This window comes from Pagrus major, chromosome 6 (assembly GCF_040436345.1).
Source record: "Pagrus major chromosome 6, Pma_NU_1.0".
NCBI classification, from domain to species: Eukaryota; Metazoa; Chordata; class Actinopteri; order Spariformes; family Sparidae; genus Pagrus; species Pagrus major.
Window position 1 is genome coordinate 31,865,413 of NC_133220.1, and position 120,759 is coordinate 31,986,171.

General features: G+C 40.5%; 4 protein-coding genes across 5 annotated transcripts; 2 read left to right on the forward strand and 2 right to left on the reverse strand.

Moving 5' to 3' along the window:
• The first annotated feature begins 3,113 nt into the window (after positions 1-3,113).
• On the forward strand, positions 3,114-45,648 carry phactr3b (phosphatase and actin regulator 3b). Its single transcript, XM_073468929.1, has 13 exons — positions 3,114-3,306; positions 7,923-8,081; positions 8,233-8,307; positions 8,431-8,571; positions 10,986-11,216; positions 11,307-11,514; positions 13,238-13,428; positions 15,278-15,431; positions 41,440-41,495; positions 43,090-43,151; positions 43,372-43,512; positions 44,581-44,657; positions 45,122-45,648. Exons 1-13 carry the CDS (start codon positions 3,300-3,302, stop codon positions 45,135-45,137), a joined length of 1,518 nt encoding a protein of 505 aa, XP_073325030.1. The 5' UTR covers positions 3,114-3,299; the 3' UTR covers positions 45,138-45,648.
• A 6,241-nt stretch (positions 45,649-51,889) lies between these two features.
• Positions 51,890-57,244, reverse strand: ppp1r3db (protein phosphatase 1, regulatory subunit 3Db). The gene is given in 2 exon segments (XM_073467747.1): positions 51,890-52,747; positions 57,203-57,244. Coding segments are annotated over 2 exon segments (900 nt in total).
• On the forward strand, positions 54,992-73,376 carry LOC140997749 (solute carrier family 41 member 1-like). 2 transcript variants are annotated; one of them, XM_073467745.1, is made up of 10 exons: positions 54,992-55,120; positions 62,095-62,202; positions 62,594-62,665; positions 64,545-64,689; positions 64,836-64,982; positions 65,373-65,517; positions 65,709-65,788; positions 68,604-68,738; positions 70,658-70,806; positions 70,895-73,376. In XM_073467745.1, the coding sequence occupies exons 1-10, from the start codon at positions 54,992-54,994 to the stop codon at positions 71,072-71,074; spliced, it is 1,290 nt and encodes a 429-aa protein (XP_073323846.1). In that variant the 3' UTR covers positions 71,075-73,376. The 2 variants fall into 2 exon arrangements, with proteins under 2 accessions (XP_073323846.1, XP_073323845.1); XM_073467744.1 differs by lacking the exon at positions 54,992-55,120 and adding an exon at positions 59,905-60,099.
• Positions 73,377-73,951: 575 nt separating this feature from the next.
• LOC140997750 (carbohydrate sulfotransferase 11) lies at positions 73,952-95,396 on the reverse strand. Its single transcript, XM_073467746.1, has 3 exons — positions 94,972-95,396; positions 83,533-83,612; positions 73,952-75,445 (listed from the first exon to the last, which is right to left on the reverse strand). The coding sequence occupies exons 1-3, from the start codon at positions 95,063-95,065 to the stop codon at positions 74,600-74,602; spliced, it is 1,020 nt and encodes a 339-aa protein (XP_073323847.1). The 5' UTR covers positions 95,066-95,396; the 3' UTR covers positions 73,952-74,599.
• Between the last annotated feature and the right edge of the window lie 25,363 nt (positions 95,397-120,759).

Below are 120,759 nucleotides of genomic sequence, written 5' to 3' on the forward strand. Positions count from 1 at the left end.
TGCACCAAAAGTTAATGGGGTCTATTCTGGGCTGAGACCCATCCTCCATCTGAGTTTTATGAAAATCTGTTCAGTAGTTTTCGTGTAATCCTGCTGACAAACCAACCAACAAATGGACACGGGTGAAAACAACCTCCTTGGTAGTGATAAAAAGCAGTTCATGGGTATTTTTACATCAGCTGAACTGACTCCATTGGCGTTAAAATTGGATTTCAAATTAGATGTAACTGTTAGTGATGGTGGCTTTGCAGCCATGTCGCCAGCGGTTTGTTGACACCTTTGTTGTTGCTGTTTTTTTCTCGTGTGTGGGTAGAAGATATTGTTGCTGTTCGTAAGTCCGGGTGTCTCTGATTGGTTATTATGACTAGGACGCTGGCATGACCACTTTTTCTCACTTGGCAGCTAGTAATTAAATGACACAGGTGTGACTAATAACACTAATGACTCAATTCCAGAGTTGTTAAAATGAATGTCCCACTAATGCATGCCAGTGAGCCAATCAGGCTCTGACACAATCTGAGTGGGATGCAGCCATTGTTAATGATATTAATTACAGCTGTGAAAATGTTTCCCTTTAGTTAATGTCAATGCCAAACACTTGCCGGTTCAACTCGACCCACTGAGGCACTGCCTGCTTCTATTATGAACACTGCATTATTGCAGTCGCTTCAGATTTCTTCATCTTTGAACTGGCGAGCTTGAGGTCATCTGTCAGTGTTTTATTAACTGATCACAACTTGCGTGCGCACCCTTTTGGCCCTCACTCCATCCTCGGCCATATTAAATGAAGTCTTGTAAATACTGAATGAGATTCATGTCCACTGAGTAGCCTACACCATTGTTTACATTCTTTGCTTACTGCTTGTTTGTCCCTGAGGAGAAATCCAGCCATTGACTTTTATCATCTCTGATGGAGCTCAGCCCGTCCTGCTGTTAATGTACGAGTGGCCTTCTCGTAAATCGATCTGAAACCACAAAGGCTTTGTTTACACACCAAGTGATGCTGTCTGAATTATTAATAATTAGTCCCCTGAGGCAATGGAGTGTATGCAGGTAGAGGAAAAATATTTTTCAAAATTAGTTTTAAAAAGTATTTTACCTTTTTTATTGAAAAGCAAAAAATACACACTACATCTGATTAAAAAAAAAGAAAAATTATTACGGTATTCCTGTATTACTGCTAGAGTATTCATGGTGTTTGTGCCTGGAGAGAGAGTTCACAGTGACCTGAGTGTGTGAGTTTATTTCTTCTTTTATCCCCTGTGGAATTTTCTGTGGTGTAATTTTCTGACCTTAAGTAGCAGCTTGACATTTTTATGTTAACGTGCCTTAATGTTTGTGGCCACGTCAGCAGAATGGCTTTATGGATGGTAATATCAGTCTGTCAGTTGGTCAGTCCACCACTTTCGGCCAGACTGACAAATCTCAACAATTATCGGATGGATTGCCTCATGACTTTGGTTATCCTCTGACTTCTTCTTCTCTAGCCCCACCGTGAGGTTTAGTAAGCTTTTAGGCGAAAAGCTGGATAGATCGCCATGAACCTGGTACACACATTCATATCCCCCTCAAGACGAATTGTACTAACTTAAGTGAAATTTTAATATGTCCAATACGTGATCAAATACCTGCTGATGAGGATACCTTAAACACACTACAAGGAGTCTCAATTTAAAGATGTCTTTATATGACCGACATAAGCAAACCATTAGTGAGAAACCTGGCTATGTCTAGTTATTCTAAATGCCTGTCATTGGGTCTGATACCCTGCACTATCATAACATCACTAGGGAATATTGATAACGATAGTTTTCTGAACAAAATTACTATGACAGAGCAACCAAATCTGTTAGCTGCAGGCTACATGTAGGCTAACTAAATAGAAACATTACCTCATAGCTATGCATCCTGCAAACGACTGTGTTTACAAAAGAAAAATAGTATCAAACTACATTACATCTTTTCCTCAGTCTTTTCGGAAAAAAATGTACATGCTAAGCCAGATCATAATCTTAACCACATGAGGCAGTAGCCTACTGCTCATACCACTTTTTACCAAACGGGCCGCCAGAATCAACAACAAATAAAAGTTTTTTCTAGCTGCTTTAAAGTCAGTTAAGAATTAAGGCCCTTTGGGAGGTATTATGTGAGTAAGTGCTTGAAGAGGAAATTAAAACTGCATGACGTCTGATATGGAATTCTCTCTCTAGTTTTTCTTCCTTTCACATATCTGACATGATTTATTTATTATCTAGTACCCAGTAGACTGTCCCATACTGTAAAGAATTCATTCACATATGCTGAATAATATAGGGATATTTTTAAGGACATTACAGTATATTGATAGTTTATAAGGTAGCCAAAGCGAATGCAGTATTATACAACTGTCTGTGGAAACTGTTTTGGAGAAGTGTTTATTCAATTTGATGATCATATCGGAGGCTGTTGAGGTTTGTTGTGCTTTTAAGCTGAAATGATTATTTGATTAAGTGATTTAGCAATCGAAAAAAAAAGCTATTCTGGTCTTTGTCTTCACTTTTCAAGAAAGAATGCTCTTCTTTGTCTTATATGATAGTAGACTGCATTTGGATAAGTTTTGGAGTGTTGGTCAGTTATTAAAAAGTGATATTTAAAAATGTCACCTTGGTCTTACATACTTACTTACTGACATTTTTCACCACTTTCTAACATTTTATCAACCAGATGATAAATCGCATACTTGGGAAGATAATGGCCATAATGAAGACAGCAGCTGAGTGTGCTTTACTTGAGCAGATGTTCTCAAAAGTTATATACTTGATATTCATACAAAAACATGAGGCAACAGTAATAAGTCAGCGTGTGTGTGTGTGTGTGTGTGGCCTACAGTACTATAACCTACAGTACTACTATAACCTACAGTACTGTACTACTATGACCTACAGTACTGTACTACTATGACCTACAGCACTGTACTACTATAACCTACTGTAGTGTACTGTTAGCAGCACTGTCTTATACCAGAGGATGAGTGTGTCAGTTTACCCTCCCTGCTCCTCCCGTCCAGAGGGGCGGGGCCCACATGCCATATCAACAGTCGCAGCTAGCCTCCGATGTTTCCCGGGTCGCCCACACTTTGTTTCCGCTCTCGTCGCCGATAAACCAACGACTGGCAGCTTTTTGAACTAGCTAACTGTCCCACAGAGTATTTTAATTCGGCTGTGAATCCCTCAGAGTCCGCTCAGCGTGAGCCCGGCGGCTCTTTTTGGAACATATGATGTGAATACGGAGAGCTGGAGGACTGGACAGCGCTGTCTCCTATGATATGTGAGTGTTAATCTCAAGTATTAGCTTTCGGCTCCGTAGTGCTCTGATTTGTAGTCCTGTTATGGCAAAGCACGCCAAGTGTTTACCCTAAACACAATATTGTTGATGTAACGTGTCTGTCGGGACTTGTAGTGTTTGACTTTATGAGCATGTGGCACTTAACGGTGCTATTTCAACCCATGATATCACTATAATGTTCCTTTAATGTCCCCACAGTGACCTGTGGTGCTCAGCAGAGAGTTTGTACTGATGAATACTTGATGGATACTTCTTAGTGTTGATATCACAGTGATAAAACTACAATACTTCCTTGGTGGCTTGTATCATGGGTATTATATCACATGCTTAATTACAACTTTTCCTTGGAATGTAACTTGGTTTATTTAAATTAAACAAAGCAAACCTGGAGCATTTAACTCATTAGTTAAGTTATAGGTATATATATATGTGTGTGTGTGTGTGTTTAGTTTAGTTTAGTTTAGTTTAGTTTATTAAGATCCCCATTAGCTTTTGCAAGGCAGCAGCTATTCTTCCTGGGGTCTTTCATTTACATAAGTGACAAATACAAACCATCAACAAACAACACATACTTAATACATAAAAACAAAAATACATACAGAAAACACATACTTAATACATACACATACAAACAAAACATCCAAGACAAACACCTAACAGACATTACCAGCTCCTACATTCAATCACTACACAACATTTACTATGTATCCTGTCACACAGGGATGCCAAAACCCAATTTACAGATTTATACTAATGGTTAAAATTAAGATCCAAATAATAATCTCTTAGTTTCATTTTAAAACTAACCATGTTTCTTTGTTGTATAACATAATTCGGAAGGGCATGTGTGTGTGTGTGTGTGTGTGTGTGTGTGTGTGTGTGTGTGTGTGTGTGTGTGTGTGTGTGTGTGTGTGTGTGTGTGATGAGGATGTTGTGCCATTTCCAGTTGCTCTGTGTTGTGTGGCATCCTTACCTGTTTCTTTAGGTCATAGTACACTGTACAAGTCCAGTTGCCTACATATAGCACTTACAATGACCATGACCTGGATGACTGAGAACCTTCATCCATCAGTACACTGTACAGTAGCTGACTTTGACATTTTTTTCCTGCTTGAACAGATGACTCTTGTACCTTCAGATAACACACATCAATGCTCACTCAAACCCTACCACCTGAATAAATATTTCAACATAACTTACAAATTAAATATACAGCGGCACCCCGACTTACATTATGCATCATTACATCCTTGGCCGTGATTGGCTGCGGCTCTCCGTCTCACTGTGTGGCAACAGCCTTCCCATCCACCCAGCAACTCCCTATTCCTCATGCCGTGGTGATTCTCTGCCTCCGAGGGCCTTTTCTGCAGCATCCAGTGTGGTAACCATGGCAACGGCAGCCTGACCCTGGGTGCGCTGCTGCAGCTACGACAGGCTTGACCTGAATTTCTCATCGCATCCTGGGCAAAGCACACATGACTTGGGCGACTGACCTGCTTCTCATTGTTGGCGAGCAAGAAGCTTTTGGGTGTCAGTGAAAGCTGCTGTTCATGGATCAGTTCACTCAAGTTATTATTGGCCTTATGTTGTGTGTGTGTAGTCTGTATGTTTATAATAGGTCACAGGTCTATTCAACTGCATTTGTAAATGCAGTGAGAGTGATTGGTGAAAATAAGCTGTTGGCAGATGAAACAGCTGGAACAGAGTCTTTAGATTTCCAGCTTTTATGAAAAGTGGAGCTGTTCAACTAAAATGCCAAATATTCTCTGGTTTTAGCTTCTCCAGTGTGAGGATTCGCTGCTTTTCTTTATCTAATGAGCTAGTAAACTGAATATCTTTGGGTTTTAGAATGTTGGTCAGACAAAAGAAAGACATTTGATCGCTTTGGGATTCTGATGGACATTTTATAGACTTACCGGGGCTTAAACTTTTTCCCTTGGAGGGCCAAAACCGAAACTTAAAGGTTGACTACGGTCCAGGAATACACACCTATTGTATTGTATTGTATTGTATTGTATTGTATTGTATTGTATTGTATTGTATTGTATTGTATTGTATCATTAAGATGCTAAATGGTGTAGGATGGATTGATTAATTGACTGACTTCCTGTGCTTACTCTGGCCACCATGCTTAAATTATGAAAAACAAAATAATAATGAGGGGTCCCACATATTTAAAGAGCATTTTGCCTCACAGAAAATAAGACAGCATAAAGTTGATGAAGGTTCTCGGTCATACAGGTCATGGCAATTCTGAGTGCTGTATCGTAGGCAACTGGACGTGTTTAAAACACAGTGTAAACATTATTATAATTTTCTAAAATATATTTTTAATTTTTTTCACTTAAAAGCATCTGGCAGACCAATTTGAAGGTCATTGCATCCCAACTTTGGCCCTCAGGCCCCACTTTGGCCAGCCTTGGACTGAACAATTGATTGATTAAAGGTGGAATGTGTAAGATTTGGCCACCTGTCGAATTAATACTCAAAACAGAAAAATAAAAAATTGATAATAAAAAATAATCATTAGTTGGGGCCTGATAAATAATTAATGCTTGTGAACATTTTGATATTGAATAGTTGCTGGCTTGTATCTGTGCTGGGAGGCTGTGTAAATATCACAGCTACTTGAAAGTTTGGACGACATCCCTGGCTGCTAGCTGCATCTTTTTGTACAACTGGAGAATATTTTTCCAATGTCAGTCAGATTTTGACCTTGTTTTTTATTAGAACTGCCATGATGGAGTGATTTTAAGTAAAAATGTCCAAATTCTCTGATTTCAGCTTCCTAAATCTTAATATATCTGGTTTCTTTACTCCTCTGTGACAGTAAACCAAATATCTGTGGGTTGTGGACACAGAGACATTATCTTGGGCTTTGAGAAACACTGATCAACATTTATCACCATTCAAAATGACATTTTATAGACCAAAGAACTAATCGATGAATCGAGACAAGAATCAACAGATGCATCGATCAAGAAAATAATCATTAGTTGAAGCTCTACTTTTAGTGTCGCACTGAATATGTTGCCCTTTTGCTTTGGCTGCCATTAAGTTGGCCAGCTTCCACATGCCGTCATCATCACCACCAAATCCTGCCAAATCCCTCCACACCTGTGGTGCATCTCAGTATGAATCACTTCCCTTTGTCTTCTTATTATGTTACTAGGGCAGGAAATAAGTGTATTTAATTAATTTCTTAAGGGATATAAATGAGCAGATGTTGTGGATTTAGAGGCTGCTGACAGAAAATGCGAGCGTTCATGGAGCGATCGTGCTCGGCCCACGACTCAGCTGCAGGCTCCCTGAGGTGTCAGCTTGTTGTGGAGCCAGACTGTGTGGGAGTGCCTATTTCTGTCCCTTCTCCAAAGAACCTCTCTCTTTGCCGCTTGATGCAAAAGTCAGCTCAGTTGGCCTCTGTGGTTCTTCTGCCTGTCTGTCTGTCATTGTGATGCCTCCTCGACAGCACAGCCTGCAGGCTTAAGTGCGCTTTGAGAAGTCCGAGTACCAGTTAAGAGGAATAATCATTGACTGACAATCTCCGAGAAGTCAAAGTGTCTGCACACCAGTAATTGATTTGCCGATCAAAGTTAAATAATCTTTTGAGTCAATTTTTTAAGCACCAGTGTCAAATGTTCTCTGGTTACAGCTTCTCCAACGTGAGGATGGTTTTGTTTCTTTGTCCTGTCAAAACAAGCAATTTGAATATGTCCTGTCCAGCTCCGGGAAACTGCAGTGGGCAGTTTGTCTCTTTGCTCTCGACATTTTATTGACAAAATGGTTAATGGTTATTATATCCTGCGAGAATAATAAAATGCCTTACACATTTCCTTTAAACCTTAAAGTGACTACAACAAATACAACATTGTGAAAGGGGCCTTTTTATCCATATATTTACTGAGCCATTTATGTATTAATTTATTTTTGATTTGGGCAAACAAAAAAACAAATAGGCTTTCCAAAACACTGTAATAGATTCTTGTCAGTACCCAAAAATAATGCTCTGAAAAATACCAGTCTATCAGGAGCAGCCTGTAACATTTGTTCATTTCTTGTCACTAATGTATGTGATCAAATTATGCTGTAGATTCCTGTGTACTTCACTAAGTACATGAAGTACGGAGCCTAAAATAGTATAAAATCAGAGAGGATTGCAGACTGCAGCTGTCTGCACTGACCTGAGAAAAGGCAGTTGTGCTGAAGCTGATTTTATTTATTCTCTGTGTCTCTTTCAAGAGGTCTTTTAGAAGTGCTCTATTGTCTGTGTGTTTGGGGCCAGGAAGGTCTGGCTGCCCTGAAACCGTGTGAGTCACACACAAACAATGCAATTCTCTGTCTTCTCCCCATTGCTTGCTGCTCCTCAGAAATTAGACTGGAATCAATAAGGCATTTACAGCAAGTGACCCACATTTGCTCCTCTCACATGACGATGGGGGTAGTAGTATTCAGCCAATTGTGTTAGAAGTGATTTAAGAACTTCCTTCAGTCCTCACCTCATTGGATCAGTGATCGATGTGACTAACGTCTGTGTTCATGGTGGATTTCGCCGCCTGCTGCCTATTTTAAGCTTCAGCCCTGTTTGTTTTGTGTCCTAGATGTGATGGACCAGCAGAGGGTGCTGCATTCAGGTTGTCTGGTCTCAGGGGTTCGTACGCCTCCCGTCCGCCGCAACAGCAAGCTGGCCAGCCTGGGACGCATCTTCAAGCCCTGGAAATGGAGGAAAAAGAAAAACGAGAAGCTGAAGCCCGCTTCAAGTGAGTGTGACGTAAACACTGCGCTGGTTTGGGAATCACTCAGGGAATAGCAACATGGAGGCTGCGTTTGCAAATTGACCCGGTCTGCTTCACATGTTTTCATTTCGGGTACAATTAGTGCACCAGGTTCATAAATATTTGTGTTGTTTAGCGGTGGAGAAGAAGGCAGCTGTACGACAGAAGAGAGATGACCTCGTCAAGAGGAACCCCGGGGAGACAGAGACAGGTGCAGAACACACACACACACAGACACGCACATGCACATAAGTGACTCCAGGCTGATCTCAGCTCACTTGTTCAGCCACATGAAGGCTCACTGCCGTCCTCTTTCTGTATGTCCTGTATGCAGAGTCAGATCTTGCTTGTGGAGGTAACAGTGAAGATCCAGACACCCCGACTCAATCTGATGTGGAGGACAGAGACGAGGAGCCTGTGGCACCTCTGGCCAGCACCAGTGAAGACCTGGGCAGTGATTTAGAAGCCTCAACAGGTAGAGTACATGCTCAGAAAGTAAACATTCAGAAAGTATAGCTGAATACAAAGCGCAGCACTTCTTGGGTTCTTTCAGCTCAATGTTTAGGTTTTATGGCCCAGAACTTTACACATAGTGGTGACTTATGTTCCCATTGTACAGGTCAAAAAGACTTGACAATCCCAATTATTAAATCAAATCAAATCAGTTGTATTTATATAGCCCAAAATCACAATCACCTTGCCTCAGTGGGCTTTACAATCTGTACCATGAACGACAGAAGGACCTCTGTCCTTAGACTCTCGATTCGAGTGAGGAAAAACTGTTAAAAACAACCTTTTAATTGGGGGAAAAATGATGGAAGAAACCTCAGGGATCGCACAGCGAAGAGATCCCTCTCCCTGGATGGACAGACATGCAATAGATGTCAGAATGTACAGAACAGAACAACAAAATCACTGTTTACAAATTTCGTTGACAGAATGTCTGATACAAGTAAATTATATAAAATATATGTAAAGAGTGTGGATCTAGGAGGACGACTGAACAGGCCAAGGCACTACAAGATCTCCACTCCACCACGGTGACCTGGAAGAGGACAGGCCACACAAGATAATTAGCAAAAGATTTAAATTCTCCAGAAGTACAGATATATATGGATTAAGCCTAGCTGGCTCAGGATTCCAAATATCAATCCAAATATCTGTGAGCTACAATCTTCTTGCTATTATTTGGTAAAAGAATAACGTACATAGCCAAAATGTAACATACATGTTAACAGTTGAATATTAAAACCATTTATTTACATTAACAAAACCCAAACGTTTGTCCTCAGATGTCAAGTATGGTCTGGATAAACTACCAAGAAGTCTGGAAATGTATGGAATTTTGAAAAGGAACCCTGTATTGTGGTTCCTTATCATTACTCTTATATAGTTGCAGCTGACAGCTGCATTCAGAGAAAAAGCTTTAAAAAAACAAACAATGTACACTACCTACTCAACACCAAACAGCCGACAGACACAATTAGAGTCTAGCTGGTAAACATAGTGGAGAAATTAGCAGCTAGATAGACATATAATTCCTTCAGGAGTTGGTAGAGACCAAATACAGAGCTAAAAGAGAGGGAATTTTTGCATTTACATTGGTCAGATGGGCACAAACTCAACCCCAAATGCACAATAATGTTGATCTGTACCTGTTGGATTTTTAAATAGAAGTTTTTTGCTAAAATGGTCAACATATCAACCTGTGCAGAGTCCTCATGGCTGGAGAATATCTCAGCTCACACTTGCTTTAGGTGAGGAAGTCTAACAGGAGCATTGTCACTATAATATAGTTTGTTCAATGGTGAGCACTGAGAACATGATTCTTACACTATGAATTGTCCCAGTATGTTCCCTGGTCACAATTAAGATAATCTGTTATGAGTGGGCTATAATTGATAGCCGACTACTAAAAGTAATATTCACACCAGTCAAGTTAGAGTGCATGTCTTTGCACTGTGCATGAAAACCCAGGCAGACATGGGGAGAACATGCAAACATAGAAATAACCTCTAGACTCAAACCTAGGATTCATTTGTTGTGAGTCAACAGCGTTACTGCACCACTGCGCTGCTAAATGCCTAGTGAGAATAAGTGTTCTCTATATCGCAGCTCACTAAGAGCTAACATCCATCATGCATTTTGTAGAGGGGGAAAAAGCTACATCTAAACAGCTGTCGGATTAAAGGATAGACCTGAGTCCTCCTCAGAACCTTTCCTTTTTAATATACAATTTCACACGCTCTAAAATCCTCTCCCATTTAATGTGCGGTGAACAGTGAATGAATAAATCATTTGAGACACAGCCCTGTCAGTAAACTGAAAACTCTTCCTCTCCATGTGTAGTGCTGGCAGAAGAAATGAGGGGGTTCAGACTTTCTCCAGACTTTTCTTTTGTGTGTAGACTTCACACAATCAAAGGAACTGAGTAAAATAAAAATCAGAACTCTGAACATAAAAGGCAAGACAAACAACGAGGCAGAAAAATGCATTAGCTTGGTACTGGTGGTACACAGCTTGTACATTAATTACTTCAACTGATGTTATATACTTTATGATACATATTGTTCTTGTTGGGGAATCTTCAATACTTTATTTTGTGGTCAGACCGTGAATAAATGGATTTTCCCCTTTTTAAAAAATGTTGTAAATCAAGATTAGATTCTTGTATTTACATTATTTTATATATTTATATTGTAGTTCCTGATAAAGTGATTGATTACTAGTCACAAAATGAGTGATTTGGTTGATTCAACTGGCTAATGTTTTACATAAATTCCTGGTGCAGCTTCGATGGCTGCGGCTATAGTTTAGACGTCATGTCTCTGATTGTCCACTAGATGGAGACAGAGACTTCCTAATCAAACCTTTGCTGTTTTATTGCAGTACAAGATATGACTGAAGATTCAAAGACAGTGGGAGATGCGGGTCAGAGTGAAGATGGAGAAGATGAAAGCACCTCACTAAGCGACCCCTGTGAGGAGCAGCCGATGGGGAAGGTGGAGGCTGTTGAAGGGAAACAGGAGGTGACAGCGGCCCAGCCTGCGAGACGAGCCAGCACCTCTACTCCACCTAACCTGCCAGTCAAACTGCTCACAAGACTGGGCAGCCTAGACAGTGAGTTTGATGAGTGTGATGTAAAGCTTCACCATCGCGTGCAACACTGTGTCTCACTTTGATGATTGTTCACCCCCCCCCCCCCCCCAGGTGCTCCTCCAGTGCCAATGAAGAAGTCCCCAGCCACCCTACCCAGGAACTTCACACTACCCAAAGACCCTCATGGCTCGCTGTTGAGAGGCAGGATCTCCACACCAACTGGGTCCCCCCACCTTGGGGCACTACACTCACAGCTGCCCCCTAGCTGCATTATTGAGGAACTGCACCGTGCCCTGGCCTCCAAGCACAGACAGGACAGGTCAGATACAACATGTGCAACATTTCAATACATGGACATTAAATATAGAATTTATAAGTCACAAGTTCTGAGAGCCCATATGTGATTTTAAAATGTCAGTTAAAATGTTAAAATTCAGTTTAAAACGATATAAAACACAGAAAAGTAACAAATCTTCACAGTTGAGCCTGAACCTGAGAATATTTCCCATTTTTACTGCATCAGATTGATTAGATGATTGTTTAGATCACATTGCTTCAACCTTTTTATTGTCTGAGAAAAAAGTGTTTTTTCAGTGTGTGAATATTCACAATATAGGTGTGAAAGATCTGTTTAAATCATGAAAAATGTGTAATAGAATACAAGTACTTCAACATTTGTTTAATTCGCGCTGTCACTTTTAATGTTAAAGGAGCACCTTTGATGCTAAGCTCCTGTTTCTTTTACCATTGGCTGGTGTTTTCTAATATTCTTTAACTGTTGCTCAGAGTTATCTTTGTCTGTTCCTGCCCTTTCAGTTGTCAGTCTGTTTGAACCATCATGTGGCGTTTTGTTCTCCATGTACAAAACAAACCTTTCATACAAAATAATCACTTGAAATCCTCTTCAATTGTGAAGAGGACTTCCTACAACCTAAAAGCATGAAAGAGCATACAAAAATACACAGTAGTCCTCTCAGCCATCTAACTGTAGCGAATCAAGCTTTTATGGCCATTCCAAACTTTTGAATGGTACTGCTTTTTATCAAACCACTTACTGCTACTGACAAACCAGGCCGATGGTCTGCCTGTCAGCCATTGTGGAAGCCGGCAGTGAGTGTCTGTGTCCGTAGTTGTTGCAGTGTGTCCCGCACCATTGGTACTGGGTGGCCAGTTGAGCATGTTAAATCTCAGGCTCCCCGTCAGTGAGAGAAATCACTCTGGCTGTTCAGCGAAGAGGATCAGTACACAAGAAGAGAAATGAATAAAGAAAGGGAAAGCCACTTGAGCCCGTCCCTGTAGTATCTGTGATTTCACCTGTTAAATGGAGGTTCTCCTTATTTTTCTCCTTTTACTCTTCGCCAGTGCCATTTACAACTTTTTACCAGACATATTTTCGATTAGAAGTGGCTATATTGGTGAGAGTGATGTCAATACGGAATGTACAAGCTGGTTGGTTGTTGGCTGTAGTCTTTACGGCGTGCTCAAGTGCAGATCTTTGGTTGAGACACAGGTGACAAGAGGCAATGCGACCTCGGCCTCCCAGAAATTGTCATCATTAAGTTATGCATACAACTAATTTTGATGCTTGCTGTTGTTTTTGAACATAAAATATTACTCCTGAGCCTCACAACATTAATTGTCATAGGTTCACAAAACCAAGGTTGGAGTTTTGAAATCCAGAGAGAAAGAGAAATGTAGTAATTTACCTAATTTAAAACCTGAGGCCCTCCTTCATATCAACACATCTGAAAATAAATTCTGTGTTTCTCACTGAGAAAATATTTCTCGTATTTTTTGTTAATGTTGATGATTGTTACACAAACAACTCTAGCACCAAGCTCTTTAGCAAAGTCTGTCTGTTGCTGTCCTTACCTGCAGTTTAATACTACATTCACAGTACGTCACAGGTGTCTAGTTCTAGTAACTTGAAGTAAATCCACAACTTCCAAACAGTTAGAATCAAGAATTCTGAGAATTGAGAGGGTGGCCATGGTACAATAAAGTTGTAATTGACAAGCTTGTCTTGTGATGTGTGATCTCAGCTTCCAGACTAAGGAGGGGCGCTCCTCTCTGAAGCGCCGGATGGACGGCCGTCTGTCCCGCACGTCCAGCACAGAGCGAGAGCCTGCCGGGGAGTCGGAGAGCAAGAAGGAGTCTGACGAGAACAAAGAGAACTGGCGTCTGGACGAGTACTTGAATGACCAGGACAGCTGGAACGAGTCTGTGATCTCTGGTAGGTCCGCTGACAGCAGACATGTGATGCAATATTTTCTCTATTATTATCTGCCTCTTAATGTACAAAGCCAGCAAAATCTGGGCACCCTGTCAGTGGATAATGAAGCAGCGTAATCTCTGCTGATATTTGTTTACAGTGAGAGCATGACAGGGAGATTTACAGCCATGACGAATAGCAGACTTAATGGTGTTAAGTTTCAGCGGCCTGTCAACATCTGCTCCGGTGGCCTAATTCCTGGCCATTCATGTGGGTCATTGGTGCACAGCCGTCTGCGGTTGATATGTATATCTGTGACTCTGTGGGAGAAAATACTAAAACTGTAGACTGTGGAGTTATGATGGACATGCACACCACCAGCACGAGGATGACATATAAATATGTGATGACCGCAGATGTGTGGTGGAGGACATTGCAGCAGATTAAAGAGTGGATTTACCAAATGGTTATGAATTTACACGTAGATTTCATTTTACAGCTTTCATTTTTCAGTTATGCTAACAGTGCTAATGGGCGAGCTCAGGTGCTACATTTAGTGATCAATTTTAGGCTGAAAACATAACAGAACATTTGTTCTTTGATGTCGTTTTGTTAGACTATAGTTTGACCGTGTCAACCAAATGAAAAGGGTTTTACATTTGAAGAAAATTCCACACATTGAGTGTTGGTGCACTAGTGTGTCATTAAAATGCAGTAGTTCACCACTAAGGTGCAGAGGAAGATGACTACCACACAAGAAGTGTCCCTTGAACATGGAGCTGAAGTGTGTGTTTATTTCATTTGTAACTGTATTAACAAAGAACTGGAAAATGTAATACAGATAAAATATACCATATGTAAACTATAAATAATAATCACCTCCCTAAGACATCAAATTTCCCTAAATTAAATGCATATATTAACATTAAAACACAAACTAATCAATTGCAGTGTTCACGCCCTCTATTATAACACTCATACATCACTAGTGCAGCCTATCGTCGTAGTTAAATACATCTGTATTGAACAGCTGGGAGGTAAGTTTTCAGATTTTTTTTTCCAAGGCACCAAATATCCTTCATAGTGCAGTTCGGTCAATCATAATGGAATTGAAAACAATATGAACAGCAGATTTTTCCCCAATCTGTGTTCCCATTATTTTTTTCTTAACATAGAGATGCAGGACTCTCATATAATCATTTAGTTTAAAGGTGCTCCAGGTTTATACTTTTTTAAATCAAGTCCCACAATTTGGCATGGCGGACTAAATACTAAAATACCCATGAGCCTCTGATACAGTTGCTATGGAGAAGTCAGTCAGAGGTGCGAATCAGAGCGGTAGCACCATAGTTACTGAATTCATCCCAAAATGAGTCAAAATCCAAAGGAAAATTGAAAATTTAAGATGCCTCCACCTGCTGTTAGCATCACATGTAACCTCGTGAGTCCAAGTTAACTTCTCCTAAGAAAATCTTCCATACAGAAGCTTTTATTATATAGATATTTTACAGTTGTAAATTGTTTGTACCGATGAGTTTCAGGCAGATCCCAGATGTACAAGCTCCAACTGTGAGTCATGTCACATTGTCTATGGAGGGAATAAAAGCGCTCCTCCCTCCCCCTGCACCACTATAAATGAGCTGCAGGTTTCCATGGCTGAGATGGGAAACACATATACTTCAGCATCTTGAAATAAGCATGCAAATATGTATTTAATTAAAATGGTGTTAGGTTAAGTCTTCTGAGAAAGCACAAAAGTACACTGTGTGCTGATTAGCATCAGTTCAGAGAGTTAAGCTGGTGAACTATGTTTGGCAGCTCGAGAAGCGCTGTGCTGTTACTGACCTTAATTTGTGCCCGACAACAACAGGGACCCTCCCGCGCAGGATGAGGAAGGAGCTGCTGGCCGTGAAGCTTCGGAACAGACCCAGCAAGCAGGAGCTGGAGGACCGCAACATCTTCCCCGTCCGCAGCGACCAGGAGCGGCAGGAGATCCGTCAGCAGATCGAGATGAAGCTGGCCAAGTGAGTCGCTCTGTGTGGACCCACATCAGCCTGCCATCAGCCAATCCCCCCACATCAGCCCCCCCACCCTCCTCTGTATGTATGTGTGTTTCATCACTCAACATGTTGTCTACTCTTTGGCTGCTTGTCCCTTATCACCCCCTATCAATTTCTCCTTGTACACAACACAAAGGCTTTCACTGTAGATACTTTAGAATATTCTTAAAATGTATTTTGAAGTTGAGATCCAGCAGAAGGTAAACCCATGTAAACTCAGTTTACTCTCTCTTTTATTAAGCAGCAAAGATATTCAGGAGAAGAAATGAGGTTAAACAGTTTTTTGACATGTGAACATCTGTTCACTTCTGCACATTTGTGGTTTCAGTGTGGGTTTCTAGAGATGGTCAGTTTTGTAACTAAGACTCACTTTTTAAAGGATAAAAAAAGAAACTTCAGTCATTATCTACTCACCTCAATGCCGAAGGAAAGTTAGGTGACGTTTCGTAGTCCACAAAACATTTCTGGAGCTTCACAGCAAAACAGCGTTGCAGAATTCTCTTAAACCACTGATGAAGATGGGGACTTGTTTTAAAACATATGAAACAACTTGGGGAAAAAAACATGAAATGGCTTCGTACTGCTTGTCCGGCGTAATCCAAAGCCCCATTCGCACTGCCCTTGCAGTGCGGGAATCATGCAGCGATACTCCGCCTCACCGTCTTTGTGAAAGTTACAGATGCGGAGAGCGGGGACAGGTTTACTGCATCTCTGATCCACCTCCGGAGGTAGTATCAGAGCTGCAGCAGAGGCGAGACAGCCGGAGGTGTGGAGCAGGGGTGTGTCAGTCTGATGGTGCTCACAGTGTGACAACTAAACAGATCCTTCACTCATCAAGTAAAAGCAGAAATGTCCCACACCTCAACCCGCAAAGCAACGTTACAGGACCAAACAACAGTAATGTGGTGGTAGTGTCTTTGGCAACTTATCTGAGGAAAAAGATACCGCAGTTATATGTGGAAAAGTGTCAGCAGAGCCAGGCGGCTCCCGCAGTTAAATGGCGTTGATTATGTGATACGATTCAGAGCAAAAAACTTCCTTCCACTATTGTGTTGTTGTAGTTACTGTCTCTGGCAACTTGTATTGAAAAAAATCACTGCGACGGTCAGCCCTCCCGACCAAGACTTCAGTGAACTTTCCCCCAGAAAACAGCATCCCTCCCAACGAGTGAGAGCCAGACAGGGTACGTAACTTTGTCATTTTCCAGAATGCGTGATGGGTCAGGATCTCAATGACAGCACTTTCTAACTGCATTCATATGATTATAACAGTCGCCGATACATGTTTATATTAACAGGTGGACACCGGGGGAACACGTTAAAAAAAAAACCACATAGATCTCAACGTCATGATGTGTACCGTCACGCCGCTTTTGGTTCCACAGCGCCTTCGTGCTGTATGAATTGGTTGCTGCTTGGTTCAGTGTGAACAAACAAAGGTGGAGAAAAGGCAAGCCTTGGTTGCGGCTATAATGCAGAGTCTCTGTGTGAAAAGGGTGCAAATCGCAGGAAGCCCCAAGATCCCAAATTGATTAGAAAAAAACTTATTTACACCATTTTTTCATGTGGAAATCTTCACTATGGCTGCGAAGCTAAGAGCATACTCCGCTGGAAGCTTCCATCGCACACAACAGATAGAGCTCTCTTTAAGTTGCAGGAACAAGTGCCTCCGTCTGATCTAATGTTACATTTTTGGTCTTTGATCTATTATCCAACCAGCGATGGTTCAAGTGTGTTCTTTTCCTGCAAGTGTGTGAGATGTCATGTGTGTTCTTCATGGTGGGATGTGTCGGGTAATTTCCCAGACTACCACTACATGACCCAGAAAGGCTACAGCTGTGGCTAATGGCTCTTCTTTTGGCTGAAATGTTCCTTTAATGTCTCTGTTCATCATCTCTGATGTGGCAACATCACTTTTCCACAGTTGAATAAATGTGTGTGTCCTGGTCATAGGTCAGTGATCACTGTCCTGCTGCTCACAGGCTGTCAGCCAAACTGAACGGCAGTAGAAGAGTTTGTACCATCGAAAACAGTCTAGCCAACCTCGCTAACAGTTAGCACTGCAGCAGAGAGCGTCAAAGCAGCAAACAGACACCATTTGTGCTGTTCTGCATCACTCTGCCCCCCGTCTCCATCACAGTAGTTTGGTAACTTTTAAAACATTACTCATTTTATTAAAGTGAAGTGATATGACTGACAAGATACAAGACAACCTACGGGCTTCTCAACTGATGATTTGAGTAATCGATGTTTTGGGGGCAGCCCTTGAAGATATGTGCACAGTTAATTACTGAGCTTAAAGGATAAGTTCACCCAAGAATACAAATCCAGTCATTATCTCCTCACCCCCATGCTGCTGGAAAGTCGGGAGAAGTTTTCTTGTCCACAGAAAATTTCTGGAGCTTCACGGCACAGGTTTGCAGCATTCTCCTAAATAAATGAAGTAGATGGGGACTTGTTTTAAAACTTAAAAAAACAACTGAAATTTGCTTTATTTATCCACTGCAACCTCTTTTCAAAATCAGTTTGGGATCTCTGGGCTTCCAGAGACTGTAATTATGTTGGATGAGCTACTGTTTTTCATAGGCATGGGGGTGAGTAGATAATGACTTCATTATTATTTTTGGGTGAACTTATCCTTTAAAAAAGTTTTTAAGCACTGGAAAGATGATCTTGTGATATAATGGGTCTGTCTATGCAGTAGAAAGACACAACTATCATTGCTACATAGGCTGTGGTATTCTCTTTTGCTTAAAAGGTTAGGGTTAAAGCCTACAATAACCAGAATGCACAGGGCACTTTTTATCCTACCTTTATTGTTGAGTTTTGATTAAGATTTAGATTCGGGCTGTATTATTTGGTGCTTTTGAAATGTCTTGCTTTCTATTGTTGCAGGTTATATATTAGCACACCTTTTATAGCAAATCAGTACAGTCCAGTAAACTACAATAAGCAGGTAAAATGATTGTAAATGAAAAAAACAGGAACATCTGTTGGTCTTTATACCTATCAATGCATTGAATGTGGCCATGTTTAAAGAATTGACCGTTTACGTAACTTGCGTCCAGGGATCAGCTTCTGTCTCTCTCAGTGCATCCTGTCATTTTTAAACCCTCCATGCACGACATGTTGCTCTCACTCTTTCTCTCTAACTTAGATTTTGATGCTTGTGGTGTAACAAACAATGAGGTGTTAACAACAGCCTCCAGTAAAAAGTGGCAGAAAATGTTGAAAAAAGCACGAATCAGTTTGCTGTAACAAGTCACAACAAAGGTTTTTTTAAATTGTTGTTCCTCTCATTTCCTTGGATGTTGCTTTTTTGGGTCAAGCAACTGATTTTGGGAGTGTGGAACAGGATTTTCTGAAAGCAGAGGAGGAATGCAACACACAACATAATCGTATTTGTCGTGTTATGTAAAAGGCCATAGGCTGTTATTATGTTGACTTTAATAGGATTAACAGTGGAATCAGGTTCCTTTTTTTAGTGAATAATACAGTGGCAGGGTGTACTGGTAGACTTACGCAATCCTCCGATTGGGATGAGGAGGGTTCACTCCTCTCTGAGAATGCACTCACCAAATGTATAGTTTGTACAAACAGTAACTTTTGCTAAATCTATGCATCTGTCTTCTGGTGTGTGTCACGTGTGTGCGTGCGTGCGTGCGTGCGTGCGTGCGTGTGTGTAGGACAGTGAAACAGCAGCTCTCCTGACTCCTGAATGACCATTTGACTTTTTAGACCGACAGAGAGTTGAAGCTGCTTTTGTTCCTGCCTGCACCTTTCCCTCTGTAGGCTATTAACACATTTAGTTGTTTTTCATACCTTTGTTAAAATAGGCAGAAGTGATAATAGCCTGTTAGCGAAACAGTCACACTTCACTATGAGTGCTCTAAATGGAGGTTGACCTGCTTTCAGCTGCCAGTTCAGGTCGAAACAGAAGCTATTCTCCTCAGAAAGTGACAAACAAACTGCAAACTTCTAATTAGCGTTTTCAAATGCATCATTAGCTTCAACGACTCTCACCCCAAAATAGCTGCTTTGGAGTGAATTCAGCTCATTAGAAAAGAAGAAGACAAATCATCACATTTGCACCTGGTAAGATCTGTTTATATGCCTATTTACATCAGAAGAACGTTGACACATTATACCTACATCTTGAAATGTCATTAATACACAACAGTGTGTCATAAATGTGGCATGGGTGCAATATGAGATATGTATTGAATTAATAACCTAATTTGGGGCTTCACATCAAGAATGTCCCGGATGCCATTCCCAGCTGAGATTTTGCGTGTTCTTCCTCCCACAGTCCAAAGACATGCAGGTTGGGGTAATTGGTGACTCTAACTTGACCGTAGGTGTGAATGTGAGTGTGAGTGGTTGTTTGTCTCTATATGTCAGCCCTTTGATGATCTGGCGACCTGTCCATGGTGTGTCCCGCCCGTCGCCTAACATCATCTGGGATCGGCTCCAGCCCGCTGCGATCGTGCATAGGATAAGTGATTACAGATAATGGATGGATTAACTAATGTGCCTGCTGAATTCAAATAAGAGAGGCACTTGTTGAGCAGATGTAGTTCTCAGATTAACAGTAAATATAAACTGTAACGTTTTGGTTCAGTTTCACTGCCGTTTTCAGCATTAAGGCTCTAACAACCCTATAAAAAGAATCCCTTTGCACCCACTACACAGGCAAACTTAGCAACTAGCTATCGATATTGGTGCATTTAGCTTTAACTTTTGCCCTAAGGAGCTGGTAGACACCCAAAACTGAGCTAAAAGGAGAGTGAATGTTGGACTTATTTTCACCAACGTTGTGTAATAAGCCACCGTTTGCTATTGCGATTGTCAAACTTCCCATTGAGCACCAACAGGGATTACAACGTTGATTTATAGTTGAAAACTGGGTAATATTCAATCTGAACAGCTAAGACGTCTTTTCGCCCTCTTATCAATCAGTTAAAATGCGGCTACAACATCAACGTGTCACAAAACAAAAGAATTGTGTTCTCATTTTGAGAATTTGTCCAGGTTGAAAGAGAGACAAGTATTGATTTCAGATAAAATGTCATAAATATGGAGCTATACAGGCTATGAACTGCCAACAAGAAGCTTCCAGGACATCATAATGAGAACAGTTTTATACATTAATGTAAAGTAAGACATTGTGCTTACTGCTGTGAAGTACTTAGAATGTTACATCTTTGAATACTCCGAAACAGGACTTGGGGAGCAAAGTGCACATGGTAGGGAAGTAAATACGGACTACACGCCGTGGAACTATGTTTGACCATTGCCGCTCAACAGATACAGGTCCTACTATCAAACAGAAGCTTGGTAATTTGATGCCTGTACCCCATATAAAGATACCTTATCCTCTACAATGTGTAAATAATAGCCTATTGTCATTTTTGGAGGAACCACATCCACATTTCTCAGTTTAAAGCCAGTATTGCAAAGCCAGGTAAGATATGGTCTAAATGTGAATGTTCAATCAACGTTTTCAAATAGTCTGTGAGAAAACGTTCACTTTGGAACCAGTTTTGAAAGGCAGCTTCAGCCTAACTTACCCACAGTATATAACCTAACATTAGCTGTCATAACTTTACAAAGCAAGTCCAACATAGAATATTCAGTGGCTTATTAGCAGTACAGGTACAGTCTTCACTGTCACAGCAGGCTGCAGCATGTGATACAGCATGTGAGGCATAAAGGTTTCATACCTTCACTGCCTAAAAGGAACTTTCCATTTGCTGCTCACATGGTGTTTTGGTAATTTAGTCAAGATTTGTTTATAGGGCAAGTCACTCTCACTCTCAGTCAAATAAATAGAGCAGTGCATTCCTTCCTTGTAAAAAGTTTGCTTCAGGATGTCGCCTACCCTCAGGCTAAAGATGAACCCATGAAATGCTCAGATAAGAGATGGAGAAAATGGCGGTAATAACCTCCCATTGTGCCTTCTGGCAGGGGTATGAAGTGCTTTCTGTACAGAGATGCACAGCGGACAGGTTTTAGTTCAGAAAGAAAAGCCTGAAGTGTGTTTTAATATTACTAATAAGACGCAGATGCAGTATCAACAACCTTAATAGGATTTTAGAAAATATGCAGCACTTCTTGTGAAAACAAAACAGCACACTCATTTATTTCTATTCATAGTATTTTATAGACATTACTGAATCTCCCCGTCCACTTTTAAAAACACTTGATGTTCACTTTCTCATGGGTCCCTGTGTTCATCCACTTTAACTGATCCCAGGCTGGACTGGGCTGGCTCCAAATGTAATCACTAGGGAGCATTGAGGGAAGACAACCTGCTGATGTTACAATAGTGTTTGCATGTGAACCGAATGCTCCCATTAACAATGAATAGAAGGCTTTGCAGTGGATACCCATGTGATTTGTAGTGTGTGCTAGTGGCTGTTGTAGAGTTGTCAGAGTCGTCACTGTGAAATCAAAGTAATTTCACTGTAAGATGTCAAACAAGCTCAAGTGAGTCTGTCGCTCATCGTCCCTGAAGCGGCTCCAGAGAGTGACATAACATCACAGATGGTTTCCTTCATTCACGCTCACACATTTGTGTTAGTCTCTAGTTAAATTTAGATTGCATGCAGAGTTAATGCCTGTAGTGTACAGATAAACAATACATGTTATTACAAGTAAAAATCCTGCACTCAAAATCCCACTTCAATAAATCTGCAAATGTATTATCAGCTAAAATTCTTTAAAATATCAAAACGAAATCTGCTGCAAACCCCTGTGGATGACATACAGTGTAGTATAAATTAAACAGTATAGCATTTATTAGATTATCCACACTGATGCACCAGTGGTGGTGGAGCCAGTTTTAACTACTTTAATAGGCTGGTGGTTCCCAACCATGGGGGTCAGGCCCATCCAAAGGGTCTCAAAATAAATCTGAGGGATTGTGAGATTAATGAGAGGAGGAATTCAAAAAGAAAAAGTCCTGAAATACAAATTTGTTTTGATTCATTTTTGTTGTTAAATATTGGATAACTTTACCTCTTTGGGCCTTGAATAGTTTATTTTTGATTATTAATTTATTGATTTATTATTTGCATTAACATTATAAGAGGATTAATCCCGTGGCATCACAGGATGTAAAGCATCTTAATTCATCCAACAAATGTTTGTTGTTTTTTTAAATTCAACAAAAAAATAATTTGTAATAATTTATTTTCTTAAAATAATGCAGAAGTTGTTACTGCAAAGTGTCATAGTCATTACATAACTTGTGCTGCATCAACAGGTCACCATTGGCCTCAGTGAGCTCCAGGGATATTGGACCCCTGTGTGTCTGGGTGCAGTTTCATTACATACCCAGTGCCATCACAGGTCAAAGCAGCTAATTAAAGAGATAAAGACTTTGAGCTGAGAGGGAAACGGAGCTGGTTTCCGTTCCTGTCCAAGGAAACAGGGCAGCGAGAGTTTGATGAAGCCTAATTAATTTACAGCTAAGCCTTTTGCTCCCCGCTTTGTAACTTAACTGTGAGAGATGAGTAAAGCTGGGTGACATTCAGACAGGCTAAATAACACTGCTCATGAGCCTTTTTGAGCCTGGCATCACGCTTCTCCATGTGCTTTTTTCCTACGCCCTCACCCAAGGCATTTCACAGCTGCGTGTCAATCTGGATAGCCGGAGCAGCTATGCGTGCATTGGTTTGATGTATGTGACGCCATCATAAACCAAAGCTGTTCCAAACACGCTTTGCGCCATGTGAGCTTCTCCGTGTGCACATGGACAAATTCCAGAGGGTAATTGAAAAATAGCAAACGGCATAATGCAGCATGAACTTAATGACTTAGCATGCCAGAGAGGATGATGGAGGCTCTCTGGCCTGTAGTCTGCAGGGGGCATTATAGTGAGACCGAGCTCCATCCCAAACACTACACGCTGTTTATGTAAACTCAACTCCTGATTACAGTTGCATAATGAAAACAGGAAGTGATCAATCATGTGTCATAAGGGGTAAGTATGACAGTGGGATGCAGGGTTATGTACAGTATGTACACAGTACTGGTTGAGGACAGAGGTCAGATCAGCAGGTTTGTTATGAGCAAAGTTCACTCAATATGTTACATTACTGCAGTGATTCTTCCTCTGACTGCAGAATCTGTGCCAAACTGCGCTCCAGTAATGACGGATCAATTAGAGCACACAATACATTAGGCACACAATATTATATAGATTTCAACACATCCCATGAAAAGACCAAAACCAACAATGTATTGTATCACAGCCTGATATGTTTTATTCATCTGTGCCATAGAGCTCCAGTGTCGTCCAAATACTATTAGAAACACATGAATGAGCCACACTGTTAAACTGGGTGTTCCTTCCTTACTGTGAACACACTGGTGGGCTCGAGTCCTTGTGACTTGTACTTGACAGAAAAAAAATGACTTGAGACTCAATTTGGACTTAGAGACATTGCAACTCAAATGACTTGTGCTCATTTTGTGTTTTCAACTTAGTTTTAGTTTAGTTTTCTCTTTGTAAAGACTGGATACTGCAGGAAAGAATGTCACTTTGTGGTGACATGAACTGACCTGAGACTTGGGTAAGATGTCTTGAGCCACATGTCTGTAACACACATTTTAGTTTATTTTGACTCAATTCCATCTACACTGTCCTGCTGCTGGAAGTACTCACTGGAGCACCAAATGTGTGTTACGCTGCTGAAAATAGTCCCCAACAAATGTGTTAAAAACTGCAGTGCCCACTCAGCTGCTTTAGAAAATTACTGAGCACATTTTTAAAAAGAAATAAAAAGAAACCAAGCTGTTAAAGTGGAAAAGTAATAAAAGTAAATAAAAAATGGACTGACACATTCGGGCGCGGATTGGCTATCGGGAGCTCTGAGAGAATTCCCGGTGGCCTGGCAAGCTGATTGGCCGTGAGTGTCAGGCCAGTGTTTAAAAATGCTAAATGAAAAGTGTAATCAGAGAAAAAACAACACAGGGCAGCTACAGTCCCTCAGAGCTGTCCACCATCAGCCCATGCCCCACCTGTTTTCAACCTGATGGTATGATCACTGTGTGTCCTCACATGCACACACACATCAAGGTTCAGTCTGTGAAGTGCGTGTGGCCGCAAAGTGGGCAAGAAATGGAGAGAGAGAGAGAGAGAGAAAAGGTTAAGAGCTGAGGGGGAGTGCATTAAAAGGAGAAAAGCCTTAGAGGAAAGTGCCATTGAATGCTGTAACATTACAGACACCACGGTCAGGGGACATGGCTGGTGTTTAAAAGAAGAAGAAGAACGTACTAGCAGGGCTGCCCTCAGCATGTCTTATCATAATAGCCTCCCTTTCCAGCATTGATTCTATGGTTTAGAAAACTCCAATCATGCTATGTAGGAAAGCAAAAGATCCATGTGCATGGAAATAATCTGAAAAGTAAAGACATGTACACAGGTGGAAGTACCTCCATTTACTCAGAGCTACCAGAGCTTCATGGTGATAAACACTGATCCAGTCAGAGCTCAGAGAAAAGTCTACTAATAATATATCCTGTATGAATATGTATTCCTTTGCAATTGATTAAAAAAACAGCCAAGTGACTTCAGTTTCAAGAGTTAAACTAAGTAAAAGAGATGTCAATGGCATAAACATAAAACATAATACAACAAAATGCTTACAGTATACATGGTCTGTTGTGAATGGAGTGTGGACTGACATTAGATTCTCGGCCTGAATTATAATCCCAGTCCGCCCCCGGACACAATGTTGGTTCTTCATGGGATTTGTTGACAGTTGAAAAAAGTAGCCTTATCCAAGAATCAGTGATGATTGGGCCAGAGGATGGAAGAAATATTGGTGAATGAGAGGAACTCTGACAGTAGGATGGAATATGAGACATTAATTAATAATAACTTCTTATAAATTTCTTACAGGCATTTTCCACAGCAGACATTGTTAAATTGTCAGATTAGAAAAAGCACAGGTGTTACTAATAACATTGACAATGGCTCCACTCTATTCAAGTGTCCCATTAAGCTAAGACAATGTGACAGCATATAAAATACAGCAAGACCGTAAAACCAGCAATCATTGATTTTATTATTCACGCCTGTGTTTTTACTACTGTGATGTGAAAATGTCTCATTTGCCTTCTGTTCTCTCATTTCATTTAAATTTCATGGCAGAGGACTATACTTCTTATTTTAGAGAGAGAACCTGATTAATCACATCCATCACAGATTTACAACAGCGCTACTTAATTCCGTTGTTCCTCTCATGTTCTGGAAATGGAGGGAAGTACGGTAAAGGACATGCTCTGTGCGTTTACAGCAGTAAACCATCTTTCAATATGAAGTTCAAACATTTCTAGAGGTACATGGTCACATGAGCGTCATATGATGTGAGGGGATGCCACTGCTCCAAGATTTCAAACTTGACCAACATGGCAGCTTGTTTGGAAACTTTCTTTTATATCACAAATTTAGCTCTGCGAATTGTGTTTTACATGATCCACCATGCACCACTGATTTGCATAAAGTAGCCAGGATTTGCGACGCTCTGCTACCAGAATGCATTACTTGGCTGCTTGCATAGACAATGAATAGGAAGTGTGGAAACAATGGATCCTATCGACACACACCTAAAGAATTGGGTAGGTAGCATTAGCAGTGATAGCCACCATGGATGAACGGAAAAGAGAGCCACCTACAGAAACTCCATCTTCATCAGCAGAAAGTCTAAGTAGGAGACATCACATCAGGGGACATAGTTTGATCACTTCCAGCTTGCTTTTACTTGTAGGACGTATTTATTTATTTTTTTTTTAATTAACATTTTTTTATTGATTCCACATATCAATATTTAACAATTCACATATACAATTTTCAAACAGTATACAACATCTTCTCCGCCAGGGAGCAGAGACATATATAAACATACATTCTCAAAGAAAGTTACCGTAGAGTAAATCTGAAGAAATAAAAGAAACACTTTTTCACTCCTGTCCTTATTTTCACATCTCTCTTACATCGTCCCTTTTCTCCTGTTGGAGGGTAAATATAATAAACATATGAACAATGAACAAATTTGTAGCCTGAACCAAGGGGATCCGTAATCTACCATACACAATTGTCCTTACTGCACAAAGTCTGTTCTCAATGGAGACACAAAATTAACCCAGTTTTCCCAATAATTTTTAAACGTCTCTGTTTTTAGTCTAGTTGAGAAAGTCAGCTTCTCCATTCTATAAATATTGAGCATTACCTCAACCCAATCCTCCATTCTTGGTACATCAGTTTTAAGCCATTTTCTGGTGATGGCTTTTTTAGCTGCCACCAGCATTATTCGAAATATGTATTTTTCTCCTGACCTTGTAATCTCTTGGTTTTCTTTTCCCAAATATAAAACTTCAAATGTAAATGGAATTTTCACTTTCAAAATTTTTTCCATACTCTTATGTAACTCCTGCCAATAAGGGAGAATACAGGGGCATCCCCAAAAGATATGAAAATGACTGGCTTTATTCTCCCCACAAAGTCTCCAGCATTGTGTATCTCTAGACTTCTGTTGTGCTGGTGTAATAAAATATCTGACAATGTTCTTCCAGCCATATTCTCTCCATGAAAGGGAGCATGTTGTTTTCCACTGTCCTTCATTTACCAACCCCCATTCCTCCTCTGATAACATCCTCCCTGCCTCTTTTCCCCACTTTTCCTTTATATATGTTGTATTATTGCCCTTTAATCTTTCGATTTCTTTATATAATTTTGCGATTATTAGGACGTATTTATAACACAGAGGAGGGGACTTAAGTTTTCAGACAGTCACAATAAATGCAACAAGTCTCCCGCTAACAGAAAAGCTGTGGCAGAGTTTTGTGTGAGTGTGACCCAGACGCGGTGTCTGCAGCCCGGCTCCGCTCTCTCAGGTGCCGCGGTGCTTAGCTCTGACTGTGACTGACAGCAGGACTGGCTGCTCAACAACAGTCATCCCCATGAACTGACTCAGAGCTGCGGACAGCTGAGACATGCCATTGTTGGGGGTGACGGCACCATGTGCTCGTCTGCCAGAGGACATGACCGGGCCCTCCTGGCAGCTTGCACAGCAACAACAAAAGCTGAAGGGACCCTCTCTAAACTCTGCTCTCTAAACATCCATGCTGTACCAGTGATTGTGTACACACTGGATGAATCATTCTGAATCTGTCGCATTGAATGAGTCGTGCTGAATGGAACAGAGCAGTGTTTGTGGAGGTGGACAGCACGCTGTGTCCTGTCTGAAGCTCTCGAGGCAGTGTTTGAGTGCTGTGAAGGGCCTTGGGCACGCAGCAGTTTGTACAACATGAGGAACAGAACAGACTCCATCACAGACAGAACAGTCTCACCTTGACTCCCAAACATGCCAGGGAACATGATGCTCAGGCATTCATCCAAGTTACCTTGTGCAATACTCAATACTTCAGGAAAATGAATTGATACATTAAGTTGTCATGTTATGTAGCCACTCTGGATAATTGTGATAAGATTTTAGCACCCTACAAATTATTCTTATGGAATAAAATTCTGTTTGTAGAAAAATTAGACAAAAATTGGTCCTGACTGGGTTTTGTTCAGCTCAATTAAGTCCCCAGAATTAAATCCCTACATCGATGCAGCAGAGTGCACTGCTGTCTGGGTCTTTTTTGAAACTACCCCCTCTTTTGTGTTTTAAATCTATGCATAAGTGCCGTAAAAGAAGAAGAAATGGGACGATTTTGAATTTGGTTCCACTGAAATAGTAAAGCGAACTACTGGGACATCATCAGGATATAGATTTTAATGTGAATACAGTATTTGTTGAGTTCCTATTAACAAACCTGGAGCTGAACACTGAGAGATGTTTGTCATGGTCGGTGGTCACTGGCCCCCTCTGACCAATGAATTCTGTCTGTGCTCTTGTGGAGACTACTCAGTCTCTAAACACAATTTTTAAATGGGTTATCATACAGGTTTTGGGAAAAAATAGATTAATTAATATACTGCCTCTGTCTGACCTCCACAGTCTGGACATTAAAGTGCTGTGTGGAATAACGTTAGCTAAACCCAGCAAGAATAGCTTGCTAGCTTTTTACTGTAAATCATCAAACACCAAGATTTCATGCATTGCAGTCAGAAGAAATGCATCATTTGAAAAAAAAAATGAAACACATGCTACAGTGAAAATGGCATTTTGACCAGGAAAGCTAGCAAGAGATTTGCACGGTAGTTGTTAGAGGTGTGAATCTTCACTGGCCTCACAGTTCGATTCTATTCAACTGTCAACGATTCTCAATGCATCTTGCACCTTAATTACTGAATATAGCTACTTTTTGATTCATTAACACAGTCAGTAAGATAAATCTGAACTCTATTTAAATTCAGAAAGTCTTTCAAAAGTCAGACTACAACAGTCTACAATATAAAAAGCTGCATCTTTTCAATACCAGTATATGTGTGACCCTGCTCAGTACATAAACATCACAAAAACAAAACATAAATCTGTCTGCAGTGCATTACACGTGTGCTGTAATCTCCAAAATATTGTTGTCACGTAACAGCTCAGAGACTGGCCACTTGTTGAATGTGGCAAACATCACAAGCATGACTCTGCTGCACACACCTCAGACTGAGAAGTTGACAGCTCCTTCTCAGTTCTTGGATGACTAACTGGGCTCGCTGTGGCCTTCATGGTTGACTTTACACTCAGCCATTGTGTTCAGGCTTCCCAGTGAGTTCATGAAATCTAAAGTGTGCCCAGATGCCCACATTCAAAATACTCGGTGCATTTTGTATCAGTTGCTGCTGATCTCTGCCCCTCTCCGACAAATCTATACAAGTAACATTAGCTTAACATTTGGCCTTAATTCAATGCAAGACAGCGATGTTGCAGCATAACTTTACAACTTCATTGTCCTGCAGAGGCCCAAAAATCAACATTCAACAGTAGAAGGCTGCAAACTCCTTTTTATGTTCTGTCAGTGCATCGATGCAGGATCTTCCACATAGAATCGACGATGCATAGTGTGAGTAGTGGCTCACCATTGGCCCCGGGTAGGCAAATGACTCGGCCTGTACCTGTTCATGGTCCGTTCTGTCCTGGCAAGCTGCTCAGAATGTGATCAAAATATGAGAATTTAATTAAGATTTGTGACAGTAAAATTGATTTCATGAAGCAGAGACTTGTACTTTCTGTTTTGATTAGCTGTTAGAGCAGCAGATTAGAGCAGAGAACTAAATAGATGTTGAACTGTAGATTATAACCTTATAACCTGTCAAGGCATTTGATGACTATATCTTACAGAACCTGCTGGTCAGTTTTCTTAGCTAAGGTGCTCAGCTTAACCATAATTTCTGCATTGCTGCAGTGCAGTGACATTCTTTTGGATTATCTTGGATAAAACTTTGTGTTCTTAAAGTGAACAGGACACAAAGGTACAAAAAGCAACAGTGACCTAAACCTTAATCATTGTAATTAAAACATGCAACTGATACATTTAGAAGTTCAGTTTTGTCCTTTTATTAAAGTTTATTCATCAGTTTATCTTGCATGTACTTGGGTAGATGTGAATATTTTACAAAACTGTGTTGGAGGGTGTAAAAAGACACCAAAGTATCAAAACTAAACAAAGACTGGTGTCTTTTTACACAATCAGTACATGTAAAGAATAGATGGGACATATTTATGGAATTTCAGCTCCTAGTTTTCTGTACATACATTTTACAAAGAAGAATTAGAACAAAGCTATTAAAACAGCCTTCAATTGTATCTTTAATTCTTATACAACATCATTTGTGCTGTGCTCTTTTCATTTGTGCTGTGATGAAACATATCTAGGTTGCATTGATTCACTGTACATAAGCGCAGCGCTCTGCAGCAGAATGCAGAGCAGTGGGCCGGCCCGGGATAGCAGAAGGGAACCCTCTGTTTCTAAATTTAGCTCTCATCGGCGAAACACTGCAGCAGCAGCAGTCATAATCGATGGCCTATCTACGTCACAGCCCAGTTTGCCTGCTCTCCTCTCCGGTCCCCGCTGATAGAGAGGTTGCGTTTCCTCCCCCGTTCCCCTCTGATTGAACCGTCCCCACTCGCCCGCAGTGCTCTTGTGGAGAGCCGGACACGGTTTACTGCAATCATCTATGTCTCCATCTTTTCCCTTTGTTACATGCTTTCATGCAGGCATCCTCAGCCTGTGCACTCAGCTGAGGACATGGTTACATAAAAATGACACTGAGAAAGACCATCTTATAAAGCACTGCTGAGATTTACTGCAGCTGCCTGATTCTCTGAAGTTGTGAGAGAGAAGTGATCTTGGGTCTGATGACTTGGTAAAACTCTTTAAAGCATCAATGTCCTGAATTCCCAAGAGAAACATGTGCTTCTATTTTTAGAAGGGTGACTTTTTGAATCCATTGTTCGTTACCTTCGACCTGTCATGTGATGGCCCAGTAGGTGACCGTTCAGTGAGAGAGGAGAGGAGAGGAGCTGGGGTTGGCAACAAAATACAAAAAGAGGATAAGCAGATATTTTGAAGGTATTCTTTATTAGTGTTTCTGTGCTGATGGGACATTTAGTTATTTAGACATATATTGGGGGAGAGCTGCTCTGAAGGGAAAAATAGTTGCACTGGGTGAATTAAAGTTAAAAGAGCTACTGTTTTTTAAAACTAAAACTCTGACAAAGAAGACAAAATGTAAAAAAAAATTATGAAGCCTATAGAGTGCTGCAGGCATAAATCCTAAAACCCTGTCATGAGTTAGCATTTCTTCCAGTTCCCTCGTCTCAAAGTCAATGGGCTCTTTGAATGTTTTTTGGTCTGTGGTTAACACAAGCTTAAAGGAACAGTTCATCCAAAAATGAAAAGTCATTATCTGCTCACCCTCACGCTGATGGAAAGTCGGGGGAAGTATCGTAGTCCATGAAACATTTCTGGAGCTTCACAGCAAAACAGCATTGCAGCACAACAACTGAAGTAGATGGGGAATAAACATAAAAAATCAACCGGAAACAAAACATAAAATGGCTCCATACAGCTTGTCCAATGTAACCCAAGTCTGTGGAAGCCCTGATATCCTCAATTGACTTGAAAATGTCTGATTTACACCCTTTTTAAAGCTGATATCTTCACTGTAGCCACTAAGCTAAAAGCATTAGCTTGCACCCCGTCTGAAGTGGGGCCGTGAGCTCGACCGTAAACATTGTCTTTTCAAGTCAATTTGGCATCTTTGATCTCGCCAGACTGGGGTGAAATTGTCCTTTAAAACCTATAATCACGACAGCCACTTGTAGATACCTATGCCAGAATCCAAAGGTTGAATTACAAAACACTTTTTAATAGAAATAATTGAACCCAGCAGTGTTGGTGGGATCATCGGTGAAAAGGGTTTAACCAGATTAGCTTGTCTGACCTTTCAAGTTCAGTCTAGACGTAAAGCATGAAGTTATCAATGTAAGCTGTGTACAGTTGCTGACTGACACAATACGATTATGAAAATCCTGTTTATGAATTCATGAATTATACTTAGATATGATTGCTACAGCTATACATTAACATTTCTACTGCAACTCTTTGCGATTCAAATTTGCTGATAGCTAGATTTTGCGCAGGAAGAAACCTCCTTGGCCGTGCCCATTAAGGTGTAACTCCACAAACACGATTAATTCTGCTACCAGGTCTGCCTCAGTGAAATGTCTGTGTGTGTCTGGGGTATTACATAGCAGAGAGCGGAAGGAGCAATGGTAAAGAAAGAGAAAGGTAGAGGAAGGAAGACACGCATGATGACAGGAGCATACTCAGTATTTGCCACAGTCCGCTGAGCCATGGAGGAACCAATAATTGGATATTTGTGGCACATAGACCAATTTCTGCTGACACCACAGCTCACTGTGTGAAGCAGGATGGACCAACGAACCTCAGCTGCTGTCTAAGGCTGCTATAAATAACTCGGTTTTGCACAGGCCACACAGCAGCTGACTGCAAGACGGCTATATTAGCATTTAGAAATCCCAATGCTTTAGTTAGATTGAGTGAAAATAATTGTATGTGCTGAGACAGATGTTTCTCTTTCGGTGAATGAGTGCCCCACAAAGACAAGAAAGAAGTAAAAGTGTCAGAAACTAAAGGATGCAGGGGCGGTATTGATCATATCACTGACTTCAAAAGAACAGTTTCCTAACATAATCTTTAATCCATTTTCATTCACTTTCCTTTAAAATGATATTTCTGTGAACGCTACTCAACACGATAGCAGTTTCCAGGCAACCAAGGCTGTCAGATGGTGGCTCCCTTGCAGAGAATATTTTCAGTTTCATAATCCCCTTCACCCCAGATGAAATATTAATGCGTTCTCTGCTCGGGTTTCCCTCCCAGTATTTTTTCCCTCCCGCGGGTAAGGAAACTTAGCTAGGCAAGTGATCACTTTCACAAAATCCAGAAGTGACTAAGTGCTCAGCTCTCACGCCAGTGAAGAGCAGAGTCACGACTGATGCAACCACGAAATGGCCATTAAATTGAATTAAAGAGGATACACTGTGATATTACAGTTTTATTCTTTTAAAGCTTTTTATGCTTTTGATAGACGGGGTGGCTGAAGAGGTTATAGGAAAGTAGGTAGAGAGACACGGGATGATTCGAACCCTTGGCTGCCGTGCCGAGGAGACAGCCTCTGTACATGGGTCTCTCCCATCTGAGCTACTGTGCTGCCGCCACTGGGCAATTAATGCAGAAATCAGTTCCAGCAGTGCCAGCAAGCCAAAACTGAGCCACCACTGGGCAAGAAAAGTAACATCGGCATCTAAAGAAAAGTTATAGCAGCTGCCATGGTGACCTTATCCCCATCTGCAAGCAAAGAGGAGTATTGTACTTTCTTTTATATAATGCTGTTTGCATGTTCATGTGTGTTTGACCTAGAAGGTCAGGGTTTTGTTAACTGGAGCATATATCCTTGAAGAGAGTGTCATCGAGTGTCCTCTGTGCCCTTGGTTAGTTTAGAGAGAGAAGGAACCGTTACAGAAGCAAAATGCTGCCACAGTTACAAACAGAAGAAGCTCATTTTATTGTTATAAGAACATTTTTTTAACAGACCCATTTTATATCATAACAAGATCTTTTTTGCATTATGACATTTTATCTCGTCATTATTACACAAAATTTTGTTAAAACAAGTAACATTTCTCGTTACAACACGATCAGTTGGTATGTTGTTACAACAAGAAACTTCCATATTGTAATAATGAGAAAAAGATCCAATCGAAGCCTTAATACTGGACACTAGTTCAAGTGTCATGAAGATTAAGTGATGTGTTGTTTGATATGTAATACTAATGTTAAAAATATAATTATAACCTGAAAAAACGTATTGAAACATGTTGCAAAATCGTGACTTTAAAGCTAGTCTATGTAACTTTTGCTTAATGATGGCCACAGTTATACAACAATATCTATCTAGAGTTTGCTGACAAAAGCTTGCTTTAGTCATCATAAGGTACAGTGGTACCAGACAGGTGGTGCCAGTGGTGGATTTTATTAGTTATGAATAAATTGTTTTCATTTGTTAGGAGAAGATTTTTAAAAAAAAAATTTTTAAAAGTTGCACCCTATTATATATATTTTTCTAAAGCATCTAAATATTCCATGAGATTATTTCATTGGATTTAAGATGAATTTGAAATACGAAATGAAGTATTGGATTTATATTTGTTATAATTCTTATGTTTTGTTTGTATTGATTATTTATTTTGTAATTTAGTTCTATTGTAACAGCTGACACAAATGTAATATGTAAAACCTCAAACACACAAAAGAGCAACATAAGAAGTAAAAAAAAAAAAAAGAGAAAGAAAAAAGAAAAAGTGCAGCGGTGGAGGTGGTGCAACTGTTAAAATTGCAGCAGCTCTTTCTTTCTTTGCCAATAGATAGCAACATCAATATGTCTGCATCTGCAAGTCTGGACGGTAACTCAGTTTGATAGATGACGGACTAGTCTGACAATGATCACACAGCTCACCCTTGCTGAGAATCTTCTGCCTGCTAAATATGAATCAGTGTGTTTGTGAGTCACACGCTATTTATTTTATCATTTAGAGGTTTATCATTTTAATGTGTGTGTTTGCAAAGAATATTTACCAACAACACTAAGTGGGGTGGTGTCCTTGGTTACAAATTTAATATGATTAAGTCCCTTTTTCAAGAACATTGATTAGTACTGCTGAATGTTGGGGTTGTATGTGAGAACATGTCTGTATTCCGCTGGGAGTTCAAATAATGAAGACAGTCTGTAGTTTTTGTCACTGTGGTTTCACACGAGGAACATTTCTTGCAGGATGTGCCTCTCCAGTGTCTATTTGTGCCTTTATAGTGAGCAGCATCACAACCAGGCATCAATCCAATTACAGGACTGGAGTTGGCAGATATTGTGAAGCAGTTGGAGAGACGTAAGCACCGGATGACACAGCCTGCACATATATGGCAAGAAGCGAAATCGTCAAATTACATGTTGTCACCACTAGACCATCCCTGTCCCACATGCAGTAATTAGCGTTACACAATGGCTTTTTTTCTCGGGATCTAGCTTTGAGTACCCTCTAATTAAAATGTCAAAAGTGTCAAAGCCTCTGCACCCACTCACTGAACACTGGTTGTTTTTCTCTCCTTTCGACCTCTTGCCAAATTAGGGTTAGATCAGGGACGTGACCTATGACATATGTTGCTAAATTTGTTTTGCTTGTCACCAACTGCTTCATATCTCAGGCTTTAAATAAACAGATACAGGGTACATAGGGTGTACATTTGTTCTCCCAGTCTGGCCATTGTCCATCTCTAGCATTGATTCTGGCTTACCAGTTGACTGTAGGAGTGTTCATAATGCAAACAGAAATGGATTTTTAAATAGGGTACATCTGCTATTCTGGCTAATGGATGTCAATTGTTTTATGAAATCAATGTTCAATCATTTCAGGACAGGTTACGGAAAGGACAAGATCGGCTGGTTATTCAGTCCACGATTTTGGTCTTGACTGAAATATCTCGACAATTATTGTATGGTCCACTTATGGAGGATAAATGAGGATAAATGAACATTATTTTGTCAACATCTTCAAGACAGAAAATTTGGTGTAGGCATTCATGGTCCCCAGGCGATGAATCCTGATGATTTTGGTGATCCTCTGACTTTCCTCTGCACCATCATGACATTCATGTTCATCATTTTGAGTGAAATGTCTCCACAACTTCAAGATGGATTGCTATGAAATTTGGTAAACATCTATGTTAACCTTAGGATGAATTTGAATCAGTTTTTGGTCGTCCTCTAACACCTTTAGCAGGTCAGAATTTCACTCTCTTTTATTTGGTTTATAACCAAATTATTGTAAAGCTATTACATTCAGTCTCAGCCGCACTCTTATGCTAATTTGCTAAAATGCTAAAAAAAAATATGGTGAACACATAGTAAACTTGCTTAACATCAGCATGTTAGCATTGTCATTGTGAGCATGTTAGCCTTCTGGCATTAACGTTTACCTCAGATTGCCTAAATATAGCCTCACAGAGCTTCTAGCATGGCTGTAGAATAAATAGAAAAGTAGTCTTGTCTTTTTTTATTGATAGTAACTCATAATGAATATGTGCTTTAGCGTACAGAGTCACCTGAAGTTCCTTCAGTGTGAAAGTACAGTTCTCTAACGTTCAAGGCGGGAACGTGCTATTTGAAGTTGCCTCCTCCTCACTGTGCTCCCAGCGGGTTGTTTGAGAGCCAGACATGATCTACCCACTTGATCTGTGGACCTGTGCTAAAGGGCAAAGCCGTGGAGACAAACAACTGGCTAGATACAGAATTGATTCTTGGTTTCATGTCTGAGTCTTTGAATGTGTCCCATTCATCTATCATCAATAGCGCAGTGAGCCTTTGAACAGAGGGAGTTTTAAAAGGTAGCTGGAAGGCTCTTGCGTGATTTACAGAGCTTTTTCATATCTATAATAGATGTATAAATACAGTATATATCCAAGAAGCCTTTTCCTCATAACTACCGTCTTTCATATTTATGTGACCTAGTAACAGTGGGAGACATCCAGGTCAGCACTTAAACACAACAAGTCCTGGACCATAACCAAGTTATATAAACACCAGGCTTCTAGTAGGCTACCATTAAAGAGGGTTCCTTTAATTATTCCTGGCAACTACCCCTAACTGCCCCCCTGCACCCCTCGTCCCCCAGGCCGTCCTGGGCTCACTCAGACTTCACATCCGACTGTGGCACTCCTGTCCTCGGGCTCTGGCACTGAGGGGAAGGAGCGAGGAATTAGGACACACCTCAGTGGGCAGTAGCAGGCCGCCGCCCGGCCCGTGGCGCCTGACTCATCCCATTCTCCTCCACTTCTCATGGGCTGACATTCCCATCAGCCCCTGCTCTTACAGGCAGCTCATTGCTTTGACATGCTGGTGAGTTCTCCAACAAACGAGGAACTTTTACCTCTGACCAAGAAGAGTGGGTGAGTACTTGAGAAGCGCGAATCGCTGCAGGAGGCTGTGACTAAAGGCCCAATAGGATTGTTGTTGGTAAAATAGAAACAGGCTGACTCACCTCGGCTTTTCTGGTGTTTGGATTTTGTTTTTGCGTTAAATCCACATCACTTTTATTTTTTCATGTAAACTACATCCGGTGCATCCTTTTTTGGGTGACAGAGTGTGGCCGCAGCAGATTTGATTCACTCTGTGAACTGAGGCTAATGCTATTGACCCGCTGCAGACCACACATCCTCACTATAGCTCCATTCCATTTAGCACATCGACTCCCCTCAGCTTCCATTACTGCCAGGTCTGTGGTCCTGTTTTGTAAGCCCTCAGTGGTCCTAGTTACAGCTGAAGCAGTCACAGGCCAGGAGGCTTATTTTAGATCTGCACTTTAGGTGCCATTATGTTCAGGGCTGTGGACAAAATGTTGCAGCTTATAAAAGGTTTTACATGATTTTGTCTTTGTCGTAGTCTGAACTCAGCTATTTAAAGTCAAATACAAATTGGGTATTATGTCTGTTGGCAAAATGATTCATAATGTCATCAGAACAGAGTAACAACATGCTTTCAAAATCACAAGTATGATGAAAACCAGCCAAGTATCTCTAGGAATCAGTTGTGCACCTCATGATGTGAGTATGTCCATTGCCAAGCATCTGACTTTCAAGCAGGAGACCAGAGTTCCAACATCTGTGACAGACCTGCCATTAAAGGTACCCTGTGGACAATTAGTGGGAGAGTTTTCTTGGCCATCAAAGCCCTAAAATATTGAGTATCTGCTAAGACCAGTTAGGGCTTGGCACTTGTATTTACCTAAAGATAAATGCCCAGTATACCACCTCAAAATGAGATAAAATAAAACTTCCTTCATCCTGAAAGAAACTTCAGGGCTGGGGGCGACAATGGTAAAAGCACAGGATGAACGAAGTACAAAGACCCAGGAAGTCCATATCAGGAGGAGGTCAAGGTTAGGTGGTTCATTGCTGTGCATAACTGCGCCCAGGTCACCAGGGTTCAAACATCCTAAGAAGCAAGTAGTCAGTAGTGACTGTTTTAAGGAAGCAGTTATTTTAAGCCAAACCCCAATGTGTTCCTAAACCTAACCAAGTAGTTTTGGTGCCTTTTTATTGTAAAAGTGTAACTGGACATTGCATGTATGCTATTGCTAATTTGGCAAAGGACTGAGACCATGTTGTTTTCATGGGTAGGCGAGGCCAAGCGCTAAAGCGACACGATGCACCAACGGGTCTTTTACACAGCTTTGCATGATATGGTCATGTGCCAAGAAATGTAGCTAATCTCTGACAAAGGCGGTGAAAAAGAAGAACACAAAGACATAAACAATGCAGGACTTCAGATATCCTTGTGTGTTGCTGTCTGTAGGGTCAGTGCAGATAAACATGATTCATGTAAATTAAAATACATAGAAAAGAGAAGTAAAAACATGTGTCTTTGAGTTGTGGTTTAAAAGATTATACAGTCAAGCTTATTTAAAGCGTAGATGTCTCGATAGAAAACCCCCGTCACATTTATTCTAACTAGACTTGGGAAGAGCAATTTCAGAGGACAGTAAGTACTTCAGGGATCATTTTGACAATTTCAAGATAATGCCATGTTACCCTGCTGTGAACAAAGACTAAAAAAACTGTGTTCACCTCGATAGTTTGGAGGATGGGGGGGTTGTCCTGCTCATAAAAAAAGACATTGTGTTCCCACTAAATTTGATGTCCCTTTCCCGGTCAGCACTTTAAGTCCCTGTGCTGGTCAGAACAACATCTGATCTAATTTTCTGCTCGCTCGGCCCGGTGTACATTGTCCCTGCTCTGGGTGTGAATCATAGTTTCATCTCCCAACAGTTAAGAGTGTGAATACATCGTGGTCTGACCCTTTTTCGCTTGATTATAAAAGTGGACTTTATTACAAGCTCGCACCTTTTTCTCAAGTGTGTCGTGACTCATTGTCTTTATTTAACCTTTGTGTATTCATGGAAGGCTTGTTTTGTGCACTCAAAGTGTGATCAGCAGCACTTTGCATCACATTAGTGCATGTGAAAGTGGTTGGGGCTGCCCACTAAAGCTACACGTTTTCTTTTTTTTCCTTTTTTTTGGCAGTCTAACAGCTTGTGATTAAATTCTGCCCTACAAAAACAAACAGCAGGAGTTGAGAAAAATAGAGTTTAAAGTTTTTAGGCTGTCTGGCAAACTGGGGAGCAGATAGAAAGGTTTTAATACCCCTTTCATGGCTTTTTGAGCTGATTATTTTACCCCAAAAATTACTGTTATATAACCCACGTGACAACTAAAAACTGTCCATACTGCTCTTTAACTTGTTTAAGTTTAAGATAAGCTTTATTTTAATTATTTACTGTCCAGAGCTGAAATTAATCTTTCTTTTTTCTTTGTTTTTTTTTCCACCAGTTTTTGATTTTTCTATAATGCATATAGTTTGGATATAATTCCTATGAGGCAGTATAAGAAGTTTCTTCAGTGCTGTCTTGACAGCTGTGTGGCAAATTTAGTGGCAGTGAGTGTGTTGGGGGTGGGGAGGAGATTTTTCTTGGAAAGTCATGTGAGGAATCCCAAAATTCAGGTGATGCGGAATGCTGAGGACTAATCTGGGTGTGCCAAACCTCCCTATCTTTTTAAACATGTAGGCTGCATACATTTAACACATGAATACAAATTCCAGTATCAGTATCAGTGTCTCTGTTTGGTTTCAGTTCATCTCCGTCCACATGGCTACATCTATACCACCATGTTACATATAGCAAGTTATAGTCCTTGAGAGTGCTGAAAGGATTAGTTGATAATAAATGAGTCAATCAATTAATCATTTGAGTCATTAATCAAGCAAAAAATGCCAGAAACATGCACGGTTGAGGGTCTCAAATGTGAAGATAGTTAGCTGTTCTCTGGATTATATCTTTGTAACTCAAATATCTTTAAAATGAATTACTCTGTACACAGCAGCCATTAAATATTCAGACTACTGTCCCTGCTGATGCCCTGCTGTTGTGGAGAATCATTATCATCCAATGCTTTACTGCTGTTCAGTAACACAGATATTGTATTTGTTGTATTCATTTTCTCATAATGCATATTCAGTTTACCACAAGATATCACTATATGATATAGTACACTGTGCATTTGCTTTATGAAAATTAAAGGTGCACTTTGTAAAGATGGGCCACCTGTCAAAGGTCGCTCCACACAGGCGGAGCAGCATATCACCAGACTAACCGCCACCTGCTGCTCATTATAACCTTTGCTGTAGCTATCTTTGGCTGTTATTAGCCTACACAGTATTTTGCGCATAAAAACACCAAAGCAACGGATAGAAGTTGGACAGTACTGTGTGTAAGACGGATTTAAGAGACATGAGTAAGACAAGAAGTGCTGATAAACAGTATATTCTACAGTTTATGATAAGCGAAGCCGCCATCTTGGGTCTAGAGGTGGGTGTTGGTGAAATGTGTCTGACTTTCTGAGTTGGAAATCCAACAGCTGAACAGCTCACTGGGAACTCTGACATTCCGACCTCCCATTTCAAACCGAATGGTCTTTTGAGGGACAAAGGTGGGACAGGAAGGGCTGGGGCTAGCTGGTTAGCATGCTAACTCCGGTCGACATACCTGCAACACAACACACAGAACATCTTTGACACAACATCAGAACTTGCCTCAAAGTCTGTTGATAATATCAGTAAATATTTTGGAACGTAAAGTAAAACGATGTCCACGTCGTGCACACTGCACCTTTAACAGAGTGAAAGCAGAGAGTTTAGGTGGGTTTGCCTTCACTACAGGCCTGGTTGTGAGGTATTACTGTGTTGTTCTGATGAAGCTGAAGCAGCACGGCTCCCTGCTGCAGCAGCTTTGTGTGTGTGTGTGGGTGTGTGCGTGTGTCCGCGCGCGCGCATGGGGAATGTCCTCCTCAGCCCAGCCCCTCCTCTTCCTCCTCCTCCTCCTCCTCCTCCTCCTCCTCCTCTCCTCCTCACATTAGTTGTGTGCATGTGGTAAAAGGCGGTGCTGCACCATCACTCTCCTCACAGTCCACTACAGCTCAGAGCGCTCAGCATCCTGCGCACCGCCGGGACTCCCACCAGCGCTCCTCTCTCTAAACTTCTTGTCACCGCTGCTGGAACATTAAAACAAGATTTTTGAGGGAAATCCTCCCTTTCTTTCTTCAGTAAACTGGCTCTGTCGCGTGATTTTAAACGCGCAGCCTGACTTTATTCCCGATGTGGAGCCTTAAATGTTCTAACGCCAAAACCAGCCGCTGTTTGGACTCGAGGTGGGACGCGGTGTTTGCTTTTTGGATGTGCGGATCTTGGCGCTCTGCGCACCGGCTCAAGCATCCAAAGTGCTAGTAGTAGTGAAAAAGACTGAAAGGACTCTGGGAGTGGAAGAAAGACGCCCCAGCAGCGTGGGAGGGAAGATGGTCCAGAATGTAATTTTAGTGTTTTTCCGCAGGAGACTGAGCCAGAGGCCGGCCGTGGAGGAGCTGGAGAGCCGGAACATCTTAAAACGTGAGTAGTTGAACCAGTGACACAGGTTTATAATGCCGGAATGAGTTGGATTATCTCTTATGATAAGCCTGCACTCTATTCTGTTTGTGCCAATGGCAGAGATTTAGATACATCTGACTGTAGGACGCGCCGCGGTTTTTTATGTACAAAATATGCTTTTATTTTGAAAAACAAAAGATACAAAACATATTATTGTGTCTGTAATTCATATAATTCCTCATTTAAGTTTATATTAACCTTATAGTTCAGGCCTCAGTTTTATAGACTGGTGTGACGTGGGCGGATTTCAAAACAAGAGGGTCACACTATTTTATCATCACGATTGATCATTGACTTATTATGTAGGTTTTTTAAAAGATATTTTTATAGCAGGGATAGTTAGAATCATTACGCTATTATTTAATTGGTCGGTGACAGAAAATTCACATTTTTAATAATATTAAAATAATGTGCTTGCAGCTTCTCAGATGTGAGGATTCCCTCAGTCTTTTGTTGTGGGTTTTTATCATTGTAGATGGGATAGGCTATCTGTGGGTTTTGACTATTGCTCAGACAAAACAAATCAATTGGAAACATTACCTTTGGCTTTGGATGGACTTTTTTTGAGTATTTTCTGACATTATGAACCAATTGAGAAAACAATCAGCGGATCAATTATCGATGCAATTAGTTGCAACCCTACTTTTTTCCTTTTTTTTTTTTTTTTTTTTACATATTTGCAATAATGGACAGATTATTTTTTGTCCACTAAATGATACAGCCCTGCTCCCAAATCCCCAGACTCGATGTAATATTCTTTTCCTGCTGTTTTCACCTCATATTTGAATCCTTAATGACTCGAGCTCCCTGTTGCAGCAAAGACACTGCTTTATTCAGAAGAGTAAGGTGTCTGATTGTAGCACTTCAATCCTTGAAACTAGTCTGTAAGTGTAGCTGAGCTGTCCCGACAACGCAGAACAATTATGAATCAGCCACATGAGGAATGAAGTTCCACATTTGTAGCGAGCTGCGTCTCCCTGTTGAGACGGGCCACCTGTGAGCTCTGAGCAGCTGTGTGTTTCGTCACTGACCCCGTCTCTCTCTGCACAGGGAGATGTGTTCTAAAAACCAAACACACCTCCCTCTGCAGCCAGGACGCCGCATTCATTCCTCCAGTCTCCAAACCACTAACAAAAAGCAAACAATCAAACATACTCCAAGCCGCCAAAAGGCTCAAAAAGTTATGAAAAAACGAATGGGGTGACATCTATTGATGTTTCTGCTGTATCTAATAAAGATGAATGTTGTTAGCGCTCCCATCAGACCATGTCTCGCTCTCTAACTCAGTACTGATCGGGAGGTAAGCCAGTCAATGTTTCCCGTCCTCAGCACAGTTGCAGACTGGCTCACTTAGTGGTATCGACTGTGAGGAGGATCAGACATATTAGCTCTGTTAATCACAGACTTCATCAACTGTCCAATCCATGATAGAAACAGTGGCAGGGTATTTACTTGACATTTGGTGCCATGACTGACTGTCTCAAAAAAGGCTAGTGCCTGATTAAAGTGAAAAAATGATTTTTGTTCATAGTATTTGTCTTTTTTGTGTCAACAGAAAGAAATGACCAGACAGAACAGGAGGAGAGGAGGGAGATCAAACAGCGGCTCAACAGAAAGGTAAGCGACCGCACTGATCCGGACACTTTCCTCGAATTTCATCTATTTAATCCCACATTTGGCTGACACACCAGCCCTCATGGGGATTGTCAGGCAGCCAAAATATAGACCTTAATACCCAACCTGCTATTGTTTTTAATATTTAGTTTCTAGCAGCAATCTCTTTGCTGATTGAATGCATTGATAAACACATGAGCTGACAGATATGTTTCTTCTCCAGCTGAACCAGCGGCCGACAGTGGACGAGCTGCGGGACAGAAAGATCCTCATTCGTTTCAGTGACTATGTGGAAGTGGCCAAAGCTCAGGACTACGACAGACGGGCCGACAAGCCCTGGACCAGACTCTCAGCTGCTGACAAGGTAGCTAAAAAAATCATCTCAGAGCAACACTGACCTTTTATATATTAAAAGAGTGCAAGAATTTGATTCCGTGGCCATATTCTGACATCTTTATTAAATAGACCTGTGTCAGCCTCTCTTTCAGGGTTTCTGCAGATCTTGAAAAGTCATAAATTCGGTTTCCTCAAAAGAGGTATTAAACCGTCTTAAATTAGATCAACAAAAGTGGGCTGTAAGGAGATGTTACACACTTACAAACCTAAAAGAGTCATTTTTCTCACAGTGGATTGTGCTGCAGGAGGCTGTTATTTCTTTGTCAGTCAGCACCGTCTCACTTACTGTCACTACTGCTAGCTGCAGCAGCGAGGAAGCTTCCTCGTCTCATTTAGTGAAAATTTTATCCAAACCATGAATGAACATATACGAGTGAATCATTTTTGATAAGTGAAAGCATCCATCCATGTAGTGCCACTTACATAAGTCTAGTTCGCATTCGGTTAATTGATGCAAAGAAATGCTTAATGATTTAATAAGAAATAATTCGAGGCCATATTGTCCCGTCTAGGTTTTCATCATACGTATGCTGCAATGACCATGAAACAGATATTAACTGCATTCTATGTGGTATTGGAAAAAACCCAAAGAGGAATTGTCGCGTTAAGTATTGTTGTCCACAAAACTTTTCTGGAGCTTCAGTGCAAAACAGCATTCTCCTAAACAATTGAAGTAGGAAGAGGCTTATTTAAAAATGTAAAAATACATAAAATGGCTCCATACAGGTTGTCCAACGTAATCCAAGTCTCTGGAAGCCCTGAGATCCCAAACTGCAGAAACCCTGTCTGTCATGATAGACATTTCTAATATCTAAGTCACAGACATTGGTTGTGGGTGTGAAAATGGGAAAAGTGCTCATCAAGGCCGCCTTTTCTTTGACATTAAACCCAGTTAAGCGTACATAATCTGCGCCTAAACAACAGATGTTTCTCCCTTTTCATAACAAACTCATTTGAGCTTCACCACCTGAGCAATTGCATTGGAGTATGAGGGGACACACCTGGGTTTACGCTCTTTGTCACTTTTGTTCCGCAGGCAGCGATACGGAAGGAGCTGAACGAGTTCAAAAGTAATGAGATGGAAGTTCATTCCTCGAGCAAGCATCTGACAAGGTCAGTTCGAGTGCCTATTATATTCTCCTTTTTGTGTCTTTTTGTTGTGCTTTACTGTTAGCAGATGATGTCTGAGAGGGTCAGTGTGACTTTGTACGAAAACTCAAAGGTGCATTATCCAACAGTTTCACATCAATGAGTGCACACCCTGCAGAGTAGGGCTTAATTTTAGCTGCAAGCAGGCCCCTCGAGATGGGAAAGTTGCACCCTTTTGCACCACCTCGCCACTATAATATATGTCCTCATATATTTAGCTTACGTTTTGCTTTATTCAAGACGGGCTGTAGCTATAAAAACCCTGAATTAGCTGGGGTGGTGCTTACGCAGGACCCTGTTTTTGCGGGGAGGCCATTGGCTGCTATAGGGAGCACTGTCCATTGGGCTAATAATAGGCCTCTTGATTGATGAAGCCCTAGTATCTGAATATTTTAGCTCACACTTCCCCCTCTTTTCCCCCATTGCAGGTTCCACCGGCCTTAGCAAGGTTTCTTCTGTGAAGAGTTGCTGATATCTGGTTCTGTCAGTGAAGACCATGCACAGAGTCTTCCAAGCGCCCTGGCCCACAGTCAGTGGGCGTCCTGGTAATTGTGTCCAGCGAACCTTGGAGGCTATGTCTCTAGACGGGGACGCATGCTGCAAGCTCCACTCCTGCTCAGAGGAACATGACCTTAACCCTCACTTCACCTTGTCCGAGGAGCAGGAAGAATCAAGGTCATGTGTTCGCCATAGACAAGCAGAGACTTCTTTTTGTAAACAGACTCTTTTGAATGACGTCCTTTTTGATGCCACATGGGGGAAATGTGCATGTGACCGAGTCGACCAGTCCCACTCCAGTATCAGTAGTCACATCCCCGAGCTGTGTCTGAGTCTCACTGATTCAGTTGACGATGTTTCATATCAACAGTGTAAACAGAAACCTTGTCTGTGGAAAAGACAAAAATCCCTTTGTAAGCACTATTTATTGTCTGCAAAATACAGGTTTTCAATTTGTAACAAACTGCTTGTTTGTCTTGTGTGCAGCATGTTCAAATCATATTTTAACATCGCAGAAATGCGTGATATTTAAAAAGGTCGGATTCAGGGTGATTGCCGACTACACATCATAAACGAGTTGTAATCCTCTCAGATTTATCTTGTCACGTTTGTGCTTAAGTAAGCAGATAATATCGGAGTGAAGTTCACCTTCATCAGATCAAACAGCACTTAGTTTACAAATGCAGGCAGTGACCTGTTTCTTCTAATCACGCTGTGTTAGGTTCCATAACAAATGAGGGCAGGCATCATTTGTCAGGTATTAAGCAGGTTAGTTCGGTTAAATCCCCTTGTGAAAACAAGTTCACCTGACCGCATTTAATATCTGATTACTGGCAGAGGGACAAGAATGAGAGAAACAAGCCATTGTGTGTGATTCAATCTGATTTGGTGTCACACTTATCCCTGAGCTTGTTGTTATCAGACAGACACATTAAAATGACAAGCGCTGTCATGTGAGGTCGTTGGAAAGCCTCTTTCAGAACCTCTTACCTGATATTAAATTTGAAAAAAAGTGAACCAACCCTGGTATGGTCACATCTCTTCCAGGCACGTTCAGATCGGCAGTGTAGTTTTTAGCTTCTTTCCTGACATCAACATGCCTGTTATGAGTCACAGCCTCCATTCTGGCGCAGGTGGAGGAACAGATGGCAGCTCCAGTTTAAATTGTGCAGCGATCAAAGACCGCTCGCTGTCTGTAGTAATGAAACGAGAGGCTACTTGCTGAGAGGTAGTGGCCAGTCAGGTCCAAACTGCCCACTAACCTGTGGAGCTGCGTGGGAGGAAGAAGGGATGCTCTCACGGTTGTGAGGGGGATATCCTGACTTCCGGGTATCCCTCAGATGGGTGGAGGCCAAGTGTTGAACATATGTTCAGCAGTTTTTAGCTTACTGTAAGGCTGATGACTTTCTGGCTCAAAAATAGGCTATGGATCATAGATCACGTCATAATTTGGATCATTTTCTTTTTCCATTAGATTCCTGAAAAACACTTTGCCAGTAATAGTGGTAATTTAGCTGTATTGCATAACAACAATGCACGTCACTGTTACTCTCTGAGCACCCATAGATGTTATTTTTAACCACACATTAACTTCATATTAAAATGTTGCTTCAACAAATAAATATTCATATGGGGCAATCAGCCTTACACTTGAGACTCACAACAAACAAATATTACAAGTGACACAGTTCTTTTATTCCAAATCACACCAACCGTAATGGTGATTTAATGATGTAACTCATAATCGCTGGGAATAATGATGCATCAGTTTTTACATTTCAATCCCAGCCAGTCCCCAGGGAAAACGTCACTACTGAGCATCATGTTGGCTCCTAATATGGTGCCTTCTTATATAACTACCGGCAATAAGCACAAGATGACAGCCCCAAATAAAGGCACAGCGCTGCAAGGCTGCATGGATGTGTGCCCCAACAACACACTGGCATGACAGCCTAGACTGTTGGTGAAGAACATCCGTACAAACGAGCGCCATGTTAGAGCGATGAAAACCAAGCAGCCCCGAAGTAAAGAGGGCATGTTTGTGTTCGTCTCTGGTGCAACTGTAAAAGGTTTAGAGGATGTAATAAAGCCTGTAAGCACTAAGACTTTCTGCAGTTTACTGTGACGCACACGCCTTTATCTACTGCACCTAACAATACCTGCTACAGTGAAATAAGTCATCGTCTGTGAATCCAGTAATTACAAGCATGAGCCAAGTGCATGAGACAACAACAACAACAACAGAGGGTTATGTCACTGTAAAATGTTTCTACAAATCTTCCTAAAGGCAGATAGAAGAATCAGGAATCAGTGATGGGATAATGAAGGTGAACCAGCCCATCACCCAATCTACAACCAAAATACTACAACACAGTCTTTTTTTATCATAACAGATGATGCTGTCACTTTAAGGTTACCGTTGATTCCATCATACACTCACTGTGGTAGTGAATTTGTTCAGTAAAGCTCAACAGAAGGACTGATGTGTACAATGTGCATTCATAAAGTTTCTTCACTGGAATTGTTTAGAACCAAAAAGCGCTGGAAGGTTACATTTGCTCAGGCACTTACAATTTTGAGGTCCTTGTTCTTCACTTGAGTGTTTCCATTTAAGTTACTTCCCACTTTTTCTTTCCTACCTTTCAAAGGTAACTGTACTTTTTGCTCCACCACATTGATTTGACAGATAATAACTGTGAAATTAAAAACTGGTATTTTGATTTTACATTAATAACACACACGATAATATCATGTGAATAATACAGCGCAGATGCTAGGACATGTGGATCTTAAAGTGTAATTGTTCTTTTTGTACGCTTTGTACGGTTATGAGTACTGACCCTCTCATCACCTCTCTGCACTTGTGTTCAATTTGCCAAAAAAGAGACAAAACACACAGTAAACAAAGTAAAAGATGGATTTGACTGCTTTTTTTGTTAATTTAGCAAAGATATCACAATTATAGTGTTATTTTGAATTTGTTTGGCCATGATAACCCTGTAGTGAACATCTGATATTGCGACAGCCCTATTTGACAGCTATAGTTACTAGTTATGGTACATTGCAGATTAAGATTCTACATAATATACATTATTAAAACTGTACATTATCCAACACCCAATTGCCAAACTGTATAAAAAGTAGCTAAACTTTGCTTTACCTCAACCACCAACAGTCATTATAATCTGACAACATAATAACATATATACATATTGACTGGAGCTTTTCTGTTGAATGCAGGGCTTTTACTTGTATTATAGTAGTTTTACTCTATTACTTTTACTTCGAGGATCTGAATACTTCTTCCAAAAAAATGTGAATACACCTTGACATTTACTTTGATTGGAACATGTAGGGTCTGGGATTTGAACAATGGTGCCATCTTGTGTCCAATAAGTGCAACATCCGACTGCTTCAAGTTACACATGGAATTGCTAGCGTTCCTAGAGTGAGCGGTTGATGAGTGTTCGGTGTTGCAACAGAGCTGCACTTCAATCACCAATGTGCATGCACACTTAGCACATCATAGGATTTTAATCCACTCTTCTCAAACCCTAAACAGTTATTAAGAACCCATAAATTGTAATGACGGTCACATTTATACATCAGGGGTTTGATTTAAAACTTTAAATCTACTTTTTTTTTTTCCGCAAGAGATCATAATTGAAGATAATGTATGGGCCTGTGTTACAGTTGTTACGGATGTAAACAAATCATCAAAAGAAATGAACTAAAGTTTGTAATTAAAGAACTGTTAAAGGATATTTTTCTTTAGTTTTACCTTTTCTTCACATTTGGATCATAGACTGAGCCTTTAATGAGCAGCTTTATTTTAGTTTTCTCTGACTGGTGGATCATGGATTAAGGCTTGACATGCTCAGTAATGTTTTGGGATAGCTGCTATCATGTTTAAAGCATGCCATACAGCTGCAGTGAGTAATGCAGATGGAAGAATGCCCTGCTACGAGCCAAACATTACGCCCTGCCAGAAAGTTGTCTGGAATCCGGCCTCCGATATCAGTGGAAACTTTTAAGTGAAAGGTCAGTGCTGTGAGGAATCTAACAGAGCTGGTCACAGTGCAACAGAAGAGCTAACGCTGCTCCCCGCAGTCCTCTTCTATAAACACAAACAAGCTCCAGAAGAATGAGGTCAGGCCCTGTTGATCACAGCTGAAAGTAGAGTACCAACAAACAAGCTGCTCAGGTCGCCAGCGGATCATTAAGTCGCCTCGTTTGTGTGAAATCAGGAAAAAATATGGATTTGTAGTGTTGTGCAAATTCTGTGTTAAGAAACAAAAGTAGTGGCTGTTTACCTCAGACTGTCAATCATTAAATTGGGTCACCAGACTTGCTAGAGTGCCAAGTCAGCAAATTCTTTTGTAGGTCTGTACAGAGGTGGCAGGGATTTAATCTACGTAAAAGCCTAGCAGTACCACAGAAATCCTTTCATGACTTGAAGCAGACCGTAATATATTAAAAGGGTGCTCGACCCATTTTGCGTCATCAAACTTATTGATCTTTGTAAATATATGCTTATTTTGATATTTGATGCCAGCAAGATGTCACAAAAAACTGGGACAGGGGTGACAAAAGACTGGGGAAGGTTTGGAATGCTCCACGTCACTCAAGTAAACAGGTTCACTGGTAACAGGTTGGGTATGAAAGAGGCATCCTTGAAAGGCTCAGTCGCTCACAAGCAAGGATGGGGGCGAGGTTCACCACTTTTGGAAATGCATGATTGTATAAAGGAGATTACTACGCACATGGGCTCAGGGACACATCGTGAAACTATTGTAACACAGTTTGTTTGCATTCTGATTTTGATTTATGTTTTACACGACATCCCAACTTAAAACTGGGGTTGTACACTTGAATTTCAGTTTACTTATACTGCTGTGATGTCATCTGGATTTTCTCAGCTTCAGCCAGAGACTTTTTTTTAACAGAAAAATAACATTTTAAACTGGATGTGTGGTTGGCGATGTGCTTTTTGGAGCTTTGAACCACAATTAAATTGATGGCATAGTCCTTTAAGGGGTGAGCTACAAATGTGTGGAGAAGCTAAACAGATGTTGATGTTTCACTGTACGCATTCTAATGTGTTATATCAAACCATAAGGATGTATTAGAAGCTGATTTGTAATGCAAAATAACATTAAGAACAGTGGTACATTTTCTTGCAGATGCAGCTTTAACTCTAGAAATACAAAAACACCCCTCATTTGACTTTCAGAATCACAATATTGCACAATATTAAATTATCAAATCACCCAAGGCAGCAGGATTCATAAACTGCATTAACCCCTTTAAAACTAAAGTTCTGGCGTCCTCCAATGTTTCCCAAACCTATGACCATTCTAGTGTTTCCAGTATTTCTCTGGTGTTAAAGTCTTCATCTGAGTTCTTCCTGGTTAGAGCATATTCTAATCTGAAGTGGAGTAAGTATTCAGATCTTTTACTTAAGTATAACTATACAGCGCTTCAATACTTTATTACAAGAAAACCCCTGAATTCAAAATGTTACTTCAGTAAAAGTATTTTCAGCTTAATGTATATGACATGTATTAACATATAAGCAGAATTTTGGCTGGTTGAGGTGGCATCCATTTTAACTTCTTTATAAATTGTTGGGTTTGTTGATACACATTTTATGAACTGATCATAAACATTTTTTTTAAAAAACATTGTAAAAAAAAAACATAAAATATTTGCCTTGAAATGTATTGGAGGAGAAGTACTGGGTTACGCTTCATATTTCATATTAAGGCCCTTGTAATCAGTATTATTTAATGGGTAATAAGGTCCTTATAAGATGCTAAATAACATTAATAAGACCATATCTTCCATACTTACAATCTGCACCACTGCACATACTTATTTATATTTTTATACTTACATTGCACTACTTACCTTGTACTTTTTACTCTATTTTATGTTGTGTGAAATACTCGGATGCTGCTAGAATTTTGTTGTACACTTGTGCAATGACAATAAAAGGATTCTGATTCTGATTCTCGGATATAAGTGTTAATTAGCATTTTCAACATATGTATTGTTATAGACTGCTTAAGAATGTTAAAAGCCTTAAGTATTTCTCATAACTCTTTGTAATAATATTGCAATCTAAGCCTTTTTTTAGAGTGAATTAAGATGAATACATACTTTATCATGCATTTATTAGCAGTTAACTAAGCTTTTTGCAGCTAACAGATCTAAACAACAGCCTTGTTAGGGACTCTTGATTATCCACTTTATTTATGGATCTGTATTAACGTTCTTAATAAACTTATTAGAACATGGTTCTAATAAGTGCTTTAGAATGTCTGATAATCTTACAATAATCATGTTTATGATGCTATTAACACATAAATAGTCTTATTGATGTTAATAAGCTTCTAACGATGACTTATAAGGGTTTTTATTAACTAACAATTATTACAAGCACCAGAGTCTATCATGTAAATGTGCGCATGTAAATTAATGTGCATTGTCCCCTTTTTTTAAAATAAAATAAATGTATTACAAGGACCTTAATATAAAAAATCAAAGCGCAGTATAATGTGGTACAGTACGTCATAATTGTAGAAACATAGAGTAAGTAAACGAAAAGAGAAACATACTTCTAATAGTTACAGTACAGCATTATGCTTGTCACCCATATTTGGCAATCAGGTGTGTCAGCCCCACCGTGTGGACGCTCAGGTGAAGTGCAGCATGCTGTCCTCACACTCTCTCGGCACAGTCACCTTGTAGCTGTGGCATGACAGCTTGTAATTTTGTCCATTGTTGTTGTCCCAGTAATTAGATCCTCTTACATGGAAGCAGATGGCAAATTCTAAAATGGCTCCTGGCTGCAGAATGAAGGGTGGGACAGGCAGACGAAATCTGAAGATATCTGTTTCTGGAACGTCACACTTGGCACGGTACCCACTGGATACCCAGGATGCTCTTGTTTCTGTGAGGGTCCTCCAGTTGGTGAAAGAGTAGTGCACTGTGACCTCTTTCTCATAAGCTAAATTAATTACATGTATAGTCCCTGTTATCCCCTGATCTGAACACAGGACCTGCTCCAGACACACACTCTGAGAGCAGAGACGCTTCAGGAAGTCTGGCTGAGCTCCCATATTCTCAGGGAAACAAGGTTTGAAGTAAGGCAGGGAGAGCTCCAATGACTTCCCGAAAGCCAGTTCGGAGCTCATCAGTAGTCTGAACATAACATGTTGGGGTATCATGGGGTGCTCCTGAACTTTGAAGACTTTAACTTCCTCTAACTCGATGCCCAATGAATCCACAAAGCGTACCTGCAGGCTCCTGAGTTCCCTTTTCCTCTCTGGTAACGAAGGAAGAGACTGAGCTCGCCTCCTCATGATTGTCTTGGTTGGGGGATCACTGGGTGAGGTCTGCTTTAAACTGGGTTCCTTTACTGGGGGAGCTCTAGGACCTGGAGGGCGGATCCGCACCGGGGCCTTGGGAGTCTGAGGCTTAGGATCATAAATGTCCCGGAGACGGATGGTAGTCATTTTAGTGGTGGATACGCTACTGGAGCCACTGATGAACTGAGTCTGGGTCCCACTCTTCTCACCAGAACCTCTCTCTTTCCATTTCTCACAAGCCCCAGCCATGATCTTCACATTAAACACACCTTGAGAAACAACACAACCGATGCATAACCTAATCACAAACAGTAGTTTTTCAAACTGCACATGCAAAGATCCTGTTACAATCAGTAGTTTTATAGACAAAAAAAGAATCATTTGAGAAGACATCAGTCAGAAGCTTAAAATCTAAAGCAATACAAATGTTGCTGCATGCTAAACATGTTCACGAAAGAGCAAACCTTTACAGCAGAGACTTCTGGTCTTCTGTTGTTGAGCTAGCCTCTTGCATCGACCTTATTCAGTGTCTGCAAGCAACGTTGCTACAAACCCAACTGCCACCAGATGACAGACATGAGCCTGCCTCTCTGCCAGCAAATGCCAGTAAGACTCCGCAGGAAGCCAAACCAAACATCTTGAGCAAAAAATAATGACGCAGTCGTAAGCCCCCGAAAGCAGATGATCTAGTGAGACTTGACGAACAACACGTTCCTTTGAAGCGAGTGAGCAGTTACTGCAACCAAAACTGGGTCTGGTGAACAAACTGTGATCTATGGCAGCCACGCTTTGAGTTGAGCCTTTGACATATAACATGAGACCTTAGCTCGGGATGGGAGGTGTAGAGTGAATATTTATAGCAGGTAGGGGTGAGCTGCGTCTGTTCTCTGGAGATGCCTTTATGGTCACTGACATGAAACCTGTTGTCAGAATACTATATGACTGTTTTGATTGACAGCGACCAGAAAAACAACCAAAAACTAACTCTGTGAAATGTAGAGCTTTTAGTTGTTGACATTGTGACCCAGTATAGTAATGTTTGAGTGTTGTTGTGTTTTTTTAGCATTAAATTTCAAGATGATTATACTGTGAGATGTACCAATTTGTATCCTTGTGGAGAAGGCTTGGCACAGCCAATAGATAAGAAATGGACACATCTTGGCTTTGACACTGAACGTGAAAGGGGACACATTGAAATGTTCAAGACACAAACTACTTAAAAAACACATTTTGACTTAGTATCCCATTAGAAATCCATACTTTTGGTTAGTCCGATCTGACTCTCTTCACTAAAACGACAGTCAACTGTTGAAGAATGGATGAACGTTAAAATGACGTATCATAATACAAAATCTAGCACTTCTTCTGCAAGAACCTGTCGACAGTAACAGGGTGGCAACGTTAGAGCTGATGAGAAATACTACTTTAACAACATGCTTACGACAATAAGGTCTGTTCATGTGTGTTGAATTATTTTGTTTATTTCACCCGTTGCTACATTTAGCTAGGACTGCCATTTTTACCTGTTCATGAAACACAGACTGCTCTTGGTGCTCTGCTGCTTTGACTGGAGTGACTATTTATGAACACACCCTTGGTCATAATTATAGATTTAGTGTTTCATAAATTTGGTTTAGTATCTCATAATTTCACATAGTATCTCTTCACTGGGACCAAGTAAATAGAGGTTGACATTCATGATGTTATTTGGTGTTGTTTGTAAATGAATATCTTAAAAAGTGGTCTTCATGTAAAGTCTGTTTGGTTATCTATACACACCTTTTAAGAGTCTACATAAACCTGCTGCATCCTAATCTGCAAGACTTTGAATATTATAACAATAGGGGAATAGTTCAGTGTGGTCTTTACATGCATAAATTAACTTAAAGTACATCAAACTCACCCTAACCCTTTTTTAAATACATATGCGTTAAATATTTCAATAGTTTTCTTTAATCTACAGTATGTAAATGTGCAGTATTATGGTGGTGTTCAATTCATCTGACCTCCTGTTTATGCATATATTGAGAGTAAATATGCAGATTTGTGTTTTGTGGGAAGTTGAGGTGTACTTATGCCATATGTTGTTTCACAATTATGATGTAACCCATTGTCTTACATTTATCGACAACGCAGCCACACGGTGCTGCACTTACTGACTAAAATAAGATATTTTGTCTTAATAATGATATAATGGTAAAACAGTGGTATAAAGTGCCTCGTTCTGTCAATCTAGCATTTGTAAATTATATCAGGTATGTGTGAGTCCATGGAGGTAGATAGATCAGGGCAGGGCAGGCTGACAAACCTAAAGACAAACAGTACTGGGCTCTTCTAGTTGGCAACAGTTTGGTTTGAATGAGCACAGAAAGTTGGCAGCTGTGCAGACCAGACATGAATCTCTGCAGCAGTAGCTCTCCTGACAACATGGAGGAAGAGAAGCTCAACGTTTCCTCCAGAGAGTCATCCAGAGTGATCTGCCTCCAGGTGCTGCCTTCATACCTGCTGGCCGGGCTGGGCATGGTGATGGCTGGCATGCTGCTGGACCAGGTGCAGGTCAGTGACAGCTGACTCACACAGCTCTGTGACATCAGTACAGATCATATGTACATGGACGACAGTAGGACAGGTCATCTGCAGCAAAAATCACATTCAATGGCAAAAGTCTTCCATACCTTAATCACGTTAAAGTGTATTTGCTGATACAGTGAGGAAGAGTTCTTCGTTCTTGTTAGATTATTTCTTAAGAGTCTGACTATGAAAGAGCTCGTAATAACAGGAATATGATCAAATAATATTCCCACCTGGAAGAAAGACTGCTTAGGTCCACCAAGGTAACCATATCTGTCCATTCATGTCATCTCTCTGACTCTTGGTGTCTCTCTGAGGTGAATGGACTGAGCTGTGACCTGGTGCTGTGGGTTTGGAGGTCACAGTGAACTAATCGGTCTATAAAGTGACCCTGCCCCATGAGAATAAATTAACAGGTCGTTGCAATAAGGTACAGCAACACATGAATTTCCAAGTTAATTAAGTACAAGTATCCAGTTATGCATTGGGATCCCAGGCATCATGAGTTGCAGATTAAGGCAAGTTAACATGCAGTTAAAACTGAATTGTATATTAAACTAAGTCTGTGGAACCACTGTGGTCGATATTGAATTAAGAAGGAAGACAACAGATTACCATATGAATACATTTTGAAATATATATAAATGATACAATCATCTGAGAAATACATTAAGAAAGTATTAAACAACGGCTACCAAATTTAGCCAGTTAGCATGGACTGTGGACTTCATGTCTGTGGACCTGCAAGCAACTGGGAAGAGCAGAGTAGGCTCCCCATACCTGAATTGCACCACTTACTTTTTATTTTAATTTATCACGTCTTTTAGTAGTGCTAACGTAATGTTTTATGTCATGTAACTAGCTAAATGTTCTTTCTTGTAGGTGTGACAGAAATACTGTTACCTTAAAAATACAACGTGATTGATATTAAATGCAGGTTATGATGTTAGTTATAGAAGCTAACATTTGGGTTAGTACGGAAGCCCTAAAGGGCCATGCATTCGTACATTTTATTTCCTCCGTTTTCCCGTGATAACGAGTTAATTTCATTTGTTTTCTCGAGATCTCGAGTTATTATTTCGAAATAACAACTGCCATTTTCCCAAGATAACGGGATAATTTTCTCGAGATCTCGAGATAACGAAACTTTGTTTTCCCGAGATAACGAGATAATTAATTTGAGATCTTGAGAAAACAAAATGATAGTGTAGTATATTAAATCATTGCAGGAAACATCATTCAGTGTAGCAATGTCAGAGGAGCAGGAGCATATCGATCACCATGTCACATATCTTTTCAATTAAGGCCTGACACAGGCTGAAATAGCATTGTGCCTTCCTATTACAAATAATATACACATTAGTGTGCGTAATCTAAAAAGACGGTTAGCAAGGCTTCAGCTATATCGGCGGTGCAATCTAAGTGAGCCTGATGTCGTCGTTTACTACATAGCTGACCAGCTACGATGTCCTGGGCGTCTCCATAATCTCAGGCCTATCATATCACAGTCATTATCTCGAGATCTCGAATTAATTATATCTCGTTATCTTGGGAAAACAAAGTTTCGTTATCTCGAGATCTCAAATTAATTATATCTCGTTATCTCGGGAAAATAAAATTTCGTTATCTCGAGATCTCGAATTAATTATATCTCGTTATCTCAGGAAAACAAAATTTCGTTATCTCGAGATCTTGAGAAAATTATCTTGTTTTCCCGTGATAACGTGTTATTTTCATTTGTTTTCTCGATATCTCGAGTTATTATCTCGAAATAACAACTGCCTTTTTTCCGAGATAACGAGATAATTTTCTCAAGATCTCGAGATAACGAAATTTTGTTTTCCCGAGATAACGAGATATAATTAATTCGGGCAGTTGTTATTTCGAGATAATAAATCGAGATCTCGAGAAAACAAATGAAAAAAAACACGTTATCACGGGAAAACGGAGGAAATAAAATGTATGAATGCATAACCCTTTAGGGCTTCCGTAGGTTAGCCTTAAAAAAACATGCTAAAAAGATTGTGATGTTTGGGGCACTGCTGTGCTTTGTTGGTGTATGGGAACCCTGCTCTCCTTCCACTGGCTCTAACCAGTGTTCCCAGACATGCAGTCCACATTTGGACCCTCTTGAGACACAGCTGAGGTAGCTCTGAATTAGCCTGCTGCTGTCCTGCTGTTAACACTGGCTCTTTATTGTGATGCTGCTGATAAACCAAGCTCATTATCCCGTCTAGATAGCTAGTCAGCTAGGTCAGCCAGGTAGGTAGCATGTGTAGCTTTTTTTAGCTAAATAAAACCCACTGTTGCTTCCTGAGTACTTTGTTCATTTAGAGCAGCAGCAAGCAGCTCGACAGTTGATGCAGAATTACTTTTATATTGTTGTTGCCCTTTAGCTAACGAGCTAAGTGGCTAGTTCTGGTAGCATTCGTTAAGCTTGCTAGCTTCAGCTAAACACGACCATAAAACAGTGACATTATCAAATAGAAAGAATGGAAGAGTTTCCAAGAGTTTTGGAAAAGAGCATTTTGAAATTATTTTTTTATATTAAAATAAAAATGGCGAAATAACATTTTACAATAACTTGAGTTTTTAAAATTTATTTCACAAATTATTTTATTTATACATTTTACACAATTTATTCATTACTTTATATTCTAAGTACTATTTCAAATATTGATTAATGATTAATACTGAACAAAATGAGGCACAAATTAGGACAGATGGCACAGAACATGAATCAAAAGCCATTTCCCAGTTCCTTTTTTGTGATGTAATTCACTACTTACTCACAGGAGAGCTGCTACTGTATTTGGACAGAGGCCAATACAAACATTAGGACTGTATGAGAAGTGATGACAGGTCCAGGAGTTACAAAAAGCATTTCTGGTTGCCTTACTATTGCATACTGTTTGACAGTGAAGGCCTGAGTTCAGAATTTGTCTGAAAACAAAGCTGCATGTTATCATGTCTCACCCTGTCATTCTGGCAAATGATTTTTACTGTCAGTTACCCAAAATATGAAAAATAGTGATCTTCAAGAAGAGACAGAAAACTCCTCTATCCCCACTGAGTGATCTGACTCCTTAATGCATGTGTACAAACATCATAAACCTCCAGTCATCAATCTTTAGCAGCTGTTGCTTCACAATTCAATTTACAAGCAGTGTCAGGAGGGGGCGCTGCGGAGAGTGGAGCGCCCACTCCAAGCCATGTCTCAAGGACACTTTTCAGCTGAGTCACTGCCCTTGTGTGTGTGTTTGTGTGCGTGTGTTTATGTGTATGTGAGGACATAGCTTTACTAAGGGCATAGCTTAGGTGTATGTTCCTCCCTTCTCTTACATTATATGGTGTGTGAACTGAGGAGTTAGGAGAGGCTAAAAACTAGAAAAAAGTGTCAAAACTTGTTTCATTTCTGTCTTTCTTTTACACCTAAATATCAGTTCAGGTGTACATAGAGGCTATTGATTTTTATGTGTGCCAGACCTTGGCAAATGTTTTTGTATAATGGAACAGCAAATTACATAACAAAGACTGAAAGAGTGACGTAATGAACTCTGACGGACTGAAAAACTCCAGGGGGACAGTAAGTGGCAGCCTGTGTGTTTCCTCCAATCAAAGAGGATAAACTGTGTCCTTTCCATGCAGCAGCAGCACCACGTGTTGGTGACAGGTACAGCACCTGCTGCTGCTCAGTGCGTCAGCCACTTATAGTGAGGACATTGGCGAGCAGGGAAAGGAGGAGCTATCAAAGAGGGGGAGAGAACAACTGCAGTCTCCTCTGAACTGGTCTGAGAAGAAAACGAGGGAAAACTGAAGAAAGAAGAGTCCTGATACAGTCGGGTCACCTTGTTTTTACTCAGACGTCTGCAGCATCTTCCCCCCTCACACACACAGACACACACAGTGTCCTCCGTCTTGTCCCTCCCTCCACCACAGAGCACTGTCACGACTCATCTATCCGTCTGGAATCAGAGGGAAGCCCTGGCAGTGATACGACCATCGGCGTACTTCTTCAGACATCACACCGTCCATCACTGTCCCTTCACACAGCTCCCAGCCTGGACGGACATCCCGGCATTCCCCTGATCAAAATGAGGAAGGGGCTTCAGAGTGGTCAAGCTCACACGGGGCATCAGCCAAGCGGCGAGGAGAAAGAGAAGGAGGTGTGGAGGGAGAAGGAGGAGAAGGAGTGGCAGCACAGCAGGGCTGAGAAGAAGCTGCTGGCCTTCTGGATGTCCTTGTCCTACAGGACCTGGACCTTCTTCAGGCCCCGCGAGAGACCGGGCTTCCAGCGCTCTGCCTCGGCCGCCCGGCTGCTGAAGAGTGAGGCATGAGGAGAGGAAGTGTGAGAGTGTGTGTGTGGCTGTAGTGAGTGCGTGTGTGTGTGTGGAGGTCTGTCAGCAGCAGAGTGTCATAAGAGGCCTCACAGACCTGCAGTTAAGTGGACCTGCGTGTGTGTGTGTGTACGTATCTTTATATGTGTGTGTGTGCTCCATTCAAGTGGATGAAAGAAGCTTCGCCCGCCTCGTTCACCATTCCCAAAAATACTTTGTGTTGCTGCCCTACCAGTACTGGAGTGACAGGTGAAGGGCAAAACAAGCTTCTTGAATCCTTCTTTGTCACCATTTTTTTGTCAAACTACTTCAAGGAACACAATTTTCGTTTTAAAAAAACATCTTCTGTGACTTTTGAAAGAGCCTGGAGTGAGCTGAAGACAGGGAATCTGACTCACTTTCCAGGCAAGAATGGGTTAACAGTGATCAGCCATGGTCGTGACCCATCTGGCTCTGGAGCTGCGTTTCCAGGGGAAGAAGCTGAGAGGCTTCTCATGCAGACTGACCCGATCGGCCCACGGCTTCCTGCCAGAGAGCTCGTGGATCATCACACTCCAGGTCCTGCTGCCGTACCTGGTGTCCGGCCTGGGCATGGTGGCAGCTGGGATAGTCATGGATATAGTGCAAGTATGGGATAAAGTACTCCAAAGTGTGTGTGCGCATGTGAAATTACAGGACTGTATTAATATTAGTTTCTTAGAACACTAAATAATAGATGATTAGATTCTAAACACCTACTATGAATAACACAGGTGAAGCTTTCCTGACAGCATTCACCTGTGTTCCACAGGTTCATTGGGTCTTGTACCCTTAAAGTACAGCAGTGGTGAGTTGTTAGAGGGCTAAATCTGTCATTTAATAGTTATCGAAGATCTTGCAGTACAAAAACACAGAACTTTTGACTAAAAACTGTGATACAGATTAACTATACATCTGATAATATCTGGTCTTCAGGACACATACAGCAGACAGCAGCGAGCCACCTAATAACTCTCTTCCTCTTGTAAATACCTCAGCAGCAGCATGACACGACTGGCACCTTGAATTATGCAGCAGGTCGGCCAGCTGCTAGTTGAAGCATAAAGAGCCAACAGAGCAGGTTTCATAAGAGCTACTGTGCACGGGAATACAGGCATGCATCAAATCCTTGAACCGTCGCTTGTCAAACTGTTCAGATTGTCTAAATTCACTGGTGCATATGAGAGGTGGTAAGAGACGATGATTAGTCATTTAGAGCATGTATAACTTCATAATAGGTACCTATTGTGCAGTACATAGTAGATAACATAATAACACATAACAGTAACATCATAAATAACATTCAGTAACAATAAATATTAACAACTGACTAAGCAACATTCAAAGTTTTGAGCAACCATCGGTGTTATTCATTAAGAATTGAACCAAAATAACCCTCAGCTAACCTTCTTCATCAGGACTGCGTGGGTGTGAATGAAATATGATTGACAGATATGATTCAGTGCTGTGAATTCAAACAACCCCTGCCATTACATTTTGATTAAAATGTTGCTAAATGTGTCTTGGTGAAGGGGAGTACATGACATCCCTTCTTTTTTAAAAGTGAATCTTGTGAGAAGCGCCCAGACAGAACTGCACAGACAGATAAACTCTCAGGTGAAGTAACCACAAATGCTTTAACTTTGGCACATTTTTTGTGTTCACGTATGACGACGTCACACACACTTGGACTCTGAGAAAACAGGTTTTTAGGTTCCCTGAAGAAGGTCTCAGGAGTTTATGTACTATTGGCAAATGTTTTGAAGGTTCATTGTGTGTTTTGTGTGTGTTTCTGCAATGAAATTAACATTTTTCTTGTAACTGGTTACATTTATATTTTTATATAACAATTAATCAAAAGACGATATGAAAACAATGTGAAAGGGTTCGCTCATAGTGTTAAGCCTACAGATACATGTCTGCAGCTACCCTCGACTTCACAGAGCTTTAAAGTGAATTTCAGCTCATTGTTTGTGTCTGGGCTGCAACTTCATTGTTTTTTGGTTCAATCTCACGCTCCCACAGAGTTGTTTTCAGCCTCAGTAGGCAGCTGCTCACAGTGAAAAAGATTTAAAAACCCACTGTACGCTACCTGCTACGCACCAAACAGCAGACAGACACAGTTAGAGACTAGGTATTGAATATAATGGAGCATTTAGTAGCTAAAGAGTCAGATATCTCCCTAGGAAGTTAGTGGAGACCAAATTAAGAGTTAAAAGAGTCAGTATTGGGCTTATTTTCATCAGGTACATCAGGTCTATATGAATGAAACTGTTGCTCTATAATGCTGGATGTGTAATTAGGCAACTAGACCTCCTTAATTCAGTGTGTCTCCTGTTTTGTCATGGCCCAAAGAGCCAGGTTGGGACAGTGTGAACAAGCTTGATATGTCAAAGTTATGTATACATTGTTTCTGCTGCCCTGAAGTGGCCAAAAAATGATTATTGTAGGTTTAAATAAGTAGAATACAAGGCTTAAAGCCTGGCTGACTAACAGCGTTTGTTGCAGTGTGGTTTCACTGTGATGTGACTGAACAGTGGGCTGTATTTGACAAGCTTTTTGGGAGTGGAAGGTGTACTAAAAGACCACTCTGGTGTTTTTCAGCACTGGGAGGTATTTAAGGAGATCTCTGAGGTTTTTATTTTGGTGCCAGCTCTAGTGGGGCTGAAGGGGAATCTGGAGATGACATTGGCATCCAGACTGTCAACAGCAGTGAGTGGAAACTTGCATACACACAGACACACACTCATACACATACTGTACAGAACACAAATGCAAAAAGGGAAAAGTACAATTACTTTCAATTTATATAACAGGAAAACTCTTTATTTGATTTTTGATTTTTATTTGATTTTAATACGAAGTCTGGCACAGTCCTATTACTTTCCCTCAGCAAGTAACCTTCTGACTACAGTCTGAGTGATAATTACTTATTAGCTATGCACACTGGAGGAATCAGAACATTTCTTAGGCTAATTCTGACGTAATGTTGGCAACTTGTGGGAATTCAATTTCCACCATCACACTTGAAAACAACTTAAAAGCCATTTCCAGCATCATGTAATAGAGATATGTGATGACGTGAAGTTGTTTCTGCCCACAGGCCAACATGGGGCAGATGGATGAGGCTCAGCAGCAGTGGAGGATGGTGCTCTGTAATCTGGCTCTCATTCAGGTGATACACCGCTCCACCGCACACTCTCCATCCTATTAATAACACACTCCATCACTTTGGTGTGTCTGTGCTGGCTTCAAGACAATGCCATTTATCTCAAGAAGCATTGCTGGCATGATATGATCGTCCTCTCATTCAAAACACTTCACTCAATCATCTATCAGCCAATTAAATACAACTCAAGATAAGAGTTAGAGATGGTCTCCAAATAGTAGGTATAATAAGGTATTAATCAGACAGATGTTTATAAGGTAACGACAAGGTGTATATGCAGAAGGTTACATATATTCTGTTAACTGTAGACCCAGTATGTTCTAAAATAGGTGCAGTGAAGACCTCAAGTCTTTAAAGGTTCAGAAACATGGAAAAAAGTAAAGAAAAAAGAAATCTGATCTCACATTTGACATTAAATCAAATGAAGGCATTCATCTGTGTGATTCTGACAGATTTATTTGGTGCTATCATTTACATATTTCAAGAAAACATAACTGAGCCCCAACAATGTAGACAGAAATAAAAACTTGAATTAGTTTTATGTTTGTGGTGCGATCATAATGTTTGTTGGAATTTATTTTCAAAGTTTGATAAATAAAATATTGTGTGTGAGAGCTAAATCTAAAGGTAAAGGAAAAAAGAACGTTTATAGCTAGCTAATGCAAAACTATTCCCAGTCCTAAATTGTCAGTTATATTTCCCATTGTAAGTTATTGGCTGTATATGTGTACCTATTGTTTGAACAACAATAGGTACACGCATGCAAAGTGCTAGTGAGTTTATGTTGAAAAGTATAACTGAAATGGCATATTCAATGCTGAAACTGAAACAAATGTTAAGAGGAACAGAAGATTTTCAGATATTTTCAGCTTAATGTGTTACCTCAGTCTTTTCTCTGTGATAATTGTGTAATTTTGGTATAATTGAAATTACCAAAAAATATAAAAAATCGTACTTTATCTAGTAGAATATACAGTATATCAGTGTGGCGGTATAATGTTGACCTCTGAAACCTTCATGTAGGATCCCTCCAGTCAAATTTGACTGTTTTTCAAAAAGCAACAAGCTTTCAACTGGTAGTATGGAGGCCCACAATGATCAACATTAAATGAATAATGAAATAGATAATCATTTGAAGAAAACGTGAAAGATGTTAATAAAATAACATGTGAGGTAATTTAATACAATTTATTTATTGTTTATTTTTATATTACGATTTTAAAGGACTATAGCCACTTTTATTTTATAATGACCCTTTTTAAGTCATCATGTCACTTTTCATGCCCCACCCTCGAACCTTTGAGCCAATCACATGTCCCCTGTCTCTTGAGCTAGCAAACCCAACTCAACTTAGCTGCTGCCAAAATTAGCCAATTAGCTCCTGACATGCAAATTTACATCTCCTCTTATTTATTTATACAAGTAGTATCATTTCAACCGTCATTAAGAGAAGCCAAGAAAGAAAAGCTGTTTATGTCAGCCTCTGAGCTGACGTAATTTCAAGTCAGACACATCAAGAATATCTGATTTGAGTGTCTTGTAATAGGGTGAATGGCATCTCTGTCTCAGCCACTGTGCCACCCTATCACTTGTTTCTGCACTGTGTAACTTCAGTGAGAGGGTAGGATCATAGTTGGTATAGTATTACATTAATTTAACACTTTGGGCTTCCATACAGTTGTGTCTTGCACTGCATTTTTCTACTTTTACAGACTTCTCTTTCATTATCTTCCTCTTAATGTTTTGTCCACTTGCTTTCTCCTCTCTCTGATACAGACAGAGATAGAGGAATAAACAGATGGTTGGATAGACAGATAAAAAGATATGAATGTTCCATGAATAAATAATTAAGCCTCGCATCCTTTTCTCTGTCCTTCATCCTCAGGTCCAGGCCACAGTTGTGGGCTTCCTGGCAGCGGTAGCAGCAGTGGGTCTTGGGGGTCTGACCAGGGGGCGAGTGGACATTACCCATGCTGCTGTCCTGTGTGCCAGCAGCGTCACGACTGCTTTCATCGCTGCACTGTCTCTAGGTCAGTCAAAGGCACAAACTGCTGCAGAGGAGTAAAAGACTGATAATGCAGTAGATACACAGAATGCCTCACAGAGGACAGTCGAGTTTATGAGCTCAGTGGAATGTTTAACTTCTATTTTAAGTCTTCATCTTGTGCTTTGTCAGGTCTGGTGATGGTGGCAGTGATTATTGGATCCAGGAAAGTGGGCATCAACCCAGATAATGTGGCCACGCCCATCGCTGCCAGCCTCGGAGACCTGACCACTCTGTCTCTGCTCGGTGGGGTCAGCAGCCTCTTTTTCTGTTACAAAGGTCAGAGGTCACACATTACATCGAGAAAGCACAGCGAATCACTTTCAGTGCAGTCTCCACCTGAAATGTTTGGACACCGGTTTATTGATCAAAGAGGTTGAAACCTAATTCAGATGAGTTTGGGTGATACAAAATGCAACTGCAGAGCAACAACATTGTGTTGATTGATGAGTAGTAAAGCCAGAAGAGGGCAGCATAGTCCACTCTTGATTGTAGATAGCAGCACGACATGTTAAAGGCCCTCTTCATCATTTCCTTCATGGTCAGAATGTCTTATTTCTTGTCAACTGTTTGTACCTTTCTCAAAAAAATCTATCAAACAGCAGTTTTTATATTTTATGAAGAGTGTTATCAAAGATTTTGAAAGCTGTATCCTCTGTTGCTCTCCAGACATGTGGTACCTGCCTCCTGCGGTGTGTGGCTTCTTCCTGCTACTTATCCCAGTGTGGGTCATTATTGCCCGTCGTTCCCCACCAATCAGAGAGGTCCTAAAGTCAGGCTGGCAACCTGTCATTTTGGCCATGTCTATCAGCAGGTGAGCTGACTTTTGACACTATCTCTACCAGTCCACAACAATTTAATAACTTTTCTTGTCCTGATCACAAACGCTTTGACATATTAAAATATGTGTCTATTTAATTTAAATAAATCAATTCAATTAAGGGACTACTAGATTTTTCACACAGGTGTCCCACTCTTACTTACTGTACGTTGTCTTCTTCCCAGTATTGGTGGTCTGGTTCTTGATAAGACAGTGAGCAATCCAAGCTACGAGGGTATGGCAGTGTTCACTCCAGTCATCAATGGTGAGTGGAAAGCATGCAAAACTCAATACAAAAGTAACACTCTAATGTTTATTAATATGTTTATGATTAACTTATCATGGTGGCAGCTGGCGTATAAACAATTAATGAATGTTTGATTACAATTAATGTCCAGTGTGTCATAGAGCATTTATAACCATGTTATACGAATGCACAAATCATTCACTTAAATGTTTAAAACCATGAAGACATTGAGCTCCAATGTTTATTTTTCAATTTCAAAAATATTCTTAATTCATCGTCAACTTTCTACCAGAGCTTTCAGCTGCATCTCATGACCTTCATCAGTGGACACAAAAACCACATTTCGGAACTTTCTATCAGAATTTTTAGTGCATGTTTCAGGGATATAATTCCAGCAGTATTTTAAGTTCAACGATAATTATTAAATGGTGATCAAATTTCACAATTTGATATTGATAAGTCGTTATTTGCTTCCATATCAGTTGTCATGAGCGTGAAAAGGATAGATAAATAGATATTATACTAATACAATTATTGTTAAAATATATGTATATATCAAACTACAGTAAGAGTCATGTTACTAGCAGGTCTAGGATGCTGTATTTGCTTCAAGCTCAATACTAACCATGGCATGCTAACATTGATTTTAAGCTGGTATAATGTTCGTATACAGTATTTCACCATCTTTATATAGCATAAAACTAAGTATTGGGTATATTGAAATTTTGACCCGATGATGGCAGTAGATAAAAAGTCCAATTTATCCTGGGATGAGTGTGAACGTGTGTACCAAATTTCATAGCCATCCATCCAGCATTTTTGAGACATGTCACTTAAAACCGCTTGCTAATCCTCTGGTGGTGCTAGAGGAAAAGTCAGGGGATCACTAAAGTCATAAGGACTCATTCTGTTGGAAGCATGAATGTCTGTGCCAAATGTTGTACCAATCTATCCACTAGATATTGAGATGTTTCACAGGATAAGTAAAAACACTGACCTGCTGGAGGCACTAGAGGACAAGTCAGATGTTCAACAAAGTCAGTACATTTTTTATCAGCCATAGTCACTTGCAAATTAAAAGCATTGCACACCCACAACAGTTGTTTTCAATTAGCCAGGGTGATTGGATCTCTAGTCAGGTTTAAATTGGGTGGAGTAGTACAGGGACTTATGGGATTTCACCAAGCTCTACGAACCAACATGAATGATAACAGGGTATGTTTCCCCACAAGGCTTCTTCTTGTAACAGAGTACTTTTGCACTGGGATATAACTTCTTTTACCTAAGTAACACATGTAAATACTTCTTCTGCTGCTGAATTTTAGCAGAACTGCATGTGCTTGAGTACAAAGTTGACACTTTCTAAAACAGGATCCTTTTAGATGCCTCAAGGGATGAAATTATAATGATAACTTTGATTACTTCTGCCTGAAGTCGATATTATAGTGGATATAAAACCCCCAATTAAAGCTGAAACAATTCATGACATTTCTTCCACATGCTCTGAGCAAAGAAATGAGCACTGGCATGTTTTCCTGAGGGAGTAAGCCGAGCTGGGACTCAGGGTCCTGGTGTTTCATTGGTCCTAATCTTTGAAGAATGGCATTTAGGCTTCATAATAAGCTTCATTATTATCAATTAAAAAAATCCTCATGCCAAATGATGTCATGTGGAATTTGCTGGAGCATGCAGACGCCCAGCAGCTAATCCCATTATTATTGAAAAGGGCCTCAAATTTCATCAATCATGAGGTATTAAAGTGCCTCTAAAGTTGAACGGTCTCCTCCTTGTCAGAGAGGCGTGTAGGACCAGATCTTCACTGACTGAAGTTTGGTGCCCACAAAGCAGCATACTAAGTAGAGAGGAATAACAATGGTCTTTACATGAACCACAAGCCTGATCAGAATGTCAACTATGCATTCGCTGGCTCCCGTGCAGCATTTCTGCCAGCTTCAGTGCCACCAAAGACTCTGGCATGTATTGCCGTCCCAGTACAGGAAGTTAATTTGCATTCCAATTCAGGGCTCTTCCTCCACCAGAAACCATGGGGGAGGAAATTCTCAGATCTTTAAGTTAAAAGTAGAAATACCACAGTCTGAAAATACTCCCTGACAAGTTTCCCTCTGAGTTGTAATATAAAGTGACATTAAATGCAAATACTGAAGTAAACTTCAAATACCTCAAATTTGTACTTAAGGAAAATGTACTTAGTTACATTCGACCATTGCCAGAAACACCCCTCCTTTTTGTCTCAACGGTCCATATGCTTCAAAGCTCTGTGAGCCAAGAGGTTTTGTTCTGCTCCTAATGAAATCAGCCGGAGGGAAGAGCTGGGTTACAATGAACATGGCACAATAGCCAGACTGCCTTTTCCAAGCCTTCAGAGAAAAAAAGTCCTGTGGGACCATGTGAGTTAGGAATAACTGCTGAATAGATTTCAAGCATAATTATTGTTTGGACAGTGAGTCTTTTTTTCCGAGAGTTTTTACTCTCATTCTACTGTGACTGCTCAGCTTCTTGTACAGCTGCAGCATTATCACAGAACAATGGCTAAACAACTGAAGATGGTGATGCAGATTGTATGTGATTGTGTTATAAGAATTTTACAAAGGCAGATATTAAAACATACTGTGAAGGTGAAAAAAAACCCAACTAATTTCGTTGGGTATGAAAAACATTTTAAAAGTTCTGGAGGTTATTTTGGTTTCATCTCAACAAACACATTACACACTGCCACATTCAGTCTAGCCTTGAAATGCACTCGTATTTATTATTGTCTTATTCCTGGTTTTATTAAATGTTTATCATGGAATTCATTTCTACGTCTACTCAGGTGTAGGGGGAAATCTGGTGGCCATCCAAGCGAGCAGAATGTCCACCTACCTCCACTACTGGAGCGTTCCTGGAGCTCTTCCATTTAAAATGAATGGGAACTGTCCTGGACCCTGTGCTACCTTCTGCTCCTCAGGTCAGATACAGAACAAAATACATACATTTCATATCTAATTAATATTTTCTCTATTAGTGGAAATGAAATTACTTTTCAATCAGGCATTAGCTAGTTTTCATTGACAATAGTTTGTATCTGCTGCTCCACTCATTTTATTACTCTGTTTTAGCATCATTTACAGTATACAGTCATGTTTCCAGCAGCAAACTTCAGCAAAGTCGCTCCATCAAACCAACAGTATCCTGCCGGCCCAGGGACGGACAGATAAAGTAAAGCTGATTAATAATATAGTGAAAAATTTACCAGCTAAAGAACCAGACACAGAACTTCACCAAAGAAGTCAGTGGAGACGAAATCAGAGCCCAAAGAATTAATTATAAACTTATTCATCGTGAGGCCAGAAACACAACTCCAAATGAATGCTAATGTTGTTCTATGAGGTATGTAAGTAGGCAACTGTTTGCAAACACTTAAAGGAACAGTTACCTAAAAATAAAAATTCAGTCATTATCTCCTAACCCTCATGCCAATGGAAAGTCGGCTCAGGTTTCATGGTCCACAAAACATTTATGGGGCAAAAAACAACAAAAAAACAAAAACTTCACCATAGCTGCTAAGCTAAAAGCATTAGCATGCACCCCATCTGAAATGGGTGCACGAGCTTGACCATGTGTTGATGACGAAAAACGTCTTTTCAATTCATTATGGGTTCTCTGGGTTTCAGGAGACTTTGATTACACCGGACGAGCTGCATGGAGCCCTTTATGTTTGTTTGCTTTTTGGTTATTTTTTAAGTTGTAAAACAAGTCCCCATCTACTGCAGTTGTTTAGGAGAATGCTGCAATGCTGTTTTGCTGTGAAGCTCCAGAAATGTTTTGTGGATTATGAAACTTCACCCGACTTTCCATCAGCATGGGTGCGAGTAGATAGTAACAGAATTTCAAATTTTGGGTGAACTTTTCCTTTAAGCCACAACAACTTAAAAGACTGATAACAAGGCATGGCTGTTCCAGCTTGCATACAAGTGGACAGGAATGATTAACACTGCTTTGATCTAAAATAAAGACAATTTTCAAGAAAACTAGAGCAGCTATCTTTGACTTCTTCCTGATGTGCCCTCAGGTTGAGAATCTCCTGGATCATCATTGGTATGAACACGAGGATGCGGCTCCTCTGGAATAAATGCAGATGAAGCTGTCAAAGCCTCTAGCAATAGCAGATGGCGGAAGGAGTGAATAACGGAGTGAAAATGAGCAACATGTTTTTCCTCCTAAGTAAACACTTGGAGGAAAGACCTGAAAGCAATAGTTTGACGTTTTTGGAAATGTGTTTATTCATTTTCTTTAGATGAGAGAAGATAAATAACAGAGCCTGGCTCTGTCCAAAGGTAACAGTTTGCTAGTTTGGTTAATCTATACAAAAACTTGTAAAAATGTCAATTTAAAAGATGTCAAGATATGACATTAATTATATAATTATTGGCCTTTTTTCTGGTATGCAGATTTTGTTACCTTTGGACACTGTGATGCTAAGTCTGCTGGTTCCAGCTGCCCACAGACCTTACAGAAATGACTCAAGCAAGTACAAATAAGCGTACTTCGGAAGTTAACTATTCTGTCAAAATAAGTATTGTTGAAAGAAACAAAGTTTGATGGAAATAATATTTTAATAATGCCACAGGATCAAGGTAGATGTCACCAGTCATCTCTCCAATAATCTTCTTTTCACAGGCTCTTCCACCAAAGTATCGCAATTCATTTGAAAATCAAAGCATGACAAAAAATGCTAGCCATAGTACCTACACAGAATCCAGCACACAGGAAAACAAACAGTACCTCTTCTGTAGAAGGAAACACAATAACATTTCTTTAGAAGTTCACTGAAAGCTGCCACACTAGATCAAACAGCTGGTTACTACTCATTCTGTGTTTCTCCAGATGTGAATTCCAAATCAGCCAGAGTCCTGGTCACCCTTGTAGTCCCGGGTCACCTCTTCTTCCTGTACACCATTCACCTCCTGCAGGGTGGCCATACTGCCATGACCCCCATCTTCATCATCTGCTATCTGTCTGCTGCTCTGCTTCAGGTCAGATTAACAGATAAAAGCTTTGTGTAATCTTTCAAGACTTCATTAAAAAATGATCTCTTTTGAAACTAATATTCTCATTATCCAGGTGGTGATTTTGCTTTATGTGGCCAGCCTCATGGTACAATGGCTGTGGCGAAGGGGACTGGACCCAGACAACTTCTCCATCCCCTACCTCACAGCTCTAGGTGACCTGTTGGGGACTGGCTTCTTGGCTCTGAGCTTCAGACTGATTCTGACGGTCTCTTCTACTGGGACTGGAGTTTGACACTGACATATGGTCCTGTACACTCTGAATGTAATGTTCTCTATATGCAAGTGGCTGAAACACACTGCAAAGTTCATTAGGGGGCTAAAAGGAAAGTGAGGATGACACAGGAGGTTATATTTGTGCCTCAATACTGTGATGTGATGGGACAGAAAAATACCGTTTTGCAAGAGTATACATTTTATTTTGTAGACAAATTGTTACGCAAAGAATAATTTAATGTGACCACTTATTTTCTGTGTTCAACAAATGGATTTGTGTTTGCTATTGTCATTATAGAGCATAGCAATAAGCTCTCAATCATTTTTACTCACTTCTCAGCAACTCACATGACGCCCCAACATGTCTTCTCAAGTTTGCCTTGCACAACCTGACACAGTGTTAGTGTGTCTAGACAGAGTGCAAAGCAAATTATAGAGGCAGCACGATTGCATACAAAGTCCAAGGAAACTGCCAGTGAGTTAGCCCATGGCAATGCAAACTGACATGAGGCCACATGCGCACAAGTTCAAAATGTTTCTGCTTGAGGAAAAAAAAATGCACATATCCTGGAGCTGTATGCATCTGCTACACAAATGTACAGGGATGAGAGGGAAAAGAAAAATTTAGTTTGTGAGCTCAGCTGAACAGACAACTAACTAGCTAACAGCTAATGTCCTTTTCTGTCTGAACACCACCTCCATTTAGGGTAAAAATAAAAAATAAACTATTGTTACATACAGTAGCTAAACTAAGCTAGCAGGCTAACTTGATTGTCATAGTTCCTCTGAAAAAAGTTCCTTTTCATGTTTAAACTCACCAAATACTTTGTACTGTGTGTAAAACCCTGGCTGGAGTAATATTTATATAGCTAGCTGACTTGTTAATTACTTACCATGTCAAAGGGTAAAACTGTGGGTGTGTTCATAAATAGTCTCAAACAGCAGAGCATCAAGAGCAGTCTTGGCAGTCCTTAATTAATCAGTTAACCAAAATTATTCAACACACATGCTTGGATCAAAGAGGCAATTTTGTTTTTCTTAAGTTAGCTGAGAGGTATTGGTCATTGTTAATGTGTTGTGTTGAAATGTTATTTAGCTAATGTTACATTAGACAAGCAGGCATATTCAGGTTATTTGTTTGATTTGAGTTGTAGGTTAATGTTACAGAGAAAATGGCAACATTTTGGGGAAAATATGGCATTATTGACTGATGTTTAACCTGTTTTTTTAATTCATACAGAAAGAGCATGCTTTCAGTCTTCGAACAGCCGAATCAAAATCAAATCAATTTTATTTATATAGCCCAAAATCACAATCACATTGCCTCAGTGGGCTTTACAATCTGTACAGTGAACAACATCCTCTGTCCATAGACCCTCGATTCGAGTGAGAAAAAACATGCCATGTTGATGGAAAAAAACCTTTTTCAACAGGGAAAAAAATAAATAAAATAAGATGGAAGAAACCTCAGGAAGAGCCACAGAGAAGGGATCCCTCTCCCAGGACAGACAGACATGCAATAGATGTCGCATGTACAGAAAAGAACAACAAAATCACAGTTTACAAGTTGCATTGACAAAATATCTGATACAAATTATAATATATGTAAAGTGTGTGGATCCAGGAGACGACTGAGCAGGCTTAGGCATCGCCAAGAGGTGCCTGAGCCACATGACCTCCCCTCCACTGTGGTGACCTGGAAGAGGGCAGGCCACCCTGTCATGTTAGTTTACAGTATCAGATTGGATTTACGAACGCACCCACAGTGACAGAGGTTATTATTGTGTGCTAACATAGATGCTGTAATAGCAAACACTTACCTATATTTATTGAGAACAGAATTCTTTTTGCACAAATTAAATGATTGAAATTGAGATAATTTACCCCATATATAATAACAAGTGTTTTCTGTGCTCATGATATCCCTTCAAGGCACAAATGTAAGACATACTGTAGATAAGAGGTTGCAAACCATAAGTGGACACAACCTGACTCAAAAAGGAAAGAATAAGGTGAGGACAGCGTGGACTTTTTTTGCACTTTGGTCTCCATATTTGCCAGCTCACTGTGGTCTGTAGTTGCACACTGTTCCCTGGAGCTGCACTTGTATTAACATCACCCAGCTTGGCTTTATAGAAGCAACATCCGTCTAAAATGGACACAAGTGGGAATACTGTAGAACCACTGTATTGTGAACTGTTGACACATCTGTATACCTATTGTCAGCTCTTAAATGTTAGATGGCAAATGATTGTATTAAGGCAATAATAATATATAATTGAGTGTAAACGTATATTAACATAACTCAGATGCTGCACTGTCTGGACGAATGTTAGATTTTATTATGTTTATTTTATGTAGATTTGTGCCTTTAAACCGTGATAAGCCTTCAGTTCTCTGATGTGTTTCTATGAACTCTGAGTTTTGCCAAATTTCTACTTGACATTTTAGTTTTGTGCCACTGAATATAGCCTGTTGTACTTTACTGTATCTACGGCTGTATCTAAGTTAGTATGTGTTGACAATACAGGTATTTCTTTGTGCTATTTTTGTGAACAAATTATTTAGTATGGATCTCTCTATATGGGGCCTTTTCAATTGTTTGATATGCACTTTTAGAAAAGATGCTTGTCTTTAACTGATCTGACAACAGCATCCAAAGATGGTAATAATCCTTTTTTCACAGTGACATCAAGCTTGACTGGACTTTGTAGTGCTCTCACATTTGTAAGAACTTCTGGATGACATCTTTGCAGCCATGATTTGTCACTGAAATAAAAGACTGACATGTAAGCCATGACTACTGTATTCTGAATCTGTGAGCGTCAAGTATCAGGATCGTTGCCTTCATAATTTCTAAACAGACATGAATCCAATATTCAAACCAATAAACACATTCTTGCTGAAATGCATTTATTTGAAAATTATGAGAGAAACTAGATCTATTTTGGTTTGTCTGACTTTGTAGAGTCAAAAATAACACAATAAATTAAGACAATATCATAGTTACACAAAAATCTCTTCCTACAGCACAAAAAACAGTCACAGTTACAAAAGTTGTCTGCAGGGGTGAAATAAAGGCCCATGTTCAAAGGCACATACATTTGGAGACATTCACCTGCTAAATAAGATTTGAATACTTAAATGTGCTACGGCACCTTGTAGAGATTACATTTGTTGTGCAAATTACACTTTTGAAACAGCAGACAACAACTGAAATGAAACCAAAAGTTGAATGGCATTTCACACATTGAAAGGCAGTGACTGAGATCCACTGGATCACCGTTTACAGTAAAACATCATAGAACCTTCTTTAGGCAACAACTTACATCTTGCAATGAAATGTCCTCTTCTACATGAGCTCTTCAGCCTGACGAATGGATCGTAAAAATTATTAATTTAAATTGGAGTTTATTTTCTTAACAGCATTTGCAGTGTCTGTATAAGGCCTAAAAGAGAGACATCTCAGAAACAAACTGCACATTTACCAGAGTCCAGGCTCCACAAGTTCAAGTTGAGTCCGTGGCTAAGTGACGTCCCAGCCTCATCTAAACTTGAGGTAGGCTGGTATAGAGTAGTTGAAGAGCAGGAAGTCCATTCGATAGAGGTTGTACAGCTTCTTCTGGTAGAAGGGGCTTATGTTTTGGAAGAACTCAGCCGCCATGTCTCCTGTAGTCCTGGTGCTCTTGGACGAGGTGGGGAAGCTGACCTGGTCCTCCACCCCGGCAAGCTGTAGCACGTAGCGGGAGTCCTGCTCCAGCGTCTCATATTTACCCACCACATCGTAGTGGATGAGGCAGGGGTGGCACAACGAGTGCACCCGCTCCCAGTGCTCGTTGAAGGGCTCCTCTCGCTGGGTGGCCGGGTCCACAAGGTAATAAACAAACTCCTCAAAGGAGACATCGTTTCCTTTCTCCAGAGCCTCCGGCTGTGGGTCCGGTCTGTGCCGCCGCACTATCTTTGTGCCGTATCGTTTATGAAAAGCTGTGTTGTAACTTCTTGTAAATTTGTTGCGGTACGCAGAGACCAGCCGCTCGAAGGGCTCCCGTACGAAGATGAACTTCAGGTAGGAGCGCAGGCGCTGGTTAATCTGGGAGGTGGAGTACTCTGATAGAGTGCGGAGGTTTCCCGGGACATGGGCCTCGTTAGCAGGGATCGCCAGTGGGTCTCTGAGGGACCCGGTGACGCCTGTCAGAACCATGAGCACCCGCTTCCAGTTGGTGCAGGCCACTTTGGGCACGTAGCAGTACAGTAAGCCGTGCTGGTCGTCCACGATGACATGTTTAAGGTCCTCAGGGATGAGGACTCTGCGTTTCCGGGTGTAGGAGCGGCAGGCGTCTTCTAACACCTCCCGTCTGCCCTGATGGATCGCCTGGACTGGTGACTCAACCTACAAGAAACAGAAAAAGAAGAATTAAGCAAGAGGAACTATTTATCACTAATAAACAACGTTTTTCTCATAGTTTTGGCCATGATTCATATGGTCATAGTAACATTGTACTCTCAAAGTTAATTCAAAGTCAGATTAACCAAAGAACACCAGCAGTCTGTGACAATCAGATCTAGGTAGGGGTGTCAGTTTCGGTTAATTTTACGTTTGATAGTCCGAAACTCATTAACCACTCACTAACCGACTCATTTTTATGAAAAAATGCAAATCATCAATACGAGAGGCACAGAGTCCCAGGAGACACACATGCCCAAGTTAGCTGCCACAATGTTTTGGGCATTATCGTGGATGCAAGCCGACCATCGGTTTCGAGCGTTGAAGACCTTTCATTCCACCACACAGGTCAGATTTCAGCGAGGTTGTCTTATGTGCCGAACCAAGAAGCTCTGAGTGAGGAGCACACTGGACTACCTCTCCCAGTCAGCATTGAAGAAGTGACAGGTAAGCTAGTTGTGACTTAACCGATTGACAGTTAACCATTGATATCCCAACCCTGAGGTTAGCCAACATATTTGTAGGAGAAAACAACGACAAATGCTAAAATTATCATCTGAAACTGTAAAATCTTCAGTTGTCTTCAGACCCAGTCGACACTGGCTCAAATGACATCACAACTTTTTCACATAAGCAGTATAAGTAAATCAGTGGAAATCCCCTTCAAGCGTTTGTGACAGGAGAAAAGCTCGTGTCAATTTTTATGTCACTTTACAGTCAGCCCTCGGAGACCATACTGAGAAAAGCCATCAGAATGTATAACATAGAGGTTAGCCAAGTGGAGCAGATATCCTGCCCTCTCTGCATAGAGCCAAGTTCTCTTCTTATGAGAAAGTATATTTACAGATACTTCTCCCCTGGAGGTCTTAATCATGGTAAATCCCTTGCCATCTGCATACCGCCTTAATAAAATCACAGGTCAGCCAGTTCAGCTTGGCCTCCTCATGGCACAAACGCCTTATTTACTTCTTTCATTTACTCAGCCAGGCTCACCAATGCAGCGGTCGGAGCCTTGAGCCTCTGGGTTTGACTCGGTGCCTGACACTATGTGTGGCTCTCTGTGTTTACTGGCAGACACTGGAACATCAGCATCAGGGATACACCGGACTGGCCAAAGACTGTCGAGCCAACACTGACCCTTCTCTCAGCAGGAGTTTGTCGACTTTGTGTATACAACACTGTACTTCAATCCCTTCACGGATATCAAATGCACGACTTACTAGCGTTTCCTGACCAAATGTAAATAGCCACCAAAGGAAAAACATATGATTCAAAGAGAATATCAAAATCTTCTGTTTGTGTTGGATAGATACAGTATATACTCATGTCAATCGTGTGAAAAGCTGCACTTACATGTAAGCCTTAGACTAACTAGGTAACCAAATCAATACGTCACACATTTCACCAAACCCAAGGCATCATAATCCAATGGTTCTCAAATGTTTTCATATCAAGGACCTCTAAACTGACCCAAATTAGACCACCCACATTTGACAAGATTTTGTCCTTGGGTCCAAAAATAGTCATACATTCTGTCATAGTGTTACTTAAAGATGGAATTACAGAGAAAATAAATCATCCCCCTTTCCGGTGAGGACACCCTGGAACCCACTCAAGGAAACCTGAAACATAATCTATGCAAGATCCTTTGAAAGAAGTGTAAAGACAGAAGAAAAAACTCAGGGAGAGATTTTTATCCTATGATGTGGAATTAAATTAAAGAACACACATTTATAGGTGTTTTTTTAGGGTTGTATGCTCTCTCTTATCGATGTATTTATATTAACTAATCAAATGACTACATGTAATGTGAAAGTAAGGTTTGTAGTGACAAAACCACAAGGAATTTTCACCCAACTTTGCAATTCTCTTTAACTCTATACAAAGCTTTTAGCGTCTTTAAGCTCATTGTTTTGGTTTCACGGCCCAAAACTCTTTTTTGTTTTGGGTCTTTCCCACCGTCAGGCACATAGACAACAGTTAGTGACTAGCCAATGAACATAGTGGAGCATTTGGCAGCCAAAGAGTCAGATATTTCCCTCAGGAGTTGGAGATTACAACCAAGGAGAGTGAATACTGGACTCATGTTCTTCACGACTTTAAATGAATGCCAATGTTGCTTCAGGTCGACCAGATGTTAGCTAACATAACCGAGGTAATGTGTGGCATTTCCAGCTTGTTCCACTGCTTCAAAGCAGCAGAGAGAAAAAAAGAATGAAATAGTGTTGAGACTTTTTATAAAAGTATGTATATTTCCTCTTAATGTCTGGCTGTTTTTGGTCGTCTAACTGCAGGTCAGATGGTCAAATGTTTCATTTGAAGAATATTTTGGGTATTCAGACAAATTATCTTTCACATTTCCTTATTATCATATAATCATGTGTATCAGTCAAATAAAACCCATTGACAACTGATCAAAATATTTAATCTAAAGATATAAATGTGTGGTCGTCCACAGAGCTGGATTTATTTTGGCATCTGCATGGGACGCTGGTCTGCAGGCCATTATCCTCCATTATTGTCATTTTGCCTTTCACTTAATTACATGCTGCACATTAGAATAAAAATGCACCAAGCAAGGCACAGAAGAACAAAAGCATTAACATACTGTGTTTTCATATGTAAATAAATACAACAATCTTGCATTAATCCAATTCACCGCTGTTTCCATCCTGACAGCTTAGCAGCTTCCTCCCGCTGGGGAAGCATTTAAGTGGAAAGGAACAAAAAAAATATCACAAGCAATTAAAAGTAAATCATGTCTGCTGGAGCTGCTTGTTTTCTGGCGTGTACACCTTCCTTCTCCTCACAGGGAGACTTAACTGGAAACAGCTGTATCAGAGCTGTTTTAACTGCACTGTGTCTCCAAGAACAGCTCAAACACATGGATGAATATCTGACAATATGTATGGATTTACACAGAGATAAAGTGTCTATTCAGTGCCCCACCCAGTGGTGTCTATTAGAGAAAATCCCCTTTTAGTTCTTTCATTTCAAAACGCAAACATGATTAAAAGCTCAACCACAACAGTCATAATGTGCAGACGAGCTCTTGTTTTAAAAGGCCTCTTGAGTCAACCGTGTGTTCAATATGAAATGTGATTTGGTTCCAAACACAGCGGGGCTGCAAAGACATTTTAAATTACGTGAATACATCAGCACCCAGTGATGCAGTGACAATACTGCAGAGAAACTCCATGAAATGAGATGATGAGTTCAAAGTAGAGACACTCATGGCAACACTGGTAATAAAGGCTTGTATGTGGTCATACATCTGTGTAATTATGAGCTCCAAACATCTCGTACTTTTAACTGATCCCTTGAGCGTTGAGTACTGTTTAAGAAGCAGGCTGCAGCTGGATGAAAATGGGCTAATAAATAAATAATCCTCTCATTTACTGCATTTCCTAATAGGTAGGACTAATGTCTAGTTCCATAAAGGAAAGCTGTCCAGCTATCCGGACATGATACTCTACCTTATCAGAAGATCTGACGCTACAAAACAAAACCATTTACTGGCTGCATATGTTGTTTTTAAAAAGATAAGATGAAAACATATAAGCGTTGCAGTGATACAGTGATACTGATGTGTATCAGCTGAGACTGATGGGTATGCCATTTTTTCAGGTATGTGGTCATAATCCAACATATTGGACATATTTAAATATTGACGTGATGGTGGAATCACCATTGTTATTACAAATCATCCTGAGGGGAACATTAAGATACAAGTCTTCACCAAATTTCCAAACCATTTAATAGCTGTAGAGACATTTCACAAAAAAACATCTGATGTAAACCTCATTGTGACACTTGAGGAAAAGTCAGTGACTTCATCCTCTGGAGACCATGAATGTCTGTACAAAAATTCACGGAAGTCCATTCAGTAAGATATTCCAGTCGGGACCAAGTAATGGACAAACCGGCTGATGGACAGAGAGTCTGAAGTTCTGTTGAGAGTTTGGCAAAGAAGCAAAAGAAGATTGTGATAACACTAGCATTCCTCACATAGTCTAAATTACACTGTATGATACTTTAATGTACAATACTGAGGTCACTGATGTGTCTACATGTAGACAAAATGTTGTAATGTTTTCATGATACTGCCTCACACTGTGTAATCCATACAAAGAAATCAAATGCCTCTGTGAGCATCATGTTTCTCCTGCTCTCATCGAATGCAGCTCTAAAGTTACTGGTGTCTCGTCTGCAGTATAAAGCCATGAATCCTCCTCAATAAATGTCACTGGTGTAATTCAACAAAGATGGCTGACCTTTTTTTCTGCAGGATAAAACAACATCAAAGCAGCGGTACCTGACATGAAAAATATCACGATGATCAAAACATCACAAAGATCTGGCGTGATGTGTGCTGTATCAGCCAGTTAGTAATTCAGAGCAGGAGAAACTGAGATCACTGAGCTTTATAAGGGCTGGTTCAAGACAGATGGATTTAACTGAAAGTCATGCATTTATTGTTCTTACATAGCTCTGCATACACCTACTCAGGTCATACAGACTGAGCAGATCCCACACACAGGGACCTGAACAGACATTTTATAGACCAGTGGCTCCATTACCAAACAGCGATCACTAGAAATGCTGTGCAACACCCGAAGCCTCATTACAGCCACGCTGATGTCAGCTTACCACACTCGACTGTTAGCTTATTACACGGTTAAACAACTATGATCTGCAGGAAATCTGGTGAAAACGTTTCCAGAGCATGGAGTTTGCGTACTGCACTTCTAAAGAAATGATGTAAATACTGAGCATTTCTCCAAACCATAGAGGTCCAGCTCATCCTACTTACACCTAGTGGTACCCAGCCAGGCAGCTTTTACGGTGAGGTTTTCACATATCCGTATCTGAAACCTCTGCCTTCACTTCTCCACCTCATTAAAATGGAGGGTAATGGAATTGCGGGTAATGAGTAATGGAATATTGAAAAATTACACTTGATCTCGCTGTGAACAGCTTTTTATTGGCCTGAACTAAAATCTCCCAAAAAACTATGCAAGCTGTTCACAGACATGATGTCATCACTCATTAAACAGGAAGGTGGCAGGCTCTCTCCAGAATTACAGCAGCAGCAATAATACATGTAATAATTATGGTAATTATGTGATTATTTGGTCCACATGGGCAATTAAGCCTACAGCTACATTTAAACATTAATTAGACATATAAGAATTACGTTTATACAAATGGAAAATAGTGCATTGGAATACTTCTTCTTCTTTCTTTTTCTTTTTTAAATACTGCGCTGCTCTCCGGTGTATTCTTGCCACACAGTTCACAATCTTTTGGTATGGATCCTACACCGAGATTTAAAACCAGAACCCTATTAGATAAAGATATTCTCATCAGGGTAAAAAAAACCCTCCTTAGACACAGCAATGAATACACTCAACACTGTGACACACTCACTAGTGATGGCAAATAACTGAGTATTTGTTCATCAGCTGACAGCAGAGAAATTGACTGTACTTGTTCTATTTTTCTCCACAGTTGTTAGCCTTGATTCCACGCAAGTCTTGTGAGCTGATCACACTGTAGAAATGTTTGACCACCAGCTGACAGTGGGATGTTACAGACTTTAATTACTGTGGGATTTTTTAAAACATTTAAACCATTTGCACAAGTCATTTGACACAGACACAGTGTCCACCAGATAAGCTGCTCGACACTGACAGAGTTGACCATGATGCAATATAGGGGATGGACATAATAATGCAAACCAAATGAAAAGAGGGTGTAAATTTCACTGACTTTAAAGTCACCTCTGAAATCACTGCTGCAAAGGTTTACATTAGGTTTTGTGGCGTTAACAGTTTTTGTCAAACCCCAATACAGTGAAGTCATTTTATGGTTTCAAAACATGATGTTAAGTTCACAATTTCTGACACCTCAGTAAACATGTGATAAAGATGACGTTTTATATTTGAAATATGATCTGAAGAAAACAGATTAAAGCATATATGTCTGTCATCAGTAGGTCATTATCAGTTAATTGTTTAACACAAATGTAAGAAAAACAAGTATTGTTTAGTTTATTACAGATGGTGATAGTTTTGAGCCAATGAGCTCATCTGGAAGGCCAACATCAGTATTGACACAGTTATGATTTAAGATCTGCCTGTATACACTGCAGGTATCTATGATAATGCGATATATCTGGCATATATATATACATATATACTATATATGTATATATATACACAGGATGAATTCCATACAGTTTGTTGTTACTTTGTTTTATGCTAGCATTGCCAACATTAATTTCTTTTATGCTTACAATCTTTTATGCTGACAATAAACGTTATTATTATTATGCCGTTACTTTCTTTGATGCTAACATGACTTTCTTTTATGCTAACGTTACTTTCTTTTACTCTAATGTTACTTTCTTTTATTCTAACGTTACTTTCTTTTATGGTACTGTTACTTTCTTTTACTCTAATGTTACTTTCTTTTATTCTAACGTTACTTTCTTTTATGGTACTGTTACTTTCTTTTACTCTAATGTTACTTTCTTTTATTCTAACGTTACTTTCTTTTATGGTACTGTTACTTTCTTTTACTCTAATGTTACTTTCTTTTATTCTAACGTTACTTTCTTTTATTCTAATGTTACTTTCTTTTATGCTAACATTATTTTCTTTTATGCTAACGTTACTTTCTTTTACTCTAATGTTGCTTTCTTTTATGCTAACATTATTTTCTTTTACTCTAATGTTACTTTCTTTTATTCTGTTACTTTCTTTTATTCTAACGTTACTTTCTTTTATGCTAACATTATTTTCTTTTATTCTAACGTTACTTTCTTTTACTCTAATGTTACTTTCTTTTATTCTAACGTTACTTTCTTTTATGCTAACGTTACTTTCTTTTATGCTAACATTATTTTCTTTTATTCTAATGTTACTTTCTCTTATGATAACGTTACTTTCTTTTACTCTAATGTTACTTTCTTTTATGCTAATGTTACTTTCTTTTATTCTAATGTTACTTTCTTTTACTCTAATGTTACTTTCTTTTATTCTAATGTTACTTTCTTTTACTCTAATGTTACTTTCTTTTATGCTAATGTTACTTTCTTTTATGCCAACATTTAAACGCCACTTGTGTGAGGATGGGATTTCGTGCTTTAAACCTGTACTGCCCATTGATGTTTTGGGACACTCACAATTCATTTCTCTCTACCTGTAGCGCTAACTTTGTGCTTCTGTTAGCATTATCTTTGCTATGAACTGCAGTTTCTTACTGGAATTTTATGTATAATGCTAGCTAGCCAGAGCTGACAGGCTAAGACAGGTGTGTGGTAAAAGTTGCAAGTGCAAGTGCTGCAGACAAATGTACCTCTAAATAGTATTTTTGACTGGTTTCTATCAGGTTACTTGACTCTAACCACTGAAATGTCCATTATTAAGCGAACGTGATGCAGTGGCAAAGTGTTTTCTTCACCCCTGCTGCACCCATATCCCATAAAGTTTGTAAAAGGGAAGTCTATACCTGAAAAATATTTTAGCTTTAACTTCCATGTTTAGTCATATGGCTCCAGCTTTCTTCATTGTTAGCATGTTATACCTGCACATGATGTTACAAATTTTACTGACAGTTCCAGTATCACCTTACCTTTTATTGTCATTTACTTATTGTTTCATTTCCTGTCACTAGTGACAGTCTTAAACAGACATTCCTTATATGAATTTACAACTTTATATATTCAAATTCCCTCTGTCAAGGATCAAACAATGCAGGAAAGTGCAAGGAATACACAAGGAATCAGATCATAAACTATCCATCTATTACCTGCTTGTCTTAATTTATCAGTAAGAGCCCAATTTGAGTTTTTCATTATATAATATGTACATATTTTACCAAAAATGTATGAGTAAGCCCAAATAAATACTTAGGAATAAATATTTAATGCCTGCAATAATAGTTCAGGCTCGGGCTTGTTTGACGTTTACGTTCTACAGACTGTTTGCACTAGTTACTGTGTGGAGAAATGGTTAGAGAGGACTGACCTGGTCACCATCATAAAGCGTCTGTAGAGGACTCCTTCTCGACTTCTGCCCGCTGCTTCTATCATCGACTGACTCCGAGGCTGAGGAAACACAACACATCTGTCATGTATTCTGACTGAAAGAGCCTCCAAGGCACAGCTGTTAAGTCAAAGCAGCAATCAGACTAGTGCAAATTCAACAACAATATAAAGTTAGCAAACACTAATATAAATGTGGCATAACCAATCCCTGAGCACAGGCTGTCTCTTTTCACCATCCAACAGAGCATTGTTTATGACAAGTCTTCTTACAGTCATGCTTAACCACAATCTAAATCTAATTTTTGAGTATCTACCCTCTGACGTATTTAAAGATGGCTGTAAAAAACTGGAACTTAACGAGCATACAATTGGACAATGAAGAAACTGGTTACGCTGCTTTACTTTCCACCTTTAATGTAGGTCATGATTGGAGTCCAAGTGACAAGAATCCAACCTGACCACAGCTTTGTGAAGGAGAAAATCTTTTTGTATCCACCTATCAAAACAGAAGAAACAGTAACACTGGGAATAAATAATGTTGCATGGGAACAATCATGTTACTTTTATTGGCTTGTTATTGCCATAGTTTGATCTGCTCCAGTGCTATTGTAATGGTAAATAAAATGTTTTGGCAGTACAGAATATATATCTTTCTATATAAAGAGTGACTATTGTCAGACTTTGTGGGTGTAAGAGAAGCCGAAAGAGAAGTCAAATGACCCAGATAAGATCTGGGCATGTTGGGAGGCATTGCTGGGTACAAGCTTGAGCTCTTAGAGGGATGAGCTTTCATCTCAGCATCAGATTACACAGCTTCACAGGGTCAAAGCCACAGCAGACAGTTCCAATACCTGAACCTAGAATTTCATTTGGACAAACATATAAGAGGCCTCTACAAGGCAACGTGGCACTGCAGCGTTGTAATCAAATGCAGCTGAATCTTCAACTTAAACCTACTCAAGTTAGATTCATCTTAAACGTAGTTTGACACATAATGTCACATGTGAAGGTTTTAAATGACTTTTCATGTCACGCAGGTTTGTAACTGACTACTGGAAAAAATAATTAATGGTGAGATTCTTTGTGGTTTGTTACCATCGTCGCACAACAGAACAACAGAAATGAGTTCTGTGTTTGATTTCACAGCAAAGGAATAATTTGCAATTTGGGGTAACTTATTTGCTTTCTTATCTAGAGTTAGAGAAGACTGATACCTACAGCCAGGAGATGGTTAGCTTAGCTTAGCATAAAGACTGGAAACAGGGAAATCAGTGATCCTGACTCTGTAACAAAATCCACCTACCAGCACCTTTAAAGCTTATTAACAATCAAATGACATCCTGTTTATTAGGTCATTACTTATTTTTTTCTCGGTCTCACTGACATAGTCTTTCAAACAGGAGTCTTTCAAACATTACCAAGACACTGAACATCTCCACAGGAGCTCCATTTTTTTCTATTTTTAAAGCAATTCCTCATCCTGCAAGGCATCACATTGTGGGCCTGCCAGCCACAGGTGTGTGATGTCAAATCAACACACAGGAAGCTGTGTTGTTCAGGGACAGGCTTCCAGCAGATCTGTGCCACATATTGTAACCTTGTGGATACAGCTGGTTTTCTATATAATACTGTATCTTATAAAAGAGTGGATGACGTATTTTTTGTAGGCTAACCCGGAAGTTGGCATTGCCCTGTTTCCCCTCAGCAAAAAGCATATGGGATTTTTTTAACTTGGATTTTGGATTGTTACAGAAAATAAGCCCAGTGGCAAACACAAGTTTATGATACACTTTTAGTTCAGCAGGATAATCTGTACTGATGAACACCACTTTAATGATTTTTGAAGCGTTAACATTAGGCTATAAACAGACAACACTGCGGTCGCATGACTTCAACATCAACACCACTAAGCATCTTACTACACTATAGTATACATGCTAAAAATTGACGGAGCTACAAGTTACGAGCTAGAATAGTTTGCAACTAAAGTCTGCCTGTGTGTTATTTCCTACGAAAATAGGCTTTAGGTAACACTGGTACATCACATGGCAAAAAATGCTGTTAACACAGTTATGGTCCCTAACTAAAAGAAATGAATAAAAAAAAGTTCAATATTTTGGGAATTGTGCGTCTTTGCTTTGTTGCTGCTGGTGAGAAGATCAATACCATTCTCAAAACTGTTAATGAAGCTAAAGCCAGCAGACAGTTAGCTTAGCTTAACTAAAAGACTGGAACAGGGGGGAAACAGTTAGCCCGGTGCTCACCATAGGTAACAAAATGCCTACCAGCACCTCTTATGCTAACTAGCTACCATGTTTTGGTTTGTAGTCTTTATGCTATGCTAAGCTAAGCTAACCGGCTGCTGGCTGGACTGCTGCTTCACACTGAACAGACGGACACATGAGTGGTATTGATCGTCTCAATAACTACAGACACAAAAAGTTAACAAACATTTCAACAACTATTCATTTAACAGAGTGTACTTTTTATCAGGTCATAGTTGAGTTCATAGATCAGTGTGTGAATCTTGAACAGATAGTCAAAAATGGCTGGCGTGAGCTTGGGTTGAACTCATCTGTTTGAGGCTGAATTCATAGCACACAAGTTCCTGAGACGCGCCTTGCCAATGCTTAAACAATACAATGACGCCTGTTTCCCCCCTTAGAGAAAAAGCTAGTTTTCACTGGAGTAAACATCTGTAAGTAGAGCCCCAATGCTGCAAGTCGGGAATCAGCGCGCCAAATCAATACTGAGTCGAGGATCAAGAGGAGTGTTTCAGCTGCTCACTTCACAGATCTTATGGCTGCCATTCTGCAGTGCCGTCACTCAAACTAATGTAAAAGTCCCATTACCTTCAGTATGTTTTCATTGCTTATAAAGAACCTTATTAAATAATCCATATCTTCTCTGCATTTTAATCAGTCATTAGCTCCAGAGTTGCTGAGACAGCATAACCTTTTTCCACACTGGTGTGTGATCGGGCCAGTCATGGGTGCCAAGCAGCTTATGAACTGTAAACCCACTGGCACACCCCTGATGGAGGCAACCAGTGAGACATGTACACAACTGAATGTGTAGTTATGACCCAAATATGACAAGTAACTGAGCATGCTGAGTGTACAGTGTTAAAGGAACAGACTTGTGATTTGTGAACATCACCCACCAACTACAGATCAAATACTGTGGAAACTCAAAGCTACTGCCAACTGCTTCCTATTCATCACAGCAACTTGGTGTTATGTTCAAGTAAACACCAACAATTGAGATTTAGGACTTGGCGGCTGAACTGCAATCTGCTTTATGCAGGAAACAACAAAAGTCACGTTAGCCTTTTTAGAAAGCCCATGTGCTTTTATTCCAGCTTGAGTTTGTGACACCACAGCTTCTGAATGCAAAGTTTTTCAGGCATCGATCCTCATTTGTAAAATTTTAGCATTTCCTGAAAACAGCAGAGTAAATAAAACTATTTCTGCTTGCAACTGCATCACCATGACACAATTTTCTAAAAATGAAACTAGACAGGCTGTGTACTACAGCATTCATACCATCTAAATGTACAAGAAGGTGCACTGTCTATACAGAATCCTTATTCACACAGGCCTTAGAGGTTTCATAGGTTCATTTTAACACTTTCTTTTCAACACTTTGAGCCAGACAAATATTTTATTGTCTTCACAGTCTCTCACTCACACAGAGCAGTCGGTGGTTGAATGTCTATATGAAGTGTACTGTGTGTGCTATAATCACGGGATCATTTCAGAGCATCTTTAGCAGCCATTATTACAGGCGACAGACAACGAGGAGGCTGCTTCCACAAATACTTGGTTGTGTAAAGATTACATGTGTCTGAACACATAGATGCATTTACACTTCCTGATAGAATGCATTTTCAATCATTTTCAGATTTCCTGGATGTATTTAGACTTCGACATTTTTGACAACTGAACCAACCCAGAGCATGAAGTGAGTAGTTGTTAATTAGGTAATTGTGTAAGCCTACCAAATTAAAGTGAAACCACAGTGTGCAGAATGTAAGAAATGACTATAAAAGTATATTGATGTATTATGTTCAAGGCCTGGTCACACCAGAAAGTGGTACAGCGAAAGTAATTACATTTGTAATTAAAGCTGTGTGAAATATATGGTTCTACAAGTTTGGTGACATTGTGATTATACTAAAGAGGCTTGTGGGGGCTGGTGTAGCTGCCAAGCTGACCGCTAACACTAACACTAACACTTATTCATCACACAAACTTTTCTCTCTACCGTTCTCTTTACTCCTCCCTGGCATTTTGTTCAGAATTGTAAACCACTTTATTTGATAAAAAGCTCTCAAGCTCTCTGAGCTCACGAGTTTGCTAACAGTAAAGTTACCTCATTAGCTTACCCCTGTCACTAAAAGCACAACACAGTATTTTCACACAAGTTATTCAAGACATATTTCTGTCGTATAACTGCCTGAAAACTATATATTTATCAAGGAGCAGTTTATTTTGAGGATAGAGGAGGTCTGACAGGTGTACTATTGGTCAACGCCATAGATTTGTGGGTCATAGTGCACCACAGTGGAACTCAATGTGAACAATATGCACTTATATGTGCCCCCGAGGAGAAATCTACTAATCACTGTTCTTTCTTTCTGCTGTGTCCAGGCCTTAATGTTAATCATCAACAGTGTGCATGATGTAGATTTTGATTACAATGAACATTTTATAAAAATATATGATAAATCAAATATCGGTAAAATGTCATATTTATTATGACAACATGACAGTTTACTGCCCCATATGTGCTAGAGTGACTGTATGCAGAAAGTGTCAGTTTCATTTTAATTACAGCTAATTCTTGCAACATATCCATAATCATTTTACTAAGTGGACTCTGCTCTTCCACAATGTCAAACTATGTCTTACTAGTGGAATGAACAGACTCAGAGATGCTGCTGCCAAATGAAGGTTTCATTTTCTGCCTTGAGCTACAGTGAGCTGTGCATTCTGCTACAGTACACTGATTTTATAACTGTTTTCTAAACTACCAGTGACTCATTTCCAACATGACCACTCCCAGAGGCACCTTTCTTTTTTACCTCTCTTAAATGAACACCAGTCAGAAGAGGTAACGCCTGGAATAATTTAGAACTGACAAATACCTGGCCGACTGTGAGTGTTTCAGCAACAAGCTGAGATGGCACACTGACTGGGCTGAAAGAGTGCATTGTGTGTCATCACTCCCCTGCTAATGTGGCAGGCAACTCAGCAAGCGAGGAAATTTACTATCCACATTTTGTCAAGAGGTATTTAACACGGAGCCAGATAAAAATGTCAGGGTATTAACTGTTAAAGCTGAACAGCTGGAGATCTTACAATGCAAAGAAAGGGATATGTGCATTGCGAAGAAGTTGGAGCAAAAGAGGTGTGGAAGGGTGAAAAGGGTGTCTCCAAAAGTGAAAAAAACACTACAAAGTCAAACACTACTTCTCAAGCTATGGACTCAATCCTTATGCTATTCTAACTAAACACTGTCTCAGCTGTTAGCTCAAATTCCACCACTCAGGAGATTCACCAACCCCGCCTTGGTTTTATTCAAAGGAAGGAGTAGTCCTGTTGGTTTAACCCTGTCTAGACCCAACACTGTAGCATTCCTCCTGGCCCGTGTAGGAGCGAGGGCTTAGGAAACGCAGAGTATAGAAAGGCTGATGTGTGTTCGTCCTGTCCAGGCCATAAACGGAGCTCTGTGTTTAGGTCCCATTGGGAAAACTAGGGCCCCCTCCCCCCTCCTAGGCCTCTCCTGCCAAAGAGCAGCTTTACTGAGAGACGCACTGTCCAAGGGAAAGCCTGATCCTTTTAGGCCATAAATGTGTGTGTAAAGGGTGTCAGTGCGAAAGCAGAGGCATGTGGGTGGTGTAGTGTCAGTTTAATGAGTCTTAGAAGAGTGTATGGAGATGTGGGACATGAGTCTTCCTGATCCTGGTCACAGGGCTACAAAGATCTGATGCGCACCTTTGCGTTGGCATATTGGTTGGTTTACTGGTTATCCATTTGCACGCACACCTGCATGTAAACAGTGTGCAAGAAACTGCCATCTAATAGGGTGATGAGGAGAATTAAAATGTGCTCTGACATCTGCAGCTGTTGGAGCAGATGTCACAAGCTGTCTCTCTGCTCTTCTGAAACCTCTCCAATGTTTAAATAATTTACTGGAGAGTTGATCTCCTGCCACAATCTGCTGCAAGTGCTCTACACTTACGGGTCAGTCACAAGCCTATCATCTGTTTAAGAGTACAATCAATTTTTGGAACTTCCATTTTTGTTCATTAAAAACAATGTGACTATGACAGTCACAGGATGCACTAAGGAACCGAGGTGTGCTGAGCTAAATGCTAACATCACAATGTTTACATGTTGGAATGTATCATGTCGACGGCCTGAGTTTATGCTGCATTCACACACTGTCAGCAGAGTTTGGAGGACAGGAAAACCTCCTGTTGTTCTGACTTGGAACTCCTCCAGCATCATTCATAGATGGTTACCCCCACTGCCAACCTTATTAATTATAATTACCTTGTGAGGTATAATTATTACTATTTAATATCTTCTGTTATGTATTGGCAGAGTTTCGTTAACAAGTGAAAACAGATATAAACAGTGTACATTTTTGTTTTTACTTTTTTTACTTTTACATTAGATAGATAGATAAATAGTTTTCTGCTTTAACGTATCATTGGGAAGTAAATGTAGATTGCACAATGCAATGGCTATAGAATACTAACTCCGTCACCATTTAGATTGGTTACCTATCAACCTCACTCTTATTTCTTACTATGATATTTTGTCTGCCAACGGGCATGAAATCTCCTGGGAACTTTATGGCCGAGTGGCGATTCAGTCAGGCTGGCAGCCTGGCACCATTTCTATCTGCTTTCATGTCTCTGATATAGCCTGAATGAATGAATAAACCCCCTGTTGTCCTGCTGAGAGTTTGAAGGCAGCATAAACTACGCTGGTCAACATCTTTAACTTCAGTCTCACCAAAATCATTAGGATGCAACCTCAGGGAACAAAGAATATCTGTACCAAACTTTCTGCCAATGCATCAAGTGGACATTGAGATGTTTGGCTGGATAACTGAATATATATAGCTCTATTCCTTGACCTGATGATGACGCTAGATGAAACGTCAGGGGATCACCTCAACAAAAGTCTTATTCAAAAAGTCAGATTCAACCTCTGGGTACCTTGACTGTCTGTACCAAATTTTATGGCAATCCATCCAATATTTGTCAAGATATTTCAGTCCGAACCAAAGTGTTGGACCAGCTGACTGCTGACTTACATTAGCATGGCTATAGCCCAAAGATTTTAGTAAAACAATACAATTCCATTGAGTGGTCTTATTGAGCGATATCAACAGCGAGAGAACAAACCTGCAAATCAAATCACTTGAGGATTTCGGCTCTGAAAGCAGATGGTCTTAATGGATGAGAAAACATGGCCCAGAGTAATTGCTGAATCATCAGCTCCTGCAGCTCTGTGTCATGAATATGCAGCTGGCTGGAGGAGAACAGGTTGGAACAGCAGGGCCACCCTGACCTGTCACAAGATAGCCCCAGATGGCCCAGGATCTGACAGCAAGACTGATTTCCTCTGGCAACTGCAGGATATCAAATGGAGATTGGTTCATGCACTGTTCCTTTGAGGATGTTCTGTTCCGTTTTTAATTGGATAATGTCACATCCAAACTGATGCCATGTCCAAGTCATGTCCAAGGAAGCCCTGAAGCAACTATGTTTAAAGTCCTGCAGGTGTTTCAATGACATTGAAATGCTGAACAGTTCATCTTTATGAGTCTCATGGCCTCAAGACAAGCCCAGACAAGGATGGTATGAGATGGGGGCACCTCTCCAGTACAGAGATAACGACAGCAGCCCCAAGGCCCAAACCATCTCGGATTCTGCTTGTAATTAAATCGCTTGAACGAGCTCCCTGATAACCATCAGCTCACATCTGTATCTATAAATGTTACTAGTGACATATAGATGAGTGTTCCTGGGTTTTATTTCCAGAGGCGTGTACAGCAGAAGATCCTGACTATAAAATACAACCTAACACATTCCAGACCATGCTGCACCACACAGCCTTCTTCTGCCTCTGTCCTTGCGTTTGTGCAAACTTCATGGATAACCCACATCTGCCCTGTAGTAAAGAAACCTCACATTGGAAGAACTGCCCATCTTAACAAGTCATTTCATCTGGATCAGTGAAAACTTCCTGTAACTTTCGAAAGATTGACAAAAATATGCTTGCTTCTCATATTAAGGTGGTTCATTCTATAAATATCAAGATGGATTGTCTTGAGTCAAGTGACATTATGTCAGCTCAGGCACATTTTTTACACTTTGAGAAAAGAACTCATCTGTGGTTAAAAAAAAGATAAAAACAGATGTCATGACTGGTTAAAATGGTCAGATTCTTCAGTGTGGGAGGCATCTCGTGTTCTGTAAAACGACTATTTCCATCCTCTGTATCTATGACAGTGCAGCACACACAAGATGTGCAGTAAACCCATTTTTGCATCTCTGTAATTATCCTAAATTTAGATTAGCTCTTCGAATCCTGTGTGCAAAAAGAGTGTAATTCAAAAACAAGACAATTGTATACTGTACGACTCTGACTTGGCAGTGCATTCCTCTGCTGTGTGGCTGCACTCATGCAGCTTTCATAGTCTTTGAACAAACAATATGACCTTTACCCCAGATGGAGCAAGAGAGGGAAGGTGAGGGTGTTCAAAATGCAAATAGCACAGACTGCATATATAAAACCAATTAAATTGATTTAAAGCTGACAGGCAGCTTTGATGCCCGAAACATGAGACACACTGCGTCTACATTCAAGTTTCTCAACGTCAAAATATCAGAGGGAAGCTCTTAGATTACCTCTACAAGATTGGCTGTGCATATCTTAAAAAGACATCTGCTAAATTCAATAAAGCACATGGACTGTACACAGTGTACAGGCAGTGTATCGGGATGTGAAGCAAAGTCAGCAGAAGACTAAAAAAACAGTGGCGTAAAGTTTTAAACAGAAACTAACAGATGTTGCTGCTGCTGCCACCATTGTTGATCTTAGTGTAATAATAACCTCCTCATGCGTAGCCATGTTTTGTTTCGGTTGTGCAAAATCAAAACTTCTCAAGGAAGACAATCTGTTTTCAGCCAGTGGTGATCTATTCTATTGTAAACTTTGGTAAAAATAAAGCAAAATATTAGGCCTGGACAAACCAGCATCCCAGTGGGTGAAAATGACACGATAACAGCAGTGAGGGTGAACCAAAACAGTAAAGTTGAGAGCCATAAAATCAAAACAATGAGCTGAAAGATGCTGAAATCTCCAGTTAATCCAGTTAAGTCAGCAAGCATGAACCCTTTCACAAATAACTAGTCAGCTGATCAATTGTTAATATAAGATCATTGATTATAGCTGACTTAAGGTGCAATGTGTGAGAATTTGGGTTAAAAACATTCAACAGAATGTGGAGGAATAACATTTTTTAAGTTATGCTGTCAATGTATGATGTTGCAATGTTTAGCATGCAGAACCAGCTAGCCCAGGCCCGTCCAGGTTCAAAGCTCCTGTGCTAGCGTTGTGAACACCGTGGACCGCTAGCTGCACGGCTAACCGAGCTAATTAGCTAATGGCAGCTACAGTTAGCAGGAGTTAGCGGTTGCTCTGGTGATATGCTGCCCCCTAATTGTTGCGAATATGAATTCAACCAGTGGCCAGTTCTTACATATTGCACCTTTAATGTCTTGCAAATGATCAAGCTTGCCATTAGAGTTGGGCCCATAGCTGACTGTCAAAGGCGCACCAGCAGAGAGCACAATAAAGTAGTGTTTCTCTCAGTCGTTATTGCAATTGCGCTTTCTTAGCTTAGCTTCCTCAGTATAGCTAGTCGCTGACTTTGCTTCAAGCTTCTGAGGCTGGACGTGACTATGTTGTGAGATGTGAGGGGATGTGAGAGTTTATCTGACTCCCTTTGCTGGTGACAGGAGACACTTTTCAAGCTGGGTCAGATAGCTGGAGGAAGTGTCAGTGACTACACACAGAACAACAACAACGTCATCATCGATTGTGATATTTTCCTGTGAACATCGTCACATGCCAGTTTGGGAGACATCACCATACCATAGTTGGTCTCACTACATCATGACCACGAAACGTCTGCTGGGAAAAAGGCCTTTGCCTTTTATTAGCTACAATGAATGGCCAAAACTTTACTTTTGTGGTGTAACAGAACATTTTTAAGCTAATACTTTTTTGGAGGATGACATTATGGAATCCGTCTGGTCTCCACAAGAGGCTGGTCTTTCATAGATTCTTAATAACTCTGCCCCATGTCTCACATCACACACATCCAGAACTGACTGACCCCTCTCTTAAAAACCCTCGCTCCTCACAGTATGAGCTATATAAGCTTATTTGGTCCACGATATAGCTGGGCCTGTCTGAATGAAGCCATTGTATGTGGCAGAGAGGGACCTGGAATAGGTGGAAACAGATCTCAGCGAGGGCCAACCCCACTGCCAGCCAGCTGCAACTTCTCCCTGCCTTCCTCCACGTAGCAGAGGAAACAACCACTAATCAGTTCTGTAATGAAACTGTTCCTGGGATCCCGAGATTCCCAAGATCTGCGGTTCTCTGGAAGCTCCATACACAGAGTGGGAGTGTAGAGGGATGAGCATGACGGGAGGGAGGGAGGGGGGACATACTGGTGTACTGTATGAGCAAACCTTATAGAAATACAATGTGACTGTCTCGCCAGCTGCACAGTGTAAACTACTGAGATCAACAGGCCAGACAGCAGAGGCATCAGATGTATTTTATTACCGGATAAAGACACATTTTATAACGACCAAAATGTGTTTTAGATGAATGCAATCTGTGTGCAAATCTATATTCACTGCTAAAGAAAAATATACCATGGCTATACCAGGGGATTTTTCAAGTTTGTAGATCTTCTCACAGTTTAATTACAATATTAGTTTTGCTGGGATATGTTTATTATTTGTATGCATTTGCACATCCTGAGACAGATCTTAGCAGTAGCGGTGTTTTGGTGCCTATAGATGGAAAAACTTAGAATTAAAGATTTAAACTGATTGGCAGAAGGCTGGTGATAAACTATAGTAATCACCTGACATATTTGACATATTTCAATGTAATTTGGTGCTTTTCACTACTACTGAGGCAGAACATTTTAGTTTTTTAATTCATTAATTACCTTCTTTTTTTTCTATTATTAAATTATTATTATTATTATTCTAATATTTGTAATTAAGTCTTAAGATGTTTCCTCTATTAGTGGAGGCCGGTCATGTATTTAGCTTCAGTTTTAAAGGTGACAGAGAAGACTTTCTGCTCACCTGGCTTCAGACTGCTGTTGAAGTAGAGGATGACCATAATGAAACATCCCAGACTCAAGGCAAAAACCATCCGAATGACTTTAGGTTTCCTCATCCTCAGTCTCTGGAGACGACCGAGCAGCCGGGCCGGGTCCTGGGTCCAGGGTTCATGCGAAGAAGAAGCTGTTCTTGTTGTTCCGCCGGTGTCTACTTTATCACCGACAGGAGCATCGATCCGGCTCGCTGACCCCTGCGGCTCCTTATCTTCCTGTACATCCTCGGCTGCCCAGTGTGGAAGTCGCAGCGGTGATGAAGGGAAGGACAGAAAGAAACGAGCCAGGCTGAACGCTTATCTGCTCCGCCGCGTCTCACTGTTACCGCCGACACTGAGCGCTGCTGCCGCCGGTTCACACCAACTGGAACAGGCTGCTTTACTGTCCGTGTAGTCCGAGCAGAGGCCACCGGTCTGTTTGTGTAAGGGGGTGTTGTTTCACTCGTTAACCCCTTTCTGCCCAAACACAGCGTCTGCAGCCCCTCAACCACTTGTAGTCGAGCTCCAGCTCTTTTAACAAACAAGTTCCGCTCGGACCTTTCAAAGTAAAACTCCTGTCCAGAGTTTCCGGGTGATGGATACCTCCCAATAATGTCAGTCCAAGCGAAATTAGTAAGGAATCTATTCCCATATAAAGGGAAACATCAACATAATCTCTTAACAGAATATCAAAACATGTTGCTATGGAAAAGTGAGTAAATGTAGGCTACTTAGTTACATTCCGTCACCGGCCTGTAGTTATGCATTCCTGCCCTAAAGAAGGGTCCTGTGTGTTTTCATATTTTCAGTATATAGGTGTATTGTGCTCCCGAACATAAAGACTATCTCTATGTTAATAGATAGATGTGGTGGTGGGCTTCATAAGAGAGTCGGCATTGTAAAGTGAACTTTAAAGGAACCAATATGTAATAATAAACAATAAATAGTGGGTTCTGTTTATTGTTTATTAACCTTAAATGGTACAGATTAAATGGTACAGAAAGAAAACCAACATGAATTCAGAGGAATATATGTGTTTAAGAAACAAAGAGGCACAATAATGTAAAATGTGATTGTATTTCAGTTAAATGGATTAATTTGTGGAACAGCTGTAAAGACGAACTGAAGATGTGCAGAAGACGTAAGTTATGAAAATGTTTATTGTCTATTTTAATGAAAAAAATGTAAACAACTAGCTACATTCAAAAGGCCATGTTGTTATTTGTAAGGTGTGGGTTTTAATGTTAGATGGGTTGTGTATTGTAATAAGGGCAGGCCCAGCAGGCCTAGTCACTCTATCCCTTTGTCAAAGAGCTTCATGCTATTATTTTATCTACTGCATTACTTTGTTTTTTTTTTCCCTCTCTTTAATCTCAAATTATTTGTGTAATTATAGCATTGTATTTGGAAGGTATCACAGTGATCTACACCTAATTTTTGTCCTCAATTGCATAGCCAATGATATGACCATATCCCATTGGGAGTGCTGCTCATGTCCTCTATATGATGGTATTTTATAATACAAGCACACAAAAATTTCAGCTGTAGGGGTTCAGGCTGATTCTGATTTCTTCATATTTTTATGTAAAATATCAAATAAAGACAGAGATAAAGATGAAAGACAATATAACTTAACAGCTAAATGAATCAAGACAATGTGCAAAAAATAAACTTTGTGTTGAAAATTGGTATTGAGTTACACTGGATGAATAAAGGCTCAGCATTTATAAAGTCTTGGCTATGGCCCATACAATATGTTAGAGGTTTGATGTTTCTCTTGACATTTCTTTCCTATAAAATGAGCCTTGATACCCAACGTGAAGTTAAGCAATTTCATGCTTTTATTTTGAAGCCAAAATGAACACACATCCACTGTTATTCAACATGCTTCTGGCTGTCTTTATAAAGCTTCAGTGTTGCAACCATCCACATGTCCGTCCAACATGTCACAATCTGATGGATTGTTCTGTAGTGAGTCATCTGCCTTTAATTTCTCCTCACATCTTTTCAACATCACTTCACTAATCACTCTTAAATCACCAGCTAAGATGAACTAATTCATTGTGTTTTTCTTTTTGGGTAGATTGAATGATTTATGTCTCCTCCTCCCCAGTTTAATTATTGGCTGGATTCTAAAGTACACTGATAGTGCAGTGCCATCCTCCCAAAATCCACTGAAACAAAAACAAAAGGTAGGACAAAGGTCAGGTCACTATGAACCCATTACTAAGCACCATAACAGAGCTTCATCATAATAGAAATACAATCACATTAGAATTATTAGTATTTTTTTATGAGTGGTATAATCATGATGTACTATATCAAATATCCCTCAACGTGGTCATACATCAAATTACACTTTAATGGTGACAAACAACATTTTTCCCATTTTATCTGCATAATATTTCTCCATCTCCAAAATGTTGTTGTTGAAGCTGTGTATGAAGACACAGTGACCTGAACAGTTAATCCAGGAAATTCTGGTCTTCTAACTTGCCAGTGTAAAGAGAGAAGTTAATCTGAGGGGATGAGTCGAAGGGAACAAACGTCAACCAGATCGTATAATCTCTTGAATTTTGGCTCTTGCACAGACTGTCAAGCAGCAGTAAATATGAGGCCGAGATTTTTTTAAGAAAAAGTAACGTATTTGACAAACATCCTATCTGACGGAGGCATCATGTGGAGTTAAACCTTCACAGGAGAGAGCGCATGACTTGCGGGAAGGCCTTCAAAGTCTGACTTTAATCCGACGTGTGATACGACTGCTCCCTTTCTGAACCTTCAGGCCCAGAGGGAGCGAACCGGACCCCATCTTGTAGCTCCAAATATTCTAGGGCAGGTACTCAAGTTTAGCTTATTAGAAGAGGGAGGACTTCCTGCAGAGCTGCTTTTGACCTCTGACCTTTTCCACATTCCTCATGTCCATCTTCCCAGGCATCATGGATCAGATCCCTGGGAGAAGTCAGGATGGGTTAGGAGACACGCGACTGATCAAACCTCCGGCCTGATGGCAGGACAGTGTGAAGCCTGTCAGTGTTTACTGTCTGAGAATGGAATGATAGGGAACCGTCGGTGGGTTATGGCCGGTCAGACATCAGCGCACACTCTCTCAGCGGCTGACCAATCAGACAAGAGGTATCAAAGAGGACAAAAGTATTGTCAAAGGTTACAGAGATATCGGTTTGCATGCTTACGTGAGGAAACTGATTAGTGAGAATAACTGAGTTTTTCTCCCTCCAAAGCTATTGTTAATTAGGGGTAATTACATTCTCAGCTGACATTCTCCTGACAGATAAGTGAGGGTATAAAATCTAATGGCACTCAATATTAACTTGGCTCAAAAGTCTTCACTGAGCTTCTGAGTGAGTGATGTTGTATAGTTTTGACTCAAAGGAGAGATACATTTGATAAAATGTTGCTCAGATTTGAGCAGGAGAAACAATCAGAAATAAAGTGATGATGACTAAAATGTGAGTGTATAAAAATAGTCTGATTGGAAGCTCTGAAACAAATAGTTTGATATTAAAATAACCTTGAAAAAGATCATTGTGACAATCCAAAACCAGCATTCGTACAGATTGCAGCTCAAGGTAAACAAGTAAAAGAGCAACAGAGTAATAGAGTCAATGTGTTTTTAATTCAAAGGAATGCTTCCACCGTCCAAAAGTTAAATTTACTATCACACGGAAACCTTGTTTTTTCCCCCCATGCTCCTTGATAAGACAGCGAGCTGAGGCAATGTCTGCAATGTCTTCCAGTGTAAAGGAACAGTTCATACTAAAAGGAAATGAACGCTAACGCTTTCAGCTTAGCAGCTACAGTGAAGATTTTGGCTTAAAAAAGGTGTTAATAACATCTTTTCAAATTAATTTGGGATCTCAGGGCTTCCGAAGACTTGGATTACACCAATAGGCGCTGTTTTTTTTTTTCAATTTAAAAGACTTCCCCATCCACTTCAGTTGTTTAAGAGAATGCTGCGACACTGTTTTTCAATGACTTTTTTTTTGCTGAACTTTTCCTTTAATTCTGTTTGCCAGTGCAGGAGAGACGGCAAACCATAAGGGTAAACGACATTCAGTAAATGAATACAATAATGAAAGCACACTTTCTGATGTTGAACCTGACATATTTGTTCATGGGAGAAACCTTTATTTAGTACATGAGTTCAAATTCCTTGTTTTCCAGTTCCTTTAAAGCAGCTAGTAAGGAAAGACAAGAAAGAAAATGGAGCTTAAAACTGGCTTCACCAGAAGTAACTTGACTAAGACAGCAGCTAAATCATTAATGATTTATAAAATGATTTTCCCTCATGTAATGCACTTGTTTGACAACTGCTCTTAAGTCCATTAAGATATTTAAACAACTCTTGAAGAGACACAAATGGTTACCATCACTGTGATATTTTAGTGAAGTATAATCTGTCAGCTTGGAAAAGTATGCTTATACAATACTGTTTTCAAAAACACTTTGGCACTTAGCCCATGGTGATTCAGCTCATTGGAGAAACAACAGTACTAAGATATTTGACAGTCACCCACTCATTCACTGCTCATTCACTACTCATTCACTACTCCCTGCTCACTACAGAGGGAGTACTACATAGTGGCCTATAAAGTGATCTCATCAGTCGAATGAAAAAATACTTTTGGACGCTCTGTACGCTATTTATGTCTACTATTGGTAGCATTGTGTAACTGAAATACATAGGTTTTATTTACTTTGAAGAGCTGGTGGTGGTTTTGTAATTGTGTCTGTAATTCTTTCTGCAAAGTGGGAGATATCACAGCCCTCGGAATTCCCAACATCGCAGACTCGGAATTACAAGTGGGAGGTTGACATGAATGTTTTTTTCCCACTGGGCTGCTCAGAAATGGTCTGAACGATATGACATGATTGCAGCTGTCTAACTGCACAACTCTTTTTCAATTTTTTTTTTCATTTTCAAACTTCAGAACCAACCAACTCTGACTCAATTGACATCGCTTGAGGATGTTCATCAGACTGGGCTCAGCTCCTTCTTCAGCCACAAAAGCCTTTATACAACTCTTTTCACATATGCAGTAGCACTCCTCAACACCTGGAAAGAGATTTTGATGTGAAAAACCTGTGGATTTCCCTTTTGATTGTGCAGTCCCTGATAAATAAATCCAATGTTTACATAAAAGTAAGTAACAGTTAGAAAAATGGCACCAGTGTAAAAGGAATATCAGCACACCAGAACAGTTTCCCACCACCTGGCTGTTGTGTCTCCTCTGTCTATTGTTGTGGTGGTTTGCATGTGAAATGAGGATACAGTGATGTAATGCACAAAGAGCAGAGATGTGTTCCCTCTTTAAGTATCTGACAAGTCCAATGCTCAACTCCCAGGTGGAGAGACACTCTATAACGCAAGTCCCCCCCCCCCCCCCCCCCCCCCCCCCCCTCCGTCTATAAAACCTTCCCTGAAGTTTCATTATAAACACATTTTCTGCAGCAGCAGCAGAGGTGGAGGAGGAGGAGGAGGAGGCTCACACTGGTTTACAGGGAACATCATGTACAAGAGGAGCAGACTGCAGCAATGCTTACCAATGCAAAAGAAAAAAGACATTCTTAAATTAATTGTCTTATTCACATGCAATATGTGTGTAAATGAATACTTGTCAACTGTTGCTGAATCCTTTTAACTAATTTTGATCCAAAAAACTCATTACAACAGACAGTTTTACTAATGTTGCATTATGAGGACGTAATGGACTTGGGCAAATTATGATGTACAACCTATCATGCTGTAATATGTTATAATACATATACTAGTAAAATCTATTTAATATAACGTATACACTGGTGAGCCCAGTAAGAAGTGTCCTCTCAGAACTTAAGAGGGCAGATCAAGATGTACACATTTGTGAGACTAGGCTGTCCTCTAAAGGCCGATGACTGTAAGCACCAGAGTGTGTTATACAGAGCAGGGCACGCATGTGAATCAGAGCAGCTGAGATCATTTACAAGTGTAATCTAATTTTGGATATATTTTTGGATGATTTGTCTTATGTTAAATTATTATCATATTCATATTGATGTTAAATTATGTGCAAACTTAGAATTGAATGAGCTTAGTTTGCTACTGGGAGAGAAGTCATGTACTTGGTCAACGCCAGAAGACATAAGAGTTTGTAAATCCTGGGGATCATATCCCTAGTTTCTGTTTAAATTATAGTAAGTGCCAGTAAAAAAGATTTCTTGATTTGAAATTACTTTAATCATTAATTATGTTACCTGTGTGTCTATATCAGGGCTGACCAAAAAAGGGCCCAGGGGTTAAAGTTAGCCCGCCATAAGGTTCGATTTTGGACATCAGAGGTTTCTAGATAAAAACTCCAAAAACATAATAATAATAATAATAATAATAATAACAATAATAATAATAATAATTTAAAACACTTAACGTAATATAAACCAATGCTGTTTAATTCTGTGTGAGTTAAAATGCTCCTTAAATATGTTGTAATTTTTTATTTTTTTTAATAATCCAAGTATGACGGTCAGAGTGACTCGTTGAGCAGGAAGTCAGTCAATTGAGGAACTGGGGATCATTTTGCATCTTAACAATACAATACAAAAGGTGTGTGCTTTTGGCCTGTGGCTCACCATGAAGTTTCAGTTTTGGCCCTCCAAGGAAAAAACGTATTGGCAACCCTGATCTATACAGTAAAACACAAAGATGTCACTTTGTCACCTATCTGAGGTACATTACACAGAGGGATGCAGTAATGCATCTACTAGTGGAGGCTAACAGATGTTCAATGGATCCAGTCATGGCATCCACCTCTGTCAGATGGGCGAAGTGATTTGTTTGTTTTTTTATTTACATTTTAATAATAGGTAGACTGATGTACCGTAGACCCCACTAGGTGGTGCACCTCCTCTTTTCTCGCTCAATGCCACCTGCTACGTTATATTGACTTGATGTGATATGATTAAAAAGTTTGTATGAATCCTTCAAAGAAAACTGACTTATTGCACATTTTCCCTTTATGTGAAATTGGGTGACAAAGGAACAGCAAAGGATCCCCTTATTTAGTCTGTGTGCATATATCTATCACTTCAAATAAACTTTATTGGCATGAATGAATTTACATTAGTGACACATTTAAATTACATTTTATTGAATGAGGACATTTTACATAAGAAAACGAAATAAATCAATTTGCTGCACAGAATCTGTCACTCGATCACGCACGCGCGTCACTGAAGGCCATGGAAACAGAACGTTGACCAAAGTTATAAAAGCTGCAGCCCCTCGTTCATTTCTCTGTTCGCACATTAAACTTTGACAAGTTGACCTACTGCGGATCTGTTGTTGGAAAGTTTGAATCTCGGAAACCTGATCGACTTGAAAACTTCTTCTCAACCAACCTTCGGATTATACCTGACCACCTGAAGACTTCATTTCAGACAAATCTTTTGGATTATACCTGACCACCTGAAGACTTCATTTCAGACAAATCTTTTGGATTATACCTGACCACCTGAAGACTTAATTTCAGACAAATCTTTCGGATTATACCTGACCACCTGAAGACTTCATTTCAGACAAATCTTTTGGATTATACCTGACCACCTGAAGACTTCATTTCAGACAAATCTTTTGGATTATACCTGACCACCTGAAGGCTTCATTTCAGACAAATCTTTCGGATTATACCTGAACACCTGAAGACTTAATTTCAGACACATCTTTCGGATTAAAAATCACCTGATCACCTGGAAGATTCTTCCAAACACACCTATAGGATTTCTTTGCTCAAGGACAACTACCGCAGAGCGAGGACCACCTGTAACTGCTGGAGAAGTGGTTTCTGGTGGACCCCCTGTGGCGAGGCACCTGCTGTCCGGAGTCTCTGCAGGTAGGACATCTTTTATTTTCACACCAAATGTATTTATTCATCTTCTTAAACGTGTAGAAGTGGGGTTCGGTTGACAATGTGCACATGCTCTTGGTAAATTGTTGAATTTACAGATAGGATATTGATAGTAGGCTATTTAAGCTAGCTTTTCAGGAAAAGTCATTTTTGGGTGATACTTGACGTTTTCTCAGTGTAAAGTGATTTTGAGATGATAAGAATGTGCTGAAAGTCCCGCGACAGGTGAGGAATGTGTTCACGGTTGTGTAGTGAATTTTAAACACTGTTATTTTTGTTTGAGGGAATTGATGTTTAGATATTTAATGTCTAAAATGTAGGGGGAAAGATGGCGACCGGGCCTTTTTTTTGAAAAATGCTAAAAAAACAACAACGTTGTTGTCTCGTGCACTGGAGACGATGGAACGTTGGGAGATGAGCACTGCAGGTGTGAACACACCAGGGCCTCTCTCTGTGTGCAGCTCAGTTTGCTGCTGTAACTGTTGAAACTGAACTTAAAGTGTAACCGGATGAGTTCAAGGTCACAGCTGATCATATTTTTGAGGACTTTTCACTGTTGTGTTCAGTCAGCACTCAGAGCTTGTACTTGACGTGTTGGTATTGAAAAGGTTGGGAAGAGATGAGAGTGGTCCACACCACAGTCTCCTCCACAGGCATGACTTGCGACTAATAAACAACCCGGTGGCTTTATTAGTTTTCTGTGCCCAGAAGAACAGATTATTGTGTGCTTATTTTGGAGAAGTCCTGTTGTTAACTGCGTGCTTTTTGATCAAGCTAGCACAGTTTAGCGTGCGTAATGGTGCACGCTGTTCTGGCGGATATACAGTATATAAATAGGACATTGGGCAAATGGTTGTGTAGGCTACTTGGAGGACCTACTTACTTTACATGATAGACTGTTATAATAAATGAATCAACTGGTATTCAAATCTGTACCACTGCATCATATTGTATGAGCTAATCACAGGTTTTAGATGTACAATCCTCATCTGTAATGTAACTTGTAAAGAGTATCTGAATTAAAATCCTCGTAAAGGCTCCAACAGCACAAACACAATGAGAGGTGAAGATCAGTGACTGATCTGAGGTGAGGCAGCAGACAGTTCACAGCTACTTGTCATTCAAAGAGACCACGCCCATAATTATACATAACATTAAACATTAATATAATTTAAAGCAGTGAGTTATATAAAAGTTCAGATGAAGGGATGAATAATCTACAGAAACCAGCTGTAAACATGTTTGTTTCTGCTGGAAAGATAGAAGGCAGAGATATTAGGACACACTCATATTTGGATTTGTTTCTGCAGGATTTTATTATTCTGGGAGTAATGAAAAACCTTAAGGTGTTTTTCCAGGTGAATTCCTCCAGATACCTGAACTTGAGGTGTTTGACTGTTTCTTACAGATATTTATTCATTTTCAGTCATTTGTATGTTAGCCTCCGTCTCCCATCTTGATTTAATATACATTGTGGAAAGGCCCCTTTCCAGTTGAAAAGATGAATAAATCCTGGAGATATGTTTTCTGTTAATTTGACCCTTTTAAATGCATCAATGAATACCCTAATCAGACTCATCTCTGTCTCTCCAATAGTTTTATTATTATTGTGTGTCTAGTTCTTTTTCCCATTTCGCTTTAAAATATTTGGTATCGTTCCCTTTCTGCCTCTGAAGACCCTGGTGTACTTTAGACATTGTTTTTGGTGTTTATAGGCTTGAATTGGGACATTTATCACTGCATTACCCTCCTCAGAGATTTCTGGTTTTATCTGTTTTTCATATAAATCTCTTATTTGTAGATACCTGTAGAAATCATTAACATTTAGTGGAAATTCCCCATATTTTGCTCAGACCTCAGACAATCAGATGATCACTGAAATGTGGAATATGAAACAAATACATGGTATTGTACATCTTTGTAAAGACCTGAAGCAGTGGTTTAACGTGTTTTGTGTCATCTAATCGTTGACAGGGTAGAAACCGTTGGATGGTAGCAAAAATAAATATACTCAATATCTGAAACATTGTTATGGTCCTTCAAAGGGAATGAAAGTAACTTCTCCTTTTTCTTGTTTTCACCTGTTTTGTTTCAGTATTCTGAGAGACAAAATGGGCTCCGATGTGTCCACCTCATCTTCCGAGATGAAACCCGTCCAGCTCCCCAATGGATATGAGGTCCTGAAAGTTCTGGGAGAGGGCTGCTTCGGAAAGGTGTTGAAATGTTGGAGAAAGGACATCGAGCAGACTGTGGCTGTGAAGATGCCTAAATACTTCGAGGAGGGCACCATAAATGAGGTAGGAGGTGTTGATTTTGATGTTCACGGTTGTAAAAGATATTGTATAGTCAGAGGTGCAGTAAGTGCCTCGTTCAAACAAGCAATTCCTTGTTCTACTATGTAAAGAGATAGTGATTATCTGTACATTAAGTTGTAAGCATCACATTATGAAGACTTCACACGTTAACACATTAACTGACTGTAAAAAACTAATCATGTCAAACTTGCCGTGTGTCTCTAGGTGTCCATGCTGAGGCGGTTCAAGCGCCTCAAACTCGACCAACACAACATCGTTGAGTTCATCGATTGCTTTCAAACCAAACATGGAAAGGCAATCGTGTTTGAGGCGCTGGATATCAGCCTAGGCGACTACCTTGAAACGACAAGTTTTGCGCCTATGCGTCTGAGTGACATCCGAACCATCATCCAGCAGGTATGAACTCAGCACTATCAGATGGAAAGCAAAGCACTGAGCACTCTGTCGCTTTAGGCTTTGGTACATTCTTTCTGACCTTGTACTTTCAGATGGCTAAAGCATTTGAGGCGCTGAAGGGGATCGGGGTGATCCACGGTGACCTGCATCTCTACAACATCATGATGGAGAATCACCAAACACGACCCTTCAGAGTCAAGCTGATTGACTTCGGTGGTGCCATATCCAGATCGGAAGCCAGGCAGGGCGCGCTCCTGCAACCACTGGCTTTTAGGTAGGGTTCATTATTTTTATTATTACACTGGAATGAGTGAGTAGTTTACCATTTATTGCTCCGTTCCCAAGTCTGACACTGTAAACATCCCGTGTAATGTTTCTCCTCCACATTCAGGTCTCCAGAAATTTTGTTGGGCTGTCCATTTTCTGAGGCCATTGACATGTGGTCCCTGGGCTGTCTGGTGTTCATAATGGTCTGTGGCAAACTACCGTTCGAAGGACGTTCTGAGTATGCACTAGTAAGTCTTCTCCTATAGTCAGACAATTTGTCAGTTACTCGTACTTGTGTGTCTTCACTCTTGCATGTGGTTTTTCTCTAATTAGTGTCCATATACATCCCACATGTATGATGAGAAATCTTAAGCTGGGAATCAAAAGTAAATTTAAAGAAAATAGGGAATGAGAAGCCATCTTGGTGTTTTGTTCAAACAAATGAAAAAATGCTCTAAATTTACTTTGAGTGTGTAATCACTCCTCATGCCTAAATCTAACCAACCGATGAGAACTGGCCATTCAGATATGGCGATTCATGACTTTGCCCTCCTGAGAACAATATTCTGCTTCCTCTTGCATATTTTGATGTAATGCTGCGTTTGCTCTCCAGCTGCAGAGCATCATTGATATCCTGGGTCAGCCAGCGGACCATCTTCTCAATGCTGGTATAAAGACAAAGAACCTCTTCAAGAAGACTGATTCCAACAGCTGGGAGCTCAAGGTACCACAGTGAACTTTCTTTGACCTTTAATCTTTTATCAAAATATTTTCGTGTTTACGTTTCCCAGCAGTCGATCATTCAGACTGATGTTGAGGAACAATGATACAAACACTTTGAACCTTCTTTCAGACGTCTTTCGAGTATTTCAGATGTCACCTCAGCCGTGTCAACAAGGACCACAAGCTCCAGTCTCTGGACGATCTCAAAGAAGTAAGTGTGAAGTAACTTTCATTGTCACTATGATGGATTGTCTTTTCACGATGGTGGATTTGACGGTTGTTTCCTCAACTAGATGCGTCTTGAGGAAAATAATGAAGCTGAGGCCACAGAGCGAGAGCAGTGCATCGAGCTCCTGAAGGCCATGCTGAAGATGGATGCGGATGAGAGGATCACTCCCCATGAAGTCCTCACTCATCCATTTATTACCAAAGACTACCATTACCCAAAGTAAGTGTGTGTGTGAGATGTGAGTCCTGTAGGTGGTGCTTTGTTAGTTAGTGATAATTTCTCATTTGATCAGTGTCCTGTCGTGTTTCTGGGACATCAGTGTAACAGTGAGCGTGTCTTTTTGTAGCAATGGGGCTTTGGCAGCAGCATCCCCTCCATGCAAGACAGAACATTCCAAGACGAACCTTAAGAAGATGATGAGACCAAAGAAATCAGTCCTGAGTCCTAAAAGACGCCCCGCTTTTACTACGAAGCGGCCACCTTCCACTCTTACTTGGGTTCATCGTGTAGCAGCCGAGGGCACACAACCTGCTGCCACTCCTCTGAAGTATGACGAAAGCGTCGACATCAAACCAGACGACTGCACGCTACCTCCCACATTTCTACCATCAGGTGTGATCCTGGTTCGGCCTGCGACGGCTGAGAACACGCTGATGCTGGAAGGTCAGGGGAGCAAAGTCAGGTGAGATGTCTTCCTCTGGTCACGACACCCATTTCTCAGATGAGAAAATAGTTCAGACCGCCAGAAATAATAGCAGAGACATGATTCTTGAAGATGTTATGACAATAACAGGATAATTCTGTCTGTGTGTTTTCATGTTCAGTGGCAGGACTTACATTGTCAAGATCTCAGGAAGTTCAGCCATCACTTCCTCCAGTGAGGCGCTTGACTGTGAGCCTGCTGCCCCTCTTCTGACGGACGATGACGTCATTAACGTCCGACCAGACGACTGCACTCCATCGCCCACATTTCTACCATCAGGTGTGATCCTGGTTCGGCCTGCTACAGCCGAGCGCACACTGCTGGAAGACCAGGAGAGTGCAGTCAGGTGAGTTGATGAAAAATAGTATCAGGACCTGTATCAGAACCACACGATAGCTAGATCAAGATCATTATTACAGGAGGTTTTGGTCCGCAGGAGCGTCAGTAACAACAAAAATGAAAAGTCCTTGTTGCAGCTTTAAGATGTGATGACAATAACAGGAATAACACTCTAACTTTTTGTGGTGTTTTCAGTTTTCAGTCTGGCCTGAAGGAGACATCAGGGTCCTCAGTGACCAACACTGAAAGGAGCATGAAGTCCTCTGTGTGTGAGGACTCAGGCTCATGTGGTAAGTAACAGTCACCTCCAGTTGTGTCTGAACTGCTGTGCATTTTGAAGGAACGGCTGAGGTCTTTAATGTCCCCTTGACTTTCAGAAAACACGGGGGCAAAGAAGAAGCATCAGAAGAAGAATTGCTTCAGAAGCATCTTCTCCTGGATGAGGAAGACCTTCGGTTCATGTTGTACCTGTGCTGAGGAGGATTAGGGATGTTTGAAGGCCATGCTGAACATGGATGAGGATGAGAGGATCAGTCCCCGTGCACCAAAGACTACCCAAAGTAAGTGTGTGTGTGAGATGTGAGTCCTGTAGGTGGTGCTTTGTTAGTTAGTGATGATTTATCATTTCAGTGTCCTGTCATGTATGTTAAGTAGTTGAATCTGTAACAAATAATCACTTTTTCCTTAACCAGTCATATATTTTGTCCATATCTGCTGTCATATAAATGCAGTGAAGTACAATATATCCCTAAGTGAATATAATATATGTTAGTCCTGGTACAAGTGTCTCTAAAGCGGCTTCTTTACAATGTGTGTGACCAGAAACTCCATTGACAATCATCCCTGCTGCCGAGATGGAGCAGATGATCCCAGACGCTGACCGAGTTTTGTCAGGAATGGCTTGGGAGGAGATGTCCTCCATTCTGCGAGAGAGAGAGGATGCTGGCATGAATATCGCCGCTTCTCAATCCGTAGCAAAACTGCTTTTTCTGTTGAAAAAAGAAAGCCAAGTTGTCTCTACAAGCTCTGGGACTGTGCAACAAACTTTGAAGGCTGCACACCTGAACAATTGGCTCCGTGGACGTCACCTTTCTCCGCTGATCAGCTGTCAGCCCTGCCGATCAGCTGTTGGCCTAGCAACGCTAACTTTCAAACTGGCGTACTCAATACTCTGTGGGCTATCCAGCATTACTCCACTGGTCCTCCCTCTACCACAACCTCAGGATTATTCACCGCCTGGCTCCTGTATCGCCCTCCTCTGCTACTGTGGCTGCACACCTGAACAATTGGCTCCGTGGACTAACCTTTCTCTGCTGATCAGCTGTTAGCCCCGCCGATCAGCTGTTAGCCTAGCAATGCTAACTTTCAAACCGGCGTGCTCAATACTCTGTGGGCTATCCAACATTACTCCGCTGGTCCTCCCTCCACCACAACCTCAGGATTATTCACTGCCTGGCTCCTGTATCGCCCTCCTCTGCCACTGTGGTCTCCCCCGGTTCGCATTATGTTGGATGGTCGCTGCTCCGCTGCTGCTGGCATGATCTTCAAATACTCAGCGCAGGAGCTCCTGGACCTCTGCTGTCACTTCACCCCAAACTCCATCACTGAAATTAAATCTCTTGGTCTCCTATGCACTCCCGCTCATTGCACAGGGCCTCAAGAGGCAAGTTTGTTTATACGGACAATGCTTTTCCCTCCGTGCTGACTGACAGGCGCTCCATCACACCAGCACATCGTCATCAAAACCACACACACAAAAGCACACTGAGCAATCTGAGACCCTTGGCTTGTGTGAATGGAGCTGATTCCTCCATATCCCCTGCATCAGCATCTGTGAGTAACACTGCAGCTTTCATGCTGCTGAATCCTCGATCACTAAACAACGAAGCATTACTCATCCATGACATCATCACAGACAGGAAAATTGACTTTCTTTGCCTAACTGAGACATGGCAGCATCAGCAGGACTTCTTAACTCTAAATCAAGCTACTCCCCCAGGCTATGTTTACATACAGAAGCCCCCGCTCCAAGGGCCGTGGTGGTGGGCTGGCAGTCATACATCGAGCCGACATCCTGGTTAAACAACTTCCAGTGCTGAATTTCACCTCATTTGAGTGTGCAGCCTTCTCTCTGGCTGGGCATACACAGCTTCAGGTTGTCCTCATCTACCGCCCTCCAAAAGCCTCCACCACCTTCCTGTCTGAGCTGTCTGAGCTTCTCACCTTCATCTGCTTCATGTCTGCATCTACCTCCTGCTTGGTGATTTCAACATCCATGTGGACTCCACCAGCTGTCCCTTTGCCTCTGAATTCCTGTCACTCCTGGACTGCTTCAACATCACACATCATGTTAAAGGTCCCACACATGTCAAAGGCCACACGCTAGATCTGGTGTGCTCCACTGGCACAGACCCCTCCCATCTGCAGTGCTGTACCTTGCTGTTTCAGACCACCATGCCGTCCTCTTCACTGTTCCTGTCCCTGTGCCCAAACAGCACATAAATTGTACCATCACATACAGGAACATCAAGACAGTGAACACACTGGGCTTGACCAACATCCTGGCAACCCACCTGGCCTCTGATCCCCTTGACACCTCACTGGATGGGCTGGTGTCCCACTATAATGCTGCTCTCTCCTGGGGTCTTGACTCCCCTGCCCCTCTTAAAACCCGGACTGTCTCCTTTACCCATCCTGCCCCCTGGTTCACCATTGAACTCCCTAAAGACCACTGTTCGCCGCCTGGAGAGGCTCTATAAAAGATCTGGCCTCACCGTCCACCATGAAGCCTACAAAGACCACGTGAGGTCTTATAAAGAACCTCTCTCCAAGGCCAAAACAGACTACTACACCACCCTCATTGGAGACCAGCAAAATAACCCCAGAATGTTGTTCTCCACCATTAACTGGCTCCCTTAGCCCTCTGGATGTCCCCCACCTTTCTGGTGCCCCTGACCACTGCTTCAAGTTCCTGGACTTCTTCCAGGAAAAGGTGGCTACCATTCACCAGCAACTCCTGGCGTCTGCCATCCCCCTACCACATGCACCTCTGACACAGATAGCTGATCCTCCCACTGTTTGCCTGCCCCAGTGCTCTCTCTCCTCCTTCTCTCCTGTGGACTCTATTTCTGTTGCTAAGTTGGTCTCCCAGGCCAAAGCCTCCATCTGCTCTCTGGACCCCATGCCAACAACTCTGGTGAAGTCTTGCCTGCTTGCCCTTTGCCCCCTCATGGTGGACATTATCAACTCGTCCCTAGAATCTGGCATGGTACAATCCATCTTCAAAATGGCTTCAGTCACCCTCATCCTCAAGAAGCCAGGTCTGGATCCAGATGACTTGCATAACTACCGGCCAATCTCCAACCTTCCTTTCCTAAGCAAAATCCTGGAAAGAGCAGTTGCCACCCAACTGCGTCAGCACATGTCCAACCATGAGCTCAATAAACCCCTTCAGTCTGGTTTCAGGGCACGCCATAGCACAGAAACTGCCCTCATCAAGATCACCAATGACCTCCTCGTCGCTGCCGATTCTGGCCACATCAGTATTCTGATCCTCCTGGACCTCTCTGCAGCCTTCGCCACAATCTCCCACACCATTCTCCTCACCCGCCTATCTGACTACCTTGGCCTCACCGGTGCAGCACTCTCTTGGTTACAGTCTTATCTAACAAACAGAAAACAGTTTGTCACCATTGGAGACTCCAGTTCCACCCCAGCTCCAGTCAACCAAGGCGTGCCTCGGCTCTGTGCTTGGACCCCTCCTCTTCACCATCTACTCCCCCTTGGTCAGATAATTCGCAAACATGGTCTCAACTTCCACTCCAAAAGGCGCTATATAAATTAAATGTATTATTATTATTATTATTATGATTCTCCAGGATGCCATTATTGACTTACTGGACAACCAACCCATCCCTCCAACCCATCCCTTCACCTCCTCCTCCCGACCCTGCTGTGCTGGAACTGAACATCCAGCCTGAGCCTGCGCCTGCACACAGTCTGGTCAGAAGACGTGGTGGATGTCTGCTTACATCCAGGCACAGGTGAGATACTAAGTATAGGTTAGGCAAAGATGTCATGAGAATTAGATCAATGTATGTATTGATACAGATATTTTCCAATGGTCGGTGCTTTGTGGCAAAAGAAGGCAGGAAAAATGTCCATTTTAATGTGAGATGACTTTGTTTTCCTGAATGTAATGTCTGCATTCTTCTGTGTCTTGTATGTCATGTATGGAGAAAGGGTGTCGTGGGTTTATTAAATGTCTCTCTCCCTCTCTCTGTCTCCACAGTTCCTGCCGTATCAGTGGCCTGTGTATGGTGTTGTGATACCCGCAGCAGCAGCCGTCAGTCACCCTGCTGCTCCTCCACACACTGTAAGACCCTGGTTCACCACACACACTCTGAACATCTCCACAGTTTGGTTGCAGCAGACAGCAGGTTTAGTGCTGTAGGAGAAGGATATCAGTGCAGGAACAGTTACAGCTTTACAGGACAAACACAAGCAAAATCTGACTTTGTCCTGCAGTTCCAGTTCAAATGTCCCTTAGAAAAATGTCACATTTTAGAATTATTTAAAGGAAAGTGAAGCTGTGTGCTCTTGAAGCTCAGTTGTATATTTTGTGAGGGTTTCGGGTGTCAGGCTGAGGCCAAGTACATCTTAACATTAAACAACTCTGCACGTTAATTACATCAGTAAAACAGTAAAATTAGCCATCATTTCTTTTAGTGTTAGACAGTCCATCATCCCAACAGATCATTTGTTACATGATAAATCTAAAAACTACAGTTCACAGGTGAATGTTATTTCCTTTTTTATAGCTAGTCAGAGGTGAAGCACAGTTTTAATCAAGTTATGACTCATTCAATGCTGCAGAAACCGCCAAATCATAATATATTAAGAAATGAATGTGTTTCAATAAACAAAAACATAATATTGAAAATTAATGGAGGCATTAATCAATTAATAAAATACAAACAAAAATTGATAGTTGTGTAATGTGCTTCTGTATTTCATTATGTATTTATTCCTCATTTGCATTATGGAGGAAAAATGGTGAAGTAAATGTAGAAGGAAATATACTGAAATAATTAGTGGATTTAACTTGGGGGCGAACGCAAAGGGAAAAGAATACAGAAATAAATGCATTAAAAATGCCTTAATAAATAATGACATTTTAATGAATATATAAACCTGAAAATTAAATGGGAAAGCAAATGAAAAAGACATTTTGGCACTTTCAGTCCTCCACAGTCCCTCAGCAGAAACGTGCATTATGTCATGGCTGAATGCTGTAGACTCTCCAGATGTGTTTTAATCCCACAGATGTGACAGCAGCTCATTGAAAGACTTATTATAATTTATTGTGATGGGAAATCCTGACACCTGGTGGACACATGACACCATCTCAGCTCGTCTAACCACCTGTTCTGTGTGTGTTTGTGTCTCCAGTATAACAACGTACCAGTGCTGAGGCTCCCTGGAGGCTTCGACCACAACCTGCAGTGTGTTGGAATGATGGAAGTAACACACACCATCACACACACACACACACACACACACACACACACACACACACACACACACACACACACACACACACTCTACTGTCTAATCGTGTGTATCTGACTTGTTATCTGTGTAGGAATGGAGAGCCGTTGTACTCTCCTCCTGCTGTCCCTGCTGCTCCTCAGCCGAGCACCTCCAACTCAAAGTAAGTTTGCTGTGGACACTTTTGATCAAAATGTACTTTTCTCCTTATTGTGACTTTCTCATGATCAGTCTTTTTAAACTGAATTCCATCCGTTGTTGTTTTGTTGTGATTGACACAATTAATGAGAACCTGTGTGCATATTTGTGTCTGTAGTCAGTGTGTGTGTTTGTGTGTGTGTGTGCTAACAAACAGTGTGTTGTTCTTCTGTCCACAGTGGAAGTCACTCAGCGGAGGAGCAGGCCATATACCACTAACAGGCCAAAAAGAGAGAGAGAGCTCCATGCCCAGAGACACTCTGGCTGGTCTGTCAGCCAAAACTATGTAAGTACACATTGCTCACACACAACTCATACATGTTTACATCACCGCATACATCACTGGACAAGAGTCACTGCAAACAGTCTTTAGAGACGTGTTTGGTATTGTGTAGGGCAAAAAGAGGAAGAGGGACAGCAGAAAAGCTCCTACAAATACATTCATTTTTCAAACAAAGAAATGTATTTCAAGGTATTTAGTTCAAGTAGTTCAACACTTTGGAGCACCATTCAACATTTACATGAATACAAAGTTCAGGATCATTAAAGATGACCAATTGTACATTTTATTAGATTTCATTTGAATGGCGCAAAACAACTTCCCCACTGTGAACGATAACACTGAGGTACAATGGTTCCTGGTACAGGATCTTTAAAGGGGCACTATTTTTAATTAGAAGAGAAAGATCTTCATTGACTGTTTTTTTATATACTTAAACAAACTACATAAACAAACTCTTTTTGTTTTCATGACTGAATAAACAAAGTGACGTAAAGGACAACACAATTTCATACTGTTTTCCTTTTTTACATGTGGCGGACCCTGCCACCTTTCTAGCTTTAAACAGTGTTCTGGAGACTGAATTGTGCTTCTTTACAAAAGTTGTGACTCTCAAATGATGTCATGTGATCCAATGTTATTATTCAGATGTCGTTTACTGCAGCTGTAAGAAGAGGTATCTTATTTTCAGAATGTTTTTAAAGTTTTAGAAGACTGATCTGTGTTTTTGTTTGTTGGTGTAGCAGCGTCTAAGAGGCTGTGTGTGTCACCAGTGGCATCCACCTCACGGGCAGCTGTGATGGAGGCCTTGACCTCACAGAGAGCCGTGGAGGAACCACGTCCCCCTCAGACAGTCCCGGTCCTGTCACAGCACACATCAGTGGACAGCCATGGTGCAGCTGCCGCACACACAGACTGCAGTGACCGTGCATGTGAGTGACATGTATCACCTGCCACAGGAGCACAATGTAAGCCCCGCCTCCTGGCTGCATGTTCTAGAAACAGCAGTCACATCTCTGTCCTCTTCTGCAGGACACACACAGAGTCAAGCCAATCAGAGGATGTGGAGCATCACCCGGTGATGGAGCAGCTTGGTCCTCCACCAAGTCCATCCAGTGCAGAGCATCAGCTGCCCTCCTCTCCTCACTGTGGACTTGATGTTTAGATAAATGTACAGATAGATGTTTAGATAAATGTATAGATAGATGTCAGATGTTTAGATAAATGTACAGATAGATGTTAGATGTTTAGATAAATGTACAGATGTTTAGATAAATGTACAGATAGATGTTCAGATAAATGTATAGATAGATGTTTAGATAAGTGTTTAGATAGGTGTACAGATAGATGTTTAGATAAATGTATAGATTGATATATAGATAGATGAGATTGATGTATGGATTGATGCATAGGTGTATCTTTGATGTTGGATTGATGTTGGATGTATGTATAGATAAGATGTATGTATAGATAGATAAGATGTATGTATAGATGTATGTATAGATTGTTTTACAGATGTATGTATAGATTGATGTTGGATGTATGTATAGATAAGATGTATGTATAGATAGATAAGATGTATGTATAAATGTATGTGTAGATTGATAAGATGTATGTATAGATAGATAAGATGTATGTGTAGATGTATGTATAGATGTATGGATTTATGTATAGATGTATGTATAGATTGTTTTACAGATGTATGTATAGATTGATGTTGGATGTATGTATAGATAGATAAGATGTATGTATAAATGTATGTATAGATTGATAAGATGTATGTATAAATGTATGTATAGATAGATCAGATGTATTTATAGATGTGACTACAGAATACATAAAACTGTGTTTGACATAATTGCTGTAATTAATAATTTGATACATGAGACAGAGACAAGAGCCAAAGCTCAGTACACATTAAGTATCAGAAACGACAGCAGGCTTTTAAGCCAATAACTGCAGAGGTTCATCAGTGGGAAACTGTTTCATATACAAGGTAAACAAACAAAACAACAACACAAAAAATAATGTCAGGGTGCTACTTCTAGCAAATATGAATAGGGCATGGAAGCTACGACTCAACAAAAAGCTGTAAATAAGGTGTTAGCGCTTTGTCAACACTTGCTGTAGATCATAAATATGTAATATAACAGAGCAAAATGAACACACTTCTGAAAGTTGAGTCAATGGCTAAATGTTAGTAGCACATCCTTAAGACACCAGCTCAAGTTTAGCACCATACAGTGCGTGGACAGACACTGTGATCTGTAAAGCATTTACCAATGCTCAAATGCTTGAAATCCATCATGGTGGTCAAGTCATACAGAAATGTAATCAACACTAAATGATGGTGAATGTGATTATTTAGGTCTGTCTCAGGCTTAATACAAAGTAGGACTGCTGGCAAAGAAACAAAATGGATAGACCAAGTTCTAAAGATATCTGAGACAATGACCAAACTCAAGTACTTGTGACAAAACAGCTAAATGCTTCAAAATAAGACTTAAATATAGAAAAGAACCAGTAGCTGACAGCATTTTTAAGCCATGATAACCAATTAGTTCACTACCTTGTTATGATATATATACACAGAGGGAGAAAAAAACTTTATATCAAACCTTTATCACCAAGGAAAACCTTAAAGCAAGCAGTAAATATACTGCTGTTTATCAATATTTACAACACAAAAGCTTCTCTAAACAGGTGTAAGCAGTTAATGATGCTGTTGTTAGTTATTGGACCACACAGGGCCTCTGTGTGGGTGATGATTTAAACATGCACAGTTTCAGTGCTCTCTCTAAGCCTTAAGAGTGAAATGGGACCACAACACTCAGCAGATAGAAAGACAGACCAGCTCACTTCATTTCACATCACTTTCCACATCAGGAATCTCAGATGTATCTGCTAGTTTTGGAGGATGATTTTTCTCCTGAAATGAATCTTAAACTCTGAATTAGAAATTGCTTATCAATGCCATGTTTCAAGCTCGAGATCTTGTGTTGTTTTCCAAAAGTGTTTTCCTGAGGGCACTCATATTCACAGTAAATGTTCTTTCAAGTTAAAACAAATACTTAACACTTAAACCACCTTCACTGTAGGCCTTTATGTATATATGTCCATGCTGTAACATCACCTGCAGCAGTTTAAATACAGCTACAGATGAACAGAGTTTGGCCAGTGCAGATAAGGCCCGGTAGAGTATGGATATATGTGTACGCAGGTGGGTGAAATCTATTACCAAATAAACTAAAATACTGCCAACCTACATATAGTTCCTCCTGATTATTATGTAGAAATATACTTGCTGCTATCACCTGTCTTTTCACAGAGCAGCATCTGTATAATGTGTGACAGAGCAGGCATAGAGGTAGCACTGATTGATTCACTGGTGTCACATCAGTATGTCCAGGTCGTCACTGTGGTCCTCCTCCGTCACCAGTAGTGACAGCGGGATGTTCCCTGGGTTCTATGTTCCCCTCTTTGTATGTGACCGGGGAACATGGGACCCTTTTTCTAAAAAAAGGGTCCCATGTTCCCAACCTGAAAAATGGGACCACATGAAGTGAAAAGTCAGGGGATCAAAATGATTACAAGTCATCCTGAACAATCAAAAAGCAGAAAAAGTAAATTAGTCTGCACCAAGGGCAATACCCAGAACTTTTTGCCCACTACCAGCACACTTACCAGGGCGGACTAGGCATAGAAAAAGAGCCAAACAAAACAAAAGGCACACGTGAAAATGGTCCAACGGCAAGAGCAGCTAATGGACCCCTGATGCTCAGCGGGGAAACAAATATCAAGAGTCAACGAAAAATACTTTATTATACAAACATTCACATACTCTGATTAAATGTCAAAAACTACATAAACTAACTTTAAAAAGGCTGGCAGTCGATCTACACTCATAACAACTGCCAGCCGCCTTTAACCCAGAAGGGAAGCAGCTCTGAAATACATGAAAACAACAAATGCCACACACATTCAAACCCTGACAGCACACAACAATACACCCATAAAACAGACTTAGCCTGCCACTTGTTTCTGGCCTCGGGGTCTTACATGCAGGACAGCATGGAGTGAGGTGTGCACCTGCCTTACTTCTCCACTAGGCGGTGCACGTCCCCTTTTCTTGCTGAGCGCCGCCTGCCACATCCCATTGACCTGAGAGGGTATCCCCTTATTTAGTCTGTGTGGATATGTGACGAGGAAAGCCGGGCTGGTGTAAAGCAAAGTGTCTGACCGTTCTAACAATGTGCTGGCCGGTCCACTCCGGATGAAGACAGAAACAATTCCAGGTAAAACTGGTTGCATAACTCAGTGTTCAGATAAGACAGTATCTTTTTAATCAGTGGCCTTGTTATACATCATTTAATCTGATGTAGTTGAAACTTGCAGACTGACTTGAACTTCTTTACTTTGTGTAAGTTTATGTCAAGCATGCACAAAACAAACACATTTATGTCCACAGTTGTAAAACATGTGTGATTTGATTATGTAAGCCTGGGTTTCACCAATAGGGCATGCTGGCCAGTCATGATGAGGAGCGTGTTGTGAAACCAGCAAGTCATAGTGAGACACTGATGACTTTTGACTTCTGATTACAAGCCGTAGTGTTCAAGAAGGCTTGAGTTTCCTTTTGCCAACTTCCAGGTTTCCAGGACACTTATCCTGAACTGCATCTTCACAAAGCTGCTATCTGTAGAAAGTGACAGGAAACTGCGTTTTTTTCAAATGAACTGGTTTAAATTTAAACTGAAAGTACAAACCCCTTCGTTTTCTAAAGGCAGGTTATATCAGCCATAAGCATGGAAGAAAACATGAGTTTTATGACAGAGGAAGAGGTCAGAATGAAGTCTGCTGATTTGTCCCTGCTTTTGTTCCAACATCACCTGTGTCAAATATCACTTCCTTATTAGAAGGTGCTTGAGTAAAAAGATTTCGTTTTTTCAACAGTTGCAGGTGGGTTGTTGCAAAATAATCAACCCATTCTTCTGAGCCATTCCCCATGCTACTTTACCATCTCCAACAAAAACAAACATACCAGCATCACACACACACCCTCATCCTGAAGGACAAAGCCATCACACGCCTAGCACTCACAATAGCAAATAAAACTGATCGCCCTCAATCAACACTTCACATTCCAACTACTGTCTGGTCAGACAGGATTTTAAAATAGAGAAGAGCCCGCTTTAGCAACCCTGAACAAACTGCCTTGCTGGCTCCGTTGTCAGCTGGGATACTGAGCATTGGGCAAAAATGTTAGCATTAAGATTTTATGGGCTGTCTATATCTGTGTGTTTCTCTGTGTACGCATGTGTCTGTGGTGTTCTGGCTATGAGCACAAATCTTCCTCTAAATCTAAATCCATCTATATTCTCAGAAATAAAATAAGAAAAAGCACTTAATGGGCAACAAGGCAAAAAAAATCACACAAAAAAAAAATCACTACGAAGGGACACAAAATGATTATAAAGATGCACAAAGTGATTACAGTGGGATGCAAAACAACTAAAAAGGGACATAAAACAAGTACAAAGAGACGCACATGACCACAAAGACACATGACATGGCTAAGGGATGCAAAAAGGACCAAAAAGACATTCAAAACAGCTACAAAGAGACAAAAAAAGACTTGATAGTCACACAAAAAGACCAGAGAAACAAAATGACCACAAAGAGATGCAAAAAAACTACAGACATACAATTACTACAAAGGGACATGAAACTCAAAAGAAAATGCTCGAAAGAACCACAAGAAGATGCAAAACAACTATAGACGGAGTTGTTAAATTGAGTTGTTTAGCAACACTGAAAACAACTATGAATGGATGCAAAACAACTACAAAGAGACACAAGACGACAACAGAGACACGACAAATGACAAGATTACTTGGTTCTCCTTTTCACTTACCAAAACCTCTAGAGTTTTATGCATCCCTTCCTTCCTACTTTGAAAATAATTTATGTGTATATCTGTTTGTTAAACTGTAGTTATATAACCAAGCTCAGAAGATATTTTTTATTCCAGTGTCAAGGTTGGAAAAGCCTCTGATGCACTGTTAAGGTCAGGTCAGTGGGGGACAATGAGACAATGAGATCCCACACCTTTTGTTCATTTTGAACACCAGAGAGGAAAATAAATCTGTAAAGTGAAACTGAGTTACCAGTGGTCTAATACTTCCTCATTCCTGTCGATGTATGAGGATGTTAATAAAATATACATAAAGTGAGTTGAGCAAGCATTGTATAGGTAGCAGGAGATGCATCTCAGCTTTGAACCCCTCAGAACAGCATTTAAACAAGCCTCTGTTTTTGTGTGCTACTGGAATAACAAACAACAGTGAATTGATTAGCTCAAATTAAAGATAGATTGTCCTCAATAAAATACGTTTCAGCAAAAATAACTCATCAAAGCCTGAGTTGTCATGACAGCGTTTGCAGGTGACAGTGTTTTCAGATGTGAGCCGGTGGGCCCAACAAAGGCTTCACACCAGCCCAGATGCTATTGATCGAGACCGCCACTTGTGGGGCTGAATAGTCCCACAGAAACACGGACACCCAGAGAAAATGATGCTATTATTTCTCCACAGCTCTCTGATGTAGATGACGTGAATGGGCTGCCCACTTCAACGGGGCGATTTTGATCCACTGTACCTGTGGATGAGCAGCGCTCAAAATATACAACCACCTCATCTCTTCATTCTTTCAACTGTGCTGCAGCTTGAGACATGAGAGGCATGAGGACCCTCGAGACTAGGTAGGGTTCCTAGTCTCAGGGGTGACCAAGTGTTTAATATAAAATAAATGTGATAAGAAACTATACAAAATTATCATGACCCAATAAATTGTGAAATACTTTAAGAATTTGTTTAAA

Excerpts from the sequence above, each read along its gene's own strand:
- phactr3b (XM_073468929.1), top strand. Across the intron at positions 15,432-41,439 it reads ATCGAGATGAAGCTGGCCAA|GAGACTGAGCCAGAGGCCGG; the intron begins GTGAGTCGCTCT and ends GTTTTTCCGCAG. Across the intron at positions 43,513-44,580 it reads GACTCTCAGCTGCTGACAAG|GCAGCGATACGGAAGGAGCT; the intron begins GTAGCTAAAAAA and ends TTTGTTCCGCAG.
- LOC140997749 (XM_073467744.1), top strand. The coding sequence starts at position 59,905 with ATGGTCGTGACCCATCTGGCTCTGGAGCTGCGTTTCCAGGGGAAGAAG. Across the intron at positions 62,203-62,593 it reads CATCCAGACTGTCAACAGCA|GCCAACATGGGGCAGATGGA; the intron begins GTGAGTGGAAAC and ends TTCTGCCCACAG. Across the intron at positions 64,690-64,835 it reads CATCGCTGCACTGTCTCTAG|GTCTGGTGATGGTGGCAGTG; the intron begins GTCAGTCAAAGG and ends GTGCTTTGTCAG.
- LOC140997750 (XM_073467746.1), bottom strand. The coding sequence starts at position 95,065 with ATGAGGAAACCTAAAGTCATTCGGATGGTTTTTGCCTTGAGTCTGGGA. Across the intron at positions 83,613-94,971 it reads CAACAGCAGTCTGAAGCCAG|CCTCGGAGTCAGTCGATGAT; the intron begins GTGAGCAGAAAG and ends GTGTTTCCTCAG. Across the intron at positions 75,446-83,532 it reads CGCTTTATGATGGTGACCAG|GTTGAGTCACCAGTCCAGGC; the intron begins GTCAGTCCTCTC and ends TGTTTCTTGTAG.